Genomic DNA, 121896 nt, shown 5'->3' with positions numbered 1-121896 from the left:
ATCCTCTCTGTGAAGGCGGGCGCGCACCCACCTAAAGCACAGGTCCGCACCAAGTTAGGAAAAGAAAGGTGGTGCGGGTCCCTGCTCCAAACAAAACACGGTGTCTCCTCTCCCGGCCTCTTGGTTCAAACCCGCGTGCTGGCTCCTGCGGGGAGAGCGGCCCTGGAGACTCCAGCCTTTAATGAGCTTCCAATCAGCTCGCGAGGGAAAGGCGCGCTCCCTCCCTCGCCCAGCCCCGCGTCCTCGCCCTGCCCGCTCCGCTCATCCCTCCCCTTCTCCATTTCCCTTCCGTTCCCTCCCCGGCCGGGCGCTGCGCAGGCCCAGGCTGGAGCAGGCTCCCCGCCCGCCCGTCCCACAGCCCGCCGACCGAGCCGCCGCGCGGAGCCCCAGCCGGAGCGGGGACAGGGGAGCGGGAGCCCGGGGAGGCGCGCTCGCGGACGGAGGGCGCAGCAGGCGCGCGCGGGCAGCGGCACCGGCACCCGACCGAGCGCACAGCCTCGCCGCGTTCAACAAAGGCAGCCGGAGCGCGCGCGGCGTTTGTAACTCCAAGTAAGTGGGAAGCGGCGCGCCGCTCCGCCGCCGCCCCGGGGCCACTTTCCCTGACCCTCGCCCACCGGCCCGGGGGCAGCCGAGGATGGCGCTGCGAGTGGGAGCGGGCTGCCCGCGAAACGGATTCGCTGCGGGGGCCAACGGAGGCGTGGGGGGGCGGCGCGGAGGCGGGGGCGGGGCGGGGAGAGTCGGGTGCGGGACTCGGGGTGCGGGTAGGTGAGCGGGGGAGAGCAGCGGGGGCCATGCCCTGCGCGCCTCCGCGGGGTCCACGCCGGGGCTGCGCGCTCCGGAGGCCCTGCCGTAGGAGGTGTGTCCGCGTCTGGGGGGGGAAGCCAGAGGCAGGGAGGCGCCCCGGCAAGCGGGGCTCGGCTTCGCGTCCTTTCTCCGCGCCTCCGCCTGCACCTGGGCTTGCGGGCGGCCGCCCGTCCGCTGGCTTTTGTGGGTGCGGTGCCCGGGGGCGGGGGCGGCGGGGGCTGCGCCTCCCGGGGCCGGGGGACCTCGAGAAGCCCTCACCGAGCGGGGACACTCCTCGTCCTGCCCGCCAGCCCGGGAGGGGCTCCGGAAAGGGTCACATCCAAAGTTTAGAAAGACACACCTGAAACCCATCTCGTTTGAATGCGGACTTGAACCACCGCCCCGGACACAGGCCCTTGAACTCTGAGGCTCCCGCACAGAAAGGTGGGGTGTGTTCATTACGAAGTTGCCCGAGTCGTCGTTTCCGAGTTGATGTTTCTAAGCAACGAGCGTTTTTAAAGCAAGGAATATACCCACCTCCTTCCTTGGTTCCCATACGAAACCTAAAACTTCCCGTCCTGAACACACACACATACCTCTTTCTCCTTAACAAAAACACGCAGAACACACACCTCTCGCTGATACACACTTGGCTGTTAACTCTTTTTCTCTGTTAACAGCTGCTTTCTAAGTTTGGGGATACACTGAAAATAAATAAATAAATAAAAATAGGAGTGGCATGGGGGGAGGGGGAGAGGTGGCCGCTGAGGGAAAGTGAACTATGGGCGGGACCTCGAAGTTTCTTTTTAGCATCTTTCCTCTCGGTGGGCTGGTTGCTGTAGCCGCTTGGGAACGGTGGTGTGTGCCCGCGTGCGCCTGTGTGGGAGCCACGGGCCTGGGAGAGGACTGAGATGCTAGTCACCAAGCAGGGCTCTGGGACTAAGAACATCAGGAAGCAGTTTCATGGTCCCGGGCAAATGTGAAGTTTGATGAAACAGTAGAGCCCATTCAGCCCGGCGATCGCTGCGGACTAATTGATACGTGGAGATATTTCAAGGTATTGATAGTGAAACACAAAAGACGTGTCTCCCAGCACAAAATAAAGCATGCATTTTCCATCTTCATTATATGCCCTTTTAAGTAAATGATGCACTTTAAAGACCAAATGATTAAAAAGCACGCACAGGGAAAAAAAAAAAAAAAAAAAAAAAAAAAAAAGTACGCACAGTCCAGTTAGATTCAAAGGAAATTAGAGCGGGTATTAGCTCTCGTCCTCTTTGGGGCTGTGTGTGCCTTCAGAGTGGTGAGACTTGCACTCACTGAAACTATAGGATGCAATTTTTAAATTTTATTTTATTTAAAAACAAAACAAAAAAAACACCTCCTTCCATTACCCTGTGCTTAAGAAACTTTTGTGCTGGGAGTTCTCTAATTGTGCTTTACGTCTTCCGAAGGTGATCTCCCCCGACCCCCTTCCGTTCCCAGACACCCTTGGGGACAGTTTTCTTCCCACAAGTGAGATCTGTGAGGCGTGCCCACCTGAAGCCATCCAGGACCACAGTAGGCGCTCTCTCTGCTGGTCACGCGTGGATGCAACTGCATTGTTTTTTTTCTCTCTTTTACTTCCTTTTTTTAAGATTTATTTATTTATTTGAGAGAGAGCAAGTGCATGCAAGGGGCAGAGGGAGAGTCTTAAGCAGACTCCGCAGGGACCATAGAGTCCCATGCCAGGTTCATTTCCAGGATCCTGAGATCAGGACCTGAGCTGAAACCAAGTGGGGTTCCTGAACCAGCTGAGCCAGGCAGGCGCCCCTCACATTGTATTTTCCAAGCCAGAGTTGTGTTAATCCCCAATTATCATCCTGTTAATATATAACTTGAATCACCTGATGTTTAAATGAGGTATTATAGAGATTGAGGTTAATTTAATAGTATACAGAGTATAATATAGATTATATAATAATACATAGTTCTGTGGTTTCCTAGACCTCTTTCCAAGATATTTGGAGTAATAAATTTGCCAATTTATTGAGAGCTTCAGTGCACTTTTTTTTTTTTTTACTCTAGTAAAAAAAAGCCAGTGGCCTTGTTGAATTTTCACAGAACTTGATCATTAGAAATAACCTGAGAGAAATAAGGTCCACAAGTAGTTTAATCGCTTTTATCAATAAGATCCATCTTAGAAATGAAATATTTTAGGTTTAAATGCTTCCCCCCCCTTTGAAGATACTCTCACTTTCTCATTTAAATGACCTCTCATGTGGATTCTGATTCTCTTTTTCATATGTGGTTTATTTTTTTTTTAATTATTACTCTTCAAAATTTTCCCAGGAGACTGAGTTAAGTTGGCTTACTCAAAATGGTCTGTGTGGTTAGCTAATGGCAGATCGCAAATACCAGAAATTAGAATTCAGAATATACATTCAAGTTCTCCACTCCTGCTGTTAATATGGTGGCGTCGGTATATGGGGAACGGTCCTTGACTTCCCTACGGAAGGTAATGTTTAAACTGAGAGTACCCAGGGCAACCCGAGAACAAGCGTGGTATACACCGGAGGGCATTGAGTCTAGTTTAAGGTATGGCTTATTGTGGGGCTCTGGGGGGAGTCCAGGCTTCCCAACTGTGCCCTTCCATTGCCTGGATGCTGAATGGGGCTTCTTCAAACGGTGAAGGCTGCCGTTCTCATGAATAATCAGAACTTCTGTCTCCTCTTGGCACAAGGCCATGCCTTTGCTCTGTGGTAAAATAATATTCAGATATGGATCTTCTCTTTATGAGCTGGGCCGACTTTTTTCCATCCAGAGCCAACTGGCTGGAGTGGGATTTGGGCCACAGCCTGACTTTGGAAAGTTATTCTTCATCCCTGATATTTATGGCCAATGTAAGTTTCCATCCATCGAGCCATTTTTCCATACACTTCATGCCAGTCTTGTATGTGGCAGAGTTCTCCGGGTCTCACGATCTTTCTAGGTTGTCAAATATAACAAGCCTTTTGTTCCGCGCTGTTTTAGTATTTGGTTAAAAAAAAAGAGAGAGAGGTTAAAATGTCTGTGGTTTAAAAGAGTAGCTATACCATGACATTATCGGAGGGCATTGTGTTTATGGTAACATTGTGGATTCGATTATGTAGATCACATTCACCACAAATCCCTATTTCTTAAGCTCAGGCAAAGAATACAGTCAACAGTTGGTGCTTGAGACAGTTGGAGAAATAAAATTTTAATTTCTTCTACTGGGATTTGTTTGTTAGCCATTTCTTCACAGTAGGTTTAGGTAAAGTGCCATTTCCAAAAAAAGAAAGAAAAGAAAAGAAAAAACCCATCATAATGTGTCTCCTAAAATCAGAATTCTTAGATTCCTAAGCATCATCCTTAGTTGAAAAAAAAAAAGTATATGAATCTTGAAAGACGTTGAGTCATGGTAACTGACACTGACCCTACGCTCTTAATTCTAAGAACCATTCGACAACCAAAATGTCACTGACAAGGCAAATAGCATGCTGTATTCCTAACCTTTTGTTTTCACTTCTTCTAGCTTTAGCACTTCCCCATCCCCCTCCTCTGCTGTCATTCTCGAAGCTCCCTTCTGTTCATCCAGTGCCATCATTTCCCATTTAACAAGTCCCACGATGTCTTGCCCAATTTCTTCCCTGTATCTAGGGTGGCAAATACGCCTTCACGTATGTATGTATCCGGAAGGGTCGCCCATATCCTGGGATACTTGGAAAGCTGGACCTTTCTAGCTACGATTTTCACATTTTTCTGGCCTGGTTCATTCAAACCTGTTTTCTGGATTGTTTCCCTTCTGACTAAGACCCCGGCCAGGATCAGTTTATGCTTCCGTCACTGAGAGCAGTGTTGACTTCATTCTCCTCTTAGTTCCTGAACTTGAGTGGAGCCGGGATTACTCACCTGCATCCTCCCCATCCCGCCTCCGCAGGAGAAGATTTCTTGCTCCTCTGGTGAGTCAGTTCAACCATAATAAGCAGTTTTTATTAAATGTATGCTAGATGCCTAATACTGAGGTAGGCGATGTGATATACTCAAGAAATAAAAAAGTTTCTTTTCTCTAAGGCTTACAGTCCCACAGTTCCGTTTGTATATGGAAATGGTGCTAACTTGTGAAATCCTTTATTACAAATATATTTAAAAGAGATGCCAGACCATGAAAATCCATTTATAGCCCTGCCCCCCATCTCTGGAAAAAAAACACTTGAAAAGTCACAGGTCATTTCATCAAACAAATGACTTTTTACATTTCTTCCTTTCCCTTAATATGCAACAGCATCGTTTGCCAACACTGCTTTCTTATGATTATCTGATTATCTTTTACTGCAGCCTCCCTGACATATTAATTTTTTCCAACTTCCTTGGCCACTCCTCAGCATTTTTTTTCTTCTTTTCTCCTCAACCTCCACATGTGGACATTCATTTCTAAATACTCAGATCTCACCCCCCCCGCCCCTCCCTCTCTCTCCATATGCTTCAGTATTGATCATGACACTTTGGGTTTCTACTCCAGTCTTCATGAGAGAGTTCTCAAATCTCTCCATTCTCGGTTGCATTTTGGTGTCACACTTAAAAAAAAAAAAATTTTTTTTTTTTTTTAAATGAATACTAAAGGCAATCCTAGTTGGGGAAGGAGACTAAAGCAGAGGACTTCTTGTTATTTTATTCTTAATCCCAACAGACTTCTACACATAATGACTGACCCATTACTTGTCAGGTAGTGTGATAGGGAATACAAAAATAAATAGGCCTTCAAATAGCTTATGGGCTACTCAGTGTATGTGCGAGTACATTAAAATAACTACAACACGAGTTACAGCAAGATATGTACATACCAAGTTTTTGCCCTAAGCAGTTCCAGCAAAAAAGTGATTAAAAAATTTTTTATGAGAAAAAAGGAAGTTTAACTCAAAAAGGTTAAACGGAGAAGGTGATCATATTTATTTCAAAATTATCACTGTCTTTTGGTTATTTTATTGCCATTTATTCTGGAAGAGAAGTTGACTCTGGGTTCCTTTGTGTTTTCATTTCACATTGGCCATGTCGTGGGGCACACAGGAAATGACTGAAAGTGACATCTTAGAATTCACTCCGGGTTATTTAGAATAAATGTAATATTAAAGACTTGACACATCACCATAGATGGATTCTTCAGGAAAAGATATACCAGACATGAGATTTTGACTGTCCTTCAGGGGACTGCTATGCACGGAGGAAAAGAAAGCAAATCCTCCATGTCAGCTGTGGAATTTGGATGAAACTGAGTGAGTAGGTTGAAGGCACGGGGGGGGGGGGGGGGGGGGGGGGGGGGCGTTTCCCAGGCAAATCTGTCCTCTAGGTGGCGCTCTGATTCTGCCCTGCTCTTTTCTCCTCCCCCTCTCCATCAGCCCATCCAAGTGACTTTAACTCTTGCTTTTCCCAGCAGGGTTGACTCTGGAAAAGCTCATCTTTCCCCCGTCATAGTTACTCACCATTCTCAGGAGCTCCATCCCACCCACACCGTGCATCCAGAAAGGCAGGGGCTCTGTCTCATTCATCTCAAGAACCCTAGACTATCAAGCTCCAGACCTCTGAAAATGACCAATAATGTCTGGCAAATGAGTGAAAAAAATAAATGCCTCTGACTACCATTCTCTCTGCCTCTCATGCCCCAAAGACCTTGATGATCCGTCCTTTATATGTAATTCCTCTAAACATCACCTGGTGCCAATTTCTGATTTAAATCTGAGCACCCCCATTCTCAGCCTTGAACCTCTATAAGGAAGCCTATCCATCTCTCATTTCTTCACCTCTGTCATTTCACAGGTTATCTAAGCCTGTCAGGTCTCTGGCCCGTCTTCTAATCATACTCCTCCTTGTCCACTTCATGCCCAGAACTTGCAAGGTCTCTGATTCATGGTTGCCTCCATAATGGAGAGAGAAATCTGACTTCCTTCTTCTTTAAGAGACCGTATAATTCAAAGCTACAAGACTGCTCACTTAAAGCCTTCTTTTCATCGTAACTCCAATGCAGCTATAGAACATTTGCTTTTCAGAACTTTTTACATTTTTTTTAATATTTTTATAACAATTCCACTTAGAGCAGGATTTTTTTTTTCTTTACACTGATATAGCTAAGCTTAGAGAGGTTAAGATGACTCCAGTAAGTGCCATGAAAGTATTAAAACAAAGCTTTTGCGGTGCCTGGTGGGCTCAGTCAGTTAAGCATCTGCCTTCGGCTCAGGTCATGGTCCCAGAGTCCTGGGACCAAGCCCCAAGACATATTCCATGCTCAGCGTGAAGCCTGCTTCTCCCTCTCCCTCTGCCCGCTGCTCCCCCTGCTTGTGCTCGCTGTCTCTCTCTCTCTCTGACAAATAAATTAATCTTTAAACAAATAAAAATAAAATTTTTAAAATACCTAGTTTGGATATTTTCTTCTCTATATCATAATGCCATTTCATCCTTTGACTAATTAATTTTTATGCCCCAGTTGCCTCTTATATCAAACCTAAACTCTAAGGTATATATGATAAGAGGCTAAATAACCTGGGGTAGCGGTTCCCTGTCTTCTGTTTATGGAAATAACTAGAATCATGTCTTAGCTTCCGGGTGCCGGGGGCCCAGCCCTACAGATTCTGACTTGAGAGGTGGAATCAAGGAACGCAGACATGTGACAGGCCACCTGGGTATAGGGGACAAAGTAGGCATATTAGCCCTAACAGGCCCATATTTGAGCTCCAAGGTCAAGGAAACCAAGGTAGAAACCACAGTTCTACTTACTGCTAGCTCTGTGACTGTCAGCAGATATCATGGTTTTTCTTCAATGGCCTGACCTCTCATTTTACTGAGAACATGAATACCTCCCTTGTAGTATTGACATGACTATTAATCTAGAAAATGAACATGAAGGACTGAACCCAGAGTCTGATGGGTAGGGGGTGTTGGATGAAGACAATGAAGGCGCTAATTCCGGGGGCTCAGTGACCCTGCCCGGTGACATGACGCTCCCCATCACTTTTATTTCTCAGGCCGAGGTGGCGTCTCAGCCAGGCAGACAGGTGAGACCTGGGTGAGACCCTTCCGCTGTGCCTCGCACTCTCAGATCATTCTCTGTAAAGACAGCTCCCCAATTCCCTTCCCCTGAAAAGGAACATGCAACCTGTGGTCGTGCTTAAGGCCTGAGGTCTCCAAATCGGGCTGCTGACTTTGGCCTTCCTTGTGGCCTCCAGGAGATCACTGGGCATTCAGGGCCCCTCAGTCCAGTGCAGCCATCCCACTGCTGGCGCTGGGGATGCCCGTAAACACATTCTCCGTGATTTCGGCCGCCACCAAGGAAGCATCAGCTCTGGGTGGGAGTCCCCATGAAGCTGCAGAAACCTGATGGTTTCCCTGCAGCTCTGCCTGACATTTGGTAGGGACGGGGCATGTGTCACCTACCCTCCCGAAGCCTCAGGGGATCTTGGCTGTCAGATGGCAGGGAGGCTGGGGATGGCGTCCCTTGCTTTTGCCTTCAGTGATGAAGGTACATCGTGACAGTCTGATGTTTATAAACTGTAAAGTCATAGGCTGCGTGTGAGCGGCTCGTAATAAAATCTGCGGAACCACTTCTCCTTCCCCGATTCTGCTGCTTGTCGCTGTCATTTTCCGAGGACGCCTAGAGATTGCTAAAGGTGCCCGAAGGTCGGCTTGACTGGACAAAGTGCACAGGAGGAGAGATGTGTGAAGGGTGTGAAAATATGAAAATCTGAGACAGAGCTGGGGGATGGGGAGGAAGCAAGAAGACAATCCTAAAAAAAGGCTAAATGAAAATGGTTTTGCATTCTTTTACTAAATATTGTATTATAGTTCTTCCTGAGAGTTGTCAGGAGGACATGCCAAATTGTTCAGTCAGTTATGCTCGCTAAATTTAGGTCTTTGCGACTGAAGAGCGACACTGCGCTTACTCCGTAGCAGGTGCTCCTTACGCTGTCGCGGGCGTTTCTGTCCCCTGGAGGTCTCCGGGCAACGCAGGCTGTGGTTTAGCAGGCGCCGGGCAGACCTCTCCCACAGTGATAGCCCGGCTGCTGGCCTGGGGACCTGACTTTGAGCAGCCAGCCCCCAGGATTGGGATCCATGAACTTGAGAGAATGGGAGAAGGACCAGAACTCTCCAGGCATGACCTTTCATAGCTTAATACAAACATTGAGAGTCCTGGGCAGTAACCCTTCTTGCTGTGCACAGAAACAGCGCATGCCCATACTTCATGTCCAAATATTTACAGTGTTTGGTTTTTCATAAAAGAAATTTGCAATCACCATCTGATTTCCTGCTTGGCTCAACTGAAGACGCTTAGAGTAAGAGGCCCCCTGCCCCGCGTGTACCAGTGTCTCCTTCCAGTGTTTTCCCTGGAGAAGGGAGAAGTGATTCATGCCTTAATTTGTCTTAAAAGCGAGTGAGTGAGAAGTGTTTAGGAAACTTCCTTCTTCATATGAAAAGGATATCATATCGTTTGTTTTCTTTGTGCTAGAATATTCTCTTCTTTAGGTTTTGAGTAAGATTCTCTTTGATTGTCCCTTCCGTACTGTAACGGAAGTCGAGCAAGTGTCCTCCATCTTGGTGACTTCTGGGAAGACCCTGGGCCTCTGGAGATTCTTGCCGCAGAGCCAGGTTTTGGCAATAAGGAACATATCCCAGTACCGTTCTTGGGTAACAAAATCTTCACTCAAGCTCAAACAAGGGGAGACCACACACAATTTTAGAACAGTGTTTTCATCCTGGCCTTACTTCTTTGCTAATAATTCAGCTTTTTCTAAACCTCGCCCTGGGAGTCTTGCCCATAATAGCCAAGGGTTATCCCTGAGGTTTTGACAGATCGTGGTCTTCCTGTTGGATCCTAAGAACACTGGAGGGGTTTTAGTGGGCACGTGCCAGGAGGTCCTGTGGGGCGCCCATGGTAAGCCCAAAGTGGCTTCAAAGTAGCTTTGGGGAATTTTAGGCAAGGGTCAGTGTTGTTGTTCAAAAGATATTTTCTACCAAAAAAAAAAAAAAAAAAAGAAGAAGAAAGAAAGAAAAAATATTACCTTCTTGTGCAATATATTACAGTATTTCTGTAGGTATGGTCCAAGGCATGTAACTGAGGAAAACTCAACTGTTCTAGGAAGGAAAACAGGTAGTTGATTAGATTATTGTAATAGATTTAGGTACTTAAATTTTGAAAAAAGAGCCTGTCTTCCTATGCACACTTTAAATTTACAGCATCCATTTAACTATTAAGTTCAGTGTCTTTGGCGGTATTCAGAATCTCAGAGCACCGTGCATGTCAGACTTGTGAAAAGGTGGCTTCACTTTAATCATGGGGAAAAAAATGAAGTTTTTCATTATTGTTATTAGAAAAAGAGAAATACATACCTAAAAAAAGTCATTTTTCCTCATTCTAGAAAAATATATCTTTATGGCTTAAGATGCTCAAAATTTTAAAAACTATAAAGAAGAAAAACTCCCTTCGAGTCTTGCTCCAAATAGATGCTGCTATTAACACTCTGATACACATCCACAGCTTTCAGATCTGCTGATGGAACTGTAAGAAATAGTTGAATGAATAATTGCCTGTCTTTTACAAATCAACATTACAATTAATGCATGCTCTACTTTTAATAGCTTTACACACATTCCTGTGCATTTGTTTTTATGAATTAGGCCAATTAAGATGGAAATTCAGTGTACTTAGCTTGACATGGGGGAATCTGAGTCATTAAAAAAAGCCTAGTCCAATTGGGGAGGGTATGTGCTTTGGTGAGGGCTGTGAAGTGTGTAAACCTGGCGATTCACAGACCTGTACCCCTGGGGATAAAAATAGATGTTTATAAAAAATAAAAAATTAAAAAAAAAAGATTTTGATATACAATGTTTCAGACTTTAAAAAAAAAAAAAAAGCCTAGTCCATTACTATTACAGACTCTCCTAATAAAGTTGGAAGTAGAAAAATGAAAGCAAACAAACATAATGCCTTGAAGCAAACAAACAAAAGAAGTCTTTGTCCCAGCAAAGGATGTACTGTTTAGACGAGAACACTTAATTCCGTGGAACTTCGTGTGTTTCGTGTGTGCCAATTAAAGGTCAGGCTGAGTAAACAGTGTCTTCCATTCTGACCCCGAGGACCCTTCCAGATACATATAGGGATGGGGAGGGGGATAAAGTCTCCCCAGCGAAGCCACAGCTGCCAGGACCCATCTAACCCTGTAGCAGCTCCCAGGAGGCTAGGGGCCTTCCAGACTGCTCTGGGGCTGAGGGGCTGGACCCAGAGCCCTGCGTGTGGGTAACCTGCAGGGGCAGCAAACCTTTTGAAGCCTGTGGCTCTCTGATGCATTGGCACCCAAAGGGGAGTTGTTTATTTGCTCTGTTGTTATTTGGAATAACTAATGTACAAATGGGCTCAAGTTTAAAGGAGTCCGATCAGATTTGCGTTGGACAACCGCATCGCTGATTGGAGAGGACAGGCAACAGTTACGCGCTTTGATTGTCTCTGCCAGTACTGGGAGTCCCACCAACTTGAGCCCGAAATGATTTTTAGCCCTTTTTAAATAGAGGTTTTAGTCTGACAGTTGGGGATCACAGAGTTTGCCCTCTGATATGTGATATCTGGGAATTTGGAGATGCAACTTCAAGGCTGTCATAAATGAATTTGGTTTGGAGAAACAGATCAGAAGCAATTCAGCAGGAGTAAGTGGGTAGAGGTGGATTTCTGACCAGTTTCTCTCAAAATAGATCCGCGTTTCCAAAATCAGCCTTACTCTGGTGTCTAACGTTTTGTCCACTGATGTGCTCTTGCAGGAAGTTAAAATGACAGCGGTTAACTTCAAAGGCAGCAGAACAAACAGACAAAAGAAATGGAAGTGGACTTGATTTTGAGATCTTAGGGAAAATATCCCCAAGCCTGATAGTTGGAAGCCCTGTGCCTGGGGAAAGGAACTTCAGGCCTCCCAGAAAATTCTATCAGAGTTGAGGTTTCCTCCACTGTGGAGGCACCAGTGAGCCCACTGGCTTTGGCGGGGTTTATGAGGAGACTTCTCTGGGCTAGACTGGTCTTGTTTGCTGTCCTAGTCTCCCGGGCTCTGGATGCCTCTACATATAACGACGCCATGAAGTCAGTCAGGCTCTGGGCAGCAATCCTGGTCCCTCCTTGTTCTTCTCAGAGGAAGCTCTTGAAGACCAGACAGTAGCAGCCATGCCAGTGCCTCAAATAGGACCTGAGCGATCTTGGGTACAAGACCGTAAGGTAGTCAGTCCATTTGGTCGCTGAGCCCACTCTTCCATAAAGGCACACGTCCTCTAGCCCACTGTTTACATCTGTGTCTTCTCCACCCTGTGGGGGGCACAGGGGGGGTTGCTGTCAAGAAAAGGGATCAAGGAAGAGCCAGGGAGGCTCCCTTTCATGTCCTGGAGCAACAGAATCCTCCAGACCCAGGGCTTGGCTGCACACACGCCATGAGCTTCCTGGGTGGGTTTTGTCCCTTGCCTTTCATCACCAGCTGTAAGATGTAATGTGAAGCATCTTGTTTAAATCGGAAAAAAGTTTAGGCTTGGCCCCGCCTATTAAAAAGTCCAATTTTATGTTGCAGAACAAATTGTTATCCCCTTGTCGTAGTCTTTCCTCCAACTGACCTCTTCCTTATCTGATTTCCAAGTCCACGGGGAGGCGTGGCCGGGTCTCTTATCATGCACTAGAACTTGAGCAATAGTTGAAAACCAGTGCAGAATCAGGGGAAAGTGTAACTTCTCTTTGTACTGGATTTTAAATATAATCTTAGGTGGAGAAGATCAGCTTAAGTACCAGAGGCTGTTTTTCTCAAAGGGGAGTGGATTTCTTGGCTTATCTAGTGTGATAAGCAATTGCTTATCTCTATTCTTGGTGCATTTTGAGCAAAATCACGCTCTGTCCCTTGAGAGTGTTAAATATTTGTCTCTGTTAGGACTCAGGATGCCGCAGTGAGGTCGGGATGACGGTAGACGCGCAGGGAGGCGGGGAAGCTGGGGGCTGGAGGAGGTAACAGCAGGGGCGGTCAAGTGCAGACCAGTTAGTAAGGCTTTAAGGAGCAAGCGACCACATTCTCCCAGTGGACGCAAAGGGAGCAACTCCGGGACTGTGGCTTATTAGATGAGATTGACTTTTACTGAAATAAGGGTGAATGCGTCCCCCCAGGAGCACCAGCTAAACTGAGGGACACTTGAGGTACATGCTAGCAAGGATCAGGGACACCACTAATGACTGGCGATTCTTGAAGCAAATCTGTAGATATTAGGACACATTCCTCTAGCTAACATCCGATACTGGTTCTGTTTGTAGATCTCCATAGGAAGAGGCTTCCATTTTTTTTTAAAGCTTTAACTTATTATTTTATAGAGAGAGCGTTTGTGCAGGCACACACGAGTGGGGAGCTGGGGACAGAGGGGGAGGGAGAGAGAGAATCCCAAGCAGACTGCTTGCTGGGCGTGGAGCCTGACTCGGGGCTCGATCTCGCAACCCTGAGATGGTGGCCTGAGCTGAAATCAAAAGTCGGATGCTTCCCCGACCGAGCCCCCCAGACGCCTTTGAAGATGCTTCAGTTGTTCAATCATTTTGGATTGTTGGTCCTTCGTATTTAACGGAAATCTTTGCATTAGGTCTGAGTTTCAGTGGTCACGCGCCTTGTCACTGAAGCTCATCTTTCTAAACTCTGTTGCTGGGTAATCATTTCTGGTTCTTTCTCTTTGTCGCTGCCCAGGTCTATGCCCTGGCATAGAGCCAGCTGCTCAATTCACATTTGTTGCTGCATAGAATTAGGATAACATTTTACCTAGTTTCTACCCCCCACGCGCTCCCTCCACCAGCCCTGGCAAGACTGAATATTACTTGGCTGCCCTCGCCACAAACTGTGACCTGAGCAGTCGCTTTCCTTGGCATCTCCAGCTTTTCTTCTCCACTCGGTTCTTCGTCCTCAGGGATATTTCCGTTATCGATGTTCAGACACCCAGAGGCCTGCCTTCTGCTGTTCTCTGAAGACCTCTTGTATCCAGGCTTCACGCTGGCCACTGGCATCCCTCGCGTCCCTTGATGTGCTCTGGGGACACATGGCGATCTGTCAAGTTCGGGACCTGCCAGCACCTCTGGGGTGCTGTTTCTAGGAACTTTCCAGGGCCAGACTTTGTCCCTTATCATCAGCAGCTTGGAGAAGCTAAGACCTTGTTCGCTTTTTGTGTGATTTCCTCCCCTTTCTCCTTTCAGAGCACCACCCACCGGCTCAAAGAATGCATCTAATGTCTGTCAGGTGCTTTCTCTGTGTGGGACACAAGGCGGGAACTTGACATTCAGTTCCAGATTAAATGTTCCCAAAAGCCTTGGGGGAAAAAGACTGTTTTGCTTCTTATAGATGAGGAAACTGAGTCTTAGGATGGTGAAGTAATTTGTCCGAGATCACAAGCTAGAGGTAGAACTAAGATTGTGGTCCACGTAGTTCTGACCACAAAGGTCTTCAGCCGCATGCTGCCCCACTCTCCACCCCTGTTCCATGACAAGGGTCCCGTGAGTACCTGAAGAGGTTTTGGTTCAACATTTCCCTCTTTCCTCTGGCCAGGGCCCAGAAATACGATCTTGCACTGTGTAATTATATCTACCTCCCTCTGATCGGGAGAATACCCTCCCTAGATAAAAGAATTCTGCCATTAGGCTAGACCTCTTTGGCTGCATATTTTCATGCATTGGTTCATTTTCCATTGTCTCCTCAAGAGTCACTTGGCCTGGAATGGTGGTTCAAGGAGCTAGTGCTGAGGAAGGGACCTGGGAGCACATCAGGAGGGTGTCCTGGAGACGCTCCCTCTGGGCCTGTGGCCTGCTATCACCTGACTAAATTGTTTGTGGGAGTGCTGTGTTCCAGCCCTGGGGGAGGCCACAATGCTGTGTTTGTTTGTGTATGAGAGGCTCTGGCTTTGATTAGCGGCTAATTCCAGTGCAGCTGAACATACAATAGGGACCAAAAGGATGGGGGGGGGGGGCTGCTGCAATTTCCCATTGGAAAGCATTCCCTGTCAAGCTTGGACATCCAACAGTGGGGCCCAGATGGACAGAGGCTGGGAAAGGTTAGGCGATGGATTCTCCATGCCCCGCGGCCTGTTGTGGGGGACGAAGTGTCGAGCCCTGTGCCCCTCGGTGTCTTTCACGATTAAGGTCTAAGACTGGTATATTGATGTGGTTTGATGCAGGGCAAAGCCTGGGGGTGGGGTGGGCTGAAGAGCGGGAAGGGGCCCCGAAGTCACAAGGGCTGGCACGAAAATGGTGGGAAGGGTGCACCTGTCTTAAAGGGCCAGTCACACAGTATGAATTTAAAAAAAAAAAAGGCATTCCTTTGGTCGTGTGGACAAAGTAACGAACAGTTCGTGTGGACGAACTGTGACTGTAATTTTATCAACAAAAGAGAGAAGTGCGAAGTTCTTATTTTGTAACAGCGGTGGAGTATGTCATTCTGTAACAAATGAATACTAGAATTTTATTCTCATGAAATTCAATTTTGTGTCGTAAGCCCCCTATCCATGGGTAGCTGAATAAGAAGATATCTGCCCGAATTACAGACCCCCCGATATATTCTTAGAGGAGTATTCCATTCAGTGAGAATTTTTAGCCAGTAGAATGTCTGTCTGAGACACAGCATGTTACGGAGGGATACTATCCTTTATCTCAGACTGGCAGTCCCTTGTCTGGGTCCTCCTAAGAGGGGCACAGCAGACTTGTAGTTAGAAAACCATACAGTATAGCGTATGATGAATTGGTAAAAGAAGAGTTTGATCAAGTTCCCTAGAGGAAGGGAGTGCTGTGGTCTGCAGGGGCAAAGTGGGGCTGCTGGAGGACGTAGAATTTGCAAGAAGAGTGCTGTTGAGTGTGGGAGAAGGGCAGGCTGAGTGGGGGGAGTATCGGGACAGCCAAGGAGGTGACAAAATTAAGATACAGGGGACTGATTGCAGACGGGTCCCGTGTGTGCACACAGTAGGTGGCCAGAGGACCAAAGTTAGGAGCAGAAAAAAGTGTAGGGCAGCAAGAGCCCTGAATGCAAGCTAATGTGCTTGAATTGCACTGTGTTAGACAGAAAGGACTCACTGGAGGTTCTCCACCAGTAAGGAAGGGGAAAAAATGGAGTAGAGTATAAGAAAGATGATTTTTAGAAAAGCAGTAGATTAGAGGTGGAGAGAATCCATTCAGACTTTTTTTTTTTTTAAAGATTTTATTTATTTATTTGACAGAGAGAAATCACAAGTAGATGGAGAGGCAGGCAGAGAGAGAGAGGGAGGAGGAAGCAGGCTCCCCGCTGAGCAGAGAGCCCGATGCGGGACTCGATCCCAGGACCCCGAGATCATGACCTGAGCCGAAGGCAGCGGCTTAACTCACTGAGCCACCCAGGCGCCCCGAGAATCCATTCAGTCTTAAAAAATAATCCTCTGCGTACCAGCCCTGCCCCTCAAAGATCAAAGCCCTTGATCTTTCCACATTCTAGAAATCCTGTTCATGCTTCAGTGCTTTGTTAAATACCACCTCCTCCAAGAAAATCGTCTCCACTACCCCAGCTGAAATGAATACTTCTGTCTCTATTCCCCAGCTTTCAGCGATTTCTCTTCTAATTTTCATTCATTGCTTCAAAAACATGCAATGGAACTGTGTCCTGAGCTCCGTGTTAAGTGCTAGGAATGCAGAGATGAATGTGACCTCGTCTGTGTCTTCACATCCCCACCGTCTGGCTGGGGGCCAGACACATCTATCCTTGGAGTGTCCGTGCAGGGATCAAGATAGGCACTTCGGAAAGTCCGTTGGAGAGACACCAAAGTCCGCTGACACTGGATTCAAAACAGGCTTCTTGGCGATCATGTCTCCTGACTTGTGTTTAAAGTTTGATTGAGATCAGAGAGAAAGGGGACATTGTAGGTAGGGACAATAGTGTAAGTCCTGATTTTATTCTTGTCTTGAACACTTACTTTAAATGACTTTCTTTTCCTTACTTATCTTTGGAGCTCTTCGCCCAGTGCTTGGGCACAATACCGAATGAATCAATTCTGATGCGTTAGTGTAACGAGGTACTTGGGAGAGATCCTTTCCAGAGACACTATGAAGGAAAAGAAAAGCCATCTGAAACCTAGATGTGAGGTTGGAAGGTGGGTATTTGAAGGATGGTTGGAAAATGGAATGTTGAAATTGACCAGTTTGGGAGAATTCTGGTGTCGCGGATAGAAAGACGACATCTAGAGAAAGGGCTGATTTGGGGGAAGAGGCGGATGTCCTTGGACTGAAGAAAATGTGGCAAGACAGGATTATCCTCAGACCTGAGCGTGAGCTGGACCCACATATCCCACATGTCTCTGAATTTTGGGGGGAATCCTTAGTGTCTAGGGAGGCCCTTTGAGGAGCACGAGCTCCAGGCGTGTCTCACGGGGTCAGTGGAAACCAGGCTCCTTCCTGTACCTTCTGCCCCAGGAGGTCTTGCTACTCCGGCTACAATGAGGTAAGACAACATGAACAGTTTTATTTTCTGGGGAATATTTTTTGTTCCTTTGCTCTTTGCTTTAAATCTGTCTCAGATGTCGGCTTCAAGAAAGCTCTGTAATCAGGTCTGGGCATTTCATATGGAATGGTTTGAAACCACTTCTTCTAAAAGAGGTCGGTTGTTCTCCAAGAGCCTTCTGTAATTTGAGTAACCACATTGGAGATGAGCACCAGTCGCTCCCAGTGAGATGCCTGCTCTTTCCCTAAAAGGGTTCATTTTCCTTTCCTCAAATGAATGATCTCGTGCCAGTTGTGGGTAGAGTCACCACTTGGGCAGCCCGTTGAAGAAAGTAGTTACTCATGATGCGCAACAGCAGAGTAACAATGAAGCCAGAATGTTCTGGCTCCACAAATTTTGATGAAAATTACGTGCAGAAAAAGAAGAGCCGGGCCCTCAAAGAGAAAAAGGTTCTTGTGTTCTTTGTTGAAAGAGCTCCTGTGTAGGGGGGATGTTTTGTACCAAGATGGCTTCTTTGCTGTCCTTAGTCAGCACAGCTTCCTCTACACATCCTGCTGGGATAGGAACACTCTCCCTTCCTTTTTTGGCGTCTTCTTCATCCAACCCTGGGGATCTTCTTCTCGGTGAAGGCAGAGTAGAGGTAAATGGATAGTTTTCATTTTTCTGCTTTAAAAATTATCTTTGCAGCTTTACTAAAAGAAAAGAAAGCTCAGGGAGTCGCGGTTGTCTGGTTTCCAGTCCAATTTGAGTCAGGAGAGGCAGGAAATGTCCTGGGGACAGAGATTAGACAAGATATTTTCCAAGAAAGCCATTTAGCCCTGCATATATTATACTTAAAATTGTTCCAGCTTTGACGTTAATCTGCAGATTCTGGGCCAGGTAACCTGGGGCTTCTTGGGGTAAAATTTTGTGATTTCATGGAGATGTTGCCTCATCTGGTACCCTTTGACTGATCAGTAAGCTTCTGCCAAGATGAGCCAACTATATTACAATTAAGAATCTTTTATCTGCAGATACCCGACTTGATTTAAAAAAAAAAAAAACAAAAAACAAAAACTTACCCTTTAGGCTTCTCTGTAATGAAGCTAACAACTAATAACCAGATAATGTTTTACCCTTTGCAATTTGCTTTCATAGGTCCTATCTCATTTTGTCCTCAGACCAGTTGTATGAGATCAGATGTAATATTTTTACGCATTGGGGCACCTTGGGTGGCTCAGTGGGTTAAGCAACCAACTCTTGATTTCGGCTCAGGTCATGATCTCAGGGTTGTGAGATCAATCCCCGAGTCAGGCTCCACACCCATCATGGAGTCTCTTGAATTCTCTCTCTCTCCCTCTGCCCCTTCCCCCAAACTCACTCTCTCTCAAAATAAATAAATATTTTAGAAAAGACTTTTACCCCTTACACAGATGAAGAAAAGGAGGGTCTAGGAAGGGGAAGTCTTGTCCAAAGTTTGTTCAAGAAGGAAGAATTGCTGTTGCTTCATCCACCTCATATGAGAATGGGGGGAGTTATAATCTGTGGAAGTATTTTGAAAAAAAAAAAAAGAAAGAAAAAATTCAAAGACATTTGGTATTCTGTTCTTTGCAGTGTGTAGGTTCTTTGGCTTAAAACACTGGCATTACCCAATGTTTCCTGAAGAACAGTTCCCCTGCATTTGAATCCCATGGGGTTGCCATCTATAAGTGCCTTCTCCTCCACCTGTGAAGTCAGAACCTTTACGTGAGGGCTTAGGAATGGCAATTTTTAGCCAGACCATTTCATACTCAGTAAGTTTGAGAGTGTGTGTGTGTGTATGTGTGTGTGATCTTTTCACCATATGTCTATTGAGAATATGGTCTATTATGATGCTGGCTGTCCTCCAGAAATTATTGGAAATAGATTCTAAGTTCTAGACCAGACTTTAAGACTGGCTAACTTCGTATTTTAAGTAAATCATTTGAAGTTTGCAGGCTTTCATGTTCTTAGCTGTAAAATAACAGGGCTTAACTGAAGGATCGCTAAGCCACCGTCAAGCTCTAGGATTCAGTGTCTATGCTCTTGCCAGACTTAGGTTCCTGAGACTTTGCGCTCCCCCCATGGAATAGGCTGCATGTGTTTAAGTCTGTGGTTCATAAATTGGGGTTCCTTATCTGCAGTGTCCGGTACCTGGGAACTTCCTAAAAATGCTCCTTCTCAGCTACCACCTCAAACCTACAAACTCAGAAACTCAAGAGGGTGGGGTAGCACTCAGAGGGTGCCGTAAGTTAATAAGCCCTACAGGAGATCATAACACAGGATCAAGTTCAAGACCACCAGTGTAAGCCTTTTTGATCCTGACCAGTAAATGCAAATCTTTTGCTCTGTAATTACATTTTGTTTTTCCGGGAGCTCTGACTACATGCTGCTGTCTATTTCTCAGGAAAAGATAGTAAGAAAAGTAAAATCTCTCTATTTATAATCCAAGACTTCTGAGGGTAAAACCCCAATTTCCCATATTTCTAAAGTAGCTTCTTCCATCCATAGAGGTATTTGGAGGTTACAGGAAAGCTTGGCAGAGCAATGAAATTTGCAATGAAAAGCACTTCTTACTTTACATGGTTCCAGTTTGCCTGAATTGTGGTTACTGCAGGTTAGTTAATTAAGCCTCATCCCCCAGTAATGTGGTTTAGATTTTAGCATGTTAACCATAAGTAATTGTACACAGGACAGAGTTTACTCCAGGTAGTCAGTCTGCAGATCACAGCATAACTAACAGATGTGCCTTCTAATTGGTGACCGAGCACATCACTTCTTTGATCATCTGTACGCACTGGTCACCTTGTGTCTGTTGTTCATGCTCTGCGAAGAGAGCAAAGAAGGTTGTCTTCTTGCTTTCTAGAAGGTCTCCCAGAATAAGCCTACATGACATTTTCCAAAAATGGGTAATTAAAAGAAGAAATTGGCTAATAACGTTGAAAGTGTGGGCAAGACATGGGCGTGATTTACCGATGGACGTGAAATTGAAATGACACCCAAATGGACATAGGAAAGGGCGGGGAGCGGGGAATTGGACACATGGCCATTTTTGAGAGGCTGCTCATGCGCAGCTAAGGGCATGTGGTGAACACAAACTTGACATAAATGAGGCAGAGAAGACAAAGAGGAGGAAAATGTGCCAAAGTGATTGACGCTGGCCAAAAACTCGCTTGAATGGAATTCTCAAGCATACGCTCAGACTTGAAAACCTAAAGAATGAAAGAATAAAATAATCTCCGCTTAGAAAGGCGTAGGCGTTTGCCAAGGCGTAGGAAAGATGTTTGCTCTGCATTGTGATTTGCACAATGAGAAAAGGAAAGCAGGCTCTGCAGAAGATTCTTGATAACTGTTTTATAAAAACAGTGATGAAACCCTTTAAGTTTCAATATTTCTAACATTGTAAACGACAGTATGCTATTAGTTGTTAGTTTTCCTGTCCTTTTTTATTTCTCCGTGCATTTATAACTGACAGTTTTGAATGATTTGGTGAACAATTTTCCAAGTTGAAGGAACAGTCATAATTTTCCCGAATGATTATTAAGGTTGCTTTGCCCGGTTTCAGTCTGTATGCCCATTTTTACGTGAGCAGTACTGGGCAAGGCCATGACCACCTGTGTGTGTGTGTGTGTGTGTCATTTCCGAACAGTAACTATGAGATGATGCAGTTTGTGTTTTTACAATAGAATAGAGGTCACCACCTGAAAACATCCATTTATTTGCTTCTCCAGTATTTATAGGATGCTCCCATACTCCTCTTAGCATCCTTGCAAAACAGAGGTGAAAGATCAGAAGTGCCTGCTTTCCCTGAGCTATCATTCTGGATAAATGAAGAACCAAATAAGCAGATGGAATTTCAGTTAGTGTTGTAGAAAATCAAAGAGGGGAATGAGACGCATTATGAAGGTGTCTGGGCTGGGGAAGGAGGTTGTCAAGGGAGACCAATTTAGTTTCTACCACAGGCTGTCCCTGGGTGGGGATAAAACCACTCTTATATTTTATCTCCTTCAGTTTCGGTGACTAAGTCCAAACTTCTTACTCTGTGGTATAATATCTTTATGAAAATCAAATAGTTATTAATAATAAACATACTGTTTTACTTAGCCTAGTCATGTGTGGCCTCTTTTAAGTAAAACAAAAAATTGAATCATAAATCTGTAAATAGAGCCTTAATTCAAAACTGTGAAATTTTTTTCTTGCATAACTTAAACATTAAACAATATTTTATTTTTGCTGATTACCTATATTGAAATCTGGGATCCTGTGTTTGAATTCCAAAGGCTATGACTATACTGCAACTGAGAAACAGATCTTACGTAGTGTTTAGACAAGAAGAGGAAACCATATTCTGATGTTCTTTAAAAAAAAAAAAAAGAAGAAGAAGAAGAAGAAGAAGAAGAAGCCCTGAAGCTTTAGCCTAGATGAAATGGATGCATTCCTGGAAACCTATAAACTTCCAAAACTGAATCAGGAAGAAATTGACAACCTGAACAGACCAATATCTAGCAATGGGATTGAAGCAGTGATCAAAAACCTCCCAAAAAACAAGAGCCCAGGACCTTCTCCTGAAGTTGTTTCAAAAAATAGAAACAGAAGGAAAACTTCCAGACTCTTTCCACGAAGCCAACATTACCCTGATCCCCAAACTAGGCAAAGACCCCACCAAAAAGGAGGATTTCAGACTAAGATCCCTGAGGAATATGGATGCCAAGATTCTCAGCAAGATCCTAGCTAATAGGATCCAACAGTACATTAAAAAGATTATCCACCACGACCAGGTGGGATTTATCCATGGCATGCAAGGGTGGTCCAACATTCACAAATCAATCAATGTGATAGAACAAGTCAGTAAGAGAAGAGAGAAGAACCACATGGTTCTCTCAATTGATGCAGAAAAAGCATTTGACAAGATACAGCATCCGTTCCTGGTTAAAATTCTTCAAAGTATAGGGATAGAGGGAACATTCCTCAACTTCATAAAATCTATCTATGAAAAACCCACAGTGAATATCATCCTCAGTCGGGAAAAGCTGATGGCCTTCCCTCTGAGATCAGGAACACAACAAGGATGTCCAGTCTCGCCACTCTTGTTCAACATAGTACTAGAAGTCCTAGCAATAGCAATCAGACAACCAAGAGAAATAAAAGGTATCCAAATTGGTGGGTATGTGCTATGTTGGGTGCTGCTAAGTGTGTAAGCCTAACGAGTCACAGACCTATACCCCTAGGGCTAATAATACATTATATGTTAATAAAAAAAAGTATTCAGATTGGCAAAGAAGAAGTCAAACTCTCTCTCTTTGCAGATGACATAATACTTTATATGGAAAACCCAAAGGACTCCTCCCCTAAACTACTAGAACTCATACAGCCATTTGGTAATGTGGCAGGATACAAAATCAAAGCACAGAAATCATTTGCTTTCTTCTGAAAATATAAGAAAGGGGAGTTTGAGAATTGATTCCATTTACCATAACACCAAGAACCATAAGATACTTGGGAATATACCTAACCAAAAGAAGTAAAGGGTCTGTACTCGAGGAACTACAGAACACTCATGAAAGAAATACAAGAAGACACAAAAAGATGGAAGACCATTCCATGCTCATGGATCGGAAGAATAAACATTGTTAAAATGTCTGTACCGCCTAGAGCAATCGATACTTTCAATGCCATCCCGATCAAAATTCCACCTGCATTTTTCAAAGAGCTGGAACAAACAATCCTAAAATTTGTGGAATCAGAATAGACCCCGAGTTGCTGAGGAAATGTTGAAAAAGAAAAAACTGGGGGCATCACGTTGCCTGATTTCAAGCTTTACTACAAAGCTGTGATCACCAAGACAGCACGGTACTGGCACAAAAACAGACACAGAGACCACTGACGCTTTAGTCAGTATCTAGCAAAGATAATACTATTATAGAGACATCACAAATCCATGTATTTAATATCTTTTATCACCTATCATCTAGGAATTTGGCATCAATGATAAAACATTATTGATAAGAGAAACCTTGCCACTGTTACCATATGAATATATACAGAGAGAATATAGTGAGAACCTATAGAAAGATAAAATATATTGAGAATATATACCATAGATAACATATCTATTTTTTTTTACCAGTTAGAGAAAGAAAAATCTATATAAAAATACGTGGTTAAAAACTATTTTGAAGCCAAACAGAAATTCAAACCATATTTGGATTAAAGGATTTTCTTTTGACAAAACAAGCATGTCTTTGATTCTTAGTCAAGCTGGGAGCAGGTAGAAAGCCTGCCCTGAAGCCAGTTGGATGAGTGCTGTGAATCGTGGCATTGGATGTGTGTGTACGAGTCGGGGGCGGTGGCGTCAGTGGGGAGCATCTCTGCCAGCTGAGCCGAACCTGTGTCCCATAATTCAGCACCATCCGGAGCTTGGAAGCTAGGCTGGCAATAGCCAGGGAGGCCTACCAGCTGTTGGATTGTTTCCTTAACTGCCCATTAGCTTAGATGCTCTGAACACCTGTGGACTCAAAGGGCCTCGCTGAATGGCTCATCACAGAGCCACACCACATACCCTTTACCTCAGCTTCCTTTGAGTCTGTGAAAAATAATGCCCGAAGTTTAAGCACAAAAGGTTCTCCTAATCCTATCTTGCTCTGTAAGATGAATGGCCACATCATGACCTCCAGCGAGGAATGGCGAGGTCTCCCGTGGGACAGGCTGGCGACAGGGCTGAAGGACCAGAGAAGCCAGGGTGCTGGTGTGCGTAAAGCTGCTGCTGTTAGGAATAAATTTTGATTGACAAGCTCAGGTCGGAAAATCAAGAGAGAGTGTAGAGTGCAAATCTGAAGAAAAAAAAAAAAAACAAAACCACCATGTCATAAAAGTTTGCTTGCTTCTATTCATTATGTGGCGTCGTATTTCTTTTTATAGGAGTCCCCATGTGTGTATTAACTCTTTATCCTGTTTAAACATCTTCCAGAGGTATTTTTCTCCCTTTATTTCTCTACTACAGCTTTAAGTCCGAGAAGGAGCGAACGTGGTCGTCATCTTCATAATAAATACTTATTTATTGATACAGAGACAGGTGTTAAACTCAGAGAGAATAGCACTGTGAAACTTCCTAGAAGTATGAAATGAGTTGATAAATTGAGTACAGCGGATAGAATAGTTAGGAAATGAGAACCACATTTTTAATTTGACGCTAAAGTGTTCGAGAAAGATTTTATGCGCCAATGTGTGGCTCTTAATTTTCTATCAGGCAAGTGAGTGAGCACGAGGAAGGGTGTTGGGGTGCAGGGGTGATGAGTGTCAGTGAGTGATGAGTAGAAAGAGAAAATACAGGACAATTTTGTTCTCCGTGGCATGAAATACTAATAATAAAGGGATGATTCTCAGAAGATGTCATTTAAATACGAATGCATAGGTGTGTGTCTTGCAAGTGTGCAAGCACATAGCGGGTATACATGTGGTATGCAAGGGAATTTCAGAGCTAGAAAGAGGGAGGAATTTGTTTTCTGCCCCTTAGAGTGTCGTGGGCACCCGGACGTGTGGATTCTCAGTGGGTGGGATGTGTGTTCAGGGGGCCTGTCCAGGCAGCGAGGAGTACTGAGTACAGACTGGAAAAATGGCCCAGACCATCTTCACAGTCCTTTTGACCTTTTGATGTCACTGAAGTCCTACCCTACATATAGAAAGATACAATGTCACTGAGTCCCAGCAAACCTGGAGAGACCGGAGAACAGGCCCCACGCCCTTCCCACTTTCCGGTGACATAAGCCTTGTGTCCAGCCTCTGGGGCCTGCAGTCTTGGCAGCTTGTTCCCCTCCTTATCGGTGCAGGTTTGAATACTCTTTATGGATGCCAACAGGACAGTCTCAGGTCTCAGTCCGATTCTGATAAAATGGCAAACAAAACCCTCTAGGGGAAGAATCCAGAGTTTTCCATTTCAGTGACTACGGAGGAAGCTGAAGAGCTAAGGGAAAAAAAAAAAAAAGGCTTGCGAGCTTTTGGAGGAGGGTCACTGCTGTCTTGGTGAAATAACGAAGAGATATTTGTCTCAGTCCCGTGGGCCTTGCTTCAATGTCAAGTTTTAAGAAGGAACTCAAAAGAGAGCGCTCGGGTTATGGGTATTCAAGTCATGCCCTCTTCAGAGGCTTCAGCCTGCAAAGAAGTGGAAGGGAGGAAATAGCAGTCTATCCTTTATGCGTCGGACTTCGGAGAATCCTCACAGTAATTCCGTAAGGTGGGAAGCAGTTGATCCCATTTTACAGACAAGAAAGTTGAGGCTGAGCGCTGGTTAGTGAAATGCACATGGTCTTCGGGTTAGGAGGGGAGGCAGGTGTGGGCGTGGCTCTGGAGCACAGGTGGGCAGCAGTCACGTGGTCTCTGTAGCACCCATAGCGTAGACGTTAGTCGGGGACAGATATGCAGGGCAGAAAGGTCTCCCTTTCGTGACGTGAAAGGAGAGAGAGACGTGACACTAGTCACATGCCAGAGAACAAACCAACTTGGTGCTGGTGGCGGGAAGGTTGTTTTGGGCATCAGAGGCTCTGCTTCTGCCTTCCCGTCCCTTCCTGAGGGGGTCTTGTCCCATTTTATCCATAAGGAAAATGGCCGTTCAGAAAAGGCAGGTCGATTTCTCAGTCACCGGGCAGTATGTGGAGAAGGTTAGATTTTTGAGCGCTGGTCAGTCTGACACCAGAGACTCGGCTCTGTTTCCAGACTCGGGGTGACTGGAAGCTGACACGGGACAGGTGGCGGAGGAGGGACACGCCCTCCAGAAACACCCGCGGCCCTTCGTTCACCCACTTACTCCTTCGGGGCACACGCATCTGTGTGTCAGGTCTCTGGAAAGGAATGCAAAGTTAAATGAGGCATAGAACCTAACATTTGTTGTCTTACAGTTATGTCTGATGAGCCCAGAGGATATAAAAATTAATACTTAATGTGGAGTCACATGTGATAACTTGCCATCTAGCAGAACCGGTGGACTTCTCCATGGCTTTCCTATTGTTGGAAGTGCCTGGAGTTGCTGAAATGGGGAAGGACGAGGTGCTGAAATTCTTGGCTCATGGCAGACGTTCATCTCTAGGCTGTCGGCCACTAGATTACTTCTTGTGAGCAAAGGGTCCAGCTCTGGTCATCCAGAACGTCTTCTTTAAACCCTCCAGCCCCCTTAACCATCCGCTCCTCGAGCTCCAAGGGTACTGACCCACATCGACCCTAGTCACACACGCTGTGCTCTTCACCGTCTCAGCTGATGCCTCTTCTTCCTGCAAAGACTGTAAACTATATATGCCTGTTTTTAAATTTTTTCTATAGCACAATCCCCTGCAAGGCATCCTTAGGTCCATACTGAATGCTCTAGAAACAGTGATTTCACTGTAGCGAGGTGTCCCCTCGGGAAGGCTCTGTACAATCCAGAGACGTAAAGAGAGGAGGCACGTGATTTTCCGTCTGAGCATTTGCTGATGTGGGACGGGGACCCGGTGAGGTTTCTAGGTTGGATGAAAAGGAAGTCGTTAAATTCTGGGGTCCATAGGATTTCCCAGAGTTGGGACCTCCGTGTGCATGCGGTCAGGAGTTTGGGGGTGGTGGGGTGGCCAGGTTGGGGGTCAAGTTCGGGAGATTCCGCTCTTGCTGTCTCCCCACATCCTCACACCCGCTGCTCAGGAAGGAAAGTTGAAAAAGAAACTCTGATTCCAGAGGAACTTGGACATTTATAAGTCTTGGTTTTTAAGTCTAACCTTCAATAACCCCCTGGGAAGAAACCTAAAAGTCACCATCTGATCCCTGAACAGAGGGTACAGAAGAATGGAAGCACAAAAGCTCTTTGGGTCGGGGGGAGCAGGGCCAGGAAGGAGAGGGAAGGTGCCCGAGGGCCCCTTCCCCGCTCTCGGCACACCCCATGCCCTGCCAGCGTCTCCTTCTCTCAAGCCTGCCCCCCGAGTGATGGATGTACTTGCTCAGCGTCAGAAAAGCTCGAGGTGACTGATGGGGTTTCTGATGAAGGATGCTGTGCGTGTGGGGCAAGAAGAAAGAGTGGCAGGGGAGAGGGACCACCAGACTGAGACCAAACCCCCCATCCAGCAGAGAGGCAGGCTTGGTGACAGACAAAGCAGTGGGCTGTGAGCCGGTCCACGCGGGGGCCTGGGAACCGGCAGCACAGAGGGGGCCCCTGTGACCCATTTGGCACAGACCACGCTGGCTGCGCGTTTTCCAGCATCCTCGATGATCAAACACCTGGGTCACCTCCTGGGTGCAGCCCTGTTCTTAGAGATTGATGATGTTTACCAAATCTGGCAGCTGGCTCATTTGTAGGAAAGGTAATGCTTTGGGAGCCCACTGTGCAACCCCACGAGCCCCAGGAGGCCTTTGGTCTCCTGCTTATTGTTCTTGCTGAATGGCCGGCCAGTTTCTACAGCAAACAAAGTGCTTTGCACTCTCGTAGGGGCCCTTTCGGTCCTCTGGTCTCTTCCAACAGTCATTTTTTTGAAATTAGCCCCCTCCTGTTTGAAAGACGAGAGCCTCCCCCCACTCCTCTCCCCTGCCATTATGAATGCGAGTTGGCCCTGGACCGTCTTTAGTCTTAACGTTTGCTTCCCTTGCATCACCTGACACGCGGAGTTGTGGAAAATGCCTCCCTCTGAGTTTCTCAGGAACACGACTTTGTTTGTGCCCCCAAGGGGTTTTCTTCTATGAATTGTGTTCCCTCCCTCTGGAGCAGGCCTTCCAGATCGGAATTCCAGGGATAGAAAGCCCAGGGTAAGCACCTTTCCCCAGGGGTACACAGCAAGCCAGTGGTGGGGCCTAGGCCTTTGGAGTTCGGGGCCTTGAGAATGTTCTACCAAGCCTCCTGGTGGCAGGCAGGCTGCTGGTCTGGGGACCTCAATTTAAGAATACTTCCTTAGACATGAAGAGAAAATCTCTGTGTCAGTTATCCGTAGAGCAAGAAGGGCGTTAAGAGATGACGTCCTTCAGAAGTTGATTAACCACAGTAGAGCCGTAGGCTTCTGAAGAGGGGCCTCAGGGTAAATTTGGGGAGCAAGGTGAGGGTCCCCTGTTTTGGGACAAGATCTAATCAGAGCAGCTTGTTTTTATGCGTTTTATCTATTAGAGTTTTAGATAGGATTTTGCTTCTTACAACGGAAGGGAAACCACCACCAAGTCCAGTATTTTCTTTTCAGTATGCAAATCCAGAGACAGAGGCCGAGACTGACCTAAGATCCTCGGACTGCAGAACGGGCATACATACATCCCTCCCTTCTCGCAGCCCGGCACCCACCCTTCTCCGCTCTGTCCTGGGGTGCTGGGGCTGGGACACCACAGACCACACTTCTGGGTGGCCGTTTGGCTCCACGTGAAGCTGTGGTGGGGTTCGCCGAGGGGAAGCTCCAAGTAACTCGGAGGTTGAAGAGCCTGGGTCTTTTGTCAGAGCCCCGGTAGACCTCCCCTTTCCAAATTTCGGGAAATCTACTTCCCAGATAATGTCCTGACTGGCATGTGAGAGGACTGGTCAAGTTGTAACTTCAACACTGTTAAGTCCTTCTGTAACACATGCTTGGAGGTGCCGTGCTTGATTTTCAGGAGATCAGTCCAGAGTTTACTAGAGATTAGAGAGTACTTAAGGGCTGCTAGGTAAGTTCTCTTCTGTGATTTGTGATAAGAATTTGGAGTTGAGCTTAGCACTTCTTTCTGCAGTCTCTCCAGAGAACTCAGAAGAACCCAGCTCCCATCACAGGGCTCACACCATGACGTAATTGTCTGGGACAGAAGCCTTCTGGGCTCTGAAGACACTTTCTTCAGGAGGCACTTTATCACATCCCTCCACAGGTGTTCATTTGATTAACTGTGATGCTTTCATATCACATAATTACTAGCATGCTCTTTTCCCTTGGCAGAGAGCCCATCACTGAATTCGAACCCAAGGACATACCCAACCAATCCTAAAGGCCATCTATGAGGGTCTGATTCCTGATCTCCTGTCTGCTTTCAATTTCTGTATCAATTAGGACCAATGAAGGGAGAAACCATATCAATTATTTTAACAGAATGAATATTAGCTAACTATGTATAAAGGTAGTAACTAGATAACTGAAAATAAAACACTAAGGAATTCTGGAGCATCACAAAGGCGTAGAAGGAAGGTTGGGCTTGGACCCAAGAGATAAAAATAGGCATAGCGTATATCGTACATTTGTATATATAATTGTCCTGAACTTCTAAACCTATTAGATCTCCTGAGGTAGAGTCTATATTTTTACAACTCTGTTCATGTCTAAAACGCCATCTTTGCATTGCGCTATAAATATCTTTATACATGTCTGTTATAGCAGTGGGCACCTCAGTGGTGACATGGAGCAGAGTAGGTCAAGAAATGCAGAGAAGAATAGTGGGCCATGATACCACTGAACTTGCTTTAGTTAACGGAGTACACGGTATAGACGTTATTCTTGGGAGCATGTCTTAGGATTGTACATTTTAGGGCATTATCTAGCCTTCTAAAAATTTTAGCTATGTTGTATAGCTGAAAGATCGCCTTCAGTGACTCCAAAGGTAGATACTCTTCTGTCTTCATAGTGTGACTTCCTGCCTCCTGCTTATCACCCAGCAGCTGATGAAAGCAACAGAGGAACAAACCTGCCTGGACCCCAGGCCAGTAAGCGGGTCCTGATAACAGCCGGTGCCGAGGAGAGGGGCTGCTCCAAGAGGGTGTAGGTGTTTTGAGGAACCTCCATATTTCCATATTTTTTGCACTTGTTTGCTTTCCCACCAACAGAGCACGAGGGTTCCCTTCTCTCCTCATCAACGCCAACACCTGTTGTTTCCTGTGTTGATTTTAGCCATTCTGACAGGTGTTAGGGAATGGCTCATTGTGGTTCTAATTTGCATTTCCCTGAGGACCGGTGATGTGCCACATCTCTTCATGTGCCTGTTGGCCATCTGCGTGTCCTCTTTGGAAAACTGCTCAAGCTCTCTACCCATTTTTTAATCAGGCTGGGGTTTTTTTCCCCCCTTTTGATATTTAAGTTGTGTAACTTCTTTATATTTTGGGGATATTAACCCCTTATTGGATATTTCATTTACAAATATCTTCTCCTATTCAGTAGGTTACCTTTTGGTTTTATTGATGGTTTCTACACTGTGCAAAAATTTTCGAGTTTGATGTCATCCCATGTGTTTATTTTAACTTTTTTTTTTTTTGGCTTTGCCTGTGATAACTGATTAAAAAAATTATTGCTAGGAACAATGTCAAATTGCTTACAGCCTCTCTTCTTCTGGGAGTTTTCTAGTTTCAGGCTCTTTATGCATTTGTTTTGTGGGAAGTTATTTTAAGCCAGAGTATGAGTCTATTTAAAGTTTAATACTTAAAACTTTTATAAAAAGAAATAGAATTTTCTAGCCCTTTCCTAACCCCCCCCCTTTTTTTTTGGTCTCTCTCATGGACCAGATGTTGGAAAATCTCTCTGTTAATAGCTTCTATTTTTTTTCCATTAAATATGAGAGAGGGCTGGTGGAGTGTTTTTTTTTTTTTTTTAAACAAATTAAATTTGCCACAATTTTTCAAAATGTATATTGAAAGAGAGTTAGAAAGCCAGGGCTATGAGTGGGCAGAGATTATAACTAAGGAGCAGCCGGTAAAGGAAACCAAGTTCACTGTCTCGCTTACCCTGCTCCCTGGCTTTGGTAACAAAGCAAGGAAAGTGCTTTCCGGTAAAACTCTCCAAAAAAAGTATAGACTGCAGAGACTCCCCAAAGAGAAAGGGATGGATTCACTTGGCTGCCTCATGGCTGTATACCCTCATTTATATTCATTTTCACTAGAGAATGATCGCAACAGTATAATTTAAAAATTGGCTTTGAAAACGATCAGCACCAAGAACAGATAATAATTAATAAACTGTCCTTCAGATCGGAAGACATCACACTTCTCCCCTGTCGGCATTGTCTGGTAGGTTGTATATATTTATTTCTTAAAGCTTTGGAATTGCTACCTGCATCTTAAAACAGGCCCGTCTGCTCTTGTGTAGATGATACAATCAATGATACAACTGGTTTCCTCAGGCATTCCAACCATCCATTTCCCCGAGAAACTGTATCCGACACTCATTCTTCGCTTTGCTTTGGGATGTATTTCAGTGTCTGTTTTGTGTCCCATCATCTTACTTTCTCTTTCCATCTCAGCTTCCTATGGCCATTTGAACTGGTAGAATAAATTAACCTCTTGGGTGGAGAGATAACTCAATTTCCAGCCAAGCCTGTTAGATGGCAGAGTACCAATCTTGGACAATTCAGGGTCCTCTGGTAAATGTAGAGATAGCCAATTGATTCAAACCTTCTTGCTCTTCCCTAATAGTTATAACTCCCAGAATACTGTCTAAGTTCCAGGGAACTTATGGAAAGCCAGTGTGCTAGAGAGAACTGCAGAGATGAAATTTGGGTTGGGAGTATCCTATCCTTGGCTGTCCTGTTTGCTCTGAAGATTTTAATCCTCACCTGTCGTAGCATATAAACGGGCTTCGTGACGTGGTCACCCCAATGGAGAGCCATTATGATGATATCTTTAACAAATACTGCCTTCATGCTCTGAGCATGAGAACTCATGAACAACTGGGCATAACCTACCATTGAAAAGGAGAGGAGGCAGATGGCTAATTTCTCCAGAAGTTTTCATAGGCTTTGGTCAGCTGATTTGAGAATCTAATCACCACTGGTAGGATATATGAGTATACCTAAGTATTTACATATTTCTATGAAGTAATGATGTGAAATAGAAGAATTAGTTCTGTAGACAGAAGTTCTGTAAATAGAAGAATCAGTTCTGTGCTGAATTTTTTCTCTACTTGTAAATCCATTTTTTTCTTAACCCTTCTTCCCTTGAGCAGCTACATAAAATCATAATGCAAACCCCAAGAGAAAGTGGTTATAGCAGATCATGAGAAAAGAGCAAAATTTATGACTTTTGAGTAGCAGTGAATTTGGGGGCTTTCAAAGCCACAGGGGGTGGGGTGGGTGGGACTCAGGGCATAAAAATTGTAACCATAACAATGAATTGAACAATGAAGAAGACTTATCTTCTTCCCCTTGGACTAGATAACGGTTTTATAGGCTAGGAGAAAAGCAAGTCGGAGGGGGCAGGATTGCTAAGATGCAGGTGTGTCTCTCAGTAGGGGTTTTGTAACTTGAGGAAAAGAGGGCAGAAAATATAATCCTGGGTAGTTGAGAGATCCCATGAACAGATAAAGCTATATCTTACTTCCAAAGAACACAGCAAACTTTGCAATGTCCTTTCATTCCAGCCCCTGACACTGTGCATGGGATAAGGGCAGGAATAGAAGTGGTTATGCAGGGTATTTGGGGGTGGCAAGGGGTGTCACAGATATATTCTGGCCCTGGCTCTGTCCTTTATCATTGACCTTGGCCAGTTACTCAGCATCCCTTTCTTCTGGACAGTGTTCTTGATATTATCAGGTAGAATGCTATATGTTAAAGCACCCTGGGAGTGGTAATCATAGAATTATAAACCATATTACATGTAGAAAACACCAACCCGGATGACCCACATTAAATATATATCTTAAATACATATTAAAGCTATGTATGTGTACATTGAGTAGATACACACTATAGAAAATACATATTCAAATAAGACAAACTTATAATAGAGCCAGATATGATAGAAAAAGAATTGGCTTAGGTATTTTGAAATACAGGTTCTGATTTCAGCCCCACCACAAGCCATATATATGATTGTACGATTTTGAGCAAGAAATGTATCTCCTCTCCCCTAGCCTGGTAGCTCTGAAAAATGGGGTAGACCAGATGGTCTCCGTCATCTGTTCCATTTCTTTATATCACTATGATTTTGACAACTTATATGTTTGGTCTAAGTTCTTAATAAGGCAACTAATTTTAATCAGTTGATCTGGTCAGAAATAAAGATTAGGAAAAAATGGAATGTTGGAAGGCAAAACCACTGTGAATAAGTTAGCCCTCCATCCAATTAGAGGCACTCTGAAAAACATTTCAGTGGCTCTTCTGTTCATAAATGCATGTAACTGAGTGACTTCTAGGTGCCAGGCTCAGCAATCTAGGCATCTTTCCTGTCTTGCCCTAAAAAGGAACTTGCGTTGTCAGGAATTAAGTAGCTCTCAGACAGTGGACGTCAGTAGACGCAGCGGGGCACCATGTCGGTGTGTTGGGAACGGAATAGGAATGCACTTTCATGGAGGCTGAGGCGATCCATGGAGAAGGTAAGTGTCAACATCAAAGTCCCAGTATAAAATCTGAAATTCAAATTAAGTGGCATGTGCACCATTGATCTATGGATTCAGTTTCAGTCGTTCATCTGACCGCAGAGAACCTGTGGCCTGTATGGAAATTTAAGATCATAGATCAAGTGGTGATAGTCATTGGTGGACATCAACCCCATCATTTTCATCTGTGAAATCTGAGGCCTTGGAAAGGGCAGTGATGGCCCAAGATGGCGTGCTGGTGAGTGGTGGAGACTTAAAGGTTGATATCCCTCATTCCTAGTGCTGTGATTTTCCCCATCATAGTTAGCCTCCTCCTTGAACAATGGTTCATTATCATGACATCCTAACGTAAATGTGACCTTCCTAAGACACAAGTCAGATTTTATTTTGAGCCTGTGTTTAGAAATCTGAGCATCTTAGGAGTCCTACTCAGTGATGCCAAAGTAAAGACCAGTCAATACGAGCAAGGAGGTAAACAAATGCAGAGTACGTTTCCAAATCTGCTGAAAGATGAAAACTCAGCTATTTTTGTTATTCTTGGTCAGATTTTTCTTTTTCCATTAAAAAAAAAAATTGTGAGTTAAGCTGTATAACCATTGGTTTTGGCCTTTTTTCAAAGGGTTTCTTTCATTTTGCAGAGGACCTCATTTATTCCTAGCTCTCCCTGCTCCCCGGGGGTTGGAAACTCAGCCAGGGCATCTGATTTATATAATTAGCCTTTCGTGAGTATGGATGGCCTCTCGCTCCAGCATGAAGTGAGGTGAATTTGAGGAAAAACACTCTTCCTTTATCCTCCTACTGACCCTCCCTCCCAGTTCTAGCTCTCCTTTGTAACCCGATTTACCGGGGAAAGCCATGATTCTACAATCTGGTGTGATCTCACCCTGTCAGAGCTTTTAGCCAGAAAGACTTAGAGCCCATCAATTTCATAATAATGGGTGTATAATGACGGTCCCTTTGGTATTGCTCTCACCCAAATCCCCATTTAGAGACGGCGACTGGAAGGACAAAGGCTAGTGTTTTGGGGGGGGCAGATTTAGGGTAGATCAGCCATGGAAATCAGCGTTGGCTCACATGTCCAGGACCTAATGAGAACCTGGCAGAGGCCCAAAAGGAATTGAATCCACTCTGCCTCTGCATTCTGGTTCCCATTTCAGCGCTTTTCATGAGAAGCTGCAGAATTGGAAGCAGAGGAGGTGAAGGAACACCCCGGGGAGGGGTAACCACCCCCGTATTTACCGCAGGGTCATCTCTGTCCTTCGTCTGGGGACAATCCAAAGAGCCTCTGGCTGTTTCTTCAGTGAGGGCTTCTTCCGGACTCCTCTCTATGTCCCATTTTGTGACTTCCTGAGTTGCTCAGGGTCCTTGATCTTCCCAGTGGTGAGTTAGTGAACTTGAAGTACGCAAGCTTTCACCTGCTGATTCAAGCTCATGGAGATTTTCCACCTTGTCCGCCTCATCCTTCTCGTTTCCCCGTGATGATACCTCACCCCCTTTGTGCGCATCCTCATGCTTCAGAATCTGACAGTGCTAAACAGGTGTCACCAGAGATCAAAATAAAGGTGGCGAGGGGCCAAATTGTCTGGCAAGATCATTTCAGAATTTGTGTTTTTAAAGATTTTATTTATTTCTTTGACAGACCGAGATCACAAGTAGGCAGAGAGGCAGGCAGAGAGAGGAAGGGAAGCAGGCTCCCGGCTGAGCAGAGAGCCCGATGTGGGGCTTGATCCCAGGACCCTGGGATCCTGACCTGAGCCGAAGGCAGAGGCTTAACCCACTGAGCCACCCAGGCGCCCTGATCATTTCAGAATTTTATAAGAAAGTAGCTGGACTCTGTCCGTGTGAAAGGAGGGAGACTGTTTCCTACCTTTCGAGCTCTAATGGTACGACTGAGGTCCCTTTGGTGCAGGAGGAGTGAACAGAGGGGTGATGGAAACATCTTCTTGTCCAGTGGTGCACGTCATGCCCAGAAAATGAGAACCTCTTGGGGGGCTAATCTCAGAGCTAGCACTCGCTTGGGAGAAACAAACCAGCTCTTCAGATAGATGATTAATACATGAGGAAATGTTTACCTCTCATGGGTAGTAGAGAAAGATGGTGAATGCTACAGAAATACCAAACTCTGTCTTGAGGTTATCTTGAGCTTCACCTGAATTTAATACTGATTTCCCCACACACCTAACATGCTTATATTGGGAGGAATGCTCTTGGGTTTGCTGACCTCTGTGCTGCAACCAGGTTGGTTAACGGTGAGGCCATCTTGTCAGTCTCATTTGGGTCACTTTCTTAGGTGGCGGTTTGACCTTGGGTGGCGGTTTGACCTTGGACACGTCCAGTTGCTCAGGCACGACTGCTGAAATAAAGATCGACTGTATGAGGCTCGCAGAGAATACATTGGCCGTCATGGCTGCAACTTGCTTTCTGTTCTGCAAAAACTTTCCCTCTGAATGTGTGTAGGACAGGAGGGGGGTTCTCAGTTGCCACCTCTCCAGCAGGTGCTCTCTCTCTCTCCCCGTATCTCCCAGCTGCCACCGAGAAAGGACAATCCTAGAGACTCTGTGCCTTCTCCTTTTGATGCTTTCTCTGGGCGCTTTTGTTGTAAGAAGGTGTGGTGCGAGTGATGGGCACTCATTTTGAAACAGTTGGGCCCTTGCAGATAACTCAGTCGGCGGAAATGTACAATGCTGCTTTTCCTCTTTGGGCATTTTCTTTTTGAGATGTCGCAACTCGCGGTCCACGCTGGTTCCTTACTCCTCTCTATTTCTTTCCTGGCACTCCTCATTTTTTTGGCCTCCGTATTTCTTAGCTTGCTTTTCAGCCAATAAGGCTTTCTTCTTCATCTCCTGCTTATTGATGAATGAGTTTCATTCATCTTTCTTTCTCTCTTTTTTTTTGGGGGGGGGGGAACGGGGGAGTGGGGTGGTCTGTGAATAGCTATAGACTTTGCCTGCTCCCATTTTTCCACTTGGCTGTTCAGTTCCATGGAGACAGAAAATGGAGGGGAGCCACAGGGTGGGAAGCAGCAGGGTCAGAGGTCGAGAGCGGTCACCTTTTGAATTACAGCTTCTGATTTCCACTGGGGATAACATATTGTAACCCAAAGTAACTGCAAGTCGTTGGCTGTCAGAAGGCTCAAAACAAAAGGAGGGCGGAGAAAAAAGGAGGGAAAGATCAGAGAAAAGGGGAGGAATGCAGACCCTGGAGTCAGTTAGCATTACTGGCAGCGCTTGGGAAGACAGTGTTTGGTGACTCCACACAAGGGACCTTGGGCTTCGTACCGCTCTGCCTGTCTTCTCAAGGCTTGACCCGGGAATATATCGCGCGATCCATTTACAGGCGATTACAGCCTTCCCTCTATCTACCCTATAGATAACTTTATTAAAAACTATTTAGGTAGCAAACTATTGTGCAACATCAAAGCATTTTTGGGAGGTGGGAGGTTACGCTACAAATTCGATTGAAAATGTCCCTTCTTGGAGACTTTGTAGACCCACACTCAAGAAGCCATTTGTGTCCTTTTGCACATATGCACACACTTTAGTGGGCCTATTTTAGTGTGTGAGTGATTGTCTCGAGGCTAAACTGCAAGAAATTTTCTAGAAGTAGTTCGGCGAATGAGATTTGCTTGGTTTTTCCCTCCTGTGTGCCATTTAACAATCCAGATTTTTTTTTAAAAGATTTTATTTATTTATTTGATAGAGAGAGATCACAAGTAGATGGAGAGGCAGGCAGAGAGAGAGAGAGAGAGATGGAAGCAGGCTTCCTGCTGAGCAGAGAGCCCGATGCGGGACTCCATCCCAGGACCCTGAGATCATGACCTGAGCCGAAGGCAGCGGCTTAACCCACTGAGCCACCCAGGCGCCCAACAATCCAGATTTAATTGTGATGAGAAATGGATTAACAGCAGAATCAAGCCGTAATTTTCCCACAGACTTTTTAAGGGCTTGGTCACCATCTGATTTGTCTCTATGCTCACAGCACAAACCTCCGCAGTGTCCTATAATTGCGTGTGGGGGAATAGAGGATTGTGAGGATTTAAGAATTTTTCGGACATCATAAGCACTTTTTCCATGCTAGGATATTACTTGGCCTATAGCAAATGGTCCTAGTACAGACTAAGGGTCTTACTAAGGGAGGTTTTCAAAGGGTTAGGCTTTAGTGTTATCTGGGACAGGGTTTTCATGCTAAGGATACATTAATAATAAGGATACATAATAAGGAATCCTCAGAAAACAGTGATTCAACTCAGATCAACCGCAAAATAAAAGAATGTTCCATAGAACAGTCACTTTAAAATCTGAGAAGTCATCAGAATCTCTTGGAGGGAATGTAAAAATTCTTCCTGGGCTCTGTCACTTGTGATTCCTATGTGTGCCTTGTCTTGTAATTTGCAATCACGGCAGTGGCAAAGTAAAGAGGGAGTGAGTCCTAGAAATACACTCTCCAACCCGAAACCCTTAGTAGAATTCAGAGCCATACATGACAAATGCTATTACAACAACAGCAACAAATACAAAGAGAATGTTCTAAAACAAAGCTATTTCCGTGTCTCATGCAGCTGGTCCATAGAAACAGTGCCTTATTGATATGATCACAATAAATACTATACAATGAATAAACATGAACAGCAGGGGCTTGCTCTTTGAGGCCATATAAGTAATAGCTATTGTTTCAAGAAGGAACTACATTGTATACAGTTTACATTGACAGAAGGGGGAACAGAGCTGAACTGATACATTTTTGAGACATTTTGATGCTATATATTCCAGCCACCTCCGGAGACTATAAAATGAGATGATTCCAATGGAAACGCCTTGCAATGATAAGCACCAAGTTAAGTGTGAGCCAGAGTCTGCTATTGCCTTCCTCTCTGCAAAGTTTCATTTCAGTAAGCGCGACAGCAGTGCGGGATCCCTCTTGAAATTCCTTATCCAAAATGTCAGTTTGCAGAACACACCCAGAAGCGCTTAGAGGGCTCGGGCACTGTGGTCCAGCAGAAGTGCGCGCGAGATCTGACATCTGGTTGATAAATTCAACCCCTTTGTATCCTTTTCTGATACCCATTTTCTTTGCTTTATCTGGTATCATCTTTGGAGTTTTTTCACCAAATTTCACCTGCGTGCCAGAACTGTTTATTTTCATTTTACAAGCAACCAAATGTTTCCTCTTGCCAGTAGTTAAAAACTACATTAGGGAAGGGACAACATTCAATCAAGCCTTTGGGGAACTCGGAATCAGCAGATGTGGTTTCCTGCCTCTGCTGTGTTTGTAACTAGCTGTGTCCACGTCTCCCTGATAGTTTCTTTGAGGATTAGGTTTCTCTTCTGGAAGATGGGAATAATATAAATTGCCCCCTTTTCCTTCACAAAATAGCTAGGATCAAATCAGAAAATAGGCACAACATTCTTGATAAACCGTAAATTGCTAAATAAATATAGGGGAACTGGTTAGGCTTCCTGTTCTTTCTGTATCCTACTGACTTCTCTTAAACCTCAGAGTGATTTTTATTTTACACAGACAAAAATTTTTTATAATACATACTTCAAAGAAAGAATGCCTTTAGGATTTACTATTTAAAAAATTAACAAAGATAATAAATTACTAGAACTCTTAAAGGACATGTATTCATGTTGTGATTCTTATTTTTGACAATCAGAGTAAACGGTTTGTGGGTTACCTCTACTTTGTTAAGTCGTTTTTTGTTTGTTTGTTTGTTTTTCCTTTAAGTAGACCCAACCAGGGGCTTGAACCCACGACCCTGAGATCATGACCTGAGCTGAGATCAAGAGTCAGTTGCTTAACTGACTGAGCTACCCAGGTTTCCCCTACTTTATTAGGTCTTGATCTTCAAATGCTAAGATAAATTTTGTTTCAGTTATGACATTAATGTAAACAAACCAGGACAAGCATACTTCTACTGAGTTCAAAGAACAACAACAACAAAGGTTTGCCTATTTGTTCAGTTTTTTTAAAGTTTTTAAAAATTTTTTAAAAGATTTTATTTATTTATTTGACAGACAGAGATCACAAGTAGGCAGCGAGACAGGCAGAGAGAGGGGAAGGGAAGCAGGCTCCCTGCTGAGCAGAGAGCCCCATGGTGGGGCTCAATCCCAGGACCCTGGGACCACAACCTGAGCCAAAGGCAGAGGCTTTAACCCACTGAGCACCCCCAGGCACCCCATCTGTTTGTTTTAATCTGAGTTCCCAGAGTTCTGGTTATTCTGCATCTGTCAGGGAGCATCTTGGGTATTTTTCCGCAAGAATCCAAAATTTAAACGTCTGTGACACATGACACTCTGCCCCAGGCAGGCTTGTGATACAATTTTATTGCCTTTGTGTCTATAATTCTCAGCTGCTCTTGGCATCCTACAGAGAAACTGTGGACCCTTCTCTTTATTCCTTATTTATCTGATTAATCAATACGTTTACTCTTCCTCTCTCTTTTGAAACATGCAACTTTGATGCCACCTGGTCCACTTCCGGCACTGGGACAGCTCACTGCTGCCCCTCCTGGTGGGGCTGCATGCTCTCCTAGGGCAGGTCCCGCGGACAGCCGCTATCCCAAGTCTTCCCCCCTGAGGGTCCCTCCCCCTAGCTGAGGGCTCTCCCCTTCCCGCTCTCTTTTCCATGGCAGCCGTTAGTTTCACACGTCTGCTCTACTCCCCAGACCATCTGGGTTCACTTCTCTCTCCGGCGTATTTTGCAAATCTTCAGGATATTGTTTAGGAAACTCGAGTGTGTAAGGATGTTGACAGTAGGAGCTGCATTTCCAGCATACGTGGTACAATACCCTGTAGACCATTTCTCTCTAGAACCAGAGCCTGCCTCTTTTGCAATGATCCAAGTCCTCCTGGGAGAGCTCATTAGCACAACGTGAAAATGGGGAACTGGTCACAGGTCCATTTAATGTGTAAGTGAAAGGATGAAATTACAGAAGGGCTCATCCATTATAGCATGGAAGGAATAGGTTTCACAAACTTTGTACTGTATTCAGACTAGGATCTTGGAAATGGAATCATTAGCTGGGCTAGGCAGTGCTCAGCAGTTTAATTAGCTCTTGAGGTTGAAGTGGGATAAATTCAGGGGAAAATCCAAGCCCTGTCAAGATCACCCAAGACACAGAGAATATCTGCTTCCAGGCACTTCCTGTGACTCTTCTCCAAACCCCCCAGAGTCCTTTCTTATCAGTCAGGAGAACCATCGTGCTGAGTAGGCCTTGTCTCTGCCATGAGATCAAGCAAGGCTAATGACCCCTCATTCCTTCTAGAGTCCATCAGGCTTTACTGTCTCTGAAACACCTTCCCTAACTCACCCCTGACTCCCAAGGAAGACTTAGATCCTTGCTCCTCTCTGTTTCCATAATGCCTCCATACCCTCTCCGCTTTTGTTGGCTTACTTGTCAGTTTTACCTGTCAGTTGTGATCTCTGTGAGGGCAGGTCCTGTGCTGTGTTTGCTTCTGTGCCTCTGCTCTCCAGCCCAGTGGCTGACATCGAGGAAGCATTTGGTGATGAATGAGTGTGTGAAGGAAGACGGGACAAATTGTTAACTTCCCTTGAAATTGATGCATTTTTATGCTGCTCAGATTGTACTCCTGTGAATAGCGAACTGGTGCCTTAGGCCTAAGGCAGTTCTGATGATCACAGAATTCTGAGCCAAATGGGGTAGAAGATACAAAAACATGTAAACAAGGAATTTTTATGTAGTATCATTGTTCGTTCTGTCTGTCTGTCTGTCTGCCCATCCATCCATCCATCCATCTATCCATCTTCCTTGAAAGATGATTCTAGGGTTAGAGAACAAGGGACACTTCTTCCTTGGGGGTGGGACAGTCACCTCCCCTGAGATTTTTGGTCCCCACACTGCCTCCACCACAGACTTAAGGTAAAAGGACCTTGTCTCTTGAAGGATTTTCAGCTCACATCTAATGGAGGGGGCTTGGAGGACTTTGGTAAAATTGGGGGCTTCCCTGGCTTTTTAAATAATAAGTACCTTTTACTTGGAGGCCACTACAATTTTAGAGCCAGGACCAAGGTCTCTGGCAAAGGAGACCAAAGCTGCATTCCTTCGGTGTGGCTCCCCTTTGAAGATACGACCCACCGTATTTGGTGGTCTCCTCGGGAATAGTCCTTTTTGTGCTGCACGTAGCTATTAAGTGTCCCTCAGAGACCGCTCGGAGGTGCCTGGCCCTGTGCACTCTGCCCTGGGTGGAACAGCACTTTCTAGTTTGGGCCCTAGCTCTCTCTTCCTTATGAAGTTGGCCAGATGGCTCGATCCTCTTAAACCTCGCTTTCTTGTTTGACCAGTGGGGTTAACAGCGATGACTAGTGAGGTTGCCGTAAGGTTTCATGGGATAAGAACATGCAGAACAGGGTATGGTGCCCAGAACTGAAAAGAAGAAAGAGACAACAGCAGATCACAGTTAATGTGAGCAGTTCCAGTTAGAAGTCATCCTGTCCGAGCCCTGGGATGCCTGAAGAACGTGACCTGGGAAGCTACCCCAGGGTTGGCTGTAGGTCTGGACACCCTGACGAGAAGTAAGCAGCATTTGGCTCAGAATCCCCACCCGTGAGTAGCACGGACCCACAGAGGAAGGGTGTAGGAAGGTTCAGTGCAGCTTTTTATTGAATTCCGAGGGGCAGAGAACAGCCTCTTGCTCTTAGTACTTACTAAAAACTCTCTCGAGTTTCCCAGTCATTTCTGATGAGCCAGAGGCTCACCTGGTGTCACCTGGAACTGATTCCGGCAGTGAACGTGAAAAAAGGCAGGGCTGCCATCTTGGCGATCACTCGGGGTAGTTAACTGGGCCCGGTGCCATGTCATTTCTCGAAAACCCTGGATATATTACAGATCTTCCTTCATTTCTTTGCTCACAAGCTAAGTTCTGGATAAGAAACCAAAACAGAGTTAGCTTTTTCGAAATTCTTGGCAGTGAACCTGAACCCCTGCAGAGAGGTGGTACCCTAAGCAAAGCGGGTTGAAAGAGTTGGATGCTTCCTGCTATTTTGGGCAGGAAGGCAGGAAATAGTCCCGCTTTACAATAATTATGGGCAGCAGGGCTGGGAATAAAGCAAGGCTTCTATTAAAACAATCTGTTCTTAATACGGTGTGCTGAGCCACCAAGAATATGCGCAGAGTTTTCACTGGGTCTCACGGTGTCTCACTGACCAGCCCCCCAGGGGCTTATTAACATAAATTATAATAAGAGGTTTAGAACTCTTTCATTACCAACATTTTTATGTCAAAGAACATGGAAGGATCAGAAAATTTGAAAAAAAGAAATTCTCATGAAAGAATCTGCTGTATTCAAAGACTAGGATACTTTCCTCTTTTTAATATCTACTCCGAGACCCCGTCAGCTTTTAGCCGGTTCCAGATCAATATCGGGCCAAGTCAGGAAAAAGCAAATCTAAAGCATATTTGCTCAGCTAATGAATACAGAGTTTAGGATTAGTTCAATCAAAATTTAATCAGAAAAACTGGGATTAGCTCAAGTCTCAGGATGGTAGAAGGCTCAAGATGAGAAGCGAGAATGTTTTCATATCTAAGAACTCTTAATGTATTCCTGCAGTTGTACGTGGCCTTGTTTCTTGTTCATTCTTGCCCCTTAATGTAAGTATTTCATCTTGAACGCCCACAGAAGAGCTGCTTTACCAGGTCTCTGCTCTTGTACCACGAGCCACCTGGGTCGAGTGGACAGTGGGAATCAGAATCAGGGCAAGCTTGCAACAGGAGTGTGTAGACGGGAAATACACATTTCCCCCGTTCCCACCCACCCGCCAAAGGGAATATTCTAGCCCCATGATATCCTTTTGATCGAACTCATCAGCTCTCTGGGTTATGTTCCATTTTTCCCTCCAGTCCCCTTCTCCAATCTTCTCTATTCCGCTTGAAATACCGGGAGGCTGACTTTCATGGAAAACCAGATTCCTTTGCCATCTGGCTTTTGGCTGGCTTTGGCCCACAGAGGCCCTGTCAAGGGCTTATAAAAGGGGAAAAGAATGAGTCCAGGCTGTTTATTTCTGTCCTTCCTTCCCTGCTCATTTGGTGAGTTTGCAGAGTCCAATCACCTTTGGCCTGGCCTGGCCTGTCGCTCTCGCTGTTTCGAGGCCCTGAAAATTACTGCGTCTGCTTTCCGTCTAGATCGAATGGTGGTAAACCTTTCTTGCTGTTGCTTACCCCACACTATGTTTCAATATCTCTTTTGGTTTGGCTTAACTCTCCTCACATCATTTTATTTATTTTTTTAAAAGATTTTATGTATGTATTTGAGGGAGAGAGACAGGGACAGAGATCATGAGAGCAAAGGCAGGTGGCAGAGGGAGAAGGAGGTTCCCACCGAGCAGGGAGCTCCACACGGGGCTCGATCCCAGGATCCTGGGATCATGACCTGAGCCGAAGGCAGGCGCTTAACTGACTGAGCCACCCAGGCGCCCCTCGCATCATTTTCAATAACGAATCCATTAAACTCTCCTCCAAGAACCCACGTGAGCATGCTGCCGTCTGTGTCCTGCTGAGACTCTCCTCTCTATGCCATGAAGTGAAACCTCCATTTCTTCAGACGGGTTTGCTCGCTGTGTCTTCAACATCTTCTCTGTGGCTTTTCCACCTCCACAAGTGTGGTGCCCCATCCCCTCTCATGCCACAAAACCACACTCGACCCAAGCTTAACCATGCTCCAATGGCCCCAATTCTTTGGAAAAAATGGTCATGTGCTGTTTTATAAAAACGGTATATTAAAAAAATATTGTTTAACATAATCTAATCATGTCTTTTGGAAGCTTCTTTAGAAAAAGTCAGTTTCTTGCAACTGTATGCATTTCCCCATCATATCAACCTCTTTGTCATACTCACTGGAACATGTATTTACTGGTTTAAATTAGCTCTGATTTGGAAAGCTTTTTGAATCCATTGTGCAGCCAAGGCATAAAACAGCTCAGTTTTTTGGGTTTCTTTTAAGCTTCCCACACTGGCAAGCAAAACCAAAGTAGGATTTCTGAAGCCATTGGATCTGCCTTGATTTTTAGGGTTTGATGGAGACCAGGAATGTTGGGATCAGTTCAGACGCCAGGAAAAATCATCACATCTCTGTGTTTCACTCGTGTGCAGTTACGGGCTAAGTGGCGTGGTGCGTGGCATCGCTAAGCCGGAATTTGTACAAAGTGGCCTCTGTCTTAACAGGCTTCCATTTACACAGTGTGACATCAGAGGCTGACCGTCCACCTTTGTTACTGCAGAAACACTCAACTGATCACAGTATAAATAGGGCGAGTTTGGTGGTTGGTTGGTTGGTTGGTTTTTTAATCACTAGTATAAAAAAGAGAACTTTCTTTTGAAAGGCAAGTACTATCAAAGGGATCTGTTGGAATAGGGCAGTTGACATGATGCAAACTCCTAAACTAAACTGTCCCCAGCTCTTGGACACGCTTCCGTTCGAGGTCCCCACCCCTTTATCTCACCTCTGCCCTCGTCAACCTTACTCCTGAAACATTAGTATTTTAATATTTGTATTTGAATTTTTGTTGTTTGGGAATTTTCCCAGAATGAAGGTATTTTAACCTTCTTTGTCCCCCAAGTTTTCTTCTTTATGGAAGTATTTATTATATTATAATATATTATATTATAATTATGATGATAATAACATTATGAGTTATTGTTTATCAGGTGGTTTCACATACATTTATCTCACGGACTACAATTCTTTCTACAATAGGACAGATTTTTAAAATAGTTAGACCTAATGAGATGGGAATTGTGCAAGATCTCATGGTTTGCTCTTGATTTTTCAGTAAGGACTCCGAGACCAAAGGTGCCAGTTTTCTGATTGAGAACTAGTGCCTCTCCCTTGCCTGATGCTGTCTCCATTACTCACCCAAGATACAAGTGTCCTCAAACAGAAAATAAAAGTAGGGAAACTGAGGCAGCTTAGTGCCTTAGTTATCACGTTCCTCCATCAGTGGTTCCACAGCTTCTTGGGGACCAAGCTCCGGTAGGGTGGGTATTTGCAATGATGGAGTAGAAAAAAAATCAATAGAGAGAAGTGTAGATGACTACGTGAGCCCCATATGGCGTCTTCGTTGTCCTTCGAACCACCTTTAACAAAGCAAAAGAGAGGCCAGGTTCCTCTTCATAATCCATTTCATGTAATCCAGTGTTGATGCATTATTACCATTTCATCCTAGGAAGGAAATACTTTATAATCATGTTTTCAGACTGTCCTTGGAATCCCACATGTCACTGCCAGCACCTGGAAATTCAGTGAGAAATGGCACCTGTTCTGGGAGGCCATGGGTACGTACCCCCAGACTGCGGTGCTGCTTTGAGAATATCAGAAGCGTACTCCTAGTATTCACGAGAATGGCCAGCCACTGGGGGAAGAGAACTTTCCATGACAGCTACTGGACTTGAAGCATCATGAGGGCTAGGACTGAGCTTGTCTTATTCCTTGCTCTATTTTTAATGACTGGCCCAGTGCCCTCCTCTTGAATCAATGAACGAACTAGGTATGAAATGAACACGATCGCTCTCTCTGAGTGAGTTGTACATTGTTTTTTCTTCATACCAGATCTTCACATTCTGGGGTGCGTTGCACACTGACAGCCCAGCATCTCCGGGCAGGCTGCCCGTGTTCGGTGTGCTCTATAGCCACACGTGGCCAGTGGCTCTCTGGCTAGGCAGGTGAGGCATGGATGGCTGGGATTTAAGACGGACTCTCTCGCCATCATTAGTCACCAGAGAGATCCGATAGATAACCCGTTTCGAGTTCTTTTCTTTCTTGGCCAGCTCTCTGGAAGCCTGAATCCCAACTTAAAACTCCGAGTCCCCTTATAAAAGAGGAAAGAGACGGCAGAGAGATCCAACTCCCATGCTTCTGGAGTCAGAACAACTACCATTACCAAATCATTTGGCCGATGAAAGTGGCATAGATTTTATTTGCCCTCCTCGCCTTCTCCAAAAGGTACACACATACAGTTCTGTCAGAGCACATCACTAGAAGCCCTGAGAGGCCACGTGAAGACATAATAGATAATAGGCTTCAGCAGCTACAACTTGGCCTGTTTTCTGGTGGCTGGGGTGGATGGCAGAGAAACTTGCTACGAGGCCAACCTCTCTCGGTGGGGTATGAGATGTCCCGGTAGGGAGTGAGTGATCCTAATTTGGCTTCTGACTAGATACTTGGCTGCCAAGCAAAGTGGCCAGAGACTAAAAAACAAAACGAAACAAACAACAACAACAACAAAACACCCCTAGGTGTTCAGGACCAGGACTGGTCCACGTCACGCAACATGATACAAAATTGTGCTCTACTTGAGGGCGCCCAACCCAGGCGTAGCAAAATACGTGGCCAGCGTTCCCTGCTGGGGGCTTGTGTCACCCGGAGGAAGTGGTACGTTGTTGAATCCTGTATGGGGACACTTCCTGGAGCATGGGTGGCCAACTCTGGGACCTAAGCAGCCATGTTCAACACTCAAGATCTGTCTAGAAGGAGGGACTCCCTCCTGCTAAAGCTGTAAAAAAAATATCAACAATGGCAATGAAAAAGCAATTTATAGCTAAACTCTAAAATAGAGAAGCTTTAATATACCTGAAATTGGTCTAAATACGAGTGACTATTATTTCTTTCTAGGAAATAAAAGGGAAAAAAAAAGAACACAATGAAACTCTAAGTACACAGATAAAGAACAGATGCGAGATATCCACGTGACACTCTGTTGATCGTTGTTGCTTGGAAGGTGTGTCAAGACTTTACTTTTCCTTAAGTATTTTTAAAGCAAGTCCTAGGCATTTTATTCTTTCATCTGCAATTGCCAAGATAAAATCTTTATGAAAATCATACCCACAGTACCATTATCACACCTAATAAAAAATAACACTGAGGACTCCTGGTTCCGCCCTTTCTTCACATGCGCTCTCTCTGTTTTCGTAACCAATCGTTCAGTTTAGAAAGTGAAGACAGGACATCCGTTTGCCATCTTCGCGGTGCTGTGTACAGTGGATTCATCCGGAGTGGCGTTGCCCAGGATAAAATATTTCTTTCTTTCCTTGGCACCCTGCATGATGAATTGCACCCTTAATTACTCGCATTTCAAGTATGTTGGCCCAGAAACTTGACCCATTGCATGAACCATCTACAAGGTGGTAGATGTATTTAGGAAAGCTTGCATTTTGCTTTTTCCCCAGGAAGGAGTTGTACTGTTTGTTTGGGAGGTTGGACAATGGCTGCCCCATATCAGCACAGACCAGTTTCACTCACTTATTTCTGGTCCCGTGAGTCAGGACGTAGGTTCCCCACCATCTATTTACGGATTACAGTTTTGCTCTCTCTTATCGCCTGACTGGGCTGTTAACCGGGTTTAGGCCTAAACTGTTGTTTCATTTGGTGGCAGGATCTAGCCTCGGTTAACCAGTTTGCAGGACCAGGAGTAGCTTAGGAACGAAGAGCAGCCCAGGGACGGACATGAGCGAGAGCTAGACGGGGACCAGAGGGCCGCGCGACAGGGCTTTGCTCTCCTGACTGTCCTTGATGTCCAGGCAAGGACCTTCATTTTTGGTGACAAGGGGAGAAACAATTTTGGCATATCCAATGGTGGTACCTCTAGTTGGGAGAAATCATGTGGCCTCTTACAAAGAGAAGTTAAGATATTACCGCGAAGCATGGAGAAAGTCTTACAGCTTGTTAAATTTTGGGAAGAACCATGCAAAGTTGTGAGCACCTAAGATGGCAGTTGTGTGAAAGTCAGTATGGTGTTGGGTCAAGTACTAAAGACAATTAAACATGACAATAATTTCCGTCGGGGGTTAGGACAAAGGAATCAGGTTTTATTCTTTTTCACACTTTAAAACTATTGTTTTATTCCACATTCTCAGTATTTCTTTTCCCCGTTTTGAAGACGACCCTCCGGAGATGCCCAAACTCAGTCTCTTGACCCTAGGTGGAATATTTTCTAGGGGCGGCAGTGGACAAAAAACCATTAAATTCACGTACATTTTCATTGGTTCAGAGCAGGCCAAAGACTCAGGGTCTCCACGTTTTTTTAGAGTCATGGCTTTGTTCTTCAGACACAGAGGAACACAGGGTGGGGATGGGGTGAGTGTTGCGAGGTCATGAGAGGAGGGTCCCAGAGGACATGGTCCCAGTGCGATTGGGCAGTGGAAACCCCAGCCAAGTTACACCTACTTTTAAGTCAAAAGAGCTCGCTGTCATTTTTATCCGGCGGCCTTTGGAGACAGATTTATATCTCAGCAACCTGATTGGAAGCCCCATATCAGGCGTCTGGCATTTCCTATGAAGGAGGAAAATTCTCCTTGGCTTATGTCATTTGGGGCCTTGAAGACATGGAGTCAGGGAAGAGTAGGAATTTCCCCCAAACTCAGGTTCCTGGTTGGACTCCTGGCCAACTCTTGGCTGCTGTTGGCCATGGTAATTGGCCCTGGCCTCTCAGTCACCGCTGGGGCCGTGCACACAGGTGTAGATGCTGGGGGACCCAATGGGGGGTCAGGGAGCACACCCAGCTACGGTCATGGGAATGAAGCATAAATTCCCAACCTTCATAGAGATTCCCGGATATTTTATGATACCCATGTTGCTTTAATACAACTAGACTGAGTGTTTTGAACCCATTATTTTGTAAGATGAAAATGGGTTTTTTGGGATAAAAATACACTATAAAATGTGGTATTTCTAAGAAATGCAGAATATTTGGAAAAGCATCAAAATGCCCCCATTCCACAGATGACCTCTTAAAAATTTGGGGTGTATATATATGTGTGTGTGTGTGTGTGTGTGTGTGTGTGTGTCAGTGTGTGGATGTGTATTTTTTTTTTTTTTTTTACAAAATAAGATTGTAGTGTACAAAGGGAATCAACAACTTCTTGTGTGAATAAATATATATCATCTTTTCAGTGGAAAAATATAGATCTCACTTTTTTTTTTTCCAGATTTTTTTTTATTTGACAGAGAGAGCACAAGAAGGCAAAGCAGCAGGCAGAGGGAGAGGGAGTGGGAGAAGCAGGCTCCCCGCTCAGCAGAGAGCCCGATGCAGGGCTTGATCCCAGAACCCTGGGATCACGACCTGAGCCGAAGGCAGATGCTTAGCTGACTGAGCCACCCAGGAGCCCCATAGATCTTACTTAAGCAGGAACATAGAATTTCATTTTGCAGACACAGTTTATGAATCCCATATTGGCTATTGAAAACTTTTTGTTATCCTACAGCTTTAATCCTTTTGAAGTACAGTTCAAACTTTTACAAAATCAGTTTGAGTGTTTCTAAGACAGCAAAAAAAAAAATTTTATAAACAGAGATGTTTTTCTATATAAAAATAAATGTCTAAAAAATGTTTTTTAATATCCCAAATTGTGTGAAGGGTAGGAAAGTTGATGTGGGAAGAAAAGCAATTATTCCAAAAATAAAATTATCTAGTTAATTCTTCTATTTCTTGAAATAGAGGAGGAAAGGAGGAACATAACTCCTTCGTTTTGCCAAAATGTTTTAGTCAGCCTTGAGAATAAAATGTGGTTATGAGAGAAATTAGAAGACCTTGATTGTCACCTACTGCCTACTGCAATGCACCACCGAATTCTTGTGGTTTGCCTTGAGTTAGTCACCTGCCCTTTCTACATGCTCTTTTCTTGAGGAATAATAATAATAGTAATTATTTGTCTGTTCCCCTGAGATATAATAAGGCTCAAATGATACAGTGAATGCAAAAGTACATTGAACACCCCAAAGCATTATTTCCATATTACTGTTATTATAAGTCCACGGGGTTAGATGACCAGAGGAATTTGATGCACCTGCCATTTATTTATACACCAATGACGTTTTCTTGGAATTGTGTTTGTAGAAAATCGGTTACACTGCTTGCAGATAAGGCAAGCGAAGTTTCAGACTGACCAGAAGTGCTCATCACTCTTCTAATCACAAGTTAACACTCTCGCTTCCTAGATGTGTGTAGTTCTTTGTTTTGTTTTCTGTTGCCAGGTGACAAATGACTATAAACCTTGTGGTTTATTAGTTCACACTTCTGGAGGTCAGCTTGGGCAATGATGTGGTTGGGTTTTCCCATCAGGGTCTTAAGGCTGAAATCAAGGTATCAGTCGGGCTGTGTTTATTGGGGAGGTTTGAGGAAAGAATCTGCTTCCAGACTCATTCGGATGATTAGCTATCTTCAGTTCCTTGCAGGTGTAGGACTGAGGTCCCCCTTTCCTGGGACCTCAGCCCCAGGCCACTGTCAGCTCCTAGAAGCCATCCACCTTCTGGCCACGTGACCCTCAAAGCCAGCAGGAGCATGTCCCTTGTGCCAAATACCTCACATTTCCCTTGTCACTGACCACAAGGCCCTAATTTAATGGCCTCCTATGATTAGTAGGTCAGGCTCACCCAGATGGTCTCCTTGTATTATGGTCGACTGGTTTGGGACCTGAATGCATCTGTGAGGTCCCTTTGCACAGCACTTACATTAGTGTTTGCTCGAATAACTAGGAGACAGTGTGTGTACCCAGGGGCTGGGAATCCGGGGGATATCTTAGTATTCTGCCTCTCCAAATCCAAGGTTCTTCTCCTCCAGTGAGTCAAAGGGCTACTCTTGTTCTCTGAATAAAGAGACTCCACCGCACACACACACAACCCCACCCCACCCAGTGCAAGAATCATGAGTAGGTCTGTGTTCTAAAGAGTTGGGAGATGATATTTGATTACTGAGGTTCTAACTTCATGATAATCTCCTCTTAGCAGGCCCAAGGGAACAGGCTTAGAAATCAGATACACAGGGGCACCTGGGTGGCTCAGTGGGTTAAGCAACTGACTCTTGATTTCAGCTCAGGTCATGATCTCAGGGTCGTGAGGTGGAGCCCATGTTGGGCTCTGCACTGGGGGCATGGAACCTGCTTCTGATTCTCTCTGTCCCTCCCCCGACCTCTCTCCCTCCTTTAAAAAAAAAAAGGAAAAGAAATCAGATACACCAAGTGCAAACATAGCCACACCTGCATGAGTTGGGCCACATACGTAATCTGTTTAAGTCTGTTGTCTTTCTTCCTGTAAATTGATGAATGCTACCTGTTTGACAAGGGTGTTCTCACTAAGAAATAAGAATGCGTGTGTAACAAGCTTGAGTATGGAACCTGAATTTAAGTGCAAAATGAATACTAATTCAGTGTTACTTCAGTGGGGAGGAAAACAAAGAAGATGCAGATTTAGGTTGTTTTTTTCTCTCAGATTTTTAAAATTAAATCCACCCTCCAGCAGAAGGGCTGATTCTGCCTTTTTAGTGCTTTTACCGAAAGTGCTATCCCATAACAGTGTCATTTTTAATGAATATATTATTTATATTTTTAGCTTTCTTGAAGAACAGTAGGTCCAAACTTGGCAAACTCCAAATGAAGATTTTGTTTTCCCCAAATAAATGTTTCTTTCCACCTCTGTGCCGATGAATATATACACAACACTAAATTAAAAAGTGAAAAAAATTGGCTCTCAATAGCATTAAATATATTTGATAATAAATGCATGTGCTATTTTCATCAGCAGCCCCTAGAATGTGACTGAATATCCTTTGAAGTATAAACAATAATCACAAATCACATTTTACATGTGAGTAAGAAGGGAATTGAGGGAAAAACTAGACCCACGCATAGCTCCCATCATCCCAGGAAATATTGGCCAGGAAGATGGGGCTATAAGGCTGCCTGGGTGGTTCAGTGGGTTAAGCCTCTGCCTTTGGCTCAGGTCATGATCTCAGGGTCCTGGGATCGAGCACTGCATGGGGCTCTCTGCTCAGCGGGGAGCCTGCGTCCCCCTCTCCCTCTGCCTACCTCTCTGCCTACTTGTGACCTATCTTTCTGTGAAATAAATAAATAAAACCTTTAAAAAATATATATAGGGCTATAAAACCAAGTCATAACTTTGTTGCTTCATCAAATTCCTGGAAGCTAATACATCCAAACACATAGTTTAGTCATCTGAGCAAATTGTTCTCCAATTAGAACGATAGATGGCTTACCTGGGTGAAGAGTTTGCTTCTTAAACAATAGTTCACTTACCGAGACTCTCTCATTCCTGGTCAATTCCTTGCCTTGAAAGATTGAACTTCAACCACTTGAGATCAGACCCCAAAGCCCCACAGATAGCCTCCAAATCCCACTTTCCCTGAGACACAGAGACACAGTCAAGGTTACATTCTTCCTTACTCTTGTGGATTTAGTGAAGTTAGCTTTGCTGAGTCAATAGAGTTTTTTGGTTGGACTTCCGGGGGAGTCCACAGTTGATGTTAACTACCATATCCACCATTTCTAATTCAGAAAATTTTTATTAATAAAAAGAAGTCATCTAATAGATCTCCGTGGCTTCCCAGTGGACTGTGCTATAAACATTTTGAGCAGCACATATGTGCTGCATAAGGTTATAATTCTGGGGCACACCTTGTCATGTCGAGCAAAGGAACTGCACTTTAATTTTTATGAAAATCTTCAAATTTTAGTGCAGATTCTTTAAGGATGAAGGTGACATTTAATTTTATGTCCACCAGGTCTTGTCTATATGAACACTAAATAAATTCTCATTGATGAATAAGTAGCTGAAGGATTCATTTTTTAAAAGACTTTATTTATTTGCCAGAGAGAGAGATGGCACTAGCAGTGGTAGCAGCAGGCAGAGAGGGAGAAGCAGGGTCCTCACAGAGCAGGGAGCCCTATGAGGGACTCGATCCCAGGACCCTGAGACCATGAACTGAGCCGAAGGCAGATGCTTAACTGACTGAGCCACCCAGGCACCCCTGAAGGATTTAAGGCAACTCTTCTTTCTAAAATTCCCTGAAAAAATATGCACAATTCATTTGTACTTAGATGGTATCCTGAAGGACCCTAAGTAGAAAAGAACTCCACGTCATCCCCAAAAGAGTTGACAAGCTTTACATACACACAGTAATCAAGTTTGGCAATTCCTCAGCTACTTTTTACCAGCACTCTGGAAGCAGTAGTTATTTAAAAGAAGTACTAGGAGCAGAGCTAACAGTGGATTCATACACAGATTGTCCACATGGAATGCCAGAGAAGAGAAAGAAAAACTTTACCAGCAAAGCAGCAGATCATCTGCCATTTGGGGAACAGGCTTCATTTAGTCCATGTGCTTTATCATAAATATAACCCCAGAGTGAGAGTTCAGTCTATGAAATGGGTCAGCTAATGATTTCCCATCATAAAACATGAATGACATTCATCATATAATAGAATAATTAATTAGGATTCCAATCAAGCTAGCTTCTTCTCTGGCCTTGCTGTTAACTAGCTGTGTGGTTTGGGGTAAGTTACGCAATCTATAAAATCTTCAATTTCATAGTCTATTAACTGCAGATTAACAATGCTTGACATTGTTTATTTCACAGTGATTTTTGTAAAATTGAACAAGATAGAATCACATCATTTTGGGGTTGAAAAGTAGTTAATGGTTATTTAGTCTAATTAGAGCTTTAAATGGAAAAGTGCTTTAAAGACAAATATCTAGTACCATATGAGGTTATTTTAAACTATTCCTCCAATTACTTATGTTTGTTTCCCCAAGAGGGTTGCTTTAGCCCTACTCGTGCATCGCCCAGCCTGGGATCTGGAATTTAGCAGACGGCCACATCATGAATGCAGCCAGTCTCCGTGAATGATTACATGAAAAACAAAATCTTGATCTTTGAGGAGTAGACTAGCCTCCCTTTCTCCTGATTCACTTTCTTTTGTGTTAATTTGGCTTGCATATCCATCAACTGGATATAACGTCCTCATTCTACCACTCTGAACTGTTAGAATAATTGAGGTGAAAACAGAAATTGCCGGAAGATAAGAACGGAAGTTGCTAAGGAGGTTTTCTGGACGTGTCATGAAACTGACACTCTCAGCAGCTCAGGCGAGGCAAGTCACCACAAATAGTGGAGTCTGGAGTATTTTTAGAGAACTGAGGGTTTATGCCTTATGTGCTAAATTTTTTCAACTAATTAACATTGTAGGTATAATCTTGTAAAGCTACTTTGTGCATACTTTCCTATGTTGTTAATCACACAATGCCTTATAAACATTAAGTGTACCTTGATGATCTCTGCCATCTTACAGATATCCGTACTGTGATGTCTGTGGGTACTCTAATTAAGGAAAACTGAGTGTTCTTGGGGGTTATTTGACTCTACTCTAAATGACCCATATGTGCATATGAATTTTTTAAAATAAATTTTCCATATTTTCCTTTATTTTTATGCTGATACCAGGATACTTGATGATGGCCTTTTTTTCTTTCTTTCTAATTTACCATAGGCCTGAAAACCAATTAGCCAAGCCTGCAGAATTACGTGTATAATTCAAAAGATAGTCATTAATCCCCTAAGGGAGGCCAACCTTAATATTGTTTCATTAGGTTTAGCTAGTCAATCTTTCAAATTTTATTCATTCATTCAGTAAATATTTGCCAAGTACTTAGGTAAGCGTGGAAGTAGAAAGACATATAGGACAGAGTGTTTTAGAAACACGAAGTTCCTGGATCTAGATGCCAAAAAAAACAAGACATCATTGTATGGTTTTTAAGGAAATAAATATGATCTAGGTTAGCAACTACTCAAAATCTAGGTAAAATTTTGCAGCTGCAAGGTAGTAATCTCTAATCCATTTGAGCATTACTCCTTGCTGTCATAATCACAGTTAGACATATTATAATCAGAGTTAATTTTATATCCTGGTGTTTTTATGTTTGAGTTACCAAGAATTCAACCTCATTCCTCTCTGAGAATAATTAAATGAAATTGACAGTGAAAAGATTCCAGCTCTATATACGGAAGAACTTGTTAATAATTGGAGCCTCTCGGGTCGCTTGGGTGGCTCAGTTGGTTGGGCGACTACCTTCGGCTCGGGTCGTGATCCTGGAGTCCTGGGATCGAGTCCCACATCAGACTCCCAGCAGGGAGTCTGCTTCTCCCGCTGACCTCTCTCCTCTAGTGCTCTCTCTCTCTCTCTCAAATAAATAAATAAAATCCTTAAAAATTTTTTTAAAAAATAATTGGAGCCTCTCAAAAATGGAATGTACTGATTTTTCCATATACTTACCATTTGTATAAATTTTGTGGTCCAGTAAAGCCTTCCTGGTATCCCATGAACCACTTTGATTGCTCCAGTTGTTGAATTTCAAGTTGATACTGTAGTCCATTGAAAATACAATTTCGATTTTTGTCACAAAACCATTTTGTATTTGCTCAGATTTGAAGTAGCCTGCACATTTAACCAGGATCCTTTTGATATTTTTATTTCACTTATTCGTACATGGTTTACAGAACAAGTTTAAAGAGAGGATCTTCTGTGGATTTCTTTAGGTGCCTCTCCATTTGACTTTTCCAGAGTGGTAGTTACCTAAATTTTAAGTGTACCCACCTCATAACATTACTGTCTAATTCAAATTTCCTGGTCTTACTCAGAGGTGTGTTCTCAGAATATGTGTCAAATATTGCCTGAAACCCAGATAAGAATTACTTGCAGGTAAATGATTTTCTAAAGCAGAAAGAAACTGGTCGTGAGATCACTGTTATTAGCCACTTTCTCACATAACTGAATAAGACTTATTTGGCAGGACTGAACCATATTGATGACTCAGTTCCTCTTTTATAAATTGCAATGGTCGTTTTATCCCTTAGGCTAATTATTTATAGGAAGTGCGGGGGTTTCAATGAGTAGGGCATTTGATGCTTCCAAAGAAAGGAAGGAAGAAATTAACTCGCTTTTTTTGGTGGGAAAACTGTGCAAGGCACACTTTGGGGGAATCTCCAAAGGGGTAGGAAGCAGTGGATTCTCACACACCCTTATGAGATCTGATGCTTGTGTCTGGATTCATTTCAACATTACGTACAGAGAATCACCAGGTGCTAGGTGAATGAGTAGGACTGCGTATGAGAGAGAAGGATGGTGGAAAGAGGGTCAAATGATCATGAAAGTAAAAAAAGAAAGTGGGCTTTTAGAGGACTAAGTGCGCGAGCAGAATCACAATCCCCGATTTTAGTGTTTTTAATTTCCAATAAGTCCCGTTTCTTTCAGCTTATTTGGTAGCTGCCTTTTCACTATCGATAAAAATATGGGGAACAGTGCAAAGACTGAACCAGACAGAATGAATGGGGACGGGGTATCCTGACCAAACTACAAGGTCATTTGATGTTTTAAAGGAACCTGATGTAATGTTCTGGTTTTAGAAGATGTCACTAGGTCCCTAATGAAGTGAGTTTGCCAGCCTTCTAACAAGATTTTCGCTTTCCCAAAGCAACACTCTGCATAATCAATTAAGCCTTTCCTTGATTTCTTTTCTTGTGGGTTTTTTTTTTCCTTTCTTCTTTATTTTTTTAGTCAATGAACTCAGCCCCAAATGAAAGCTGGAGTTGTATGAACTGAATTGGCTGGAACTCGTAGCTGAAAGGCGTGCAAATCAAAGCTGGCAAGTTTCGGCTCTTCCGTTCTTGAAGGAGAGGCTAACTTCAATCCAAATGGCTTCCTGGGCAATTCTTTGATTATCCTAGGGCTTTGTTCCTGGTATGGAACCAGACATTAATAACCCAGCTCTTGTAAGCTAACCCAAGAAAATAGACACCACCTCTTTACCTGGCGGTGTCTTCCTGGTCGTGTGGACACTTCCGGTAGTGTGGGAACTGTGGACGAAGGGATTTCACTTGACTCATGGGGTTAGGCGGAAGAAGGGTTGTCTTCGTCTTCTTGATACTTCTGGTTCCGTCCTAGCCTAGCACAGGGCCTAATCTACAGACAGGGGAAAGTCTAACTGGTCTAGGTTCTGACCCCATTTCTCAGACTTTGTGATCTAGGCAAGTTATCTCAACTTTCCCACTTCTATTTTTCTCACCTCCATAATTGGAATAATATCGACTGCCTTCTAAAGTTTTGAAGATAAAGGTTAGATAAAGCTCTTGGCACAGGGCAAAGCCTTTAATCCATGGTGACTATTATCTTTCCCTACATTTATTTCTCTCAGCCTTTTTCTTTATTTTTATTTTTAACACATCCTTAAAACCTACCTTATACTTCCTGGAAGAAGCTGGACTATAAAGAAAGAGAGAGAGAAGGAAGGAAGGAGAGAAAGAGTGAGCATATATTCAATTTTTAAAAATATTTTATTTTTTTATTTGAGAGAGAGACAGAGATAGCAAGAGAGAGCACAAGCAGGGAGGAGAGAGAGAAAGGTTCCCCGTTGAGCAGAGAGCTGGACACGGGCCTCGACCCCAGGATCACATGATCATGACCTGAGCCAAAGGCAGTCGCTTAACCGACGGAGCCACCTAGGCACCCCAATATTCAGTTTTTTATTTCAGAAGAAATGATGGTTCCGAGGAACGGTCTACTAAACTTCCATGTACGTTGGAGTTCACCTGGGTATCGTGACCTTCTTAAAAGGTGATTCTGGTTCCGAAGTTCTGGGGCGGGGCTTGGGAATCGGCATGAAGGGTTTCAGAGGAGAGGTATGGAAGTCATCTTCAGAATTATAACAACACGCAGTGTCCAGTGCTAGGACTCCTTGCATCACAACCGAAAGCAGTGATATGGTCTCTTATTTCTCTTATTCTTTTACGAGTAAAAGCGTCCTCTCTCTAATCAAATTTACCTGACAGGGTCTCCTCGGATTCTATTTCTAGCAAGAGCCATTGTCTTCGCCCTCCTTCTGAGTCACACCGGCTCCTTGAGCAGCTCCTTTTGGTCCCTTGACTCTAGGACAGTCTTTTCCATTATATTGTGTGGGTTCTCAAAGCCTTTCATTATGTCCCACTGAATATTTATTAGGCTCTTCTAACATAATAACTTGGCAAAGTCACACAGGATATTCACCAGCCCAGAAACCGTCTCCAAACTAATGTTATCTTAACTTAATGATTGTTTCTGTGATAGCTGTTTGCTTTTTTTTAACTCCACAATTATACTGAAATGTGTCTCTGTGAGATTGCTAGTGACCTCTATTGCTGATTCCACCTATCTGTAGACTTTGACTTTCCTCACCATTTTTCACTTCTTGAACTTCTCTTTGCTTGGTTCCCATGATTCAACTCCCTTTGCTAACTCCTGTTACTCTTACCTTTCTGCTGCTAGCCGTACTTACAGAAAAACTAGAATTGTTTTCTTGTTTTGCGAACCTCTTCAGTTCTTACTTTGTGTCTTATCCTCTGGTGTCTTTGGGCAGCCCCAAGGCTTCCCACTCACTCAAGGAGCCAGTGTTGATGCTACTGTAATTTTTTTTTTAAGATTTTATTTATTTATTTGATAGAGATCAATCACAAGTAGGCAGAGAGGCAGGCAGAGGGAGAGGAGGAGGCAGGCTCCCCACTGAGCAGAGAGCCTGATGTGGGGCTCAATCCCAGGACCGAGACCACAACCCAAGCTGAGGGCAAAGGCTTTAATCCACTGAGCCACCCAGGCACCCCTCCACTGTAATTTTGATCAGCAGACCAGCCAGTGCTTTTTTTCCAGATCAATTACTCCTATCAATTTCAATTCAGACATCCTCCTGGTGCTTCAAAGTCAACATGTCCAAACAGGTCTTTCCTAGCTCTTCTTAACCTTAGTCGCTCAATGTCTTTATGCCTTAGTGACTGATCTGAAAAGTCAAGATAGTAAAAGAAACTAAAAGTCATGTTTGCTGAGAATTCAATCACATTTAATCCATGTCAGAGGCTTAGACTACTGTCCTTAGAACAGGTCATGGTATGTGTTCCTTATGAAGTGGTCTATGAGCCCCTATTATCTGCGCTGGCCCTTGTCCCTGGATTGACGATCAGAACTGGGAAGATGGCTGAGATTTCTCCATCCTTAGGAGATTCAATTAATTTGACAAATCCAATCAATTTTAGCTCTTTGTTACCTTCCCTTTTTCCCTTCACTCCTTTTCCAATGCCACAGTTGTCTTTGTCATGCCCCAACTGGACTACATCCGATGGCCTTCTCTCAGCCTCCCTGACTCCAGTCCTATGTCCTCCAGTCACTCTGCTGACTTCTCTCGGGGTGCCCTCTCAGAAACGCGCCGACGATCGTGCTCCCGCTGGGCTCCAGGCTCCTGAGGGCCCATGTGTCCTAAGTTAAAACATCACTGCCATTCTCATGGGACCCTTACACACAAAGAAGAAACACCCAGAAACGTAGCTTCTCTCCATTCCTTTTCTATTTCCTAACTTTTCTCTCTGACATTCTAGCAGTCTTTAACTAAGAGTTGACTCCTGGAATATATCACACTTTCTCACGTCTGCATACTTAACTCAGATCTGCACACTTACTCAGCCTGTGCCTGAGTGTTCTTCCTCCCCTCCCCTCATCGGATTGGGACTAAACTCAAAATTACCGTCCTCTGGAAGTTTCTTAAAATCTCTAAACATACTTAGGTAACTGTTTTATGCCCATTAAAATAAATGATTACAGCAGTTTTTAAACTTTAGTGCATCAGTTTTACACATAGAAATAGTGTTGGATTTGATTCAGTTCTTTTATGGCTTTCTGTTGAAATGATCCTAGGATTTCCCTCCATAATTCTGGTCTCCTATTAATGCAGTGAAATACATGAGCATTCGGTTGTTAAAACAACCTTGCATCGTGGAATAAATACCACTGGTGATGATTTATTAGCTTTTTAAGTATTTGATATATGGATTTGATTTACTAATATTAAAAAATATATTTTTATGTTTACGTTCCTCAGGAATATTGGTCTACAATTTCCTTAATGTCCTTGTCAGGTTTTGGTATCAAGTAAAATTCATCTATACCGAATTTTTTTCCTAATTATTTCAGTTAATCAGGGAGATTTTAAAACCCCAGATTATGATTCTGGATTGGTCTATTTCCTTCTTTAGTTCTGAATAATTGAGTAATTCATGTTTGAAATTTGGTATTATGTCTTATAGATTAATATTTTCTAATTATAAAATGTCCCTCTAATTTTGTTAATTGTCCCTTTCTTCAAGTCTGTATTGAATAGTGTGACTATAGACACTAGCCTTTTTATGACTGCTGATTTGGTGGAATATCTTTTCTTATCTTTTTACTTTTAGCCTTTTAAAAAATAATCCTTAAAATGTGTCTCTGGTAAATAGCATACAGTTTAGTATTGCTCGTTTATCTAGTTTGACAATCTCTTTTTGGTTAATATTTTTAGTGTATTTGTATTTAATGCAGTTATTTGTGTAGGTTTAAATATACTACCTTGCTATTTCTTTTTATCTCATGTGTTCTTTATTCCTTTGTTTCTCTTTTCCTGATTGTTTTGGGTTACTCAAATATGTGTCTTTGACAAGTAACTTTCTATTTAAAATGAACATTATTGAGGTGCCTGCGTGGCTTAGTCATTAAGTGTCTGCCTTCAGCTCAGGTCGTGATCCCAGGGTCCCGGGATTGAGTCCCACATCAGGCTCCCTGCTCAGCAGGAAGTCTGCTTCTCCCTCTCCCACTCCCACTGTTTGTGTTCCCTCTCTCACTATCTCTCTCTCTGTAAAATAAATTAAAAAAAAAAAAAACATTATATCACTTTATGTAAAATGCAGAAGTTCTTAAAAGAGTATAATTGCATTTTCTTCATTTTCATTTGATTGTTGTCGTACATTTTTCTTTTACATATGCTATAAACCCTACAATTTACTATATATTTATCATGTCATACGCACACACACATACACACACACACATACATATATATGGCTATAATTACATATTACATATATTTTAACTTCTATGATACATACATATCCATAGACCATTCCCTTCAGTCTGAACAACTGCATTTAGGATTCAGTATAAAGAAAACTTGCCTGCATCTGATTCTGTCACCTTTTTTCCTGAGAATGTATTTATTTGCCCTCAGTTTTTAAATACATGAATTACAGTTTGGGATTTTTTTTCTTCTGTCAGATGTTCTTCCCCTGTCTTTCACTTCCTTTGTTTAAATCAGAAAAAGTCACCCTTCTTCAGTCTACATCATGCAGCTCTCTCCATAGTTGCTTGAAAAGTGTTTTATTTGTTTCTTTAAATTTTGTTTTCAATAGATTGAATATGAAGTGTCTTTGTGAGGAATATTTATTTTTACCATGCTTGGGGTTTGCTGAGCTTCTTGGTTCTGTGGGTTGATGTTTTAATCAAACTATAGAAGTTTTCAGTGATTCTTTCTTTCTTTTTTTTTTAAAAAAATATTTATTTATTTATTTATTTGACAGAGAGAAAGAGAGAAAGATATCACAAGTAGGCAGAGAGACAGGCAGAGAGAGAGAGAGAGGAAGGGAAGCAGGCTCCCTGCTGAGCAGAGAGCCCGATGTGGGACTCGATCCCAGGACCCTGAGATCATGACCTGAGCCGAAGGCAGCGGCTTAACCCACTGAGCCACCCAGGCACCCCTCAGTGATTATTTCTTCAAGTACTTGTGGTGCCACATTCTTCCTCTTCTCTACTTCTGGGGCTCCCTGGAGCATGGTAGACTGCTCAACACTGCCTCCCAGGACAGGACACTGAAGCACTATTTGTTTTTGTTTTTGTTTTAATACCTCAAGTTTTGAATTCTGATCATTTCTATTGATCTATTTTCAAGTTCAGTGAATCTCTCTTCTGCTGCATCTAATCTTTTGTTAACCCATCCAACAAATATTGCATATGTATTTTTCAGTTCTCTCATGTCCATTTGATCCTTTTTTAGTTTCCATTTTTCTGCTAAGATTCTTCATTGTTTGTTGTGTTTCCACCTTCTTACGGAACCAGTGACAATATTCATATCTACCGTATTCTTTCAGTTAATTCCAACATTTATGTCATCTTTGAATCAATTTTTTCTTTCTTTCTTTTTTTTTTAAGATTTACTTATTTATTTGAGAGAGTGGGGGAGAAAGAATGAGCAGAGGGAGGGGCAGACAGAGAGGGAGAGGGAAAGAATCCCAAGTGAACTCCCCACTGAGCATGGAGCCTGGGGCTGATCTCATAACCCTGAGAGAATGACCTGAACTGAAGTCAAGAGATGGACACTTAAGCAACTGAGCCACCCAGGTGCCCCTTGGAATCTATTTCTGTTGACCACAGTTTCTCTTGATTATGCCCTGGTTCACAATTCTTTGGCATGTGCAGTTTTAAAGCTTTATTGAATTTGACTATATACCACAAACTGCACATTTAATCTATTCATTTGATGACTTCTGATTTATGTATATACTTCCAAAATTATCACAACAATCAAGATAATTAATATGTCCATCACTTCCAAAAATTCCCTGATCCCTTTTTGTAATCTTTCTCTCATGGTCCTCATAATGCCCCCAGATTCTAAGTAATGATCTGTTTTTGTCACTATATAAATTTTTGTTTTCTAGAATTTTATGAAAATAGAATTGTGCAGTTCACATTATTTTTTAATAACGTCCTTTACCCAGCACAATTTTGAAATTCATACATTTTGCATGTATCAATTATTTTTTGTTTGTTTATGTTTAGTAGGAATATGAGAATACCACAGTTTGTTTACCAGTTTTCTTGTTGATGGACATTTGGGTTGTTTCCAGTTTGGCTATTATAAATAGAGTATGCTCCTATGAATATTTGTGTATAAGTCTTTGTGTAGTCCTAAGTTTTCATGTCTCTTGGGAAAATGCCCAATTAGTAGAGTCGTTAGTTTGTATGGTAGGTATATGTTTGGATTCTTAAGAAACTGCCAAAATGATTTCCAAAATACTTGTAATCAGAAGATTATGAGAGTTAAATTACTCAACATTTTCCAGCCCTTGCTATGGTCAGTCTTTAAGTCACTTGAGTATGTAGGAGTATCACATTGAGGGTTTCCCAGTAATGTTGAACATCTTTCATGTGCTTATTTTTCCATTTGTATATCCTTCTTTGAAAAGTGTTCAATTCTCTTGCCCACACTTTATTGGATTTTCATATTGCTATTGAGTTAGAAATGTTCTTTATATATTCTAGATAAACAGCCTTTGATAGATATATTGCAAATGCATAGTTATATAATTGCTACTTGGATATTGATCTGATATCCTACAACATTACTGAACTCACTTATCAGTCCTGGTAGCGATAAGAGGAATTGTGAATTGTGAACTGAATTGTGAATAGAGTCCTGCTCCTTACAGACTCTTGGGTAATTCTAGGTTCTTGAGTGGAGAAACCAGGTACAGCCTTTGAGATACAATTCAGACTTACTAGGTAAATATTTTCCTAATTTCTTTGCAATCAAAAATAATAATAATCAGTTCCTTTTCTAGTACAGATTTAAGAGTCTATGACCAATCAACAAATTTAGGTCCCTCTTCAAAAGTCTCACTTCCCAGGTGGGGCACTTTCATTGGGTCTTTGACTTTTGGCAAATGTAGAAGAGCTTCCACTCTGAGTTGGTGCTATATGCTTCCCTGATAATTCTCTTTCTCATGCAGCCATACAGAATATACAATATTGTCGGATTATATTTATTCACTTAGCGGTATATTAGTGAATGTGAAAGTCTCCATCTTTTTTTTTTTTTTAAGATTTTATTTATTTATTTGACAGACAGAGATTACAAGTAGGCAGAGAAGCAGGCAGAGAGAGAGGAGGAAGCAGGCTCCCTGCTGAGCAGAGAGCCTGACTCGGAGCTCGATCCAGGACCCTGGGATCATGACCTGAGTCAAAGGCAGAGGTTTTTAACCCACTGATCTACCCAGGCGCCCCTCCATCTGTTTTTAATTGAGTCACTTCATGTGAACAGATAAAGTCACAAGCTCTTAGAGATCCCATCTGAGCTTTGTAGTTAATAAAGTTGTACTTGCTAATTTAGAAGACTATGAAAATACAGAAGTGATCTTGATGGAAATACTTTTTTTTTATTTGAAGCTGAGAGTTCTACTTTTTTTTTTCTCCTAAATCTAATTTTGTGGCTGATGCTTGACTTTTGACTGTTAAACCCACCTTGCGTTTTGGGGAACAAACCCAGAATGTAATTCCTGGTTGATTTTGGTAGCATTTTGTTTAGGAATTTCTTCATTTCTGTTCATAAGAGGGGCTTGCTCTTTTTCTTCCTGTTTTCCATGAGGAAATATGACATGAGGATTATATGACCACATAATATGAGTTAATGAATATTCTTTATTTTTCTTATCCTCTGGGGGAGTTGTGTCATATTGGAATGAACTGGTCTTTGATTGCTTTGTGGATATTGCTTTTCTGTTTAACCTGAAGAGACTTCATACTTTTTTTTTTTTTTTAAAGTAACATGAAAGCTGCAGTAAATCTCTGCATATGTATGTGCCCATGAAACCACTGCTCAGACTGGTTGCTTTGCTGAGCTAGGCTGAATGAGTATGGATTTGTCTTTTCAGGCAACAGGGGGCATTTATTTATAACTTGTTAATACTGTTGAGAAATTAGCTCAGTTCATCAATACAGATGACTTTCTTTTGATTTTTACTGCCCCAAGTTGAGAAGTGTCCTTTCAACTATTCAGAAGAGATTTTGGGAAAACATTAGACACTTTTATTGTAAACACATTTGCTTTTAATTACAGCTTTTATATCTCACACAAAATATGGTACATGCTTTAATTGCCTTGGTCTCTATGATGAGTTAGTAACCTCGTAGGGTTCATGAGATCAGGTATAATTCACATCTGTGTCTCCCTTATAACATAGCCTTTTATCTTGCATATGCTAGGTGGTCACCAAATATTTACTGGTAATAATTAGGATTTCAAAGCTGTGCCTATTCTGACTCCAGCTTATCTAAACTACACTTTCTTCTTTTTACTACAAAACTACAGTAAACGATAACTTGTAAACTGAACTATTTACTTAAAATGGTCTCTTGATTTCTCACCTAAAACTTTAGCTAATTCTGCTTCTCTCAGTGGAATGCTTCTCGTTCCAGATTTAAACTTACCAAAATCCAAACCATCTTAAAATATCATATTGTCAGGCGCCTGGGCAGCTCAGTGGGTTAAGCCTCTGCCTTCGGCTCAGGTCATGATCTCAGGGTCCTGGGATCGAGTTCCGCATTGAGCTCTCTGCTCCACAGGGAGCCTGCTTCCTCCTCTCTCTCTCTCTGCCTGCCACTCTGCCTACTTGTTATCTCTGGCTATCAAATAAATAAATAATTTTTTTAAAAAATTCTCTTTTTAAAAAAAAAAAAAAAAATATATATATATATATATATATATATATATATATATATATATATATATCTCGTATTGCCACCCTGTGTATTAAGCTGTCCCTGGTATCCTTTCATAAAGATACACTCTCTTCCATCCCACTCTCTTCCCTAAGAACCACAGGAGCTACCACTGATGGAGCTCCTAAGGCGCCTGTCATATTATATTCGTTATCTCGTTGTCATCTTCAAACAGATGGTAAGCCTACATAATAAGTTTCCATAAAGGAGGATATTGAGCATAAAAGATTACCTACTTTGTCCAGATCACTGATACAATAAACGATGGAGTCAATGTGGAGGAAATCCTGCTGACTCTACAGCCTCTTCTCTTTCCATCGTATTAAAACAAAGGTTTTATTGCCATATGACTTTCTGTTATATTATCCTTGTAATTATGATCGTACTTGTTAAGCTATGTGTTTGATCTTTGATAAGAAGATAAAATCCTGTCAAATTCTAGTAAAGTCTGGAATAGTCAAAATAACACACTTGTAAAATTTCTATTTTTACATACAGGAATTATGGAAATTCCTCTTAATACCACGAGCAAGGTATTTTGAATACTCAAAATATATTTCACATTTCCATCACCATACCTTGCGACATCTGTTCAGTTCCACGTTTTAAACAGATAGTTTTGTATTATTGGCATATCCCCTCCAGTGTAGACTTGAGATTAGCTAGACAGGTGACAATTAAGTTTTCATTTTTGACCAATGACAGTTAGCTGGGAACCAAGGGGGAAAGGAGTGAAAGAAAAGCTGCTTGAGCCGAAGTGGAGATGATGGTGAGGGCTGGGGGCGGCTTTCAGCAAACCTGCTCAGGACGCACTCAGTGCCTTGCACCAGCCTTTGATGCCTGCCTCTCAAAAATCACTGCTGTAGCCGAACTTTGTTTTCCTATGAAAATCAGAAGGGTGTGTGTGTGTGTGTGTGTGTGTGTGTGTGTGTGTTTGGAGTCTTAGATCTTGTTCTTGACTCCCAATTATAGTACCTTTAGTACCTTTGTAATAAACACCTCAAGTTGAAGTCCCTAAAACATCTATAAATTGACGAACAACAACCAAAAACCCACAGCCCAAAGAGGAGTCACGTAGAGAGCATCTGGAAGGACCGCTGAGTGTGGTGGCTGACATCTTGGCGGAGACCTGCAGTTGCAGCCACACTCACACAACAAGCAGCCGTTCCTTCTCTCCGTCACCTTCGCTTGCTTCTCTTCTCCAGACTAGTGCGTTACGCTGTCTGTCTTCCTCTCAGGATGTATTCATTCCCTCTTCCCCCTTTTGAGGTCCATCCATTGCTATTTGATACCCTGTACTCCATGTTCTAATCACTTTTGGTCCTTGAATAGATCACAAACATCTTCATACATTTGCTGATGTGACTCCTTCTGCCTGAAGTTGTCTTCTTTGCCTCCTTCCTTAGAAGACTTCAACTATTTTTTTTTCCAAAAAACAGACAAAAATGATCCAACCCTCTACCTCACTCAGACTTGCTAAGCAAAATAAGTACTTGGGCCTATACCCTCAGAAGCACTGATTTTTCCATAATATTTACCACAGTGAATTATCATACTTGTTTCTCTTTCCTCCCAGTTGGAACTCTTTTGAGGAAGGGCTGTATCACGTTCATTTCTTCTATTCCCATTCCCAGCATAGACCCAGCCCTTAGCAGGTGCTCTAAAAGTTGGCAGATAGATGTCTAACAAAAATGTCCTAAAATATCACACTTCTCCAGCAGGTGCCACCATGCCATAAAAATATTTTGGCCTGAAAGTTCTCTGTATTTGAGGCATTGCATTATGCAAAATCAAACGAATGCCCTACTTTATCAATCTAATTGATATGCACTTAGTTAAAATCAAAGGTGGAACACTGCTGAATTTACTTCTGTGCTGTGAGAAGAGCGTACCTGAGGTTGTGCTGAGGTTATGCATGCACGTGCTTGGGACACATTCTTTTCAAGGCTTAGTATTTAAATAAGACAGCTTAACAAGGCCAAAATGAAGGGCTGATTTAGTAACAGATTTCATTATAAACACAATGCCTATTTACGTCAGAGCAGGAGCCTGAGACAGTGATGAAACCACTCAAGAATAAATCAATATGATGATTTTAGGCTTGAAGAAGAGTTACTGAAAACAAAGGGAACCTGTAAGCAAGGGAAAATAAAATTAAAACAATGAATTCCCAGGGTGCCCAGATGACTTGGTCGCTTAAGCTTCTGCTTTTGGCTCAGGTCATGATCCCAAGGTCCTGGGATTGGCCCCATGTTGGGCTCCCTGTTCAGGGGAGAGGGAGAGCCTGCTCCTCCCTCACCCCCCCAACCCCACTCACTGTTCCTATGCCTGCACGCACTCACTCACGCTCTCTCTCAAATGAGTAAGTAAAATTAAAAAAATAAAATAAAATAAACCACTAAATTCCCCATAGAAACGAATCTCTCTCAAAGATAGAAGGCAGAAGAAATCACCATTATTAAGTACAGGTATTATATGGGAAGATAAAATTACAGTGGTGTATTTGTCTAACCAACCCTTTGTCTTTGTAACCTTAGAACACCTACCTCTGTGAATATTGTGTGTTTCACAAGCAAGGTGGAGAAAGTGGGCTTAAATAAATAATAAACTACTCCAAAATCAAGGGTCTTGAGCTGTTCAGGGAACGCATGAATTCAAATGTATTTTCATTACAGTCACACCTACGTAACACCCAGTGCTCAACGCATCCCCCTGGGATGTCTTTCCACTTCTCTGTGCTTTCCGCACCCTGGTCTTAGTATGATCTCAGCGGCCAGCACCTACAGTTCTTCTCCAGAGGTCTGCTGTCTTGGGAGAGAAGATAATTCGCAAACAAAAATAAAGACCTAATACATCCCACATGGGCTTGTGCCAAGGAAACCGTAAAGCCAGGTGAGGGGACATACATGTATGAAATTGGTGACATTTTAGATAGTGGAGTGAGTTACGCTATTGGACACCGGGCTATTTTTTCTCTTATTTATGTTATTCTATTCATCCATTTAGCATCTAGATCAGTGACATTTCTGTGTCAGACACTGTTCTGAGCTTTACAAATGAATGTAAGGAAAAGATGGTGTCCTGTCCCTTAAAAGCCTTATGGATTACTGCAGGGAAATGCATACAGTTTGTGTATATACACGACTATATACATAGATACACAAATATAATCACAATCACACATGCACACAGCGAAAGTTATACTAGATGTTAAGGCTTTTTATTTTTTTATTATTATTATTATTTTTAAAAGTAGGACTATGCCCAGCATGAAGCCCAATGCTGGAATTGAACTCACCACCCTGAGATCAAGACCCGAGCTGAGATCAAGAATCGGACGCTTAAAATGACTGATCCACCCGGCACCTCTGATGTTAATGCTTTTGATAGAAATTCAGTTTAGTGGCTACTCTAAATGTCAGTCATTCTAATAGGACCTTGAAAGGTTCAAGGCTTGTACTGTTGGCAGTTTTCCAAAGATGGGCACTTACTTCCTGGCCGGTGTGTGGGGGCGAGTCAGCTAGCTAGAAAGGAACCTGAGGAACCTCCATTGACTGCTCCATGACTACAGTTTTTTATTCTCTACGTGCTTTGTGCATGACAATTAGAATGTATCATTTCATTTTTTTTTTTAAGAAAGGAATGATTTTAAGAGAGACTCAATTGCTAGTCATGGTAACAAAAGAAGACAAGTCAAAGGGGCCTTACTAAGTTGTGGTTACTCAGTATAACAGGGTAGTGGGCTCATGGTATTTTTCGTTTTTTTATGCTTCGGTTGATAGAGTCAATAATACGCCACTTGTATGGTCAGGGTTTGTGAATGGACAAAGTCTATGGATTGGACATGACACAGTGAGCTCCCAAGATAAAGAGGACAATGTGGCCTCGACAGAGGCCTCATTAGAGGTGAAATCCCTGGTGGCAAGCCTTGGGAGGTGATAAGAGTTTGCTAGGTAGAGACATGTGGGAAAGAACTTGTACGGGGTAGCAGGGGCCAAGGATCAGTTGATTGAAACACTGTTTTTGAGTTCAGAGAATTAGCAGTCTTTCCAGCTAGAGACACACGGAGTGGGTGCAGGAGGGAGAGCACAGGTGAAAGGAATTCCCGTGAGAAAGAAAGATTGGCACATGTTCTAGAAATTCTGTCTATACCTAGGCTTTACAAGAGTATAGATCAGAGGGAAGCAAGAAAGGCCACTTCCTGCTAGAAGGTAAATTACAAGATCGTGTCGTCCTCTGTGAGGAGGAGAATTGGATTGCCATTTTTGCCCAGGGGAAATTCAGCTTTTTACCTTCTATTCTAGGAAGATCCCACGCAAAATGCCAATTTGTTGTCCTAATACCATTAAGGATGAAGGGTTTAGGGGGCTGCGATAGAAGGTAAGAAAGCCTACTGGGTGGCTCAGTCAGGCCTGGAATCAAGCCCCACGTTGGGGCTGCCTTCAGGTCCTGGAATCAAGCCCCACGTGGGGCTCCCTGCTCAGCAGAGAGCCTGTTTCTCTCTCTCGTTCTACCCGCTGCTCTGCTTACTTGTGCTCTCTCTCTATCTCTCTGTCAAATAAATAAGTAAAATATTTTTAAAAAAAGAAAGGAAGAAAGCAAGCAAGCAAGCCTACCAACCAAAGGCACTGTGGGTCTGCCATGTGCCAGGTACTATGGTGCTGACTTTTCATGCATCCTCTCCCCTCTCAAAACATGGTGGGCAGTTTTCACAGCCATGTCAAGAGCTGAAGAAGATAAGTTCCAGAGAAATTAAATACAGGGCTTCATTACATAGCCAGAGCTGGGATTCTAACTGAGGGCTCACCTACTACAAAACCCTTACTTATTCCTCTGTATCAGGTTGCAGTGAACAGATAGAAAAAGGATTAAGAGGAAACTAGAACATTCTAAAATTCTAAAAGCTCATCTCCAGTTACTTTTGATTATAGCAAATGAAAGGAGCGAGGGAATAATACAACTGACCCAATCCCTTTTGAACTCATGTGGCTCCCAAAAATAGCTGAATAAACATACCTTCACGTCACTGCCATAGTATGAAGGGTAACCAAATTGATTTCCATTGAATTCTTGCTTTAGTTGATTGATCTTTCCCCCCTTTCTTTTTCCTGGATGTTTTTGTGTTTTTAGAGTGGAGTTGGAAATAGAAAGCCATTTTCAAGAAACCTACACATTCCTGTAAAGATTAATAAGGGTCAGAAGTGAGGCGGCTACATGGTTTTAGTCAAAATGGGTTTCCTGCTATATTACCAAGTCAGAAAACAGGAGAAAAGAATACGCTGGGATATCATGTTTAAATTAAATAAATGGTGGTCATTATTTTTCTTGAGAAAGGTAAACATTTCTTAAAATGATGATTTGGTTGGTTTTCTGTTTTGAAACATGAGATTAGATATTCATACAGATCATACGATGGTAAGACTTCAGCTTTGACTGGGCTGCTTACTAGTAAGTCAATAGGAGTGAGAAATCGTTGGTTGTTGGCCGAACCTTAAGTGGATCCAGAGATTGTAGCGGAGTGGAGAGGACAAGGTCAGTCAGGAGGAGTAGATGGCTAATTACTGAATTTCAAAAGAATTATAAAAGCGACTAGGCCTATTCCATCTCTGAAGACAAGAATGAGAAATGAAAGTGATAATTAGGAGGCTTGATGCAAAATAATTATCAATAAGATATACCATAGTCTTCTGGCTCTTTCTCAGTCACATGGACAAAGCCATCTGTCACCACCCTATCTAATTAGTCCTCTTCGACTCACTGTTTATCACATCACCTTTTTATTTGTTTATAAAATTTACCACCGTCAGAAGTTATTTTATTTTTGAGTTTCTTTACTTGCCTATGTGTTTACTTTTGACTTTGCCCACCAAGTGTAAGCATCACGGCGTCAGTACTCTGGTCCGTGTTGTTCAAATCCTTGTCACCGCTGCCTAGACCAACTCAGGCTATGAAGGCTGCAACTCCTACGTACACAGAGTTTTTGAATAATTGAGTTAATGGATACACCATTTGTGATGTTTCAAGTATTAATATTAACATATGTCAGTATTCATAAAGTACTTAAAACAGGTCCTCGCATGTAGTGCAATAAATGCTTGTTAACCAAGTGAGTACCTTCCTAATAGAAGCTGACCAATCTCCCTCAAACTAAATTAAAGTCACTTCTGAGAAGTAAGAGAACACAGACATTTAAGTCTATGACTGCGGTCATCTAGAACATGAGTCATAGTTCATGCTCCGTAACAGAATTTCTGACCATCAGTGGTTTCGTTTGCTTTGTAGGAAACTTAAAGGAAATTCATCTTTGGCCTTAACTGAATCTCTGTCTTTGGTTTGCCCTCAAGAAAGAGAAATGCAAAATAGTGGTCCTTCCCTCATACATCATGACATTCTATAGTTCTTATCAGAACAGAGTGAACTGTTATTGGCCATTTGACAGTATAAACTTTATTGGGGTGTAAGCTTCGTGAGAACAAGCAAAAACTTCTCACTGGTCATTGTTGTATCCTGAGAGTTTAGATCCATGGCTGGCATATGGTAGGTGTCCCAAAAATGTTTAATGAAAGAATGTGCTCATGTGGGGAGAAAGGAAGCATTAGGATATTTTTGGAATCTTCCTGAATCCTCACATAAATACAAATGGGGGGGTAGATTGATAACAAAACTCCAACCAAGGGACAAGGTTTAAAGCAACACTCAGGGTAGATTTTTATCATTTTTATTATTCTTTCTTAGCTCTGGAGGCTTGAAGTCTGAGATCAGGGTATCAGGATCGTTGGGTTCTGGGTCATAGGCTGCCAGCTTCCCATTGTATCCTCACTTGGCGGAGAGCAGAGACAGAAAGAAAACTCTCCTAGGAGTCTCATAAGGGCATGGAGCCCATTCAGGAGGGCCCGACCCATATGACCTCATTGGATCCTAATTCCCTCCCAAAGGCCCCACCTCCTAGGACCATGCGGGTGACGAGGGGTACGGCCTCAACATATGAGTTTGGGGGGGGGGGTACAAATATTCAGTCCATACCAGCCCCCCGGGAATCACTGAGTAGGACCCATTGCTGTTCCCGTCACAGAAGAGCCAAACAAAAGACTGTGCAGCTCCTGGGGAAATAGCACGGTGCCACGTACAGTCTCGCCAAAGGGTTAACACCTGAGTCTGATTAAGCCTCTGCTCCCAGCCTGCCAGTGTGCAGCAGAACAAAGGAATGTTGAAATTCATCGTGAGTTTGCAATCATCAAAATCCAGAATGTGGCCCACTGCTGATTACATGGCCTGGTTCTTGTAAAAAGTGAAAACCAGGAAAAGAAAGAAAAAAAGGGGGCTGGAAGATAATCCTACTTAATAAAAGAAATGTAAAAGATAACCTTTTTTAAGATTAGACATGTCTAAAGAAGCACACTCGAATAAAAGCCTCAGGAAGTGCAAAGAAGGAATTGCTGCCTATTTGTGTTGGAGCTCCAGGGCTCTCATGGCGATGGGGAACATGGTAAAGCCTTTGGATATGAGTGGAAAATTAATTCATCTTATAATTCACTAAGTTGTGTGTTTGCTTTGTGTGGTTTTCTATACGTTGTGTTTGATTTTACAATAAAAAGGTAAAAAAAACTATTTCCCAGGAGTTTGGGCAAAGAGAGCACAAAAAGTCTAGAAAGTTCTAGTGATGTGTAATACATGGTGCAGATCATTCTCTGATGATGCAGTCTGTACGCTTGTGGACACTGACTGTGTATGTCTGCTTTAGATTCTGGCTGTTGTCTCCAGCCCGGCTTCTTCAGTAAATTTCATGTCCCCTGGCATAGACAAAGGATGGAAAAATCAGTTGATCATGCATACTAATTCCTGTGCTTGATGCTGTGTTTTGGAGATATTTTTCACTAGCAAAAAGTTGACCGAGCAGCTACTCTGGGCTGGGTCCCGGACCTAGGTATTCAAAACAAAAAGAGGGGACTGGCACGGTTTCTGCACGTAGAGGGCATAAAATACAGTTGCAACAGGAGATTTTTGTTTTCCCCTATTTCATACAAGTTAAATTGCCTTGGCATGTTCCCTGAGTCTCAACGTGGAACCTCTCGACTTCCCTGAACTTAAAAAAAAAAAAAAAAAAAAAAAAATACTGGGGATAAAGGTCCTTGAGTTTATTTTAACCTAGGAGGTCCAAGGTCAGAATGAATTTGTGCCCTGATGATACTGAACAAGTCTTCAGTGGACAATCAAATCATCTCTCTCTCCTCTTTTTTGTTTCATTCTTTTGTGTTTTGTTTTTAAATAATACTAGATAGTTCAAAGTGTGATGCTTGTTATTTCTCAATAGAAAGCAACATTATCGTTTTGCAATACAAATATTGAATCAGTATGTTGTACACTCAAAACTAGTATAATGATATGTGTCAATATACCTCAATTTTAAAAATTGAAGAGAAGTATTTCCTTGTACTAAGTAATAAGAGTGTAAGGGTGGATTAACTTTATTCAGCAATTAAGAATTCATTTCTTAAGATTCCGGGTTGGCTCTCTGTCTACATCTTCATTTTCACAGCAAGCCTCTCAAGCAGTTGCTATAATCACTGCCACTTTGCAGATGTCAAAAGAGAAGTTCCGGGGCGCCTGGGTGGCTCAGTGGGTTAAGCTGCTGCCTTCAGCTCAGGTCATGATCTCGGAGTCCTGGGATCGAGTCCCGCATCGGGCTCTCTGCTGAGCAGAGAGCCTGCTTCCCTCTCTCTCTCTCTGCCTGCCTCTCCATCTACTTGTGATTTCTCTCTGTCAAATAAATAAATAAAATCTTTAAAAAAATAAAAAATAAAAAAAAAATTAAAAAAAAAGAGAAGTTCCAGTGGTTGTGATTTGCCTGAGGACATCCCCCAAATTAGGTGGTCAGGCTAAAGTTTGAGCCAACATTTCCGCCTCCGGGTCCCATGGTCGTCCTTCTAAACAGATCGCTAAGGGGCCAGTTCGATTCCAGGATTCTTGTCTTGCGTTTACACCAGAGTTTGAACACCTCTTAAAATTCTAGATCCTGTTAAAATGCTAAAGGAAGGAGAGCTCTCTTTTTCCTTCTCAGCAGCTTTTTCTCTAGGGAAGGAATGAGGATTTTGTAAACTAACTCATCTCCTTTGAGTTGGTTTCTTAAACTTTAATTTCCTTTGATCTCTGAGCTTTAGACTTATTAGTGATGGAGATGAGCTCAACAGGAGTTTCTACACACCACCATCTATGGCAGTTTTCCAGTTGACGGTTCAACCCCATGAAACTAAATCTATCAGGGCAAGTGCAACAAAAAATGGTGGTAAGAGAAGGTGAAAATAAGGAAATGATTCAAAAGAACAGCCAATTTAGCAAGCCTTCTGCCACTGTTTTATTTCCCTCAGTGCCAACAATTCGCCGTGATCCAAGTCCTTTTGTCTGTTCATCTCGCACGCCCCTGGAGAGCGAACAGGGTTAAACTATTTAGACAGAGAATTTTTGCCTTTACTTGATGCTAAGGACAATCAGCGATGCAAATACCACAAGCAGGGGACCCGTGAGCCACACGTGTGCTAATTACTCAAGTATTTCCTACAGCAGCAGGCATCAACGTGCACATTGGGCAATGTTTGGGAACACTTGAATTTGGGGATGATTCTAGTCCTCCTTTTTCTAAAACCCCTTACTTTCTTAAATAACCTTTACTCATTTTCTCCAGCCGGAAAAATGGAAGCTATCAAAATATAGGCCCATGTAGAATAGTAAGCAAAGTAGGAGGAAGGGGAGAAGGAGATGAAAAGAAAGATGGTCTCCAACTCAACCGCATTGCTGGTGGCTCCTTTTACACGGGCGAATTGCTGTGTACAGGGAGGGACTTGGGTGCATTTCTCCTTAGTGCATCTCAAACTAAAGTCTACCATTCACCCACTCCTTCAGGCTCTGAATTGTTGCGAATTCATATCAGAAGCAGAGAGGGTGCGTTTCCATTCTAATTCCAAATGTCATCCACTTCCTCTTTTTCCTTCCCGTTAGCTCACACTATGGCAAAATAACCCCTTGACTCAAAACAAGGGTATCCTTAGGAAATCCTGGTCTGGGTGGGGTTTTTCTCTTCAGAATTCAGTGAATTTAACTTGAAACATTTTTGAAAATAAATATAAAAGTAGGAACTTAATAGTGTAAAACTAGAAATGCTGAGGCTAGAAGTAGCCAGTGACAACAGCTTTCTACTAATACCCGTTTTCCTGAGTGACCGTGGTTCTTCACGCGGCTCCAAGGGCATTACAAGGTTCTACAAAGATCAGCCCGTTGTGTGGTTGGAAAGTTCACTTGTGAGCTGTGCTTTCTCAGTGGGAACTTCTGAATCCTCAGAGGACACTGTACACATTGTAGTACACTTTGTTCTACAATAAATTGTAGAACAGAATAATATCAATTCTGTGTGTGTGTGTGTGTGAGGTTTTATTGTTCACACTCAAGGGAATCTAAAATCACTCTTCTGGAAAAAAAAAAAAAAATCCTCAGATCTAATGACCATGGGTAACCATGCTGACAATTAGTTGTCACAAGTGACTTCAAGTTCCAGGAGTCTTTCTAATGTTATTCTAGGATTTTTGACTCAGAGCAAATGTGGAGAATTTCAAATTATGAGTGAGTGTAATCTCTTTATTATCCTAGAATTGAGAAGATTTTTAGATTTTATGTGCGCTTATACATGTATTTGACATAAAGCATGCTAGCCCAACTTCTGTCTTGCACCTCCCTCTTGGTGGACCAGTGACCATTAACTGTGTTCATTCAGATTATCCATGTGGACTACAAAACCGAGGTTGTTTCTAGGAATTGTCAGGAGTCACAAAGATGACCATAGTTACAGACCTTACCATGTATCCCTACCAGCAAGATTCACTGCTCAGAATTATGCCATGAAAATTCTTTTGATTCCATAATTCTTGAGTCATACTTCAGCAGGTAATTTCGTGTGAGGTTCTTAAGTGGGGAACCATTGTATTTTTGTCAGTAAACACCTAATTGCAGAAGAACACTTACTTCAGTGGCCGTGGGAGAGAAAAGAAAGAATTCTGCTCAAGAGCACTGATAGAAACCTTCTGAAAATCTATTTCAGAAGTGGAACATGGCGCCCTTCCTTAAGGAGTGCCACCAGCCTTCCTCTATTAGGCTGACACCACCTTCTGTTTCTCTGTTTATTCCTAGAATGCAGTCCCAGCAGTATGTGCAACAGCGTCGAAAATTTGCAGCTGCCTTCCTGGCGTTCATTTTCATCTTGGCAGCTGCGGACATGGCTGAAGCAGGGAAGAAAGAGAAGCCAGGTAAGCTGTAGGGTTAGGACTACATAACCCTACATATGACATACTTAACCCTACATATGACATACTTAACCCTACATATGACATACTTAACCCTACATATGACATACTTAATCCTACATATGACACACATAACCCTACATGTGACACGCATAACCCTACATATGACATACATAACCCTCCCTCTGTTCTTTCTTTAGAGGAACCTAAGTGACATCCCCCGTCCTCACCCTGCCATAGGTCCTAAAATATGGCTGATGGTTATTAACATAAGGACTGTATTATAGCCCTTATGTACGGACTGCTGAGGAGCAAGCAGGTGTCTTACGTTGAGTCTCTTCCTCAAAGAAGAGTCCCGCAGGGCATTTTTGTTTTATCTCATATGAACAAAGGGGGAATCTGAAGCTCAGAGCGATACAGCATCTTCTCTCTGTCACTCCCAGCGTCATGCACGGTAGGCTGTGGAGCTGGCAGTCTGTTTATGTCTGTGAGGCACCACATTCAGCTTATGGCTTCCAGCTCTAAGACAGAGAAGGGAACATTGACTTGCAATGAAATGCTAATCTGACAACCCTTACTTCTAAAAGAATGTTGCCTTATCTTTCATGTTTCACTGGCTTTGAACATCTTTACCAGAAGAGTTTGCTTCTAAAAGGAGATGTCATTAGATCCTTTGTACAGCCCCTAGCCACTGGAGTTACACTAATATGAGTTCTGTCTCCTTCTGTTCACCTTCTCTCTTCTCGTGATCATTCACCGATTCAATCACTTGGCTACCATGGGTCAAGGTGCTACGGTTCACTGGACAGTGAAGACAGAGGTCAAAAGCACAGACCCCGCAATTACGGCGTCCTGGAATGAACTTTGTTGAATCAGAGTTTCCCAGAGGTGGACTCGTGTTCCTTTCTTCTTTCCAGAAAAAAAAGTGAAGAAGTCCGACTGTGGGGAGTGGCAGTGGAGTGTGTGTGTGCCCACCAGTGGGGACTGTGGCCTGGGCACCCGGGAGGGCACCCGGACCGGAGCCGAGTGTAAGCAAACCATGAAGACCCAGAGATGTAAGATCCCCTGCAACTGGAAAAAGCAATTTGGAGGTAAGCCCCACCACTACGGTCCTGCCAATTTGGTCTTCCACTCGGGGATAATGCTTGTGTTCTTCCACCGGTCCTCTTTTTGAGCTTGATTACTGTTTATTTTCAATAAGTTGATCTTATCAGATTGCAAGTAACCAGATACCTTGCCTTACCTCCCAGGTTTCTCAACTTTGGTGCTACTACCATTTGGGGCCATGATGCGTCTGTTGGGGAGGGCACTGTAGGATACTGTTCCGGGCATTGTAGGATATCGAGCAGGATCTCTGGCTTCTCTCCACTGGTTTCCAGCAGCACTCTCCGCCCCCATCAACTGTGACACATAAAAATGTCTCCAGATATTGCCAGATGATCTTTGGGGTCAAAATAGTCCTAGATTGAGAACCACTGTCCTACCCATCGGGACATAAACCATACCCTTGATCCCTCCTGAGTGTGCCTTGACCTGTCTTTTCTTCTCTCTCTCCTTCTTCTTCTAGTTCTCATTCCTTTTTTCTTCCTTCCCCCTTCTCTTATTTACTCTCCTCCTCCTTCTCCAGACATCTTTCTGGGGCTCTCAGGACCCCCCCTCTTTTGATCATTCCCCACCGTCCACCCTGGTTAATAGATTTGCTTATCAAATCTAGCCAGGCTGCTTACAGGCAGTTTCCATAGACTTTACTCTCGCTAATTATTGTCATTTTCCTACTGGCCTCCTCTGCCTGTTTGGGAAGGAGCCTTTCAACACTTCCAACTTTGAAGCCCACTACTGAACACCCAGATTACCTATCTTCTCCACATTCCAGACTTTTTGTCTTTCTTGGCCTTGGTGGTACGCAGTGCCCCAAATGTTCTCACTCTTTGCAGAAATGTATTCTGACTTATAAGACAGTAAAGAAGGATAATGAATATACACACTGTATCTTTCTCATTCTCTATAACCTCTGGGGTGCTTCTTGTGAATGCTGGTAAGTTCTATAGCACATGGTGAAATTCAGATACATTTGGTCTTAAATTGTATATGGGTTCCCTAAAGACTCCCCTACAGAAAGTTTTTAAAAGTGTGTCTTAAAGAATGAATGCCTAGAATATATAAAGAGCTCACAAAAATAAGAATCTAGTTATACAGTGAGTAAAAGACATGAACAAATATTTTACCATAGACGAGATACAGGTGACAAACACTTGAAAGATGGTGAACATCTATCTCTTCCGTGCTAGGGAAACGGGAATGAAAACCAGTGAGATGTCACTGTATACCACGTACCTCTCAGAAGAGCTAAAATGACAAATAGGACCAAATGCTAGAGAGGAGGTAGAGAAACTAGGTCCTTCATACCTTGCTGATGGAAATGTGAAATGGTACAGCCACATTAGAAAGGAGAATGGCACGTTTTGTTTTGTTTATAGTAAGAATAAACATCTGTTTACTGTACAACACAGTGGTTTCACTCTTGGCCATTTATCCTAGAGAAGTGAAAACTTACGTTCCTCTAAAAATTTGTACACAAATAGTAGATAGCTTAAAATGACAAAAATTATAGAGATGGAGAAAAGATGAGTGATTGCCAGGGCTCAAGGAGATAGGAAGGGAGGAAGGTGCCTAGGCAAAGGCTATGACAGGATTAACCCAAAGGACTGTTGGAACTCTTCTGCCTGTTAATGTGTAGATGTTCACTCATCTCTACAGACCTGACCGCGTCACACAGAACTAAATGCGCACGCGTACACACAAATGAGTGCGTGTGAAATTGGCAGAACTTGAATGACTTCTGCGGGATGTATCCCTGTTCATTTCCTGGTTGTGCTGAGGACTTCTGGTTATGCAACACAATCACAATCGAGGGGAGACAGGGTGAAGGCTACAGGGGTCTCTCCAAATTATTTCTTTCAACCGCATGGGACTCTACAATGATCTCACTGCAAAAAGGTAAAAACAGAAGTGTGTCTACCTTTACGGCACTACTAGAGGAAATTAAAGATTTCTGTTTGGTCCTACCCTGCCTTTAGCGGAGTGCAAATACCAGTTCCAGGCCTGGGGAGAATGCGACCTGAATACCGCCTTGAAGACCAGAACCGGAAGTCTGAAGCGAGCCCTCCACAACGCGGACTGCCAGAAGACAGTCACCATCTCCAAGCCCTGTGGCAAGCTGACTAAGCCCAAACCTCAAGGTAGGTTCCTGTCATTGCACCGCAGTTTTTAACGTGTGTGTGTTGATGGACTCACGTGGGATTTTCAGGTAAGGAAACTCGAATTTTCTGGAAGGAAACCTTAGGTGAATCACCTCAAGAAAAAGACTGAACAAGCCCTGTGTATTGAACATCACACCAGTGCTTTTCAGCAGGCAATTGAGAGAGAGGTCCAGATTAGAGTCCTCTGCACAGATGGGGTGTGGGGGCGGGGATTGGAACAGCCTCCTCGCACAAATAAACAACTTAGCAGAATAAGCCAATTAAGACATTTGCTGTGTGGTGACTGTATATTCCAAGCCCTAAACTGGGACTGCATCCTGACAAGTATGAACAAATTCATGAAGACCGTGAGGCAGAAAATCTAAAATCGGGTCTCTCCTAGATTATCCAACGAACATAGTTTTCATGAAGTCAGCTACATTATTTTACCTTTTTCCTATCTCCACTGCAAAAATTGATAAGTCCTATATTTCCTTCACTCCTTTCAGCCTCTCTCGCTCGCTCTCTCTCTATATATATATTTTTAAAGTTATTTTACTAAGTACACTCATCATGAAATTTTCAAATTATGTAGAGCTGCCTTTCTATTTATTCCCAGAAAGTTACACTCTGCTCTCATGCCAGAGAAAGGGAACCAAAAACAAATATCATGACTATGGTTTCGTAGAAATAGGATCCCGGCTGAGGGAAGACAAGGAGTAGTATTACACTCTTGTTTCATGGGTGTTATGGGCTGAATGGTGTCCTCTTTCCTCCTCCCCCATTCAGATGTTCAAGATCTAACCCTCAGTACCTTAGAATGTGACTGTGTTTGGAGATAAGGCTTTTAAAGAGTTCTTTAAAGTGGAATGAAGTCATATGAGTGGGCCCCAGTCCAATCTGACTGGCATATGAAGAAAGGAGATTAGGACACAGATACATGGGGAGAGAAGACCATGTGGAGACATAGCGAGAAGATGGCCGTCTAAAAGCCAAGGGGACACACCTCAGAATAAGTCAGTTGCTGACAGTTGGTCTCACACTTCTAGCCTCTAGAACTCTGAGAAAATACATTTCTCTTGTTGAAGCCATCCACTCTGTGGTACAGGGTAAGGCAGCTCTTGCAAATGATACGGCAGGTCTCAGGGAACTCTAAAATATCTCCCTGGTTTGTGCTCGTATTTGCGCTCTAAAATTCATACTGGCCAGATTAAACATAAGGAGAAACTCAGAAGAACTGAACTTGAAGCCCACAGGAAATAGGAAAAAAAAAAATCCTCCAGCAATTAAGAGGATTGGCTGGCTTGCTACTGATCATCAGAAAGGTCTAACTTCACAGACCTAGCGCCTCCATCTCTGGTGGAGTGGACGTGGTTGCCGCCAGTGGTAGGGTGGCCAGATGCAGGCCATACCTGCCAATGGCATATCTAGGATTCAGGCTGCCCTTTCCAGATCATGGAAATGTGCTGGTTCCAGTGTGTGTTTGGAAGGTAAGAAGTGGGGCTGGGGTCAGTATATGAGTGTGTGTGCCCACTTTATAAGTATTACTTGTCTGGAAACAACTGCTCAGATCTAATGAAAATTAGCAGCCTTGTCTATCCAGTGACACATTTCCAAAACTGGAAGAACTCAGAGATACACAGTTTTCAAATTAATTTATTTTTAAGGCAGTCAGAGAACCAAAATATTCAGCATAAATTGAGCATGGAAAAGAAAAGGAACGCAAGAAGTCCCCATGCTCGACCATCGTGGTTCTCAACCTGGGTTGCACATTAGAACTTCCTATGAGAGCTTGTAAAAATCCCAGTTTCCAGGCCATAACCCAGACCAACTATCTCAGCCTCAGTAGCTTTAAAAATTAAGATGTTCCTTAAAAGCTTTCAGTATCAGCCAGAATCAAGAATTACTATGCTAGTAGGAAACTCACAGAGACTAGACACACTCACACGTACATACACACATGCATGTACACATAAGTCCACAGTCCATTCTGGTTCTCTCCAGTGGGTGGGAGAAACTGCAGCCTAATGAATGAGGAGGAAAGAATGAGAGAGGGACTGGGCAGTGGGTGGTGGTAGGGCTGGGTGGATACAGAAATCATTGCGGTTTGGAAAAAATAGAACAAAGTGGGGACATGATTCAGAAAGACCCCTCAGGATACTTGGTGAAGACATTAAGTGAGGACTTCTTTGGACTTGGACCAGTGGATAATTGACCTGTTTACATATTTCTCCTCTGATGATATGTAATGAAGGTTGTAAGTTCGGCTCAGGCTTTCACCTTGAAAAATAGCAGTTAAAAACATTTTAAGAAGGTAAACATTCTGTCCTTTGTTTTTATATCAAAAATGAAGGTATATAATGAATTAAGCATGGGATTAGCCTGAGTGAGTTCTCTATGTCACAGCACTAGGTAAAGCCTACCACCGTGTGCAAAGTTGACTCCCAAATGGAAGACACTTTCTAGAGCATGAGCTCTTCTTTTTTTAAATTTTAATTCCAGTCTAGTTAACATACAGAGTTATATTAGTTGCTGGAATATAATCCAGTGATTTAGCAATTCTGTATATGCCTCAGTACTCACCACTACGAGTGTACTCCTAATCCCCTTCCCCATTCCTCCCCCGCCCCTCTGGTAACCAGTTTGTTTTCTATAGTCAAGAGTCTGTTTCTTGGTTTGCCTCTTTTTCTTCCCTTTGTTTTGTTTCTTAAATTGCACATATGGGTGAAACCCTATGGTATTTGTCTTTCTCTGACTTATTTGCTTAGCATTGTACTCTCTATCCATGTGCATCCTTGCAAATGGCAAGATTTCGTTCTTTTTTATAGTTGAATAATATTCCGTTGTGTATCTATACCACATCTTCTTCCTCCACTCATCAATCGATGGACACTTGGGCTGCTTCCATAATTTGGCTGTTGTAAATCAAGCTGCAGTCAACATAGGGGTGTACCTGTCCTTTTGAATTAGTGTTTTTGTATTTTGGGGGGTAATTACTTGGTAGTGCAATTACTAAATCTTAGGGAAGTTCTGCTTTTAAATATTTGAGGAAACCCCACACTGTTTTCCCGCGTGGCTGTCCCAGTTTGCATTCCCACCAACAGTGTGTGAGGGCTCCTTTTTTTCAACATCGTCACCAACACTAGTTGTTTTTTGTGATTTTGATTTTAACCATTCTGTCAGGTATGAGGTGATACCTCATTGTGGTTTTGATTTGCATTTCCTGATGGTGAGTGATGTTGCCCATCTTTTCATGGGTCTGTTGGCCATCTGGATATCCTCTTTGGAGAAATGTTCATGTCTTTTCATTTTTTATGGATAATTTGGGGTTTTGGCACTCAGTTGTAGAAGTTCTTTATATATTTGGATACTAATCCTTCATGGGATATGTCATTTAAAAATATCTTCTGCCATTCAGTAAGTTGTTTTAGTTTCATTGATTCCCTTACTGTGTAGAATCTTTTTATCTTGATGAAGTCCCAGTAGTTTATTTTCACTTTTGTTTTCATTGCCTCAGGACACATCTAGAAAAATGTTGTTAATGACTGATGTCAGAGAAATGACTGCCTGTACTCTCTAGAACATTATTTCTAAAAACTGTTCTAGAAGACATCTACCAGAGTGTACGTTTCAGGAGAGCAGGGACCTGACTTGTGCTGTTCGCTACTGTATCCCTTTTGCTTAGAACAAGGAGTAGCCCGTAGCAGATGCTGAATAAGCTAAAAAGAAAAAAAGGTTTCACACATGAAATTTACCATAGACTGGTGGAAGCTGTGGTAAAGAAGTCATTTAAGTAACATTTTCATACAGTTAGCAATTACAAATTATTTTTCTCTTTCTTCAGGAAAGAATAATTCATCAGGGCTTCCTGCTACTTTAACTCAGGAAAGAGGGAGGTAGGGAACCCACCAACTTTGAGTCGGGCACTATGATGTGATAGGCACTCCTCATTTCAGCTTCAATGCAACTCTGTGCATGAAATTGTATTTCTATTACTTTATATTTGAGAAAGGACAGACCAGAGAGGGTAAGCAACTTATTTAATGCTTCACAGCTTATAAGTGGTGATTCAGATTGGAGGTCAGACACCAAAGACCGTGCTGCCTCTGAGTATTATACGCCCATGAAACTTTGGCCATGTTAGATTAATCTCGATGTCTAGAATCTTTCAATAGTAGAGCTTCTGGGGACCTTGCCTTCATCCGATATAACCCTGGGGGACCAGATGAGGACAGAGACTGTCAGTGATTCATCGAAATCCATCCTGTTGCTGAGGAGCAGAATCCGTTCTGGGCTTTCGTCTCTTTCAGCGCCATTTTCTGCCCTTTTATCCCAGTCCCTGAGCTCGTACCCAGAAAGTGCCTTTTACCCCTCCATCGTTACCTTCTCATCAAACAAATCATCAGGTTCTGGTCTTTTGTCTGCCTTTTTTTTTTCTTTTAATGTTTGTTTTATACAACTTTTCAGTTTGATTTCTGTCCTCTTTTATTTTGGAAAATGGCAGTGGCATGGGACGCTCGGTGTGGAGAACGCGCTCTTTAAATTTTAGGGGGGAACATATATGTTGGTTAGGCTGTGACTACCCAGCATTAAATTGAGAAAAAGCTGGAGAATATCACTGTGACTTGATTCCTAATAAGGCCAAAAATGTAAAATGTAAGGCCAAAAATGTAAAAGACTTGCTTGGGGGAGAGAGGGCACTTTCTATCCTGAATTGGCACCGAAACTCGGGGAGATGACTAACTATGCCCTTGCTTTAGTTAAAAATCACCTTAAAACTCACCACACTCCAGTCCGTTGGGTAGAAATGGTTCGTCCTGTGGTTACGTCAATATTGCAGAAGCTCCACACTCTAGCATTGGTACAATTTCATCGACACTAGATATCAAGTTGGAAACTCTTTTTTTTTTTTTTCAAGTTGGAAACTCTTAATAAAGATTCTCCTCTGTTGAAACCCCACTTAATCCAAGAAGAGGGTTTTGTCCTCTTCTTCCATATTATATACTCAGAAGAAGAGAAAATATTGATATACTTAACGCAGACATAAGAACTGAAAGGTGCATAACTAGAATACAGCTTTCCTGGGGAGGGGGACAAGGTTGCTCTGGAATGGTCAGTGACTGAGGATTGTAACTAGAATTTGCTTCGTTGCTGCTAGAATCCACCAGGGATATATTTGGCGAGCAATTGCGTGGGACACCGGAGATTTTAATTTCTCAGGAAAAGAGATGGAGAGTATTAATTACAGTTATTAATTAAGAATTAATTAAGAAAATTAATTATGAAAATCCTGTATCTGTCCAGGTTTTTAGTTGCAGCAAGGTATACTCTAGTTAGTTGAGCAGAAAGGGGTTATTTGGGGGGGGAATAGCTCACAGACTCTCCAGAAGGGCCAGAGGACTTGAGTTGGATCCGGGAGGACTGCAGCAGAAAGCAACAGATCCAAGAGAAATGTCTAATCATGCCAAAAGTGACTGATGCAGAAACCCTGCTGCTAAAATTATCCACAGTTTAGCACATATGCTAAGAATTGAACGCCATACCTTTCCCCTCAAAACCAGATACCTTTGCCTCCTTTCTTGCCAAAATACCCAATTTCCCCCAATTTGGCCCTTTCTTTCTGGTTGCTGACTTCTACCTCTAGGACTCAAAGCGTACCTGCTTGCTGGAAACGAGGTCACCTATAAAATTCCACTGCAAGGGACTCTGGGAAAATGTGTCTTTTACTTTCAAAACTCTCCTTGTAAATCCGAGGAGCCGGTGAGTGGGTCTTGATTTGGTATTTAGTGCGCAGCCGGCGGGGGAGTGTGCGGGAGTGCTGGAATGTATGGAAGTCTTCATCGGACCTAACCCTCCCTCCTTTTGCCTAGATGAGGCATTGATAACATTTCTTGGAGAAGTTGCCAAGAGTAATGTCCTATCAGACAGTTCCCCCACTGCACAGTGAGTGAGGGCTCTCATTATTGAAGCCACCGGTAGTTTTTTTCGTTGAGTCATTTTGGTCTTTTCAGTTTGTGGGGGAGAAAAAGTGAGGATAATTGAGCTGTGGACAAGTGAAGAAAGTGGGAACCAGAGTCACTCTCTGCCAACAGTGCTACACAAATGACTAGAGCACAGAACCCTTCAGAGGGAGAGGAACATGTCTCTAAGCCACAGTGTCTCTCAGTGGTCCCCCTGGAGGATGGGCTCACTGTGGAATGAGAAGGTAGGCAAGCTAAGTGGAGCTGGCAAGATGGCCCCTCTGTGGGAGAGCTGTGGCCCTGCCGGCAGTCCAGGCGGCGTGAGCAGGGGCAGCGCAGTGAAGCAGGCTTCTGGCGGTTACCACTGGAGTGCAGAGTCTGAGCTGAGGCTGGATTGGGGCTCATGCAGAAGGCCTTTGTACGAGCTGAGAGTTTCCTAGGGACTACAGAAGATGTGGCCTAATGATCATCCTAGAACATTCTAGAATCTTAAGTTATGGTCCAAATGGAAAGTATTAGTTGTTACTGTTTAAAGAAGATACATTACATTTGTATCAGCCTCCAGATTTGCCTGGGACAGGAAGAGGAGGGAGCACAGGAATGTGTGTCTGTGCTACAGGTGGGCCAGGGAGCCAGGTTAATCTACCCCCTCCCCCCCCACCCCACCCCCACACCATCCTGCCACCCCTTTGTACTCTGCTGTCACCAGATCCTTGTTACATTTTCCCCTGCTCCGGAAAACCGCAATTCCTTTTACTTCTTCTCAGCTATTTCTCAATGTTTTACCGTCTTGCTGCTCTTTTTTTGGGCAGTTGCCTAGCCCTCTCTTAGGTTTGACAATTCATCCTTAAAGATCAAAAGGACGGCCACTGTTTCAGCGCAAGACTCAGCTGTGTGCAGGACATAGGCACTGGGCAGCCGATTATAAATGAGAAACGGGGTCGGTTAAGTGATGTTCCCAGCATTCTCCGTTCTCTCCTGCTCAACAGATATTTTTTTGTTGCTTCTTTTAAAGATACAAGAAGTTGCCAACCTTTCTTTCTAGATCTGGGCTCTGCCATCCCTTAGCAATGAGCGTGCAGATGCGTTTTTCTAGGCTGAGAGACTCTCCACTGTGTGGAGCAGGGCGGCGGGCAGCCTGGGATGGGCTCCCCTTCTCCCCGAGACCCCGACAGGTTGGTGGTTGCTGCCCTTGTGTCTGACCAGAAAGAGAAGCCTGAGGAATCAGGCAGGAATTTAGTCTTTCTTGATCAGAGGGAAGCCCTTGCTCTGTTTGGTCTTAAGGTCTGATTTGGTTTTTATTCTGTTGTGGAAATTGTCTTTCAACATCTGTATTTTCTCATTCATGACACTAGCTGAAGTGAGGAGATCTAGTTCTTATTAGCATGTTAGCAAGATCTCTTATTAGCATAACAGTTTTGTCTTCTGTAAGCTATAAAGTCTACAGTGACTACCTCATCACTGTCAGGATGGAGTGACTGTAAAAATGCTTGATAACCATGCAGTGTTTCCTTCCTTCCAAATGAAAATCTTGGGGTGGATGTTTCCCTCAGTACCTTTTTGGGCTAAAGAACTATGGCGATTACAGCCGGAGTCATTACAATTAATACTTATTGAGAGACTTGTGTGTTTGGAGGACATTTTAGCGTACTGAGTCTACACTGTGTCCTTGAAGAATCACAAAAGCGCTATGAAAGAGTTGCTATCATCATTCCTAACTTTACATCCGAGGACACTGAGTCAGAGAAGTCAGATGCTTAGCGTGAGGCTGTACAGCTGATAATACAGGTATCCTGGTTTCTTACCCAAGAAAGAATGAACTTCAGACCCAGCCCTACACTCCCTCTTCTGTCACGGCTTTCCATCAGCAGTGGAGTCAGATCTGGACTCCTCAGCAGGACAGGTGGCTCCGCCGTCCCGACTGACGTCTCGCCTGACCCTTGCCCCCAACATTGCCCACGTGCTCTGCCCCAGCCGCACCACAGCCCGGGGAGGGCTGGCGGCATGACCACACGTGCTTACGCACCCCCTTCTCTGCACCCGTGGGCCTAGAATCCTGGCGCCTGTTCTCCTTCTAGACATCATACATTTCGTTCTGTGAAATCCAGCTTGTTCCTTTGTAAAGCGTTTACCACCGTGGGCCCTGTGCTAGAGTTGGCACGGATCAGCTACGGCCCTGCGTGGACCCACAGAGCGGAGGGAGCAGCAGAGAGCGCTCCCATGCACCTCGGAAGGGCAGGTGCTGTTAGAGAGCCCTGCGGTCCTCTGGTGCGGTCTCCAATTTATTTATTTGTTTAGAAAATCTGTGAAGAGCCTGCAGTAGAATGGGTGGTTAGGCAGGCACTGGGGATGCAAAGCAAGTTTCTGCCCTCTTACTGCTCTGTTCTGGTTGGGGGCATTGTTGGGGGGCGGGTAGATAATAGTGACAAAAACAAGAACTAGAAGGACAACCACATATTGGAGGAAGTGCGCTTGGAAAAGGCGGTTGGGGGAGAGGAGGGCGGCGAACGGAGAGTGAGAAACCAGGGCAAGCTTCTCTGAGGGGGAGTCCAGAACTTGGTCTTGAACACAGCAGGAGCCAGCCCTGCTGGTTGCTCAAAGAAGGCCCAGTTCAAAGTCCCTGAGGCCCACCAGGCTTTGTTTTGTTCCAGGACTAGAGAAGAGATCAGTATTACAGCTCGCTCGGCTTCCCTTCCCCGGCAGTTCGTCCTGCCTTGCTGCAGGACCGGCTGCTCGGATAAGACATTCATTCGTTCCTCCTCCGTAGTGAGTGCGTCTTTGCCTCTCGCAAGCCTGAACCTCGTTCCCCTTTGTAGTCCCTAGTCCACGAGAGGATTTCAATGAACAGCACCGACTGGAATGAATGCACCCACCCGTCCGTCGGTGAGTCAGGGAAGACCCCTCCCCATCATCCTGTCTGGCTCACTAGGGCACATCATTCATTCCCCGGCTCCAGACCGACGGAGAGTCCCTGCCGGGACGGTGTTTGCTCACCTGCAGTACGAGTCATCGGGCTGTATTACTCCCGGCCTCGTGAAAGGATTTTTAGTCCTCATCACCCTTGGTAAACCCGGCGCTCAGAAGCTCATTCGCTGTGCACAGGCGACAGCGATTCGCGTGAACACGATTTGCGTGAAGGAAGGCCGCGCGTGATACAAAGTGTGCGCACAGGCGGGTTGCCAGGTTGAGGGACCTCCTCGCTCTTCCCCTGTTGCTTTTGCGTTTCTCCCCGCTGACTGCTTCCCAACTGAGCATTTGTGTTTTTGCGTTTTTGGTTGCCACTTGCGTCGACATCTCTGAGCCACATACAGGTGGGTCCCGTGGAGTATTTTTGAAGCCGATGGCATCGCACTAAGTTGTGAGTGTGCATCGTCTCGCTTACTCCTCCCAGGAGCCCCAAGGGGTTTTGTGCCCATTTTACAAATAGGACATGAAGGTTGCAGTTTGCAGGTTACCCAGCTCAAGAGAGGGTCAGGTTTGAACTCGAACTCAGAAATAGTCCTTTTTCCAGAGTTCTTTTTGTCATGTCCATGCTTCCCAAACCAAGTGCTCCATATGGTGTCTCCTGGGATATTCTGAAAGAAATTAGGAATTTTGGATTCTATTTCCTCCATAGTCCTAAATTATTACCATATGCGTGTTCGGGGTCATTGATTGAGCTGTGGGAGAGCATTTTTGGCTCAAGCCTGTGTGTACGAAGTGCTCTAAAGCAAATAATAACCTTTAGTGCTGCATTTCTCAGGCTGGGGTCTTTTAAAGAGGGGGACACTCCTGTAGAGTAAGAGCATGGTACAGGGTAGCCTGCTACCCATCGGCCTCCCAGGCCGGACGCTGAGCTGGACTCGGACTGCCGCCTTGATGTGGTGAGGATCAGAGCGACTCCAGGGCTTCACAAGGACCTGAAGCTCTGCTGTCCTGGTAACCAGGGGCGATGCTTCCTGTGCTCTCCGTGACTCCAGCCAGCCTTGCCCTGATGCAAAGCCTCTGGGAACCCTCAGGGAAATCAAAGCAGGCTGGCTGTTGCTCAGCACAAAAGGCGGGGGGGTGGGGGGGTGCTGAAAGACTTTTTCTAGAGGGGTAAACTGTGTTTGTAGAAGAGCTCATCAGAGATGCAAAGAGCAGAAAGCAGGTAAAATGTTCGTGGTGTCCTGCTGCTCAGGCATGCAGGGGACAAAACCTGGCACTGTTTCCAGTGGGTTCACATATTCATTTGCTTTTGAGAGGTTTTCAAATCTTATTTTCATTCATAGAAAAGTATATTTTCAAATCTTTACCCAGATGCAGAAAAGCACTACATGAAGCCGCTGTGAGGGCTTCTCTCTGAAGAGAGAGAAGTCTGGGGGCACCTCTTCAAGTCTGCCCTGGGCTTCTGCTGGAGACAGAGCACTGGGTGGGGTAGTGGGGAAATCTGGAGGACACGTGTGCAAGGGTGTGAACGGGTGACTGAGGGGGGCACCCATGAAACTATTAAGGGACATCAAATCCTATATTGTGTGCCAAAGTCACATACCGTGGGGGACACATGTAAGACACAGCTGACATATTTTGTACTTCTGTAATTAATTTTTGTACCAAGAAGAAAGTGTGAAATCTAATTCGCTGAGGTACGGGTTCACTAGCTCTTGGGTGACACAGTACCTCAGCTTGGGTGGCTTCAACAGCAGAAATCCGTCTTCTCACAGCTGTGCGGGCTGCAAGGCCAAGATCAGGGTTTCTGCAGGGCTGAGTCTGACGGCTGTGAGGGAAAGATCTGTTCAGACCTCTTTTTTTTTTTTTTTTTTTTTCTTTTGGCTCATAGATAGCCACCTTGTCCCTGTGTCTTCACATAGTTTTCACTCTGTGCATGTCTATGTTCAAATTCCCTCTTTTAAGGACACCAGTCTTTGGGTGAGGGCCCACCCTAATGACCTCATTTTAACTTACCTCTAAAAAGACCCTCTCCAGGAAATTCAGATTCTGAGGTATGAGGGTCAGGAACTCGATATGAATTTTTTTTTTTTTTTTTTTAAAGAAATCACAAGTAGACGGAGAGGCAGGCAGAGAGAGAGAGGGAAGCAGGCTCCCCGCTGAGCAGAGAGCCCGATGCGGGACTCGATCCTAGGACCCTGAGATCATGACCTGAGCTGAAGGCAGCGGCTTAACCCACTGAGCCACCCAGGTGCCCCTCGATATGAATTTTGAGGAAAACCTAATTCAGCCTGTAGCAAGATACATAGAATCAGTTGGAACAACAACAACAAAAACCCATTGGGGAAGGAAATAAGAAATGATTTATGGAGCTGTACCTACTGAACTTTTAAATATTCTAGACTTCAAACTTTTCCCCTTGACATAAATCAAAATTTGACTTTTGTTTCATGTAATGTTAAACATCAGGTACAATAAGAGAAAGTGATGATATGCTAAGTGGGAACTACTTATTATTGATTCTAATAATACTCTGCATTTCTGGTTTAGGCTACCGACATATAAGATCTGATCGTATGACAGCTTTTCTCCCTGGGCCTTCCTTCTTGCAGAAACCAGCTTTTGAACATTTACCTATCATGTCAGAAATATCTCTTTCCTGTGTGGGGGTGGAAGTGAAGAAGGGGGAGGTCTTCAGAGTGGTGCGCAGAGTGAGGGAGGGGCAGATGCTTTTGCTGAACACAGGAAACCCCTCGTTAGTTCACGGCCCCATGTTTTTCTACGTCTGTGTGAGCACATGCGCATATGGACCACTGTGCCTAACTCGAGTTCTTTACACTAACTTTGGAAGACATGAGAATGAAGTCAGAGCTTCATTCTACCTGTCACTACTAGCCGTCACTACCAGCAGCTGTGACAACGTGTAGTGACGGGACACCCCCGCACGTGCACGCACACCCCCGAGCATAAGCATCAGAAATGCATGCCTTCCACAGGCAGTTTCCCTTGCATTAGTTATGTTTGCCTCTCTCCAGTTTAGCTAGTATTTAAAAACAAAATTTAGCACGTGAACATCAAATTCACCCCCTGCAACACACACAGCTGTTGTTTTCCTTCTGTAACTTGTATACAAGTGAGAACACCATGGATTAAAGGCCTTAGAGATGATGCCCTTCTGATCCCCTTCCTCTCTGCTCTTCTCCTGTGACTCAGAGGGAAAATCCACACAAATGTTCAGCTGTTCCACACCAGTGAATGGGTGGAGCTAATACAGGAGGTTCCCTAGGCTTGTTGCTGATGGTCTTCCCGGTCTCCCATACACAGAGGTCCGATCAGGGCATCACCCCAACGCACTCATGACTGCTGAATAAAGAAAGTGCGTCCTAACAAGGGTCCCTTTCACGATTGGCTGGGGAAGCCAAAAGGTGTCTCCACTTCCTTTAAAGAAAGGAGAATGGAGAGATGGGAGGGAAAAGTGGCTGAAAGGATAGAGCGTCGGGTCTTGGGTCAAGGGGTGGGGGTTACTTTACCACTGCTGGGTGACTTGCTTTGGCCCGGAACTGACATGATTAGTGTCTTATTAAGCTTCCTCTGTGTGATCAATGAAGTAATCCACAATAAGTACAGTTAAATCTGTATTACTCACCAGCATTTTCACAGTTGAACTTCGTTTTGAGGAGATGCAGTTCAACGCTGAGTCACCTCTCAGAGTAAGTGGGGGCAAGACAGAGATTCCCCACGGAGCCCAGACATGGTTAGCCTGACAGCCGTCTAGACAGACGTGTACTATCTTTTATCTAGCACGCACCGTCCTGTCTACTTAATAGCAGAAAGGACAGGTCAGGAGGACGGATGGTTGAGAGGGAGAGGTAGGTATTGTGCAACACAACTGATGAGTGCAAAGGAAGGTGGATGGTGAGGGAGAGAACCCGTATGCGCGTGTGGGCAGCACCGAGGAGCGGTTTGGATGTGTGCAGTCCATACGTAATCCTGGAAGTAAACGCACGGAGTCAACAAGAGGAAACAAAGCAAGTGGTATTCCAAAATAAGAAATCGAAGAAGAAATAAAAGAATAATTGCACAGATAGTGGACTAAAGATTATACGTTGGATTTTTAAATAGAAAATTCTTTCTGTGTTGTGCAACTTAATATATGCTACCCCACTTTAAACTGAAATGTTGGGAAATTTTAATGAAGGAGGCTGAGCTGTCTAGTACCCGGTCGGATTTTAGGCGGATCACTGAGTTGTGTAACTCGGGATTTAAAAGCCTTATTACCAGTTCTAAGGAAGAGCTAGGTAAGACGAGGGATTAGGTATTTTCAGGTACCCGGGTGGCTAATTCTGAAGCACAAGCAAGTTCCTTTAAATAGGTTCATGAAACAATCAAAGAATGGTGGTGGTTTCCAGCCTTTTGGACATATCTACATTGTAACTATACGCTGACCATGATATGATCGTTTCTCTAATGGTTTTTTTAAATAAAGTTTTTATTGGCGTGCCTGGGTGGCTCAGGGGGTTAAAGCTTCTGCCTTCAGCTCAGGTCATGATCTCAGGGTCCTGGGATCAAGCCCCACATTGGGCTCTCTGCTCAGTGGGGAGCCTGCTTCCCTCTCACTCTCTGCCTACTTGTGATCTCTCTCTGTCAAATAAATAAATAAAATTAAAAAAAAATAAATCAAGGTTTTATTTATTTGAGAGAGACAGAGAGCAGGAAGGGGCAGGAGAAGGAGAAGTAGGCTCTGATGCGGGGCTTGATCCCAGGACCCTAGGCCAAAGGCAGACGCTTAACTGATGGAGCTGCCCAGGTGCCCCAGTTCTCATGATTTATTGAATGAGTCTCCAAAGGCTAGTTTCCATGGCTCTGGCATGGCTCTGGCATGGCTCTCGCTGGCCTTGCCTTCCTGCTCTCTGAATCTAGCATGTCCGTTTCTGACTGTCCATAGCCTCTTCCTTTATGAATTCTACCTGTAAGAAGGTGCAAATCTCTTTTTTCTATTCCAGTAAGTAGTTCTTGCCACTGGTTTAGTGACCCAAAGCTACTTCATTGAAGTCAATAGCAAACAGAGTTGAACTCATGGTAGTTAAAATCCAGGCTCCACTCAACCATTTCATCCCTCAATTCCTTTTCATGCTTTCTGGGGGCACAGGCAGGCCCTCTGAAAAAAAAAAAAAAAAAAAAAAATCAAACCAAGACGTTTTGCTAAGAAAATGAATTAAGCTTATTCCAGAATTCTCAACTCTTCTTCTCTTGACATAACATCTCCCTGGAGTTCTCTGAAAACCTTTACATTGTTATCTTTCTTCCAAGATCCACTCCCCCAACTTTCTCTCCGATTTCCTGAATCCTGAAAACGGGAGCAGGTGTTTACTTGTACCAACTGCGTGGCGGTCCTGTTTCTAAAAGGACCTGTGATGGATGAAAAAGAGATGATGCACGCCGTTGATTACTGGCCTTTTGAGAACAAGTTTGCTGGGATGGGGTCCAACAGTAGTCACTGCTAGGAATGTCGATGATTACTGCCTTTCCGGAAAGAAATTTGTCAGTGCATATCTAGAGCTTTCCAAAGGCCCTACCCTTTGGTCCAGCAGATCCTCTTCTGATAATCTGTACAACACTTTACAATATTGTGATTTGTACAAAATGTGCATTGCATCCCTATTTGTGGTAATAAAAAGTGAGAACAAGCGAACTGACCAACAAAAGAGGGAAGGTTACAAAACATATGGACCGGGATGCCATAAAGGAATCCTCTGTGGGCATGCTTCAAAGTAGATGCAGTGCTATGGAAATAAGTTTTAGTATAAAATACTTTATCAACCGTCACTATATTCCTACTAAGAGTATATGTTAGATATAGTCATGGAAAGAATACAAATAGAGGGGCGCCTGGGTGGCTCAGTGGGTTAAAGCCTCTGCCTTCAGCTCAGGTCATGATCTCAGGGTCCTGGGATCGAGCCCCGCGTCGGGCTCTCTGCTCAGCAGGGAGTCTGCTTCCTCCCCCTCTCTTTGCCTGCCTCTCTGCCTACTTGTGATCTCTGTCTGTCAAATAAATAAATAAAAATCTTTAAAAAAAAAAATATAAACAGAACCCACGGTGAAGAGTGTTCTGTCTGTATTTTGAAAATATGGGTGATTTCTGTTAACATATATCTGTTTCTTTACTTTCCATATGAGCTGGTATTAATTTTAAAACCAGCAAAGTAATATTTTTAAGAAGAATAAAATAACAGAGCGAGGAGAAACTCCTTACCTTCAGGCTGAATTTCCTGTAGACTTTCTTTTTCTCCCTAGTAACTAATTCTTCCCAAGGATACTGTATCTTTTACAGGGTAGGCATCAATGATGCCACGAGAAACTAGGAAGAAGAGAAACAGACATTGAGGTCATCAAAACAGCTGCCACATACCCATGATTCCAATTAAAAATACATACTTTTAGAGTACTTTACAATTTTTGGAAGACTCTCACAGCATGCACTCTTGAAATCTTATAAGCTCTACGAAAGCAGAATTTTGCCTTGTTTGCCATCATCTCCTAGCATCTAGAACAGTGCCGGGTACACAGTAGATATAGGGTTATATTTGCTAAATGAAGAAATGAATGTTTCTTGAACAGTGGTGGTCAAATAGGATATTAGAGGTTGTAAGCTCACACAATATTCATAATGTCCCTCTCCAGAGGACAGACTAGGTGTTCTTATCCTCAGTTTATAGGAAACAGATGTAAAATAATCAATTTGCTCAACATCACAGAGCTGGTAAAAGGAAGGATCCGGATTAGAATAATTCTTTGAGGATTTGGTTCTTAGTATGCTTCGAGCAGAATTTCATGGTTTCCTTCTTGCTCTACTAAACAAAGGCCCTGATGCCACTTACTTCTTAAAGATTTTGTTTTCTAATCAGAATTTTTAAAATGTATAGGTTCAGAATTGACTGTAGCAGGACTGTCATTAATCCCTTTGTTAAATTACTATGTTAAATTTTAAATTAAAAATTCTCATGATGCACAGCAAGAGCTATGCTTCATGAGAATTTTCCTTGGCCAAATTTTGATTTTTCAAAATAGAATACTGTCAGGGTGGCCCTCCAGGTGACTCATAGCCATGTGAGCAACCCGAATCCTTTCTGGAGTGTTCCTCCTTGAGGAAAGTCTTGGGACTTTCTAAATACTTTCAAATATATCTTGAACAAAACAACCTGTTTCTTTCTGAGCAACATGAAATACACACATATCAGGAGAAAAGAAGGACTACTATCCTCCATCACCTCAAAAAGTGGCCAAAAAAGAATGAAAGTCTTGATAAACCTAGGAAAGGAAAACACACTAAGGGCACCCCTGTGAGTGTTCGTGCAATAGGTCCCAGGGGGGATCATCCAAGCGAACAAAACAAGCCACTTTTCAGGCAGGTGCCCTTTGAGCTCACATGTCCACAGTGGCTCACTTCCTGTTGGCATCCCTTTGAGTTCCACATCCTCAGTCCCCGTGGGGAAGAGTGACATGGAGCCTGGGGTGTTATTTCATGTGCGGCATGTGTGTCCTTCCTTCCGTTGTCTTGGCTCTTTTCACTGGGAACTACGGTGCCCGGCTGTTTGACATCAGGATACCGCTCACAGAGGCTCTTACAACCTTTGAGAGTAGCCGCTATGTGACGGTCACAAACAAAACACTTGCTTATGCTGGTGTAGCCCTGCTCCAAGCCGATTCGTGACCCTCATACGCACGGCAGATTTCTCTCCCTGTAACTTCGATGGGCTGTTAAGACGGGACAGAACTCTCTCACAGAGTTAATTCGGTTCTTCTATTTTAAAGATAAGAGAAAGGGTTGAGGAATCTGGATAGCGTTCAGAGATGTATGTTTGTAATTTTCTTCTTCATAAAATAGCTTTAAGGAGATACTGAAATACTGCAAGATTGTGATGGCACTCCTTCCTTTCCTTGAAAAACACAAATGAATTGACTGTTTCCTATCCATGTGTTCATTTCTTCACTTTTAGGCAACAAATACTTCATGAGCACCTATCATGTGCCAGGCACTAAGATACCAATGTAAATGATAGATACGGTCTTCTGCCCTCACAGGAAGAGGGAAACGTAGATTAATTAGGTATGAAATTAGAATTGAACAATGAATTTTCTACGAGCAGTGAGAGGCACATGGAAGTGTCTGACTATGGGTGGAAGCTGCTTAGTTTGGGGGTTCTGGGCAGGTTTCCTTAAAAAACTGAAGTCGAAACGAAGGTCTCAAGGATGAGCCGATGGTGGCTAAGCGAGGCTGAGGGGGTAGGAGGAAGAGCGGGAGGAGAGAATGCCATGCATAATGGCTGAGGTCACCTGGGCATTCCTTTGACACACTGGAGACAATTTTTGACACAATTTAGTCATTTGGCTGAGGTGAAAATAAGCAAAGAAACCTCAAGGAAGCACCCTCAGGAAGAGGAGGGCGTGGTGAGCCAGTGAGGCAGGAGTTCTTGTCATGGGAGAGATTCATGTACCTCACTGAGGAGCTGCCAGTCAGCTGTCACGCGCTAGGCCCTGTGCTGGCGGCTCGGGAAGGAACAGTGGGGCGGGATTCTGCCCTCACATAGCTTATGCTTAGGGGCGACTACAGTACGAACGGTCAGTGCTCTGAGAGAAGAGATACAGAGAGAAGGCTTCTAACGCAGACCAAGCAGAGAACCAACTAGAAGTTGGTGTCAACACTGGTACCTAAAGGATGGCAGGCATTAACCAGATGGAGGTGGTGGGGGGGGGGGGGGGGGTGCAGACCTGACGGAATGAAAAGGAGGTTTGAAGGCCAAAGACTAGGGGAGAAAAAGAATGATGTGCTCCAGGAACTGAAATAGGCAGAAGGGTAGAGACTCAAGCCAAGGGAGGGGACCTGAGTGACGGCCAAGAGACGAGTGCAGAACAAGACCAGCTGCATTTACTAGAGACGGGTGAGCAATGGAAGCTGTGGGAGGAGGTCAGACAATGGCCGCTCATTTGATTCTACAGCCAGATCGAGGTGGACCCTGAGGAATGACTAACACTCTTTTGGACTCCATTTCTTCAGCACCTACATAGGGCAGATGGACTAGGTTCTTTGCAGATTGTAGATTTGATGATACTATTTAAAAACCCTCATGTAGAGGGGCACCTGGGTGGCTCAGTCATTAAGCCTCTGCCTTCAGCTCAGGTCGTGATCCCAGGGTCCTGGGACTGAGTCCCGCCTGAATACCTCCCTGCTCAGCCAGGAGCCTGCTTCTCCCTCTACCTCTGCTTCTCCCCTGCTTGTGCTCTCTCCCTCTCTCAAATAAATACATAAATATTTAAATAAACACCCTCATGGAGAGTGGGTAAAGCCTGAGAGGCTGCTCCTGAGTTTTTGAGGCCACAGAGACAAGCAGTGACAACACTGACACACTGGAGACAATTTTTGACACAACTTAGTCATTTGGCTGAGGTGAAAATAAGCAAACATTCATATAGTCTGTCTGTAAAATGTACATAAGTCACCAAAAAAAAAAAAAATGCTTTTGTTTGGAAGCAATATTACCAACCTAAGTTTCTTCCTTATTCTTTTTTATGTGAGAAACCAAACTGACCTCATGCAAATAGAATTTAATCCTTCTTCCCACTACTTTCTACTTCGATTTGAACCCAGCGTGGTCTTAAGGTCTCCAGTGTATCAAAGAAATGCCCAGATAACTGGCCAGCAGTGTCAAAAAGAAAACTTTCTGATTGGCATTATACAGATTAAATGGGCAATTGGTTGATTTCTTGGTATTTAGCATGTTGTTAATTAGTGAATTTAAACTATGAGCATTCCCCAGTAGGGGATTTGGAGAATTTGAGATCAGAGAGACTACAATTCTACTCTAGCTGACATCCCAGATTATTCTATGAGGATACCTTTCTAATAAACAGCTGTTGATTAAAATGTCAACCAAAGACTGGGAATTATTCAATGTTAAGACACTGACTATTCAGAAATAAAACAGAATTTGACTTTATAGGTATCTTTGAACTCGGAAGTTCTGGTCATCTTACCTTTCATGGGTCCAAAGGAGGGGACATTTATAAAGACAAGCAAAAACAGAGTGAAAGTTTAAGTCTCTTCAGTTTAGGTGGAAAGGGAAGGACGGGCATGAACAAAGTGAAAGCTGGCGAACAGCAATTTAGCATGACGTTAGCAACTCCTGGAGTAATGGCGTGTGATGCCCTCTTGAAGCTTGAGTAAGGAGCATAGGACTTTGTATGGAAATATTACTTCACCTAGTAAATAATGGGCTTTCAATCTTATCAGAAGAAATGATAAGGATTAGGGGGAAAAAAAAAGTTCAAGCTGTGCCTAGGTCTAAGCTTGGGTTTTACAATGTACGTGTTTGGCATTACGTTCCCTAGGCCCCTCTTGGACACAGGCCCCGTGATCCAGTGAACAGGGCCTGCTTACCATGACTATTGTCCCAGTACTCCTCTGTCACTCAGCACATTCCGGAACCTGCTCAGTCAGTGTGTCTTGGGGATGATGAAGAATATTAATAATACGGAGAAATGGCCTCTTGTTCTTAGCGGTTTCATTAGGGTGATAATAGTCTAACCTTTATTGAGAACAGGCTGTTAAACCATGCTCTGTTCTCAGGGAATTTTCTACAACTTGTTTAATGAGGATATTGACCCTAGAAAGTGGTACGATTCGTATGCCCATTCACAGGTGAGGGATCTGAGACAAATAACACGACTGGCTTTCCAGAAGCCTCAGCTTGGCTTAGTGGTGGAGCCAGGACTCACATGCCAGCAGTCCCACTCCAGAGCCCGTACCTGACCCCTCTGTTTCTACCACTACTGTGGGCCAGACAGGGGGAAGGATCTTAAAAACATTTGGCAATAGCCTTTCACTTGCTAGCCTAGCGATTCTGGCTGTTCTCATCTTTGGAGCCCTGTTCCACACTGCATTCTCTTCGGCCTAGGAAAAGGGAGAGAGCAGGATGATTGACTGGAAAAGGACAGGATGTTTTTATTTAAATCCTCATGGTTGGGCATGTGGGTGGCTCAGTGGGTTAAAGCCTCTGCCTTCAGCTCAGGTCATGATCTCAGAGTCTGGAATCGAGCCCCACATCAGGCTCTCTGCTCAGCGGGGAGCCTGCTTCCCCACCCCTTCTCTCTCTGCCTGCCTCTCTGCCTACTTGAGATCTCTCTGTGTGTCAAATAAATAAAATCTTTAAAAAAAAAAAATCCTCATGGTTTTACTTACCCAGTTTAGCTCAAGTTGGGACTTTCCATCGCCTTCATCCAAGGCGAGAAGACTAGAGAGTCAAAGCTCCTTGTGGTTCAGAGCTGGTCCTTCAGATACAGATCACTGGCGAATATATAAGCAAAGAGCAAATCAGGAGAGAAGGCACTTTGAAATTGGCAGGAAAAATGCTTATTAACAGCCCCATGGGAAGGGCATATGGGGCGTGAGGGGGCTAAGCAGAGCTTTTATACCTCTCCACTGAGCAGTGGGGATCCTGGTGTGTTCTCTCACATAGGTCTGCCCTGCTTCTCTTTTCTAAGTAGGAGCCTCAGACAGTATTTTGAATATCAAAATGGGAGCAACCAATAAGATGACAGGCATCTACAGGTATCTGCATGAAGGAAGGCTGTATCCCTCCTGCCTGCTCTCCGAGGCACTCTCCTGGCAAAGCAGGTTCACACACACACGTGCGCCTTGTCCCTCTATCTAATCATTTCATTCCCAGATGACGACAGCTGGCCCGTGAAAAACGAGGGATAGAACTGCTTGGGTCCACTTAGATGTGAATTTTTTTTTTTTTAAATAAATACAGTACTGTATCAATAGCATTTTTTCTCTAGCTTCCTTTATTGTAAGAATACGGTATATAATGTGTACACAAAATGTGTGTTAATGAACTATGTATGTTATTAGTAAGGGACCCAAGCAATAGTAAGCTATGAATAGTTAAGTTTGAGGGGATAAGAAGTTACATGCAGATTTTCAACCACATGGAGGGTTGAAAATCCCACGCATTGTTCTAGGGTTAACTGTAAAAGAAAAGTACCCCCATTGTGTACTAACAGGATGATTTTTTTTTCCCTCTTTTTCATCACAGCAGAATCTAAGAAGAAGAAAAAGGAAGGCAAGAAACAGGAGAAGATGCTGGACTAATGGGTGCCGCCTTCTGTGGAACACGAAAAGGATGTCAGCAAACAGGATCAGTTAACTATTGCATTTATACCTATTTAGGCTTTTTATTCAACAGTTATCTATAGCTTAAGTACACGATAGGCAAAAACAAAAAAACAAAAATTTTGTAGTAGTGTTTTTTTTTAAATGTATACCATAGGACCACTAGGGGCTTATAATAAAGGACTGTAATCCTATTTAGAAAGTTGACTTATAGTATATGATACATGGTAGAGAACTGAGGTAAGTTTTTTTGGAGTTATGTGGTATTTTACATTTAAATTTTTTTTTTTTTACTTTTTTTCTTTTGCCAGCAATTAAGTGTTATGACCATGTAAACTACTTTTCTTGTTAATTTTTTCACCTAGACTTTTTTTTCCCAATGGAGAAAAACATACATACTAAACAAAACAGCAATAAACTATAATCATCCTATCTGAGGAAAATATCTTGTTTTCTGCCAATGGATTAAAAAAAACAAAAAAACAAAAAACTTTGGTTAGCAAAATGGGGGGAGGGGGCACAGGAAGCCCTAATTCAATGTTGCTTTTTTTTTTCCTTTTCTTTCTTTCTTTTTTTTTTTTTTTTTTAAAGAAAAGCATTAAAAGAAATTCACTTTGGCAGGAACATTTTCTTGATGAAATTATTTTTCCTTCTGAGGAAAAAAAAAGACTAGGAAAATAAATCAAGGTGATGCTGAAAAAAGGTGCTTTTGTGTGCAGTGATTTGCTATTGCAACCCTCTTCCATGGTCTCCTACACTCCCACATTAACCTGCTATCAGACAAACTAAATCACTCGGGCACAAATGTTATAGAGGGTTTAGGTATACACAGCATAGATGTAAATGTACATCTCTGTATTTTTTTTTTAAAGATTTTATTTATTTATTTAACAGAGAGAGAGCAAGAGAGATCACAAGTAGGCAGAGAGGCAGGCAGAGAGAGGGGGCGAAGCAGGCTCCCCACTGAGCAGAGAGCCCCTTGTGAGGCTCGATCACAGGACCCTGAGATCATGACCTGAGCCAAAGGCAGAGGCTTAGCCCACTGAGCCACCCAGGCGCCCCATACATCTCTGTATTTTTAACTATCAATATTTAGTGTTAAAGAATTGAACAAAAGTCCCAAAGTAACCTAGAGTTTAATAGACTAGGAAAACACTCTTCCTGATTTGGATTATGCAAGCTCAGACTTATCCAATATAAGAACAAAGTAACACATGCAAAATAGTAGTTTGTACTTGGCTTCTGTACGCTAACAATTCCAACTCTATTATCTACCACATGTACCAAGATATCTACCAAGGACTATCTGTACAACTCCCTTATCAGCTGGGTTCCAAGTACAATCTCTAAATAAACAAGTCAATGCTTCTATTAGAGAAATAACACCTCAGAAATCAGCTGAGATTAGCTAGTATTACGCTTGAAAAAGCCACTGCTAATTTTAAAGTGGTAAGACTCGATAAACAAAACACCTATCTACCAAGATAACTCCAAGTCCACTTTCAGAAATAATGGTTTCAGCATATCCTGGGCTAGCCATAAAATCATTACAAATTGGTCTAATGATACAGCCAAAGAGCCTTCAAAGCTAAACTGCTCTGCAGTTGAGTCAAAGACTCCACTTGAGCTAGAAATGTTCAAGGGGGTCCTTGCTCCCCACTGAGTCAAAACCAACTGCCAGTGAGGAGTAGAAAAACCTAAAACACTTTAAGGACTCATGCTTGATAACAGCAGAGCACCTGGTAAAGAGCGAATGACAGAGACATGAACCATGAATGCAGTCCTTTTACCAGAGGACCTTAATAGGAATAAAGCACTCATGGGGATGGATGGAGGAGAAGAAAGTTTTGAGTAGGGTTCTTTCTAGCAAGTCCCATAAGGCTAGAGATGGTGGAAGAGTCTGCGGCAAATTTTGTTAGCCTCTCAGCTAATACTGCTCCTCCATCATTCTTTAGCCAGAATAGCAGCTCAGGAATCGGTAATGAGCTAAGGTAAACTAGAACAAAATCTCCCCAAAGAAAAGCAGCTCTGTAAGTAATCGTGGCATCCCCTCCACTCACAGGGCATGGAGGATGATTCCTAACCATAAGATAACCCTCTGAGTCTCTGTTAAAGCAAGGGCAAGGGTTGGAATGTTCATTGCTGTTGCATAAGCTATGAAATGAAACTTACCCTAAGTCTTGAGAATTATTCTACCCCAACTCCAGCTTAAAATATCTTGCTGAAGTACTGAAAACATACAAAAGGACAAGCTCAAAAAAAAAAAAAAAAAAAAATTCTCACAAATAGAAAACAGACCATCATTAGTCATTTCAGAGAGTGTACTAGCAAACTCTTCTTCCCAAATGTTCTGAATTTTATGGACTTTACCTTAAAGTTTATTTAGCCTTAAGGTAGGAAAGGGAAATATAAAGAATCAGCTATGATAGAAAAAGAGGCTTGGAAAGTTGGCAGAGTAGGAGGACCCTGAGTGCATCTCATCCTACATTTACAACTAGTTATCACCATATCCAAGAACATGAATTGGAGAGCGAACCAAGGACTGACAGAACAAACCCCACAGAAGCTGCCGCATTAGAGAGGTTAGAAATCGGAGAGGTTAGTAAGGGCCAAAATGGTAGTTGGGAATTGACCAAAGGAGAGAGGAAGCTGTAGGGCTCCATGGACACAGAGAGGGGAAAACCCAAAGAAGCCTGCACGGGGAAAATGAATCCCTGTAATATATGGCCTTGAAACCAAGAAGGGCTGAATTCTGTGAGTCTGTATAACCAGTGGGACTTAGGGCCTGGAGCTTTAAAAGTCAGCTGACTGAGCAGTGAGTGAGCCAGGATAGCCAGTGGTAGCTGGGTCTCTACCCCTAAAGAGACAATAGCCCAGGGAAAGTCAACATAGAAGCCACAGTTTGCACAACATCAGGGAGATCTGTTTATGGTAATTTCAGAGAGAGTTGGGGGAACTTCTCTGGGAACAAAGGAGCCAGCAGCATATACAGAGCCACCTGAGTGAGGTGGCACTGCACAGACACTTACCACTTACCCTGCTAGCAGTATGCTCTGCCCATGAGTTCTGAGGACTCACCCACTCCAGACACCAGTCTGGGCCCTGGGCTCAGTACAATGCAGTGCAGGCCCCACCCAACTGCAATGCACACAGACACTGCCTGTCCCGGCCACCAACACCATGACCATGCACCATGCTCCCAGCAGCTCAATGCTGCCCTGCCCCTGAGTCCTTCTGTGGTCATGCCTCCTGAGACCCTGCATGCTTGGTTCTCACTAACATCACAGAGAGCAAGCACTGGCCACAATAGGCAGAAAATCCATGCAGACAGCTGGGCTGAAAGGTAAAGGGACTCAGACACAAGAGCAGGACACTAGCAACACACATAGGAGAATCCCCTGAAGTGCTGGGTTCTGGTGAACAGGAGACAGTGCACTGCAGGGCCCTACAGGACCTCTTCTTCCTAAAGCCACTACTCGCAAGAGCAGAACACATAGCTGACTGACCTTAACACGCAGGAAAGGCAGACACAGAGAGGTAGACAAAATGAGACAAGAGAGATATGTCCCAAATGAAAGAAACAGGACAAAGAATAGGACAAAAGGATAGGAATATAGGAAAGAATAGGACAAAATCAGAGCAAAAGGTCTATGTGAACAGAAACAATATGCCTGAGACAGAATTTGAAGTAATAAGATATTCACTGTGCTTGGGAAACCATGAAGGACATCACTAAGGCCCCTGACAGATGAAAAAATAACACATCAGAGATCAAGAACATAATACATGAAATTAAAATGCTATAGATGGAATAAGTAGTAGACTACAAGAAGCAAAGGAAGATATCAGTGACCTGAGGATAGAGGAATGGAAAGCTATCGAGCTAAACAGGTGACAAACAAATCCTGCATAATGGGAATAGACTTAGAGAACTCAGCAGATAACATTCAAGTTAGAGGGATGCCGGAAGACTAAGAAACAGGGAGAGAAAATGTATTTGAAGAAATAATAGCTGAAAACTTTCCAAATCTGGGATTGAAAGCAGAGATCCTGATTCAGGAGGCAAAGAGGTTGCCCAATAGATTGAACCCAAGGCAATCCACACCTAGACACATAGTAATTAAAATGGCAAAAAATAAAAAAATAACAGAGAATGAATTTTAACGTTTCCAAGAGAAAAGGTGGCAGATACAAAGGAAATCCCATAAGGCTATTTGTTGATTTTTCAGCCGAAACTTCACAAGCCAGAGGAAAGTGACATGATGCATTCAATGCTGAAAAGGAAAAATATGCAGCCAAGAATACTTTCTCCAGCAAGGCTATTATTTAGAATAAAAAAAGGAGAAAGCATTCGCAGGCAAAAGTTAAAATTCATGACCATTAAACCACCCTTCTAAGAAATGTTAAGGGGTACTCTGAGTAAGAAAAAACAAAAACAAAAACACAACTGAGTGAAAGAAAAATAGAAGCATGAAAGCAAAAAAAAAAAATTTTTTTTAACATATATCTGTAAAAATCAGTCAAGAGAAGCACAAAATAAAAGGATGTAAACTATGATGCAAAATATCTGAAATGGGGAGGGGTGAGGAATAAAGAATAAGTTCAAAATTAAGTGACCATCAGCTTAATAGAGACTGCTACATGCAAACGATATATATAAGCCAATGGTAACCACAAATCAAAAAACAGTGATATGAAAAAAATAAAGACTAAGGAATCCAAGTATATCCCAGAAGACCATGAAAGAGAGAAAGAGAAGGATCAGAGAAAAACCATGAGAACAAGAAGTAACAAAATGGTAATAAATATATATCAATAATTATTTTGAATATAAACTGACTAAATGCTCCAGTCAAAAGACATGGGGTGATGGAATGGATAAAAAAAGCAAGTCTCATCTATACACTGCCTACAAGAGACTTATTTCAGAGCTAAAGGCATCTGCAGATTGAAAGTGAGGGGCTGGGGAAATATTTATCATGAAAATGGATGTCAAAAGCCAGAATAGCAATACTTGTATGAGACAAAATAGACTTTAAAACAAAGCCCAGAAAAAGAGACAAAAAAGGACACTATATGATAATAAAAGGGACAATCCAACAAGAATACATAACAACTGTAAATATTTATGCACCTATAAATACATAAAGCAGCCAATAACAAACATACAGGAGCTAATCAATAGTAACACAATAACAGTAGGGAACTTTTAACACCCCGATTACACTGATGGACAGATCATCCAAACAGAACATCAATAAGGAAGCGATGACTCTGAACAACACATGGGACCAGAAGGATTTAACAAATATATTCGGAACATTTCATCCCGAAACAGCAGAATACATCTTTCCAAGTACACATGGAACATTCATTCTCCAGAATAGATTATGTATCGGGCCACAAAACAAGTCTCTACAAATTTTGGAAGACTTTTCTGCATCTTTTACCATGCATCTTTTCTTTTCTTTTCTTTTCTTTTTTTTACGATTTTTATTTATTTGTCATAGAGAGAGAAGCGAGAGCAAGCACAGGCAGACAGAGTGGCAGGCAGAGGCAGAGGGAGAAGCAGGCTCCCTGCCAAGCAAGGAGCCCTATGCGGGACTCGATCCCAGGACGCTGGGATCATGACCTGAGCCGAAGGCAGCCGCCCAATCAACCGAGCCACCCAGGCGTCCCCCATGCATCTTTTCTGACCACAATACTGTGAAACTAGAAGTCAACTACAAGAAAAAATCTGGAAAGAGCACAAACACATAAAGGTCAAATAACAGGCTACTAAATAATGAATGGGTCAACCAGAAAAATAAAAAAGTACATTGAAGCAAGCAAGAATGAAAACACAATGACTCAAAACCTTTGGGATGCAGAATTCATTCTAAGAGGGAAGTTTATAGCAATATAGGCCTACCTCAAGAAGCAAGAAAAATCTCAATCTAACCTTATCCATCAATGAGCTGGAGAAAGAATAAATGAAGCCTAGAGACAGCAGAAGGAAGGAAATAATAAAGATTAGAGCAGAAATAAGTGATAAAGAAACTAAAAAAACAAACAATAGAACAGATCAATGAAACCAGAAGCTGGTTTCTGAAATGATCAACAAAATTGAGAAGCCTCTGGACATACTCATCATAAAAGAAGGAGGGAGTGAGAAAGGGCTCAAATAAAAATCCTAAATGAAAGAGGATGAATAACAACTAACACCACAGAAATACAAGCAACTGTAAAAGAATACTGTGAAAAACTCTACACCAACAAATTAGACAACCCAGAAGAAATGGATACATTCCTAGAAACATATCACCTACCAAAATTGAATTAGGAGGAAATAGAAAATTTGGACTTATTACTAGCAAGATGATTGAATCAATATTCAAAAAATTCTCCCAAAAAACAAAATTCCAGGACCTGATGGCTTCATAGGCAAATTCTACCTAAAACTTTAAAGAGAAATAATACCTATTCTATTCAAACTGTTCCAAATAAAAGAAGCAGGAAAACTTCCAAATTCATCCTATGAGGTGATTATTACCCTGATACAAAACCAGATAAAGGGGCGCCTGGGTAGCTCAGTGGGTTAAAGCTCTGCTTTCGGCTCAGGTCATGATCCCAGGGTCCTGGGATCCAACCCCACGTTGGGCTCTCTGCTCAGCAGGAAGCCTGCTTTCCTCCCTCTCTCTCTGCCTGCCTCTCAGCCTACTTGTGATCTCTGTCTGTCAAATAAATTTTTAAAAAATTTAAAAAAAAAACAACAGATAAAGACACCACAAAAAAAAAAAAAAAAAAAAAAAACCTGCTGGGCAATATCTCTGATGAACATAGATATAAAAATCTTCAATAAAATACTAGCAAACCAAATCCGACAATACATTAAAAAATCGTTTGCCATAATGAAATGGGATTTAGTCCCAGGATGCAAGAGTGGTTCAATATTTGCAAATCAACCAATCTGATGCATCACATCAACAAGAGAAAGGATAAGAACCATATGATCATTTCAATAGATTCAGATAAAGCAGCTGACAAAGTACAAAATCCATTCATGATAAAAGCCCTCAACAAAGTAGGTTTAGAAGGAAAATATCTCAACATAAAAAAGGCCATAGATGAAAAATCCATAATTAACATCATCCTCAATGGGAAAAAAAAACCTGAGAGCTTTTCTCCTAAGGTCAGGAACAAGGGGCACCTGGGTGGCTCAGTGGGTTAAGCCTCTTCCTTCAGCTCAGGTCATGATTTCAGGGTCCTGGGATTGAGCCCTGCATCGGGCTCTTTGCTCCGGGAGGAGCCTGCTTCCCCCTCTCTCTCTGCTTGCCTCTCTGCTACTTGTGATCTCTCTGTCATAAAAAATTTAAAAAATAAATCTTAAAAAAAAAAAAAAAAAGAACAAGCCTGGGTGGCTAAGCGTCTGCCTTTTGCTGAGGTCATGATCTTAGAGTCCTGGGATCAACCCCATGTCAGGCTCCCTGCTAAGTGAGGCATCTGTTTCTCCCTCTCCCTCTACCCCTCCCCCTGCTTGTGCTCTTTAATGAATAAAATCTTTAAAAAATAAAGAAAAAATGGTACACACACGCACACACACACGTACATGGAACATTATTCAGCCATAAAGAAGAATGAATCTTGCCATTTACAATGATGTACATGGAACTAGAGAGAATAATGCTAAGCAAAACAAGTCAGAAAAAGACAAATACCATATGATTTTACTTACATGTGGAATATAAGACACAAAACAAACAAGCAAAAGAAAAAGAGAAGAGACAAACCAAGAAACAGACTCTTGGCTGTAGAGAACAGTCTGATGGTTACGGGGTGGGGGGTGCTGAAAAAGGTGCGGGGGACTAAGGAGTGCTCTTGTGATGAGCACCAGTAATGTATCAAAGTGTTGAATCACTACATTGTACACCTGAAACTAACATAACACTGTATGTTAACTATACTTTAAAATAAAATGAAACTAAAAAACAAACAAACAAACAAAAACACCCAACAACAGTTGTAAGTCCTTAAATAGACTTATAGTGAAGACAAGCTTTCCTTCTAGTGATTAGGAGGGCACAAAGGAGCCTATCCAAAATCCTAGCAAAAACATTCCTTTAGTCACCAGAAAAGGTCCTTGTTCAGCTGGGTGATTACATCCTTTGCACATGTACCCTGGTAGACTTTCTGATTTATCTTGAATATGTGAATGCTGCTACATTACATACAGACAAAGAAGATCTGGGATAAAGATATTTTGACTTTATATATGCCTGGAGTGATATCCTAACTTCCTGTCAACCCGTAGGAGGAGAAAGCCAAACCCAATTATGTTCTAAATAGCTCTTAGGACCTACTAAATTGTATTGGTGGGGATGCATGGGTATTAAAAAAAATTTAATTTCATTTGTGGTTTCTTATTTGAGGAAAGAAAAGCTCCACTGCCATGGAGAAGAGATACTTCTTGAAGAGTAAGAGATACATACCTTTTTTTCATAATAAGCAACTTAACTCTATGTTCCTGAAAGTCTTAAATTAATTGTTTTATAACTTCTTTAAATGAAAACCAGAGGTAAATATGCTTTAGGAAGCACTGAATATACTACCTTTCACAAATTCAATTACTTAAAAATAGTTCCCAAACATAACATTTAGAACTTTATCAACCTTCAGTCATGAGATTTTCTAATGGAGTAAAGCAGAGGGCTTTTTCTCCATTCATCTTCTTTAAAAAAAAAATAAATAAATATCTTTGGATGTGGAAAATTCTCTCCATGTCTTTCCCTGTATTACCATGTTTTTCTCCTGTGTTTCCCTGTTAAATCTTGGCTGCAAAGTCGGGCAGACAGAATGAAAGAGGACAAACTTTAGTCACAGACAGTAATTGCTCCAGGTCTGTCAAATAAATGCATTTTCGATCTACTTTTCAAAGAAGATACAGAGTCTTGGAATACATTTACATCAAGAGAAAGTGGCAACCAGCAATTCATGCCTACCTCAAACTAACGTAGACTCTAATTCCCCCAGAAATAAGATATGGGACATCTTAATCAGAGAAAAATGTATCACAGTCTGAGAAGTCCACCCCATGTCCCATGGTCTCTCTTCCTCTCGATCATTCAGTCTTCAAGCGAGGCACCAAAAATGATGTAAACTCCTCAATTCTGTTAGGGTCACAAGTAAAACAATGTAATTCAAGGATGTTTCAACACAAAGAAATCCAGACCTACATGTGTTTATTTTTTTAAATTGAAAAGAACAGTAAAATCCAATTAGCTCTCAAAATCTGATCTCTGTAAAGGGTTTTATTTTTTTAGGGGACAAATACCTCAACAGGAAGTACATTGTCCAATGACTTCCTACGTATGTAACCACTGTAACTGTTATATTAAGTTAACCATGGGGTTGGTGAAGGAGATTATATGTCTCAATTATCACCACGTATTTTGGGTTTTTTTGGAAAATGTGCATGGAAGCCATACATTTTACATTAAAGAAGGAAAACATGCTGACATCATATCCCTAAATTCTTGTGAATAGAGGAATCACGTTAGAGATCATGTAGGTATAGTGATTATATCCATATACTCGACTTGACCTTAGTGGAGATACAAAGGTTACATAAAATAATAATCTCAGAGAATATTCTGTTTTTTGACTGTCAGATCTATCAAACACAGGCCAAAGTCATCGTCTTCGAGTGTCTCAGTTTATGAGACTTTTTGAGAATTACATGAATAGAATTATATGACCCACAGATTGAGATGCCTGCAATGAGTGGTATGAATTCTTAGACCACTAAATCCAAAAGTTGTATGCTTTTAAGGTAGTCATGCTAACAATTGAAATTCTTACCAATTTATTTACAGATTTGACCAACTACAGTCTGGTCTGGTTCCAAGGATGAAAGGTGAGAGAGAAGGGGCCTGTTCTGAGAAGTGGCCCAGAGGAGAGTGGGCAAGATATGCATAATTGCTCTCTGAGTTCCTTACCTCTATATTAAGCTAAAGGATACCTGGGCATCTAAGGTAGTTTTCTTTGGGGAACATTTGGTTTACATGTGGGTTATTTAAGCTAGGAAACCTAACCAGGGCTGGGGAAATTAAATTCAGGTGTTCTGGTGAATGCATTTTTCTCAAGACACATAACAATATCCAAAATAAGATTCCATTCTCCTATGAAGTGCATTTCTAAAATGTGTTTGAAGAAATACTATTCAGTGTTACTTATATAGATCAATATAGATTAATTTCCTGAAAATCTCTTTGGGTATATTGCCCCTTCCAAATTCTGATTATACATTTTACCCCATAGAGTAGAACCAGCTTAAATTTACTAACTAATGTGTGAATTCCTTCATTAAGCATGTTCTTTTTTTTTTTTTTTTTTTTTTATTATTTATTTGACAGAGAGAAATCACAAGTAGATGGAGAGGCAGGCAGAGAGAGAGAAAGAGGGAAGCAGGCTCCCTGCTGAGCAGAGAGCCCGATGCGGGACTCAATCCCAGGACCCTGAGATCATGACCTGAGCCGAAGGCAGCGGCTTAACCCACTGAGCCACCCAGACGCCCCATTAAGCATGTTCTTTAAGTGCTCAGCTCTGAAATAGGTGCTAGGGATGCAGGAAATCACAAAACGCTATTCTCAAGGCACTTACACTCCCCCTGAGGATCCGGACCATGAATACCGTGGTATTCTGGCAGAAAAGAACTCTCCAAAGCACAAAGTTGGAACCCACCAGCCTTCTTAAAGCTTATGACTGGAACTGGCCAGGCATCATTCCTACCACATTCTAATGATGAAAATGAGTCAGGGCCAGCTCAGATTCTAGGGGCAGGATCTACACACGGAGTGAATCCCAGGAAACAGGGTTCACTGGGGGTCTGATTGGGCACAAAATATACACAAATGTAAAACATACAGTAGATGGTATTACGTTCCATAGAAGAAAATGAAACCATGAAGGGCAATACACGGTGTTGGGTAAACACTGCCATCCGAAATACAGGGAGTGAAAAGAGAAGGGGACATTCGAGCCAGCAAAAACCCGAGACAGGTGAGAGAGCAGGTCATGGGGTTGCCTGCAGGAAAACATTCCAGGCAGAGAGAGCTCTGTAAGGCACAAGGTGCAAAGCTCCAGATGGAAGTTTCCAACACATTCCATGAATAACAGGGAGCCTGTGGATGCAGGAAACCATGGGTAAAGGAGGAAGAGCTCACGAGAGTACAGGAATGAGGGCAGCTCTAGTGAGGTGTGGGGACCAGAGGAAGTTTTATTTCTCCTCTGAGAGTACCTCTTCCTCAACCAAGAAGACAAAGTAAGAAGGCTGGCAGGGGCTTGGGAGGTTCAGGTTTCTTTAGATTCCTCAAATCCTTACTAACACAACTGCTGAACAACTCCTATACCATTATTGTCCTCAAGGTTCATACCACCTGTGGCAACGTTCTCCCTCGACGTGATTTCATTTAGTGAGCTGAAGGACCCATCTTTTGGTTTGGTTTTCATCAATCCCAGTCCCATAACAACTAGTAAGAGATGCTTGGTGGCAGGACTCTGGATTTCAGTCCATGCTTCAAAATGAAAATGTTAACATTTGAGCTCGTTTGCTTGGTTTAATTTAGCGGGGTCGACGGCAAAAGCCGCCTGTTACTAAAAGCCTCCATTACAGAACCCCAGCATCTCAGCAATAAGTTCATGGACCAGCTCTTCACTCTATATCGTGGACCTTTCATTTCCCAGCTTAGGATGCTGATGTCAAGCCCATTGCTTTTTAAATGAACTTCAGCTTCATAATTAATTCTACACACTTGCATCTCGGAAGGTCTATGCCCTATTCTATACCTAACAGCCTCCCCTATGCTCTTGTTCTCGATTTCTGCATCGTGCAGCATTCTTTTGTTGCAACTAATAGAAACTGCTATTCTTAAACTGAATGCAGTATAATGTGTGTGTGTGCAAAGACATTTTTTGAAAGGATATTCAGTGGCTCATAGAATTGAGTAGAAGAGGCTAGGGAAGGGTAGAGGATCAGAAGAGCATTAAAAACAAACAAACAAACAAACAAACAAAAAAGACAAATATTCTGAACATGTGAGCAGCCCAAGAGTTCCTCACATGATTCAGTTCCAGTGATTTTTGGTCCCTCTATGTTCCCTCATTCATGGGACATTCCTCCTGGGACAGGACTCTGCTTGGCCCAACCTGGGCCACATGGGACTCCCATTGTGTTGGAGTTTCCAGATGGGCAGTCTATCAGAATCACACAAAAATGAAATGGAGCAAGTCTTCTAAGACAGGCATGTTTGCCCAAAAGAAAAAGCAAATACTAAAAATGAAGCATTAAAAGAATTGTTTTAATCAATTATTTTCATAATGCTTAATATTAAACTATTAAAAACAAGGACTGCCAGGAAATCAGCACTGATGTGGGCTGGAACCAAGTTGTACAGAAATTTGAATGCAAGGAAAAGGAGCTTGTTGGTTAACAAAGAGTTACTCGTATTTTTAGTAGGAGACTAGCGTGAGTAACAATGCTTACACTTGAAAGATTTTAGTCTGTCACCTGGAAGTGGTTTATAAGATAAATTTGAATAGCAAAGCACTTAAGATGGAGAGACAATTTAGGCAGTTATTGGAATTTTCCAACTGAGAAATAATGAAGGTCATTTGGATCTGTCATACATTTGCCTCTGGCCACCCAGTCATTTTCTCTTTTTTTTTTTTTTTTCTCTTCTATCACTGTTGCCTTGTTATTTTCTTTGTGATCCAAGGAGATCTAATTTAATAACGCATTTTTCTTCGTGTTTTGGGAGCCTAATGTCAGATAGCTATCTCTTATTGAGTATGGCAGATTTAGAAAGCTGACCAGTTGTCACAAACTTCCTGGTTCTATGACTTCATAGCCCTCCCTTCCTATTAGCATGAATGAGGTCACCTTGACCAGCAGACTTAGTCCCAATATGAACCTTGTGAATTGTCCTCTAATTGACCAGTAAGATATTCCCCGGCAAGCCACTCACATTGTGTCCCATGTATAAGATACAGAATCATGCCTTACACCTCTTTATTACCTCTTTCCACCATGTCCTTAATTGACTCCCTTGAAGTTCGCCCAGTATTCTGGCCTTTCTAAGAGGAGGCTCTGTTTTTCTAACTCTACCCTCCCCTTCTAGCCACACCATCATCATCCAGATGTAGTCCTGCTCTGAATCTCTAACCACATCTGGACAGACTTGTCTGATGTGAATCAGGGTATGACTCTGCATTTTGCCTGATCTTAGAGTACTTGCTAGCATATTCCCTGGGCTTCGTGACAGCTCATGTTTTCCTTTATTTTCCTGGACTTCCCTGATGCTAGCCTCTGGCCAGCCTGGGGCCTACACCTATATTCTCGGGTCGCTGAGTGCGAGGTTCTTTCCACTGGGCCAGCCCTCCTATCATCTCCTCGCCCATCACCTTCCTTTCCTTTCCTTCCTTTCAGCAGATCCCATCCCTGTGTGGAGATCTCTGCTTCCAGATTTAAGTCCTTCTGAATCATCCCTACCTGCCTGAAGTTATCCACTCGATCTCTGGGTGTGTGCTAAGATAGGGGAAGTCATTTAAATGGAAGAGAATGCACACCCCGGAGAGTGCAGAAAACAACAGAGAGGGTGCTGTAACACCTTATCTTATCCACTCAGGCAGCGAGAGGAGTCATGATAACAATCAATCACAGGAGAGTCCCAGAGAAGAGGCTCACAGATGGGGCCCTTCGCCTAGAGACTGGTAGAGAATACTGTGATAGAGCACTGAGAACACTAAAACCAAGATGCTTGTTCTCAAGTTGGGGTTCTTAACATGTTTTTTATCCCACGAACTCCTCTGGCAGGCTAGGCAAGCCTATGGGTCCCCTCACAGAGCAGTGTTTTTATGCTTAAAATAAACTGCATTGGACTAGAAATGATTCCAAATGTATTGTAATACAGTGCAACTGTATTTTTAAAAGTTTAATTTAGAAATAATTTGCCTCACTACCCATTAAATAATAGGTTCTAGAGTTCAGTCTAATCACTATAGTGATCCATCCAATGGATGCTTCTAGATATCTGCAAAGCTAGAACAATGAGACAATCTGTGCTTTTCTGTTCATGACACAGTCACAAATACTGTTAATACTGTTGTGGCTTGTTGCCCATAGTTGTCATGGAAGAAAATGTCAAATTTCTGTTCAGAGACATGTGAAAATAACCATGATTTTTTTCCCCCTGTTTCAGTCATAGATCCCCAAATTTACTTCAGGTACCCATTAGTTAAGAACCCTATTCCAATGGAAGTCACAACCCTAGGCAAGCCCAGAGTGTTGCCGGAAATCTGTTGTCAATTCTTTCCCAAGCACGCCCTTTCACTAATTTCTCAGGCTAGGATCGGCCTTTCTTCTCCAATACCAGGTTGTCCCTCCTTCCAAGCTGTGAACACACCACTGGATCCTCTCCCTGGTGCCTGGGCCCCCACTGCTTCCTCTGGGTGTGATGCTAGACCTCCTTGCAACAGTGGAACAATGGCCTTCTCTCCACTTCTTTTAGCTGTTACTCTCTCACTCATACACTGGTTCATTCATTAATTCAACCAATAGGTTTTAAGTGTACAAAACAGGCATGTTACATCTCTGGCCAGACTGGATTCAGAATCTATTCCTCACCTAACACTCTCATACTTTACCATCTCATTGCTTAATATTCACTTCTGACAATGTTTCTCAGGCTCAATCTTTCTTAAGAGATAGAAAGTTAGTTACCATCATGTATAGTTCACATTTGCAGATATGGCAATCTCTGCTGGGCAAATAATATTAATAATAATTTTCCTTTCCAATAGATCAAATCCGATAATGGATTTGAAACCACTGAACTTGAGGACTGTGGAATAAGATGGTGGAGGAGTAGGAGACTGAGATATCATCAGGTCCCAGGAGTTCAGCTAAATAGTTATCAAACCATTCTGAACACCTACAAACTGAACAGGACACAGAAGAGAAGAGCAGCAATTCTAGGAACAGAAAATTGACCACTTTCTGGAAGGTAGGACATGTGGAGAAGTGACTGGAAGAAAGACTGTGGGGAGAGGAGCCAGATCCCAGCAAGTGGTAGAGCGGTGGAGCAGAAAATCAGAAATTTTAGAAGTCTGCTCCACTGAGAGACATCACTCCAGAGGCTAAGCAGGGGGTGGAGCCCTCGTAGGGACAGTGTGGTCTCAGGACCTGAGGGAGCACAGAAAGACCAGGGGTGCCTGAGTGTGGCAGAACTCTCAGGTATCAGGGTGGGAAGTTGGCTGCAAAGACGGAGACAAGGAGGGGGACTCTCAGCTCGGTGTTACCTTAAAGCATGATCCAAGTCACATTCCGGCCACTGCTCTTTGAGCAGGGACCCCACAAGCTGCAGATCCGAGGAGACCCCTCCTTCCTCCTTTGGGAGGAGCAGCACAGGAGTGCGCTGCAGGAATCTGCTGAGTTTGGAGACTCCAAACGGGGTCGTGACCCAGAGAGAGAAATACTCGATCACAGGCCAGGAGAGCTCAGAGCGCAGCCAGAGACCAGGGAGACAGGACGGATTGACTGCTTTTTCTCTGAAGGTGTTCTGAGGAGGGGGCCCCCAAGCTCTTGGCTCCTACAGGGCCAGAGATTGGGAGGCTGCCATTGGAACAAAAGCTCCCGAGAACAAATCTGAGCAGATTACTTAGCCTGGCCCCTGGCAAGGGTGGTGCAATTCTGGCTCAGGCAAAAACCTTTGAGAATCACTGCAACAGGCTCCTCCCCGAGAAGATCAGTAAGAACATCCAGCCAAGACCAAGTCCACCAAACAATGAGAACTGTGGAACCCCAGAGCTAAAGGAAAGCAACACAGAATTCATGGCTTTTCCCCCCATGATCCTTTAGTCTTTCAAAGTTAAATTTTTTAAATTTTATTTTATTCTTATTCTATTTTTAAAAATTTTTCCTCTTTCCTATTTTAACTTTTTTTAAAACTATTTTATCTTATCAATGCCTTTTTAAAATCTTTTAAAATTTTCACTGTTATAGTCATATTTTATCCCTTCACTGTATTTAACCTTATTTCTTGTATATGTTTAGAGTTTTTTTTTTTTTTTTAATTTTGGGATACAACTTCTTCTAATCGATCAAAATATACCCTAAATCTAGCACACATCTTTGTTCTAGTCTCCAGCCTGATCACATTTTTTCCTTTCTTTTTCAAACAACTTCTTATCAATCCCTTTTTCAGAATCTTTTTAAATTTTCAACTTTACAGTCATATTCCATCCTTTCATCATGTATACCCTTATTTTTGTGTCTATATAACTTTTTCTTTCTTTAAAATTTTGGGAGGTAGTTTCTTCTAACAAGCCAAAATACACCCAAAATCAAGTGTGTGGCTCTGTTCTCTTCACCAGTCTATTTAATATATATGTATGTATGTATATACATTCCCCCCACCACCTTTCTTCTCCCCCTGGTTTCTGGTCTCTTCTGATTTGGTTAGTGTATATTTTTCTGGGGTTGTTGCTATCCTTTTAGTATTTTGTTCTCTCAAGCATCTCTTCTTATCTGGATAAAATGACAAGGCAGAAAAACCCACCACAAAGAAAAAGAACAAGAGGCAGTATTGATGACTAGGCATCTAATCAATATGGACATTAGTAATATGTCAGAACTAGAGTTCAGAATGACAATTATCAAGGTGCTAGCTAGGCTCATAAAAAGCATGGAAGACATTAGAGAATCCCTTTTTGGAGAAATAAAAGAACTAAAATCTAACCAAGTTGAAATTTTAAAAAGCTATTAATGAGGTGTGATAAAAAATGGGAGGCTCTTGCTGCTAGGAAAAAAATGAGGCAGAAGAGAGAATTCATTATATAGAAGACGAAATAGAGACTAAAGAAGTTGAGCAAAGGACACAACCAACTACTGGAACACAACTGGAGAATTCAAGAGATAAGTGATACTTTAAGACAAAAAATTAGAATAACTGGGATCTCAGAACAAGAAAAAAGAGATAGAGGGGCAGAGAGTATATTGGAGCAAATTATAGCAGAGAATTTCTCTAATTGGAGGAGGGAACAAGTATCAAAATCCAGGAGGCACAGAGAATCCCCCTCAAAATCAATAAAAATGGGTCCACACCCAGTCATCTAATAATAGAACTTACAAGTCTCAGTGACAAAGAGAAAATCCCAAAAGCAGCTAAGGACAAGAGGTCTGTAACATACAATGGTAAAAATATTAGATTGGCAGCAGACCTATCCACAGAGACCTGGCAGGCCAGAAAGGACTGGCATGATATATTCAGAGCACTAAACAAGAAAAATATGCAGCCAAGAATACCATATCTAGCTAGGTTGTCACTGAAAATAGAAGGATAGATAAAAAGTGTCCGGGACAAACAAAAATTTAAAGAATTTACAGACACCAAACCAGCCCTACAGGAAATATTGAAAGGGATCCTCTAAGCAAAGAGAAAGTAAAAGTAACAGACAGAAAGGAACAGAGACAATATACAGTAACAGTCACCTTACAGGCAATACAATGGTACTAAATTCTTACCTTTCAACAGTTACCCTGAATGTAAATGGGCTAAATGCCCCCAATCAAAAGACATAGGGAATCAGAATGGATTTAAAAACAAAAAACAAAAACAAGAGCCATCGATATGCTGTCTACAAGAAACTCATTTTAGACCCAAAGATACCCTCAGATTTAATCTGAGGGGGTGGAAAACAATTTACCATGTTAATGGACATCAAAAGAAAGCTGGGGTGGCAATCTTTAAAACAGATAAATTAGATTTTAAGCCAAAGACTATAATAAGGGATGAGAAAGGACACTATTAAAGGGTTTCTCCACAAGATCATCTAACAGTTTTAAATATCTATGCCCCTAACATGGGAGCATTAATAACAATTAATAACAAAAATTAAAGAAACACATCAACAATAATGCAACAATAGTTGGGGACTTTAACACCCCCTTACTGAAATGGACAGATCGTCTAAGCAAAAGATCAACAGGGAAATAAAGACTTTAATGATACCCTGGACCAGAAGGACATCACAGATATATTTAGAACATTCTATCCCAAAGCAATAGAATACACATTCTTCTCTAGTACATTTGGAACACCCTCCAGAATAGATCACATCCTGGGTCACAAATCACATTTCAACAGGTACCAAAAGATTGGGATGATTCCCTGCATATTTTCAGACTACAATGCTCCGAAACTAGAACTCAATCACAAGAGGAAAGTTGGAAAGAACCCAAATACATGGAGGCTAAAGAGCATCCTACTAAGGAATGAATGGGTCAACCAGGAAATTACAGAAGAATTGAAAAAATTCATGGAAACAAATGAAAATGAAAACACAACTGTTCAAAATCTTTGGAACACAACAAAAAGGTCCTGAGAGGAAAATATATAGTAGTACAAGCCTTTCTTAAGAAACAAGAAAGGTCTCAAATACACAACCTAACCCTACACCTAAAAGAGCTGGAGAAAGAACAGCAAAGAAAGCCTAAACCCAGTAGGAGAAGAGAAATCATAAAGATCAGAGCAGAAAGCAATGAAATAGAAACCAATAGAACAGTAGAACAAATCAACAAACCTAGGAGATGGTCCTTTGAAAGAATTAAAAAGATTGATAACTCCCTGGCCAGACTCATCAAAAAGAAAAGAGAAAAGGTGGTGCCTGTGTGGCTCAGTCAGTGAAGCATCTGCCTGTGGCTCAGATCATGATTCCAAAGTCCTGGGATCAAACCCCACATCAGGCTCCCTGCTCAGCAGAGAGCCTGCTACTGTCTCTCCCTCTGCCAGCCATCTTGTCTACTTGGGCTCTTTCTCTCTTTGTCAAATAAATAAATTATTTAAAAAATTAAAAGTAAAAAATAAAGAAAGGAAAAAAGACCCAAATTAAAATCATGAATGAAAGAGGAGAGATCACAACCAACACCAAAGAAATACAAACAATTATAAGAACATATTATGAGCAAATATACAGCAGCAAATTTGACAATATGGAAGAAATGGATGCATTCCTACAGACCTATAAACTACCAAAACTGAACCAGGAAGAAATAGAAAATTTGAACAGACCCATAACCAGTAAGGAGATTGAAGCAGTCATCAAAAATCTCACAACAAACAAGAGCCCAGGGCCAGATGGCTTCCCAGTGGAATTCTACCAAAAATTTAAAGAATTAATTCCTATTCTCCTGACACTGTCCCAAAAAAATAGAAATGGAAGGAAAACTTCCAAACTCATTTTATGAGGCCAGCATTACCTTGATCCCAAAACCAGACAAAGACTCCATCAAAAAGGAGAATAACAGACGAATATCCTTGATGAACACAGATGCAAAAATTCTCCCTCAAATACTAGCCAATAGGATCCAACAGTACATTAAAGGGATGATTCACCATGACCAAGTGGGATTGATTCCTGGGCTGCAAGGTTTGTTCAACATCTGCAAACCAACCAATGTGATATAATACATTAATAAGAGAAAGAACAAGAACCGTATGATACTCTCAATAGATGCTGAAAAAGCATTTGACAAAGTACAGCATCCTTTCTTGATTAAAACTCTTCACAGCATAGGGATAAAGGGTACTTACCTCAATATCATCAAAGCCATCTATGAAAAACTCACAGCAAATGTCATTCTCAATGGGGAAAAACTGAGAGCTTTTCCCCTAAGGTCGGGAACACAGCTATTCAACATAGTACTGTAAGACCTAGCCTCAGCAATCAGACCAACAAAAAGAAACAAGAGCCATCTGAATCAGCAAAGAAGTAGTCAAACTCTAACTCTCTGCAGATGATATGATACAATATGTGGAAAACCCAAAAGACTCCACCCCAAAACTGCTAGAACTCATACAGGAATTCAGTAAAGTGTCAGGATATAAAATCAATGCATAGAAATCAGTTGCATTTCTATACACCAACAACAAGACAGAAGAAAGAGAAGTTAAGGAGTCAATTCCATTTACAATTGCACCCAAAGTCATAAGATACCTAGGAATGAACCTAACCAAAGAGGCAAAGAATCTGTACTCAGAAAACTATAAAGTACTCATGAAATTGAGGAAGACACAAAGAAATGGACAAATGTTCCATGCTCATGGATTAGAAGAACAAATATTTTGAAAATGTCTAGGCTACCTAGAGCAGTCTATACCTTTAGTGCAATCCCTATCAAAATACCATCAACTTTTTAAGCAAATAATCCTAAAATTTATATGGAACCAAAAAAGACCCCAAATAGAGGAATGTTGAAAAAGAAAACCAAAGCTGGCGGCATCACAATTCCAGACTTCATGCTCTATTACAAAGCTGTAGTCATCAAGACGGTATGGTACTGGCACAAAAACAAACACATAGCTCAATGGAACATAATAGAGATCCCAGAAATGGACCCTCAACTCTATGGTCAACTAATCTTCGACAAATCAGGAAGGAATGTCCAGTGGAAAAAAGACAGTCTCTTCAACAAATAATGTTGAGAATACTAGACAGCTACATGCAAAAGAATAAAACTAGACCATTTCCTTACAAACTGTACAAAAAAAGACTCAAAATGGATGAAAGACCTCAATGTGAGATGGAATCCATCAAAATCCTTGGGAACACAGG

The 121896-nt window shown here is 42.8% G+C and overlaps 1 protein-coding gene across 2 annotated transcripts; it reads left to right on the top strand.

The window, feature by feature from the left end:
* The first annotated feature begins 287 nt into the window (after positions 1-287).
* PTN (pleiotrophin) lies at positions 288-101831 on the top strand. Of its 2 annotated transcripts, none has more exons than XM_059171952.1 (5): positions 288-549; positions 76860-76975; positions 77890-78063; positions 80050-80211; positions 101177-101831. In XM_059171952.1, the coding sequence occupies exons 2-5, from the start codon at positions 76861-76863 to the stop codon at positions 101227-101229; spliced, it is 504 nt and encodes a 167-aa protein (XP_059027935.1). In that variant the 5' UTR covers positions 288-549; position 76860; the 3' UTR covers positions 101230-101831. The 2 variants fall into 2 exon arrangements, with proteins under 2 accessions (XP_059027935.1, XP_059027934.1); XM_059171951.1 differs by having other exon boundaries at positions 290-549; positions 101174-101831.
* Positions 101832-121896: the final 20065 nt, after the last annotated feature.

Source organism: Mustela lutreola, chromosome 4, assembly GCF_030435805.1.
Source record: "Mustela lutreola isolate mMusLut2 chromosome 4, mMusLut2.pri, whole genome shotgun sequence".
Classification (NCBI taxonomy): domain Eukaryota; kingdom Metazoa; phylum Chordata; class Mammalia; order Carnivora; family Mustelidae; genus Mustela; species Mustela lutreola.
Note: the sequence above shows the minus strand (reverse complement) of the source record. Positions and strands in the feature narration are given on the sequence as shown.

Coding starts and splice junctions, on each gene's coding strand:
- PTN (XM_059171951.1), top strand. CDS start 76,861: ATGCAGTCCCAGCAGTATGTGCAACAGCGTCGAAAATTTGCAGCTGCC. Junction 78,064..80,049: donor CTGGAAAAAGCAATTTGGAG/GTAAGCCCCACC, acceptor CCCTGCCTTTAG/CGGAGTGCAAATACCAGTTC. Junction 80,212..101,173: donor GACTAAGCCCAAACCTCAAG/GTAGGTTCCTGT, acceptor TTTTCATCACAG/CAGAATCTAAGAAGAAGAAA.